The 132,294-nt window shown below is 42.1% G+C and overlaps 10 protein-coding genes across 12 annotated transcripts; 4 read left to right on the top strand and 6 right to left on the bottom strand.

The window, feature by feature from the left end:
- Nucleotides 1-15,119: 15,119 nt before the first annotated feature.
- On the top strand, nt 15,120-17,123 carry nkx2.5 (NK2 homeobox 5). Its single transcript, XM_026358087.1, has 2 exons — nt 15,120-15,599; nt 16,199-17,123. The coding sequence occupies exons 1-2, from the start codon at nt 15,236-15,238 to the stop codon at nt 16,801-16,803; spliced, it is 969 nt and encodes a 322-aa protein (XP_026213872.1). The 5' UTR covers nt 15,120-15,235; the 3' UTR covers nt 16,804-17,123.
- Nucleotides 17,124-19,470: 2,347 nt separating this feature from the next.
- On the bottom strand, nt 19,471-22,570 carry bnip1a (BCL2 interacting protein 1a). The gene is made up of 6 exons (XM_026358327.2): nt 22,261-22,570; nt 21,594-21,686; nt 21,387-21,478; nt 21,142-21,246; nt 20,817-20,935; nt 19,471-20,543 (listed from the first exon to the last, which is right to left on the bottom strand). The coding sequence occupies exons 1-6, from the start codon at nt 22,339-22,341 to the stop codon at nt 20,347-20,349; spliced, it is 687 nt and encodes a 228-aa protein (XP_026214112.1). The 5' UTR covers nt 22,342-22,570; the 3' UTR covers nt 19,471-20,346.
- Nucleotides 22,571-22,706: 136 nt separating this feature from the next.
- Nucleotides 22,707-24,854, bottom strand: atp6v0e1 (ATPase H+ transporting V0 subunit e1). The gene is made up of 4 exons (XM_026358328.1): nt 24,635-24,854; nt 24,168-24,215; nt 23,213-23,336; nt 22,707-23,078 (listed from the first exon to the last, which is right to left on the bottom strand). The coding sequence occupies exons 1-3, from the start codon at nt 24,736-24,738 to the stop codon at nt 23,243-23,245; spliced, it is 246 nt and encodes an 81-aa protein (XP_026214113.1). The 5' UTR covers nt 24,739-24,854; the 3' UTR covers nt 22,707-23,078; nt 23,213-23,242.
- A 1,803-nt stretch (nt 24,855-26,657) lies between these two features.
- rpl26 (ribosomal protein L26) lies at nt 26,658-29,959 on the bottom strand. Its single transcript, XM_026357791.1, has 4 exons — nt 29,864-29,959; nt 28,932-29,103; nt 28,699-28,839; nt 26,658-26,823 (listed from the first exon to the last, which is right to left on the bottom strand). Exons 2-4 carry the CDS (start codon nt 29,097-29,099, stop codon nt 26,695-26,697), a joined length of 438 nt encoding a protein of 145 aa, XP_026213576.1. The 5' UTR covers nt 29,100-29,103; nt 29,864-29,959; the 3' UTR covers nt 26,658-26,694.
- A 963-nt stretch (nt 29,960-30,922) lies between these two features.
- ppp2r2ba (protein phosphatase 2, regulatory subunit B, beta a) lies at nt 30,923-66,491 on the top strand. Of its 2 annotated transcripts, none has more exons than XM_026357790.1 (10): nt 30,923-31,260; nt 56,894-56,991; nt 57,270-57,435; nt 58,280-58,392; nt 60,670-60,847; nt 60,974-61,138; nt 63,317-63,486; nt 64,066-64,157; nt 64,267-64,390; nt 64,597-66,491. In XM_026357790.1, exons 1-10 carry the CDS (start codon nt 31,182-31,184, stop codon nt 64,750-64,752), a joined length of 1,341 nt encoding a protein of 446 aa, XP_026213575.1. In that variant the 5' UTR covers nt 30,923-31,181; the 3' UTR covers nt 64,753-66,491. The 2 variants fall into 2 exon arrangements, with proteins under 2 accessions (XP_026213575.1, XP_026213574.1); XM_026357789.1 differs by lacking the exon at nt 30,923-31,260 and adding an exon at nt 48,429-49,245.
- Nucleotides 66,492-67,259: 768 nt separating this feature from the next.
- On the top strand, nt 67,260-68,597 carry gpr151 (G protein-coupled receptor 151). The gene has a single exon (XM_026358269.1). It carries the CDS (start codon nt 67,260-67,262, stop codon nt 68,580-68,582), a length of 1,323 nt encoding a protein of 440 aa, XP_026214054.1. The 3' UTR covers nt 68,583-68,597.
- Nucleotides 68,598-73,066: 4,469 nt separating this feature from the next.
- adam19b (ADAM metallopeptidase domain 19b) lies at nt 73,067-86,572 on the bottom strand. Its single transcript, XM_026358140.1, has 23 exons — nt 86,250-86,572; nt 85,910-86,022; nt 85,644-85,714; nt 79,929-80,007; nt 79,739-79,815; nt 78,691-78,886; nt 78,509-78,574; nt 78,105-78,176; nt 77,819-77,985; nt 77,573-77,657; nt 77,263-77,402; nt 76,941-77,118; nt 76,770-76,859; nt 76,396-76,591; nt 75,839-75,947; nt 75,515-75,722; nt 75,260-75,337; nt 74,765-74,873; nt 74,546-74,669; nt 74,347-74,449; nt 73,897-74,259; nt 73,713-73,807; nt 73,067-73,638 (listed from the first exon to the last, which is right to left on the bottom strand). The coding sequence occupies exons 1-23, from the start codon at nt 86,383-86,385 to the stop codon at nt 73,632-73,634; spliced, it is 2,862 nt and encodes a 953-aa protein (XP_026213925.1). The 5' UTR covers nt 86,386-86,572; the 3' UTR covers nt 73,067-73,631.
- Nucleotides 86,573-89,336: 2,764 nt separating this feature from the next.
- thg1l (tRNA-histidine guanylyltransferase 1-like) lies at nt 89,337-92,949 on the bottom strand. Of its 2 annotated transcripts, XM_026358646.1 has the most exons (7): nt 92,856-92,949; nt 92,319-92,531; nt 92,013-92,189; nt 91,755-91,924; nt 91,566-91,654; nt 90,451-90,558; nt 89,337-89,751 (listed from the first exon to the last, which is right to left on the bottom strand). In XM_026358646.1, exons 2-7 carry the CDS (start codon nt 92,513-92,515, stop codon nt 89,590-89,592), a joined length of 903 nt encoding a protein of 300 aa, XP_026214431.1. In that variant the 5' UTR covers nt 92,516-92,531; nt 92,856-92,949; the 3' UTR covers nt 89,337-89,589. The 2 variants fall into 2 exon arrangements, with proteins under 2 accessions (XP_026214431.1, XP_026214432.1); XM_026358647.1 differs by lacking the exons at nt 92,319-92,531; nt 92,856-92,949 and having other exon boundaries at nt 91,755-91,829; nt 92,013-92,079.
- A 276-nt stretch (nt 92,950-93,225) lies between these two features.
- Nucleotides 93,226-97,149, top strand: lsm11 (LSM11, U7 small nuclear RNA associated). Its single transcript, XM_026358645.1, has 4 exons — nt 93,226-93,805; nt 95,003-95,142; nt 95,249-95,332; nt 96,595-97,149. The coding sequence occupies exons 1-4, from the start codon at nt 93,373-93,375 to the stop codon at nt 96,904-96,906; spliced, it is 969 nt and encodes a 322-aa protein (XP_026214430.1). The 5' UTR covers nt 93,226-93,372; the 3' UTR covers nt 96,907-97,149.
- Nucleotides 97,150-98,583: 1,434 nt separating this feature from the next.
- On the bottom strand, nt 98,584-110,452 carry clint1a (clathrin interactor 1a). Its single transcript, XM_026357797.1, has 12 exons — nt 110,274-110,452; nt 106,960-107,064; nt 106,026-106,122; nt 105,590-105,698; nt 104,875-105,039; nt 104,544-104,727; nt 103,928-104,147; nt 103,758-103,842; nt 103,154-103,219; nt 102,378-102,670; nt 100,995-101,205; nt 98,584-100,873 (listed from the first exon to the last, which is right to left on the bottom strand). The coding sequence occupies exons 1-12, from the start codon at nt 110,312-110,314 to the stop codon at nt 100,566-100,568; spliced, it is 1,884 nt and encodes a 627-aa protein (XP_026213582.1). The 5' UTR covers nt 110,315-110,452; the 3' UTR covers nt 98,584-100,565.
- Nucleotides 110,453-132,294: the final 21,842 nt, after the last annotated feature.

The following is a 132,294-nucleotide window of genomic DNA, read 5'->3' as shown; positions in this document are numbered from 1 at the left end:
CATGGTGGCAAAATGGTCATAGCGAGTGGCTGGCAGCGGCATCAACAAGAGAATGCCGAGCTGAGGCAGCAAGAATCAGGTCTGTGCAGAAGAAGGTCACACCCTTCACCTCTGCCCTACAATCCGCACTGCCGCAGCACAGGCTTCACTGACAAATAGGCATCTCAGCCTAGTAGCTATTAACACACTGTGCATTCTTCAAGGTACCTCTACAGTAATTATCTAATGACACTGGATTCATGCTCATACTCCAATTCTGTGTAATTTTTATAAACAAAACCATATGCAGCGAGGCAGCTGAAGGCAGATAAATGTAAATCAGGAGAAGCAGAGGTCCAAGACCACTGACTTTGGCCACTTACTGAGTTCTGGCACAAATATAGAATCATATTACAGACATTTAGCATTATTCAAATTAAAGCACTGAAATCCTTCTTGTATGTTATAGTGACATTCGTACATTTCTTCTGGTTGCTCCATAATTATTTAACAGTTTTCTGGGAAAAAGAAGTCCTGATAGATATTACTGGTCAAATCCAGTTTTTCCACCATTCATCACAGGAACAGGGGTAATTGAGGAGGGTACAGTATATGGAACATTCCACCGAGGGAGGAATGACGGGGGTGGATAGATTCAGCATCTCTCCTGTGCTGGACTGAGTCTTCAAACTGTCCTCCATTAAGGCATGTGTTCTGATGAGTGATTCAATGCATCTATATAGGGCAGGAACTCGAAACAGTGACATGAAAACGCAGTTGGCAGCAGCTTCATAAATCCCACATCAGGCCAAGAGAAACCATAATCACCACTTCCATTTTGCAGCCTTGTTTATTTCAGAGGCTGGGGTTACAATTAAGACCATTTGCCTTGCAATTACTGTGTTAAAAATAATAAAACAATTTCAGCCTACCTAAAATACCTGCATTTTGTGTAATGATTCAGGGCGTGCAAATTGAAATTGCAATGTTTGGACATTGTCAGGGAGCAGTGTGAAGCTGCCAGAGTGATAGAACTATGTTTGTCTGGATGTTTGTCTGCTTCTGGATTGCTAGCACTTTGTCAGAATGCAGCCAAACCCTGTTCACAATTTCTGCCTGACCTTCACAGGATAATTTTAGCTGTGTGGATGTATAATGTCATGATTTACTGCAGGGATTAGTTTTTCAACAGCCACAACGTAACTGAGGAACGTTGCCTGAGGGCCAGTAAGTAAATTCCCCTGTCAGTAACCCACTCACACTCTGAACAGTCCCCCTTCCACCCACATGCTCCCTACCACACCACTTACCCTAATTTTCCCAATAAAGTCACACCAGTCAGCCAATGTCTGCCCTCAGGGCAGCTTCTATCCAAGGACGTATACAAACATTCAGAGGGGCAGCTCCCTCCCCTTGTCTATAAAACATCTTCCTACACGGCTCTTTGTATGAGCAGAATTTTAGCCATTATATCCTAAATGATTTCTCAAAGAGCTTCTGCATATGAGGCTGAGGCTGCAGAGAGCGCTATCAGTAATAACACAGAGACCTCAAATTTTCTTCATTCATTTCACATTTTTCACTAAGCTAACACAAAACTTTCTCCAGACCTTTCTCAATGTAATACAGACACGGACTCAGGCTCTACAACAACGTGTGTTAGGGTCACAGTTTGTAAAGAAATCCACAGTCGAAGGTTAATATGTAGGTTAGGACATTTTCAGTATGGCTTGTTAAACCATTTCAAACCAATTAACATCACTTTCTTTTATAGCTTTTTTGAAAGGTGGGTAGGGGGCCTGCAAAACCCTGGTTCCCATGGTTATGCAGTTTTCTGCATGTTTGTCATCAAACCATTACTTTTTGTCCATTATGCCCAGCATTTTATCCAGCATTGATTATTGCAGCTTAGAGATGTGTCTTCATGAATCGAATAGTGAAAACCCAAACTAAAGTTTAAACTGGAGACATAAAAACTTTATTTGAATGCTTTCTGCAGCCTGCAGGTTTATCCTTTTATCTCCATACATACCGCTGAATATAAGAATCACATTTTTTCCTGCAACTTTCCCTCTACTCCTGTGATCTCATCACAGTCCTAAATCTATGCACTCTTGTAAGACTTGTCCGATGTTTGGCACTGACAGGCATGGCGGCGTGTGAACGAGGGCCGCATGGATATGGATGTTCTGTGTTTTTGATCCAGTTGTTGTGGAATCTTATTCAGACTGTGACACATGTGCTGTTAAGATGAAAACTAGCGAGCCCATAAAAGTTGTGCGTCACATCCCACGCAATGCAGGCCGTATAGGCATGAGGTCTGGCTGTGCCGTGCGGGGGAGAGTTTGCAGTGCACGGAAAGCTAATGCCTCACACTAAGCTCTGTGCTGCAGGCCCACATACACTAATTAGACCTGATATACAGCCTGATGTGTGCTGATTGAAAGCAGGTTCATCTAACTCAGGACAGAGTCCTGTTGCACTGCTGTGGAATGCCTCAGGGTGTCATTTTGTTTCCAGGGGCTGGTCTAAGGTCAGTTTCATGGTCTTTGGTAGTGATTTAGTGATTTAGACTGAGCAAAGCAGTGGAGATCTATGGACACTTGGTGCCAACCTATTGATGATGTAAAAGGATGTGTGCACTCTTGCAGTGCTATACAGCTCACAACCAGCTGTCCATGTGGCGACAGCTTCAGCTTCACACAGAAATGACTGGCATGCACCAAGCCGCACAGGCCACGGCACCACGCCAACCATGCCAGGCACTCCCTCTGTGCCTCTTGCAGCATGTGCCCTGTGGATGTGGTAAACTACAGTGCCTTATTTGAGGAATGATAACAGGGAAACAGTATGCCCTCAACTCATTTCCCATTTGTATCTCCATGTCTTTGAATTTGTCGGAGAGTTTCTGATTAACCTGAGTGACATATATTCATTCAGTCTGATTTATCTGTTGTATTTTTTTTCCAGACAACACTCTTCCCTATCCTCTCTGCCTCCCTCATAAAATGGAACACTGGGGAGTTATTGAGATGGCAGGACAATTACCCAAAGAGCTGTTTTCACTGGAACTGCAATCAGGCATCTGGAAGACTCAGCCATCCATAATCAGGGTTTTAGCCAAAGCTTTACTAATTTCTATTGAGACAGTTTATGTATTCATTGTTGTTGAGAAGATTCTCTGTTTAGGTGTGGATTCGATTAGGAGTGTTACATAAGGTTGAATGCAAGGCTCATTTTTTCACTATAGCAGGACTATTCAACAGATCTGTAAGGAGAATGCTCTCAGTGACCTCCAGCAGTTTTACTTCAATTATATAAAAAAAGGAAAAACAGTCAGAGAGGCAGCCCAGGCCAACAGCATGTAGACAACAGCCATCCTTGTGATTTTACAGCTGGTTTGCAATTGCAAAGCAATTATAGATTAAGAAAACATGACTTGTGTCAATTAAATAATGACAGCCCATTGACAAAAATGCCTTCAGCAGTCCAACACCTGGTGAAAGAGCAATTGTTAGGTTTAAACAGCATGCCAGCTTGCAAGGAACTGGGTACACCGGGTTTCTTTTTTCCAACATTTGTCTTTCTAATGGACCCGATTTTTTTCTTTGGGACGGAGACCTGCCATTTGTACAAAGCTTAAACAAATTGTGTTCCAATAACTTTTTCTGTGACCCAGAGGTAATTTGACTTACCTTCAACATGCACACTATTAGTCAAAATATCCCGTTTCTGTTTCTTCTGTAAGGACTGTGTGTACAACCACTTAGTGTCCAGCTGAGTTGTTGATATGATTGATGGTTGCCCCATCAGTGTCCATCACCTGTGGTTTTTCATTTCTAATCACACATGATGCTAACGCTCTTGCAAGCAATTCCCAAACACCAAGTTAGTGAATCTATGTGTTTCCTGTACAGATGGGATGGACAGTCACCAGCATAAGTCTTGATATACATCATATATCTAATGATATTGAATTAATCTTTGTCTTAAAATGTTGATTTTCCATTTTCCTGAGCTGTCGTTTGAGTTGTGTTTGCTCTTCGCTGAGTCCTCATTTTAGTTGTGCTTTACATTGTGAGAAATGAGCCAGCGTACAGACAAAGGTCTTGTGAAGCGATATGCTGATTCAGCTTTGTACAGTAGAATTTGAAAAATAGATTCAGTAGAGATACATGATGGGAGATAGTGGTTTGTACGGTGATTTAGCCTTGAGCTGGAGCTTCTCACAGTAGCGCTGATTCACTTGTACAAGTAGTTTCAGATGCATCTCTCTTCACATCTCGAACTGTCTATGCTGAGATACACCTCGCTCTGTGAGTTAAAAAATTAATATACTGCCCACGCTTTGACAAATGTATACATCCACAGTGCACATGGATTATCGATGTTTTACTTTTCCTCATTTTTCTCCATCCAACTCGTTTCTTCCCGTCTCTCTTTCCTCCTCCTCCTCCTCCTCCTCCTCCTCCATCCCTTTTCTGTCTCCCACTTAAAGCTGCTTCTCCTCTCTGTTGACAGCTTTGCTCGGCTGAAAAAAAGAAGCAGAATTACTGACTGAAAGGGAAAAAGAGAGCAAATAACAGCTCTTAGAATGTTTGGATTTTGAAACCAGAACATTAGTACAAACCATAATGGCTGGCCAAAAGAGCCCTGCGCCTCTCCAGAACTTCACTCTCACAGGCAATGATGTAACGCCAGCCATTTCATATGAAGCATTTGCTTGTTGCACTCCTCAAATTCTATTTATACCTTCTTCGTCTACTCAAAATAAAGCAGCCTATGTTAGGCTGGTGCCCTTTAAATAGCCTGTTTGTTTAAGCTGAGGGAATTAGAATACAACTTTATGGTAGCTTGCTTTAATTCTGGAAAACTTTGAATTCCTTAATGCCAGCAAAGTAAAAAGAAAAGTGATCTATTTATCACAAAGAGAATGAAAATACGAAGCATTTTTAACGTCTTAGGAACTTGCCTTTATGTGTTGATGTCCTGCACTCAGATATCTATAAATGACTGAATGAATGGACATAAAATGCGAAAATAGTACAACCTGCTGCGCTGTTCATGATAGATACTTTTACTACTACAAAGCAGTGTGTGTGTGTGTGTGTGTGTGTGTGTGTTTGTGGTGCCAACCAGGCTTATGCACATACTACACAGCAGAATAAACAAGTCTGTCTGTGTTCACAGTCTGTTATTAAAGCCGTATAAAACTGCACACGCATGCAGTAACAGCACACGTCATGGCCCTCAGCGGCTGTTTCCCTCAGCCCTCAGCGTGGGCTTGACAAAAGCTGACCTAAACCACCTATTGCTAATTTTTCTTCACAGATGTACATGAAACATCAAAAAAAAAAAGCATAGCACAAAGACTACGAAAGGCACGGGGGCTGCCCACCTCGCTTTGACGGCACTGATCGTGCAGTATACAGTAAATGCAGCGTAATAACATGCTGCTCACGACCGCCCTTTGCAGTCTGGCTTCATCAAAACTGGATTCACAGAGCAGCGCCCTGTATCGGCCACTGCAGGGAGCTTTGATTGCATTGGCTCACTTTAAAGGGTAATCGGACCTCCCAATGACTCCACCACCAACTCAGCCATAAAAATAACCTAGACATGAGAAAAGACCACATCGTGCTGATTCCTGCCAGAGTTTGGCTCAAACCAAGACATACTCAACTGCCTCATAATCTACCATGAGGTGAGCTCATAGAAGAGTCAGCATGAAGACCTCACAGCTAACAGATGACAGCTACTTGTGTGAAACGTTGATCCTGCTGGGCACTAAAGGGAACTCTGGGATCAATAAAAGACATTTTCCTCCTTCAACATGATAGTTTATTCGACTCTGACTGGGCTTTGAGGGCCTTGCTTTGGGTTTTGGCTGAGCCATGTTATCCTGTGCACCGTGCATCTGCTATACACCCAGGTCTGTGCTCAGCAGAATGTGCAATATAATGTGTAATGTAAACTGTTCACACTGCGAACTGTATATACCATGTACTGTATATACTGTGACCACAAGTGGAGGAATGTAAATGCTGACATAGTGAAGCCTGTGTGTGTGTGTCAAATAGTGGGGAGTGTGCATCTGTGCATGTAGGCACATGAGCTTCATATGCGTGTGTTTGTGCATGTCTTTGTGTACATGCACGTGAGCTTCAGACATCCCCCTTTATAGTTTCTGACTAGATTTTGCCCTCTGGTGGTGCAATTTAGGCAACACTGGTTTTGCATTGTTCCCCCCTACCCCCGACAAGTGTATAGCATCACCACCAGCTACAAACCAGCTGAATGCTGACTTTTTAAAAAAAATAAATATGTGTGTGCTTATGTGTGTGTGTGTGTGTGTGTGTGTGTGCACGTGCGTGTGTGTGCATGTCCATGCATCTATGTACGTCTGTGTCTGTGCGTCAGTCACCAAACAGATCCCCTACGAGCCAATGATGGTCCCACGCATTTCCCATGCTCACTCACACCAAGCAGCGAGTTCCACCACACTCTCTCTCTCTCTCTCTCTCTTTTCTCTCCCATTTTCACCCTGTTGTGTCCTCTCCTGCTCTCCTTTTTATTCCCTCGCTCCAGTCGTCACCATTGCCATTATCACCATTATCATCCCACTTTGTTTTCAGATGATTTTCAGCCTGACCTCATCTCTGGAGCATGGATAATTACCAAATGAGGACATTATGTTTTAACAGTGAATTTGAGGTCAACGACTCGCTCACGTTTGCTGGTGTTGTTTGTTGTGCTCCGATACACCAGTCCATACTGAGCTCGCTTTAGGAGGAGGAGGAGGAGGAGTTGGCAGGGCACCCTCCATGCGCTGCATCTTGGAACATTGTGTCCATGCAGTGTTAGATGTTAAAGACTGGTGATTGTTGAGAATGTGGCATGGTTTTGCAGAATGCCAGCCCATTAAGTTCACTCATGCCAGAGCTATATTTGTGTTCAAAAATATTCTGCTGAATTGCAAAGCGAAATATACTGCACATTCTCTTCACTTCATATATATAGCAACTTATATATAACAGATAACTTACAAGTGTGAGTTTGTATACTATATGTGTCAACTGAGAAACTGCTAAGTGGCCACACACAGGTTCAACTAGTGTGACCCGGTTAGGGGACGACGTTGGAGCAGGTGGTCAGTGGTACCCTGAGGGAGAAAGGACAGGGATAACAGGAGCTGCGCTGGTATTCCACTCACCTTGAGCATGTAAAACACTATCCCTGTGGAAGCAGCATGAAGCCTGGGGGAAGGGGTTCGAACTTTTCTTTCCTGCCTGGACGTAGATCACATAACTGGGCCAGCGTGGATCTGTGGATGGAGTGTGCATCAGCTGTGGAGGTAAACCACTAAAAAATAAATAAACAAAAAACATCTCTTACACTGTCACGTCACTGTAAGACTGGTGCAGCTTTTTAAAAAACCTAGAGAGAAGAAATTATTGCTTCTTTTATATGATGTGTTGGTGGTAGAACACAGAAAATCATCAGGACATAAAAAGGAAAAGTGACTAGATGAAGATGACTCTCATAGCCACGATTCCATTTTAGTGCCATTTTAATTAAATCAGACATGCCTGCATCCACACCCATCGCTGCCCTATTCATTCCCCAGTAACACCCATCACTGCCCCTACGTGTCAGTTTGAAGGAGCAGTATTCAGGGAATGTAACTCATGTTGTACGTGCCTCGAGGTTGCCACAGAAATTAAGCACATAGGTGTAAAGAAATGCCAGTCAGCCTCTCCATGGCTCCTTCAGTTCAGATCCTGGCAGTGTGCTGGCAAGGCCCAGGGCCCAGGAATGCTGTGCCCATCTGTCAACACGGAGCTGCCTTCCCTGGCAGATGCCACAGAGAGGATTTTTGTAACCTAGCCCTGGGTGGATTTCATAACCTGGCCTGGCAGTATAGCATAAGGCCTTGGGGCTGCAAAAAGATTATGTGCTAGGATAAGATGGAGCTGCATGCATGCATGCTTGTGGGTGTGTGTTTGTGTGTGTTTGTGTGTGTGTGTGCATGTGTGTCCATCTCATAAAGGTTTCTCTTCAACAAAGTGAGTTAGGTATTAGGCTGCTTCTGGAGAATTTCTGGACCCTTTTATTCCTAACCTCATCTTATAAATACACAACATCTACATCTCTTTCTCTGCTCATCTTTTGTTCTGCCCTCTCCTCCGTCACGTCCTCCTCCTCATCTCCCATCTTTTCCCACTACTCCCTCTCGGCTCCCGTAGCACTGATATTTATAATGAATGGTGTTCTCTATGTGGGGCCTGAATGTGTGTGGTGGAGCCAAGGGAGCACCACCTGAGTGATGATTCTGTCTGCCCAAGTCTCTCTTACTCTCTTTCATACACACACACACACACGCTTGACTTGCTGGGAACACAGGGTCTTGCTGTATCAGGCCTCAGTGGCAGAGGCAATTAGAAAAGTCCAGACAGCACAAGCTCTCTTCTCATACTGTCCCCATTAGAGAGGGAGAAACAAGCAATGAGGAAAGATAGGAGGAGAACACACACTAACACTCTCACAAACACACGCACAGTCGTTATAGAGGAACACTACGCAGCCGTGCGCCTGCTAAGGTGACTGAAAAGCACTCTGTTATAATTAGCCCATTTTTTATTCCTCTGCTGGGTTCATCATGCTTCCTAGTGAGTGACAAAGTCAAGTGTCAGGCTATAATGTCGGTGTCCCTGCAGCCTATTGTCAAATACTAGGTTGCAATTGGATGTAGCAGTGTCCAGTCTGTCCAACCAGGAGCTGTGAGCCTGCATGATGGCACAATGATCGATGCTCCAAATGCCGCAGAACTTGCCACCCAATTAGAAGTGACGAAAATGAATACATAGTTACGGTGTGTGCAGTTTTTGTTCAGAGTTTTTGTTCTGAAAGCAGTCGTGACGATGCCTAGGACTTGCTGGCCTACCTGGCGATACAGTGTGTGTGTGTGTGTGTGTGTGTGTGTGTGTTTCTTATGTGTGTCTGAACTTGACGGGTAGCAGCAGCTTTAACCAGAGATGTGCGCGGAGACCTGCGCTCTTTCCATGTCACCTTTGTCTCCACGTGAATTATCCATCAGGCCAAGCGTGGTAATGAAGCTGCTCCAGCAAGCCTTATTACAGTGTTGGTCATTTAGCTTATTACCAATGCCCTTACCTCATTTCTTGGTCAACTCCAGTTGCATGGAAAACAGAGCAGTCAGCATGTTAAATGGGCTCAGGGAAGGCAGGGTGAATCGAGGGCCATAAAGTAGCGGCAGCTGATACAGCACAAGCCAGCTTGCAGAGAGACGCTGTAAACTCCAGGACACGCAGCTGGTGCTGGGTCACTGGAGGACTCACAATCATGAAATGAATGTTTAAAGGGAGCACAAAGGAGGACACAGAGTTAGACTGTGGTCTGTCTTTACAAATAAGCTGAGCATTTTGGAAATTATACAGCTCGTAGTGCTCGAGCAAAGTGTAATTTAGAGTTGAAAAAGTTCAAGTGAAGAGATGAGGTAAACACACTTGAGACTGAATCACTGGAGCATGTGTTATTATGATGGAATAAACTACTGTGTGATGCTGCCCCTCTGTGGCCAGATTTCATGCTGACACAACAGAAGTCGTCCACAGTGGGTGTGAGTTACACTGCAGTTGTGTTATGATGAATGAAACGCACAACTGTACCAGGCATAGTTAACAGCTGGAGAGGATATACTGACTTCATAGGGGGCTTCGCATTTGCCTCATTGCGTGTCATCTTTGGTCATCTGGAAATCTGTCCGGTCTGCCAGGTTCCTAATTTCTGTTCCTGACTCAAGTGAAGGTGGACGAGACAATGCTTTGTGAACGTCTCCATCGGACTGACACAGTTTGTGCCAAAGATTTGTGACAGCTTGTTGAGCTGCTATAACACAATGGTACAGTTTTATATTGGTACACTTCCCTACATCTCACCTCTACTACTCCAACTTTAACTTTTTTTTTTTAAGCCCTCAGTTTTCTGAATGTGCAATACTAAATCGCTGGAGTAGCACTTTTAAATTCCTGTTGCACATCCTGTCTGCACATGTCCACATGATACAGTCTGTGCCTTAAAATCCATTCATCGGCTCATGAGCTACAACACAGCAGTATCCTACTACTGACCTCAAACATCAGCTGTAGAGGGACGTAGACAAAACTAAATCAGGCACAGAGTGCGAGCCATCCTCTTTTGTCCCGCGGGGGCCCTAACATCACCTTGAACTCAGAGGAAGGCTGTGTGAAGCCTTGCCAAGCCTATGAACATGAGCTTAGTAGGGTGTGTGAAGGGTGGGGAGGCAGGTGGGAGGAGGGAGAGGATGGAGGACAGATGAAGAGGACGCTGCTCCTTCCATCACAGACAAGACAGATGATGCACAGACAGATGGCACTCGACATCACTGCCACATTCAGATAGTTTTCAACGACCAGATCAGCAGATGTTTACGGTTTCAGTTATGTCACACGATAAATGATACAATGTGCTGACAAGTAAATGATTTATTTTTTCCACGACAGGATCTCTACTTTTCATTTTCATAATAAAATTCATCAGTGTCATCATAATGAAGAAAGTACGTAAAGAATAAACCAAAGTTTGTGTGGGTTCCTGCTGTGGCCACATGGTGGTGGTGACGCTCACAAGAGGAGTGATGGAGAGGAGCCAGATATTTAACTCATTGCCAGTAAACCACATCAATCACAGTCTAGTTACTAATATTATGTGAAACATCCAGGGTACAGCATGGATGGAGACAGCGCCGTTGCCAAAACCTGACCTTGGACTGGAAACAAATTGGACTGTATCGCCCACTAACTGATACATGGGGGGGGTCAAAGGAAGTACACTGAGAAATATAATATATAACAAACTCTTCAAAGGAAAGATGGAAAGACAGGTGGTGATATGAATTTCCAGGGGATCGGGATTCACATCTGATGGGTCACACAAGAGCTGTGATGTGACCATAACTGGAATCTGCTTAAGGTGAATTTGCTAATTGAAATTAAATTAGTGCAGTTATTATTTTAGTTGAGTTGTAACTTGTATTTTTGTTCACGTCAGGTTGGAGCTGCTTGACTGACAGCGACAGAGAAATACTGGGAGAAAAAGCAACTAAAAATAGGAATTAAATTTAGTTTAATACCTTTGTTTAATTTTTCAACATGGAAATCAAAGAATTTCCATAGAGGTAAAAAAAAAAAAAAAAAAAACTCACAGAAATCCTCAGAATAAAGTAGGTTTTTAAAATGTATTTTAACTGCATCGAGCTGAATTCACTGAAAAACATCAAATTCATTAAAACAATTAAATGTATTTATTTATTTTAACTCTATCGGGATACTCGTCCCATTTGGACCCTTGCACGTGTAACAGCTTGCATTAAGGTCTACATGTGATGTGATGATTTTTTTTAATACTTAACTTGCGTGCTGCAGTGTCGTGTTGCTTTTGCTAAAATTCTTTTTCATTTCCTAAACGTATAAAAAAATTGTAAATGTTAAGGTCATTAAACTACGGTAAACTGCTCTGATGTCATTTTTAGAATGAATTAGAATAAAACTATATTGACCACCAAAGTGGAAAGATTTCAGTTTAAATGTTTAAAAGTGATTTTTTTTAAATGTATAAAATATATAAGACTATAAAAACTTTTCTCTCTCTATTTCTATTACTGTACTTCTTTTTACTTGTTCTTGTCAGAAGGACTCTCAGTCCTGAGTCTCTTTATAAAGTCAAACAAAGCTTCCAGTGGTTTCAAATGAAGTTTTAAAACGATTACTATTACAGAACTCTGTAGGAACTAGGATAAGATCCTCCAACGGGCCCTTCTGTCCCAGGTTCTAGATTAAAGGCATTGTGAATGTTTTTTTGTTTTGTTTTGTTTTGTTTTGTTTTGTTTTTTGAGCCATGAGACTCTGGAAGAGCTGCCTGGTCAGCTCAGTTCATTCAGAGAAATGTAATTCTTTCAACTCTAAAATCTTTTATAGACTTTCTTATGTGTCTCGGTTGTAATAAGTTAAATAATGAGGTCTTACATTAGATGACACATCTCACTTTATATTATTTTCATATGCACATTGTATATATATATTTAATGTGAATATGTACTAAATGTTAAATTACTGTATGCACACTGATGATCTTCTATATTAGTGTATATGTACTGTACATAGATGCATGTGTTTACATAGCTAAACAGTGTCTGCTAACAAAACAAGTTGGGAAAAATGAAAAGTTAAAATCACTTAACACAGTGTGCTGCTGCATCCAGAAATACAACTTGAAACTCTCTTGCAAAAGGAGGAAGCTGTGCATCAGTTCTGTGCAGAGCTGTTCTCCAGGTCCGAGTTCACGTCATATGGACTGAAAGACACTGGAAATTGGTCTGATAAGTCCAGAGCTGTCTTCAATTAAAAATGGATGATACATTATGATGAGGGACATTAGAGTCTTGTAAGTCTTGTATCTAGCAAGAAAGATCAGATGTGTGTGTGTGTGTGTGTGTGTGTGTGTGTGTTGATGTTGTTGTTGTAAACTTCAAATACACTCATATGTACAAAATGTAATAGAATCTGAAAATCTTTTTTTTTTTTTTGTACTTTGTACTTTGTAAAAACAAAGTGAATATCCAGATCACACATTTTAGTTTTATTGCATTTTAGAAAAGGTTCCAACCTTTCTAAATAATTTAGATTACTTCAATGACAACTGTTCATCAGTGTAAAAAAATAAACCAAATTAAATTGACTACGATTCATTGTTGTAAAAAAGTAAAAGGTGAAAGCTTTAGGCACTGGTCTTGATCTGGGCCTTTTTTTTTCTTATGCTTTTAATAGTTTGGTTTATATTTTATTAAGGATGCATTAACAACCGTGTGGTGTCAGTTTTAGTTTTTCTTTTTATTTCTGCTTCTCAAAAATGCATCATGGGATGAAAATACTCTGTAAGATGTAAGATTTGGAGGCAGCACGGACACTTTTTAGTATAAAAGTAATTTAAGAACATTTTAAAGTTATAATTCATAACACATTTTACACTAACAGCAGCTCGATAACGACACTAAGCAGTTGTAGTGAGGGAAGTGTAAATTGTCATTCGTAACCAGATTACATCCTCGTAATTAGTCTAATTCCCAAACACTTAGTGGATCCACATTAACCAAACGCCTCCAGGCCTGAAAACACCAGCCCATGGAGAGCGGCGTCTCACGCCACCAAACATTTAGTGAAGACTCGAAGATGTTTCACTCGGATCTCTGACAGACAGATTCACAGCAGCACACACACACACACACACACACACACAGACACGCACACGTGCACATGTGTGCAGAGGCTCCTCGTGCCGACGCGCAGCCCTCAAAATACCCTCACGTTCGTGCAGCGGAAGTTTTTAAGCAAGCTTATCTGAAGCTTTATCTGAGTTGGAGATGTGCTGCAGAAAGACAGGTCAAAGGGGCTCGCAGGGGCTGCTGCAGGACGGAGCATTAGGGAAATGAAACACATGCCAGACCTGTCATGTTCAATTTACAGTTGACTGAATGGTTTACTATCCAGTAGAAGTGAAGACGCATTTAATTTGGTGGACAAGTAACAGCCCACGCGATAAATCGTTTGCATTTTGAATTTCTTTTTTTGCAAAGAAAACCAGGGGGATACCTGTTTTACCATCAGGCTGTGCGAGGCCAGTGGAAATCCATCTTGACAAAAACATTTTCCCATGTCTTGTGTTTCCCCCTGCGGTGGGTTTACTTTATTTCGTCAATTATTACAGCAAGAGCCGGGCCAGTGTTGACTCTCAGTGCGTCTGAGAAAGATTTTACGGCCATTCATCAGCTAGCGAGGCGCACAAATAGTCCTTAAAACTATAAACACCATCGCTGGGTCGGAGACAAGGGGGACCCATTTACCCCGTGGCTGCGCTAAACGCTGAAGATAAAACAAACGATAATACTGTCTGTCTCCTGTGACCGTCTCCACAGGCATTAATAGCAGGTTTAGTGCCAACCGTGCTGGGAGAAACACATGCAGGCTGTGCGTCATTACGCACAGTCAACTCAATTTTACTGCTGCCCGGCGAAATGATTGATCTATTGTTATTGTAAATCTATAAATGACTGGTTGTATATGCCTCCGTAATTTCTCCAATGTCACTTATCTCCATGCACAGTGCTGTGCTCAGGGGAGCTGGCTCCTTCCAGGTGATTCGGACAGTTTTATAGGTTACAACTGGGTGTCATACATAACACTACTTTAGGATAACCTGGCCCGCAGCGTGGGTGGGAAGGTGTGCGGGTTTGTTGTCGTCTGTTATCACCTTCTGATAAGGCAGACAGTGGCTCCAGAATCTCTTGGAGGCAGACAGCAGAGTGTGTCGCTTCTGGTTTCGGGTTCCGTGTTCAGGGACCCAACCTGTTGTCAGCTCGTCTCTGTCTTGACGCTTGTCTGCTTCGTTTCCCGTCGGATGAGGGACAGACCCCCCCCCCCCCCCCTCCCAAAAAACAAACACGCCCATGATCGAGCTTATCAGACTCACACTGACCCCTGCCAATTCCGCGCAGTAACCTAAATAATGCACGTTTTGGCTCATTGGTTGTTAGTGCATCATTTTGATGTACACTAAGTTTGATAGATGATTTCTCTCGGTACTTGGAAGTGTGTGTAAACACACGCCCACAGACTGAGTGTGTAGAAATAACCGAAAATGCAGTGTTTCCACTGCGCGTAATGATGAACCACGGAGATGAAAAACATCCAGAGAGCGTTGATTTATAAATTAATTTAGGATATATTATTATTATTAGCTGCTATGAGCTAAATTAAGAGAGGATGCAGAACTCAATAAAGAATAAGATCCAGTTGAGTAAACTGATTGTGATTGAACACATGTTCGGCCTGTGAGCACCATCAGGCCGAACATGTACCAGGCATCACGTCATGAAATGGGAGTACCACTGGCTCCATAAAGATGGTTCGAAAGACTCCCACCTCCTCCTCCTCCTCCTCCTCCTCCTCCCTGCGTCACCGGTGGGAGAGAGAGGCCAAGAAAAAAAAGTTTGGAGACAGAGTTGACATTCAAAATGCACACTTCGCTCAAGATCAGTCCGCCGTACCAAACTAATACTTAAAGCCAGTAAATATTGCCAGGAAGCAGAGGGAGTTTGTTGACATCTTTTTGTTGCCTCCATATGACAAGTTAATAGCTTCTCTTTTCTGAGTTCTTGGCAATGTTTCCCAGTCCCAGCACGTCCACTCCCTTCTCTGTAAAGGATATATTAAACCTGAAGCAGAGCCATGACGCCATGGTCTCCTCTCTGGACGGTTCCTCTCGTATGGACTACTGCAACGCGCCGACCTCATCCTCCTCATCCTGCATGCTGGCCCGCCTGAAGCAGGAGCCTCTCCGGGACATGTCGTCGGCTGCAGCCTCTGCCGCGGCCGCTTCATTGTTTGGAGAAGACCCCCATGAATCCAGAGCAGGCAGAGGGAATTCACTCAACTTTGCCACGACCTTTTACGGGAAATCCCTCATAGAGATGGACATAGTGAAGGATGGGAAACCAGAGTCCTTCGAGGGGAAACGCAGAAAAGGTGAGTTAATGAGGAGACACTTCATTTAGCAGGCCTGTGCACAATTCGAGGCCCACAGGCTCACGTTGTTTGATTTGTGCAAAATGCAGCATGCAGTCCAAAAGCAACTCGGCTAAAGCAAGACGCACTAATCCAGGACGCACATGCGGACTTTTACGCTTATTTCTGAATCAAGCATAAACATTGAGTTGATTATTTGCGTTTTTGTAGGCCACATAACTATGTGTTTATTACAATTAATAGTTGTAAATATTACAACAGTTGCATTTCTGTCATCACCGCTGCATCCATTTAATAATAACATCATTTGCGTTTAGGAATGAATTTCTTGTCTTTTTCTAAACATTTCATGTGAAGGAAATTGAACCACCGACCTTGGAAAGACTGGAACAGCCCTAAAACCACAATACAGAACAAAATTCAAAATAATAGCTGGGCTAAATAAAACAGTGCTGTTATTATTATTATTATCAGCATCAGTGTTGTTAGTGGTAACAAAAACTAACTCCAATTCAAATGAGAATAATCCCTCTGACCCCGTGTCTCACTGGCTTCACTTTTTCAAACGCTCTTTTTCTTTCTTGCACTGGTTTAATCAGAGGAATTCAGTCCTCCAGTCGAGCCTGTGGAGGACATAAAAACCGAGGAGTCGGACCGGCCCAAGTCCCGGAGGCGCAGGAAGCCGCGGGTCCTCTTCTCCCAAGCGCAGGTGTACGAGTTGGAGCGCCGCTTCAAGCAGCAGAGGTACCTGTCCGCCCCGGAGAGAGACCACCTGGCCGGGGTCCTCAAACTCACCCCGACCCAGGTGAAGATCTGGTTCCAGAACAGGAGGTACAAGTGCAAGCGGCAGAGGCAGGACCAGAGCCTGGAGATGGTGTCCCTGCCGCCGCCCAGGAGAGTGTCGGTGCCGGTGCTGGTGCGGGATGGGAAGCCGTGCCTGGCGGCGGACGCGGCCGCCTATAACCCCTCCTACAGCATGGGTCACATTAACCACTTCACGTACAACAACTACCCGGCTTTCAGTAACTACACCAGCCCCGACTGCAACACGAACTATCCGTGTAATTATTCTGCAGCCTCAATGCAAGGATCCTCCAGCAACGGGAATTACATGAACTTTGGGGTTGGAGACCTGAACCATGTCCAGAACACATTCTCCTCCAGTACTGGGGTGTCTTCATTACAGGGCATCAGGACATGGTAAACAAGGCGCACTGCACTAAATACCTGTGTTACCAGCCGAACTGCATGCATTTTTAAACCCGTCAAGACTTCGACTTTATGTAACTTGTCTTGTATTTAATAAGTTTTTCGTTTTGGTTTTCAGCCCACTGGACTGATCATTTCACATAATTAAGTATGAGAATAAAACTAGTTCCAAACACTGTTCACTAAATGTCATTTGAAGATTTCCCGACACAAATTATTATTATCATTATTATTATTATTATTATTATTATTATTATTATTATTATTATTATTATTATTATTTATTTTTTACCCCGAGTTATTGGTTCAGCTGCTTTTATTGCGGCTCCGCATAAGATAATCTAACATCTAAATAATCCTCACATGGTCTGTGTCTGGTTCAAATGTTTAAGTGGCTATTAGGGAGCTTCCTTCAATGCGCTTCCGCGGGGTTAAAAGGTTTTTTAAACTTTCCACTTTTTTACAACCTGCTGTCAGCCATGTACACTCTCCACATGTTTAAAGGTGCTTGGGACGTGAGCCGTGACCTTGACCCACACTAAAGGTTTTTGAAATAAATAAATTTTCTTTTTTCTTTTTTCTTTATTCTATGATGCTACAATCTTTGTTAAATTGTGTGTACACAGTTAATATGTCAGGAGACAGTGTGAAAGTCACTAAACATTTGTCTGTATTTGTAAATATGAGAACAAACTCAAGGGCTTTCCTGATCCAATATATTTATCTTCATTAGTAAATATTCTGTTTTGGAAACCTTTTCTTCTTTTTTTAAGTCATTACTGTGTCTCATTAAAGCATTTCAATAAATTCAGTTTAACTGGGCTCACACTAGGGAGCAATAGTTCAGTCCTAACTGAGCAAACCTGTGTCCAACATGTAAATTTACTACCTGAATGTGGGGTTGCTGAGACTCTTGACACTGTCTGGTTCCTGTGTTTACAACAACAGTTCGGTGCCGTGAACACTCTTCCCCAGACCTCAACCCACTTGTCCAGATACAAACCAAAACACTTGATTGACACCATCACAGTGCTAAATGCAATAACAGTCCAATTTGCTTGACAGAGAGCCAGAGGCCTTTTCTAAGTGTGCAGTTATATGAACAGGCTACAAACCGGCTCTGCCCAACTGCCACCACTTTGCATGAGTAAGAGATGCTCTCGCTCTCTCGCTCTCTCTCTGGACTCCTCACCCACGGTGCTGTCTACTATCTCATTTTAAACGACACACACCTATAAACGCACATTTATAACACGTCAAACATCAACCCAGAAGACTTTGCATATATTGATAATCGATATGGAGGACAGAAACACGTAACAAACAAAATGGCAATGCCAGGCAATTGCACTAAAGGGTAGCAAGGTCATGTAGTTCCTCTGGCCACCCACTCCTATGAGGTGCTGAAAAGGCAACGTCAGATAACAGCACCACACAAACCTAAAAATATTCCCCCTCACTCTCCACCCACAATGGAAAGGGAGAGGGAAACAGGTTGGAATAATCTGCTTTTCCTGGTCTTATCTGAAGAAAGGCAGAGATGCATGCTGCTCTATCTCTGCCAGTGTGATCGCTGCCACTGCTTTTCTGCCCTTTTCTGCTCTGCTGCAGACCAGGACCGAGCTAACGCACAGGCAGACATGCAGGAGGCAGCGCGTTTACTTTCCAAAAAAACTAAACGTACAAACAAACAAAACAAAAACAAATGACGCACACACACAATGTGCTCAAAAGTTAGGATCACTTGCAAATTTCTTTATTTTCCAAAGGGAAAAAACATTTTTAATGCAACTGAGAAACACTTTTATTCATTTCACAAACAATTAAAATTAATCAGATGCTTTTTAAAGAGTGATCTACATTTTTGCATAGAAGTCTATTATTAGCAATTGTCAGTCCTCTGCATCAATCTCCTGGTAAGGTTGCTAATTCAATTTTAAATTTTATAAGGCTAATTCATTATTAGAAAACATTTTGCAATTGTGTTGCTGAGCTGGGAACAGTTATACTAATGGAGCAAACAAAGGAGCATGGTAATCTTTAGGTTAGTTTATTATCTGAACATCAGCAGTTGTTTCTCTACAGTTTCAATAGGAACTAATAGCCAGAAAGAAAAAACTTTCTATAGAGACCTATTATAGGCTACTCAATGCTAGAAAATGTGAGAAAACTTTAATTTTCTTATCATGCTGTTAACTACTCCCTAAATACTCCCTTCAGAGAGCAGCACAAACTGGCTCTAACAGGGACAGAAAAAGGAGCGGGAGGCCCCGATGCACAACTGTGCAAGAAGTCAAATATCTGAGAGTGTGTAGTTTAAGACAAAGACTCCTCGCAGGTCCTCAACTGGCAGCTGCACTAAATAGTACACGTTAAACACCAGTGAAGAGGGGACTTCAGGATGCTGGACTTCATTGCAGAATTATAAAGCCATGTCTCAGACTGACTAGAATGGCTAGAATGCTTAAGGTTATTCCAGTATAGTTTCTATGCAGACTAATTTCGTGTGTGTTCTTTGGAAAACAGTAAAATATGTAAGTGATCCCAAACTTTTGAGCGGTAGTGTATATATATGTATATAGCAACAATTGGAAAAGCCCATCTACAATATGAAACACAAACAGCGAGTGAGTCATTAAGAAGCATTTCAGTAGTTCAAAAATAGTATTTGATTTCTTTTTATTTTTAATGCATTAATAAATTATACCTTACAGTAAGAGTACAGTATTTCATAAATAAAACTGACATAAAAAAAACTTTTCTGATATCAGATGACAAAATTGTCTGGTTAAAACACAAGTTATTTAGGAACATATGAAAAGAAGTCGCTACAAAAACATGTTCGTCCCCTATTGCTCCCAACCACACACATCCTAACTTGACTTTTTCAAGTCACACACATGTATTGTAGTTGGCAATAAACTACAATACACAAAGTGGACGAGTGGTTAAAATTAATTTACATCATTTTCATTTTCCAACACTTCCTTTTGAAATTAAACTGACTCTTTTGGGTATCGTGGTTTTACCATAGTTTTACAAAATCAACAAATTTTGAGCATTCTTAACAAAATAGAAAGCAAACATGTTCATAAAATGCACTTTCTGTATGTCAAGAACCTGCGTGTATAAATACTGTGCATCTGTGGCAAAAATTAGAAGCTGGATCTTTTACAGCAATGTGTGAAACATCCAGTCCATTGCAACGTTACTGCACTGCACTACTCACTGAGAGACAGACATCTGACAAGATTGTTACCTACAAGTACATTGACTTTAATGAGTTATTCCCTTTGGATGATGAAATTAATGCAGAGCAAAAACCTTTTCATAAGCATAACACAGCATGGAGCTGTAGGTACGGAGTTGCTCCCTGTGAACTATATGTCAGCGAGTGGTCCACATTCCACTGAGCAGCCACTAAAGTATAATGTGTATGTAATATGACACACAGCATTCGAAGTTGTTTAAATAATTTGAGCTGACTACGGAAAGTACTGTATGTCGTTGTGGGAGTCCCTCTTCAGAGGCACCTGGTCTACAGGAAGGGGAACAGTCTCTTCTTAAGGATGTAGAGGACTGTAGCGAGGAAGAGGGCGAGCGCCAGGAAGATGAGAAGTTTGTCAGTGAGCTCTCGGCGGTTGTACTTGGTGATGAGTTTCCTCCCGAGCTGAATGGTCCCCGTCATGGTCTTGAATTCCTCATTGGTCTCTTGGATTGTCCTTGAGGAGGTTGCTTTAAACAGGAGAAAAAATTGTTTTTAGCGATAGAAGGTTTTATAATATTTATTCTATACAGTGTGCATTGAAACAGTTAAAATCATTGGCCACGTTTTCAACCAACCTATATGAAGTATCCAGACGCAGCAAACAAGCACACATGTACAAAACTAAAATAAACAACCATTTTCTATTTAGCATATACCCACAGCATAAATAGATCAAGTTCCTGGAGATTTGCCAAAACCCGGTTACCACCCTCTTCACTGCAGAAGAGTCTTTCACCGACCTAGTGACGTCATTGTGTCCTCACTCTGCTGAACTTGCTGGGCCATCATCCGGCTGATGCTCATAAGATTTTCTGTTATGTCACTGCTTGTCTGAGCCAGGCCCTCTTTGGTCATCTTCCTGAGACATACATACATACATACACAACAATTAGCTCTAATCGCTCTAAGTGTCATAGTGCAACTTTGAGGTATCTCATAAAAAGACTGTAGAAAAGATGTCAAAATAATGTATTTCGTCAACTTACAATACTGATTGAATCTAAAATGTTAAGTAGACATGAAGAGCTCTCTGTCTCTGAAAGTCTTAGGAGGCTGTCGGCTCACCTCTGTCTCACAGCACTATCTACTCCACTAAGAAGTGCCTGCTTTTCCATATTGTCGATGGAGAGTTTGCTGGCCAGGTTAGCTTTCCTCCAAGCTGTCTGGTTACTGCAAAATACACAAAAATGAAGTAGCCGAAACTAGAAGGTCACATTTGTCACAAGTTTAGAGAGGACACATGCTGTATACCAATTCACCAGTTACAAAAATGAAGGTACGTTAAATGATGTCACTCATACAGACATTACCTCAGCATCTGTTTTTTGTGTCCCTCTACCTGACTGGACAAAGCTTGCTTGTCTGACTCTTTGTCCTGTTCCATGGCCATCTGCTCTAAATCCTGAAGAAGAAACCTTGTAATATGAGTTTCCTGTCACGAATATTATGATAAAAGTAAACGCAGTAGGTGAGGTTCTGTGATATTCAGAGAAAAACTCACAAGCAACATTTCTCACCTGAATCCGTAGTCGAAGGTTGTGAAAACTCTTTTTCACATCTGCGTTCAGTTCAGTCAGCTTGCTCTGAGGGCCTGAGCACTCACTAACATCCTGGTGAGACATGGCAACAAGTCTGAGAGTGATCTGTGCTTTCTCCAGAGTCATTTACTGGTGGATCTCTTTTGCTGCTGTCTCAGGATGAACTAGAGCAATTTAAGCACTTTGAAATTAGCCTGGTTTTCATCCACATCTCTAATTTGTTCACTGTTCTGTCTATCTATATTATACATTAATTATCAGGCAAATAATTCAGTTATATCACTACTGCTAGCCAGCCAAACACCAGATAAAGGTGCCCCAAATAAATAAACACTCGCAATTGAAAAACCTGAATTAAACTTTGGTGACAATCTTGTTGTTGTGATTCAATTTTCTTACAATCGACAATCGAATAGTTAATTCAACCTATTTAAGAACATCTTACTAGCTAAGTGAACTAAGCTAATAAACCTGTTAACACAGAGTCTTATTTAAACTAATTCAACAGTTTCACCGTCCGACTGCACCAGAAAACACCGGGTGTAGCTTTAATGTTAGCAGACAAAACAACGGCTCCCACAAATGACAAGTTTAAAACCCGACAGGGACGTGGCACTCTGTAATCTTACCAAAGAAATATTCGCACCTGGATGAGAGCTTTAATTTCCAAGTCATACTTGAGTATTTCTTGTTCACATATTCGGACGTGGACATCTGAGGACGCCATGTTGCCAACGTAGTCGGAGCGAACTACGGGAAGCAGGAAGGAAGGTTTGAACTTCGACTTTGCCCGAAACACTAAAGCGAACTAGTTTAATAAATATGAAGCAATATGTAGACAACATTAAATAACACAAACATTAGAGACATTTACACACCTCACTGTAACAAACGTTTAATATAAATAAATGCCTATTCGTGATTTGTTCATTATTAATAACAATAGCATCTATTCTACAAGTGAATATATATATAGCAAATATCCAACATTTTATTAACTACAAAAACCATGTCATTACGATCGACAAGGCAAAAGTACTAAACTTTACTTTTACTTAACTAAAGTTAAACAAATTCCAAAGATTGCAAACAAACAGACTCAGTTGTAACTTTATTAATTTACAACTACTTACACACATTATTAATAACAGGCAACACAACATCACACTGAACACACCACACATCCACTATTCAAAGGCAAAGTCATTCATTTTAAGGAGAGCATTAAACAGCACATACATTATATAGGAACCAAACAACACAAGGGGAGACTGCTTTAATTTAAAGTAAAGCACATTCAGTGAGATCTCTCAGAAGTCTTTTTGGGAATCATTTTTGTACAAGGCACCAGTGTGGGCATCACTCAATCACACAAGGATCTTAAGGCGATTCAGAAGGAATAATCTCAGTGCGAAGTGAGGAGCAACGGTCCATTGGCATGCAGCGGTGTCAGGTCCTCCCGTCCTGACAAATTACAATAAAAGCCATTTTAAGGAACACCGAGCAAACACGAAACCAAATTAAATACTGAATATACAAAAGTATAGTATCTATAAGATGCATTAATGCAGAATGTTTGTTGGATGCTTTTTGTTTACCTGCATGGGTAGGAGTCCTGGAACTGTAAATTAAGGCCAGTGATGGCTAAGGTACCAGATGGTGTCATTGGACAGGGCAGGGCCAAACAAAGGGTTCAGCTGGGCAAGGAATGCTATCAACCAGCTGATGATAGACAGAAAGGACATTAATGTTCACATGAGTCGATGCAAAACTACAAAGTTGCACATTGAAAGTTTATCCTTTAAAACTCAGTGAGGTGGGTTATTTCTAACAAACTAGGTAGTACTGAATTCAGATATTTGTCATGATACCTCAGTTCATGCATTTGTTTAAGTTTTTCTACATGACATTCAGCTGAATGTCTTTGGAAAGTAACCTCTCTTGGTTGCAACACTACTTTGTCTCTACTGCCCTCTTTTGCTCATATGACATGAAAGACGACACCATGTACTCACTAGCAGCTAACTTTGTGCAACTGTGTATACATAAATAATTTGTCACAAGAAAGAAACATGCATTGATAGTACTAACTCTAGTGACAAGGTTTGTTTAGTGTTAAGTTGATGGCGCACACAAGAACATGAACATGAAGTCAACTTACAAAAAAACAACTGAATCACTGTGCAAAAGAGTTCACCTTGCTTTATAATTTATCATGCGTAGACTGCAATTATGTTCTCACTCACTGTTTAAATAAAATACTAAAGAATTCCTCACATATTTAATAGAGCTCAAGGTGACATTGTTAGATATCCTGGTTTGTCTGGCCATCAAAACATCAGTTTAATATCATCACGTCGAACAAAGAAAAGATGTAAATCCTCACATTTGAAAGACTGGAGCAAGGTAATGTGAAAGAGGCTTAATAAACGAATAATTTTAGCAATTGAAGTTGTAGACTTGTTGTCCCTGCAATATTTGTGATCAAATAGGTGCACATATCTGCTAATAATACAACATAATGTTAGAGAAAACCTGGTGCACAATACTTACAACAAGTAGCAGCAGACTGCAGTTAGCACCAGCATTACGACTATAACTCTGTGGACATAGAAAACACATCAGGTCATTCAAGAGCTAACACAGGTTTACCTCGTGATTCAGCTGACAAACGGAGCAAATAGGGGAACTTGCATTTTCCATAGATGAGTACATTTACTGTGGGGTTTAAATGCCATTAATAGACAGTACAGAGTTATGTAGAGATGTTAACATTTGTTATATGATGAGTTATTAAACATGAAGCTTCCCGTGACCCCGAGGAGAAACGCTGTCTAATTAGCTTGTTAGCTACTTTAATAGTGCTTAATAGGAACAAACGTTACTTCACAACTTTTACATTTCTTACACTGTTCAGGTTACAACTTTTATCAAGTGGGAGTCACAGGACAACAATAAAACACAATAAAACTTAGCTAACCTTAGCCAGCCGAAAGCTAAAGTGAAGCTAACAAACTTACCCTCTGTTTGGTCCTTTGGGGATAAAAAAGGGCACCACTCCTCCGACAGCGGCCCAAAACAGGGTCACCACACATATGGGGATCACAAACCTCAGTTCAGCCATGTTGGCGAGGTTTAAAATCACAAATATGGCAGGTAAGTGGTGTTACAAACTTCTGCTCGGAGACAACTGCACTGTTGAACAACTACACGACGGCGACAGAGAAAAGTGAGCGGCAGTCACATGACCAGTGAGCAAAGAGGAAGTAAAACACAGAGTCTGGTCTGAGGGGGATCTCGGTGTTAAAACTATAACAATTTTCTTGGATATCTAAGAAGCGGTTCTAGCACATTTCCACTATTTTAAATTATATACTGATTGATATAAAGCTTTTAGTAAGTTACACTGCTTATAAACTATTTATTTGGACATTTGCAGGATCCCTAGAAATAAGTTTGTTTGTGGGGAAACAGTGACACCTACTGCTCGTTTAGTAAAACGTCACAAGTTACTAATGTCAGCTCATAACACAAGACAATTTTAAAAAATGTTCCAAAATGCACTGCTCCAAAAAATTAAAGGAGCACTTTTTTTTTTATTATTATTAGAGTAAAGCATCAAGTCAGCAAAACGTCTGGGATATTGATCTGGTCAGTAAAGTAGCAGCAGTTTCAGCGGCTCTGGTTTCATTGAGATTAACAACAGGTGAACTGCTGTCCAGCTCCACCAGGATGTCACATCAGTATGTGCCATTGTCAGAAGGTTTGCTGTGTCTCCCAGCACAGAGAAGAGTCGAGGAGACAGACAGTTACTCTAGGAGAGCTGGATTAGCACCAGACACACAGATCAATAGAATTGGCGGGTCTGCCCTTGGCTCCCCCGTGCTTTTTCAGATGAAAGTAGGGTCACCCTGAACACGTGACAGATATGAAAGGTCTGAAGAAGAAGAAATCCTTGGACCCACTGTCAGACCCTGCACTGGTGCAGTGGGTCTTTGGTTGCTCCTGGTGACCACAATGCCTGGCCTGATGTGGTGAGACCAGGCATTGGGAGGATGAAGGAATTGACATCATTAATTGACCCCCATGGTCACTTGACCTAAATCCAATAGAAGACCTCTGGGACATTATGTATTGCACCATCTAATGCTGCCAGGTTACACCTGAGACCAGAACTGGGAGGAGACACCCCTGGGCATCATCTGTCGTTTCATTAGGAGCATACAAGTACGTGGGTGCCATACATAGTACTGAGTACAATTTTAAGTTGCTGGAATGAGTATATAATATATAATTCAGTAAAATGGACTAACGTGCTGCATAATTTTTTCACTTTGATTTTCAGGGTGTCTTTGAATTCAGCCCTCTGTAGGTTGAGAAATTTAATTTCTATCAAACGATCTGGAACCTTTTCGTTCCTAACACATCCAGTGATTTTTTCCCCCCATTGAAATCTGATGTTTCCAAAGTGTCCCTTTCATTTTTTGAACAGTGTACATTAATCCAATTTTAATGCTACTTGTATAGCTCTTCCCTAAAAGCCTGTAGTTTACATTCAAATGGATAAGGACATATTTAACCCGCCTAATGCAGATGGAGCTTTTGGAGTGGCCGACTCAGACCTCAACTCAATAGAGATACTGTGGCATAACCTCAGGAAAGCTGTTCACACCAGACGACCAAAAAATATCACAGAGCTGAGGCAGGTTAACACTGTCATTGTGCAGGTCTAATTCACATCTGTAGGAAATGCATGCTTGAGGTTAGTGCTGCTAGAGGAGGTTCAACTAGTTATTAAACTGTCACATCACATCTCTCTGTATATTATATTGGAGTATTCAATAAAACATGAGGGACCATGACTTTTGTGAAAATCTGATCACGTCATGATCAACTTAAAGCAGAAAACCAGGAAATTGCATATAGTAGTTATTTTCTCTTGAGACTATATTTGAAAGAAATTTACTTACACCTGCCCAAACATCCATGATTTTGTCTTTTAACCAACTGCTGTCACTAAAACATGAGACAGACAAACTGAGGTCCATTTATACAATTTATTGATAGCAAAAGATCAATATCACTCCTGCATCTTCTCAATGGTCTCCTCCTTGTATTTGCCCTTCTCCTTTCCATCAGCGCGAGACTTGGCCTTGCGCTCCAGGATCTTTTTACGGTCCTTGTCCAGCTTTAGCCTGGTGATGACCACCTGCAAGTGAGAAAATCATTAGTCACATTCACAAAGATTCCTAATGACTAATACATATTTTGCAAAGGTTCTTAAAAAAAAAAAGTTTGTTAGACCTTAGCAGAGGTTTAGAAAAATTATGACAACTGCAACATGTACACAGTGTGGAATCACTGGAAACAGTCATAACATAACGACATGTGTTCCCACTAAACATACATATAAAGGCTAGTGGATGGAAACCCCCCTTAAAATCCAGACTAATCTGTGCTTTTTACATGCAGAGTAATTTGCATGACAGTCCTACTTATAGCAACAATGCTTTTAATTTAAATCAGAAATATCCATCTATAATCCAGTTGCACTTAATGTAGATCGAGGCTTTGGAATACAGGCCCTAAGATCTGTGCTGAAAGCAGACTGACAGGTAGACCCGCAGATCTGTTGCAACTTAAATTACTAGGTGTGGCCAATCCTAGTCCTCAAGGGCCATGTCCTGCTTGTTTTCCAACTAACTCTACCCTATCCGCTTCTGAGTATTAGGTGTGTTCAGCCAATCAGAAGTTAAAGCGCTAGAGGACCATCACAATGATCAGTGCACATGTATTGGACCAGCTGTGCCTGGAGGTGAGTTTAGGCTCACAAAGGCAGGAGCAACACTTGTACACAGACATTGTAGTGCTTGTTGATACTGCTTTTTAGCACAAGACTGTGCTGCTCTTTACAAAACACTGAAAAACTACACGCAAAACACTAGTTACACTCCTCACATAATAAAGACCTTGTTTTGCCGTCTCCTATTTTGCAAATAGATTTCACCGAAACAAAGTTTTGAATGATTTAACACATTTTCGAAGCCAATTGGTGAAGTGATTAAATACTGGTTCATACATTTGCACATCACTAGTTAACGGTGCTGTCAAAGCAGAGATGTAGTAAACATATATGATAAAGTAGGCTTTATAGTGGCTCTCTAGGCCAAGGAAAAACAAAGTGGTTCCTAAAAAGGGTTTCCAAGTTGAACATACTAGCACCAGCTTAGAACCAAGTTTATCTTGGTCTGCAGGCACAAAGCCAGTAGTAATAAATAGTACATGAATACAGGGAAGAGTTTTAAGGTTTTAGCTGTGACTGTTTTGCAGTTTTGAGGCTGCTTTTATTTGTTAAACATGCAACAATGGACTGAATTACGAAATATAATTCTAATTTTATTTACCCCCTTTACATATAGATGAGCAATAACTATGCAACACTGTAAAATGTAACTGTAATTACTTTGAAGTTTATTTATATACTGAGGCTCACAGGTTCTATATTGTATGATTCACAAAGGGAGTGTGTCCCTTACAAAACTGTGCTGTAGATTACATTACAATAACCAGGTATTTCTATTTTTCTGGCAACTACATATAGTCCATATTTAATAAACAATTTCTAATTCCAGTAAGAACACAAAGGCTGATTACTAATTAGTGTCACTCATTACTTTTACTGTTCCAGAGAATGTGAAAACCAGAGGAAACTGTTCCACATAATGTGCCTAAAAAGGCTGGCTAAAATATTTTTGTTTACAGGTTGAAATAATGCAGTCTGATAAAGCAACACTTCCATCTACAACCTCAAGAACTACAGAGTAGAATCAACACCTCTGTTAATGTACAGTGCTTCAGGAGACTGACCGCACTTCAAATCACAACAATTTTACTCGACACCAATGAGCTGCAGAGAATACATCTTGCTCATATTTGCAGGTGCACATACAACAGCTTAACGTACGTTTCCATCCACTGACATCACAAGTGTAACCCTATCTACAATTTTAGATTCACCTTTACACTACCACCTGTCTCATTCTGACTTGAGATATGCAAGTCAATTTGTGGATCTACACCTCACCTTGCTGGGGTGGATGCCAACATGGACCGTGGTTCCATTGGCCTTCTCTCTCTGAACACGCTCGATGTAGATGACATACTTCTTCCTGTAGACCTGCACCACTTTGCCAATCTGCTGGCCTTTGTAGTGTCCACGGACAACCTGTTTGTAAAGAACACAAATAAAGCAAGTCAAACAAATACTTACACCTTTAAATGTGAAATAGTGAAATTCAGCAATGCCAAATATAATACCTGAACTTCGTCATCTTTGCGGATGGGCATGGACCTCACATTGTATTTCTGGCGGAGCTCCTTGGACAGAGGGGAAGACATGATCTTCCTCCTGATGTGTGAGGGGGCATTGAAATGCCTCTTGCGGTTCTTACGGCGGGAGGATGTTACAAATGGATTCAGCTTCATGATGCTACAAAAGCAAACCAAAATAAAGGTTACAAACCCGGTGACACTGCATTGTCAGGCTACAGAACTTGCATTTACTTGGCAAACATTCTCATAACAGCTAAAAATCCTGCTAGCACAAAACGATTGTATAAAACAACTCAGGTAAGCTAGCATCGATGCTAGTTGGCAACTGCCAACTTAGACTCAAGTGCAAGTGCTCTGCATTTCAGTTTTCTTACAAGTATGTCCGAAAACACAGCACAGCCAACTTTGTGCGATCAGTACTATACTCAGTCACACTTGCTGTTGTACACACCAATTTTAACAATACTAAAACAGAGCGAGCTTGAATGTAGTACACAACCAGAACTGGATGCTAAACTAGCAACAGGATGCTAACAGGGTTAGCATAATACAGCTCACAGCAATAGTATTCTTGTAACGTACCTATAATGGCTCAATAACCTCAAAGAACAAGCTAAAAACTAAGACGAAAACTAATCAACTGCAAAGAAAGACGAATACTGATCGCTAGCACCAGGAATCAAGCGCCTTCCTTCATTATCCGCAGCCGACATGCGGATACTGATAGACCGAACAGGGTGACCGAATACTGGCAGGTTTTAATTTAACAATCTAACATCAACATTGGTTCAATAATGACAGCATTTTAATCGTGACAATGTTTACTACGTGTTTGCACAATGTCAGGGAGCCCCTTTGGTATTACACAGAGGATGGATGGCGATAACTTTAATGATTTAGCTTCCCGGATTTCTTACCCTGCCGTTTGCTCCTCTATGGCCGGCGGAAAAGAGACTCGTGTAGTACTTCCGCTGACATTAGTTCACCCTCAAGTCTCGCGATAAGTTCCCGGACTAGGTTAAAAAGCACAGAACACAGCTACATAAATAACAAAAAAACAAAATAAATAAGAGATACGGCTTTATTGTTGTATTTAATTTAACGAAAATCAAAAAATGACAAATCTAGAGTAAAGAAGCTTTAACAAACTAATTAACAAACGAATTAAAACAAAACAACACTAACATTTCCAATCCCTCATAACACTGTTAAAAGTATGTGGTTTATAACACATAAACATTACCAAAATATGTAGCTGGATGGTGCAAACAAACAGACGCATTTGTCAATGAATATGTAGCAGACATTATGGAGATTAACTGTGCAAATACTAAAAAAAAAAAAAAAATACACACACAACCACACAATGCACTTTTGAGTGCGACTTTTGATGATTTTAATAGTTAAAATAAACATAATAAAACTTAATAAACATGGAATCCTTCGTTTATACTAACTAAATGTTATTTATTTTATTTAATGTTTTTGTTTTTTGTTTTTTTGGCATCTCTAGTTGGCTGTTAATATAAAATGTTGACACCAGATGGAGCCATATCAAGTTAACCAACAAGCTGGAAACAAGTTTTGTCTATGATTCATCAACTTTGGCCTCTGCTCTTTACACCCTGTGTTGTTGTGACCTGCCCCGTTACCTTCATCTTAGGCTGCAGAGCAAAGTAGTGCGCACACATATATCAGGACAAAGTTAAGCTCTGATTCATAATTCAATCAGAGCTTCTATTTTTAATGAATAAGTCAAAATAATGTGCACACATTGAGAGCTGTTAGTCTGTGTTTGGGTAACATCTAGTACATGATCATCTAGTTTGCAGACAAACACATAAGGGGTGTTTGCAGCGGCGCACCACAGATCCACTGAGCTCCCATCCGAGGCAGGAGCGACCCCCTGTCCTGCTCTCAGTCCGCTCCACAGCCTGAACCACCGACACGGAAGAGGAGGCGCGCTGACACCGTGCGCCGTTTGCTCCAGCGGGCAGCGCGCAGTTTCACCGGAGCCTGCCGCCTGCCTGTCTGCGCTGTCTGCCTGCGAGAAGTGATGCTGTCATAAACCCCTGCGCCGCGGACAGAGAGCCTCTTCCCATCTCGCACACATCGCCCCCCCCCCCCCCACCCACCCCCACCTTGTTCCTCTCTGGCTGGCTGTCGCGGCGGCAGTGCGGATGTGGAGCCCGCATCGCAGCGCTCTTCACCCGCCGGAAAGCACTGGAGAAGAAGATGAAATGTTTTTCCCGTTATCTCCCGTACCTATTCCGCCCTCCGAGCACCATCCTGTCCTCCACTTGCCACACCGAAGGTAGGGTGGGACACCGAGGGGTTGTCAAGGGGCTGCGAGTTGCTTACTTTGAGCGTGTGACATGAATGTTTATGCTCCTTATCTGTCCCTGACATGCAGCATCCTGTGGTCTGCATGTGTGCAGAAGTTAGATTGGCCAGTTGTGCTGCTACATAGCCCTCTGCAGATTTGCCACAGTGTGTGAAGTTGTTGTAGCTATTCTGAAATCCACGTATGGGGCAGATGTAAAGATTACTGATGCAAATGACTTCAATGCTGAATGCAATGGATGGGATATTGTGCCTGTCAGATGTAAAGAGTAGCCATCCACCCCAGTCTGTCTTACTTTGCCTCTCTCAACAACACGCTGTCAACAAATAGGCCTAGCATGCCAAGAGGAGCACTCTTTATGGAGTTGCATGACAAGTTCTGGCATCCATTCACACATAGAGTAGGCTGTGTTTTGTTTTTTGTTTTGTTTTGTTTTGCTTTTGGACAACATGCATGCAACAGGCCTTTCAATTCCCTCAATGCAGAGTGTGGAATTTCCTCAAAATGCCAAATCATTTCCTTAGTAACACGCCCAGTCTTTTCACAGTTATTACCCCGTAGCTGCACAAAGTTAAAACGGTGAACTGACTCTGGCCACGATAGCAATAGACCATAAGAGCTCAATTCATCGTGCTGATTGTCCTGTCAGACGGGGGCAGCCCAGATGGGTCTGAGTGTTTGTATAACCAGCCATTTACTAGGTCATGGTGTAGAGACTGAGCCCCTGCATTATTTAGGTTTGTATGGTTGCCCTCCTTCCTGTGTGTGTGCTCTGCCCTCAGCCCTCTGGCACAGGATGGAAGATTTGGTGGAGTGAGCAGTTCAGTCTGTGGTGGTCACAGCCCCTTTACACCCTGTGGAGCTGACCTATATTCTCTATATAGTATATATATATAGATTTATATATATGGGGATTATTCCCCATCTTCATCCTTCTGCTAATCTTCTAAAAAAAAAAAACGTTACACGCTGCATAAATGTAAAATACAAGTTTCAAGAGTAAAAATCTAGTTATTGACAAAATATTACCCCCAAACCAACTTAAGCAAATAGATTACAAATAATAAAAAAAAAGACTCACAGAACAGCTTGGCACCAGTCCAGAGGTGTTTGCTTCTAAAAGTTTTGGAGTGAGGCTCTCCCTTCTACTCAGGCAGAGAACTCAGGATTATTAAGTTTTGGAGCATTGTCATGTATCGTAAGCAGAGTGTAGAGGATCGAGCAGAGTAGGGGGAAGGAGGGCACAGTGCATGCTGAAGCTGAAGTTGCACGTTGGAGTTTTAATGTTGGGGATGTAAAATTAAAGCATCGTTAAAGACAGTTGGTTAGAGCATTATATCTTTGCTTATGCGTTGTTCTGCCGTGACGTTTGATGCGACATAGATCAGACTGAGATGTGAGCTCCTAGATGTTGAGAAATGGGGTCAACAAACCATCTTTCTGTCCTCCTTCACGTCCACCTCCTCTCTCTTAACTCTCCCTTTCACTGGCCAGCCCTCTGCCCGAGACCAGGGAGTGGTACAATTATAGAGGAAGTGATAGATCAGTAAACATGGAGCTGCAATGCTCAGTAACATGATCCTGACCTGCCCTCTGAGTGGAGAGACATGAAACAACTGTACACGGAAAGCACAAGTGAGATATGTAGAATCTCGTGTGCTGGAGGCCAGCGGGGCATGATGACACACAGGAGATGACCTTGGAAACATGATGTGTAAAAATGACAGACCACCACTCCTATGCAGAGTCCACTATATGTGTGCACTATGTGTGTGTGTTTGTTCACAACTTAGGCAATGCGCTGTCCGTGCTTAAGAGAAACTAGCTGCTCAGTGTTTGTTTACGCTTGTGTTTGCACTTCCTGCCATGACCTTGTTACAGTGATTTGCCCTTCCGTTAGACCTGCTGGTCTCGAGGAGCAGGTTTGTGTATCCTTGCAGTCCTCCTCAGTCTTCTCAAGCCTCCTCCCAGCCCCCCATCAGCATCTCTTAGGATTCATGTCCGCTCCAGCTGAGCAATGTTCACCCCAGGGAAGATGAGTGTGCAGTGCCCATCTTAGTGGAAAATATATTATATAAGTCTGGTACTGGACCATAGTGTGTGTGTTCTCATTGTTTATCTGTGTCATTGTGGAGAGCAGTGTGCCGGCATCGCTCTGATTCACCTGGGTGCGGCCTCAGATGGATACAGAGTCAGCTTTTGACTGTTTGTTGTCTTTTAAATGTGTACATTGGGCCCCTGTATAAGTTTGCACAAACCTCTATGTGCCTCTTACATATGTTTATGCTTATATTTTCTCCATTTTGTCCCGTGGTTTTCTCTTTTCTCCAATTTCACATGAGTCTGTCAGTTGTGAGGTGATGGATTAAGTCTTAAAGGTGTCTGATGGGTGTGCATTTGTTTGTTTGTGTGTCTCGCTTTTTTGCTGTCTTGTGTTTGAGTCAGGGAAAAATGTTCGTCTCCAACTGACACCTCACCACATCTCAGGCTGCCATCAATCAAAAGCGCCAGCTCTGCCTCGGCTTGCCTCGTCTTTCTTCTTCTTCTGGACGCGTTGTCTGAGGGAAATTCCAGGATATATTAATTGTTTGAGTGTGAGAGACACAGAAGTGAAATGGAGTAGTGAATAGTTATTGTGCTTAATGTCTGCAGTTGACGTTCATCATTTGTTTTGTGGTAGTGTGTTTCTATATGGTATATCTACGGTTTATCTGTGCATTGTATTGATGAGAGGAGCAGTGAGCGTCACATGGCAGTGCCTGAGGGGGACCTCTGCCGGTTCTCTGGCAAACAGTGACACTGAGTTGGAGTTCTGTGGGTGAGGAACACAGCGTATGCTTGTGTGTATGTGTTATCTTACATCCTGCAGAGTTGTTGTTATCCTGACAGACACCCACTTCACAGCTCAGAACGCACTCCTCGTAGTCGTGCAGTTATTGCATGCCTCTGGGGACAAGCACTCGGTGTACACACAACACTCAAATGAGGCGTCCACACAACCGTACACACGACTATTCGGTTTCAGTTTGGTCAGCTTTTCTGTGCAAAAGGCAGAAAGTTGTGGGACCAAAACAAAAACCGGTGAAAAGATCATTTTGGATATCTTGGGTTTTTATAGGCTGTACTTCCCTAAAGCCCACAAAACCATGATGACATCACTACAACAACATAAGGTTTTGTCAGATCTTAGAAAATGTAAGCGTTTAACAGGCTGAAGAGTACTCGCTACGATGAGCAGCTGAGCTTGATCTCTAAAATCAGTGAAGAGTTCACCTTCAAAGAGGGATGCACATGCACAGGCTCCTCATCTACTCTGCTGATGTGCCCTAGAGCAAGACTCTTTCATGCACACTTGCTTCAGATGCCCTTCTACAGCATACCCTGTGTCTGTTGGTGTTGTAAAAACAGAGACTTTCCCAGCATAGTAAATAAATAGTAAACAGCTGTCTAAAAAGTTAAAGTATGACGTTAGTGTTGTGTTTAAGGCTTTTTGTGATTCCAGCAAGTAGTTAAAACTTTATTTAATGCAGGTAACAAGGGCCACTGGTGTTTTTCTGTGTTTTACTAACAGACAGATTCACAAAGCATAAGAAGTGTGAATGTTGACATTACTAAAGAATAAATCACTTATATGACCAGACCAATAGGGTTATTTTTTCCCAGACATTAGGTGGTCTACTACTCAAGTTGTCATTAAACTGTTTTTAATTTTTATTACAGCTGTCAAATAATACATTGGTCCAGTTGATTAAGCAGTCGTCCATGAACTGCAGGGTCAGTGGTTCAGTTTTTGGTTCCTATGAGTGACATGTTGAAGGGTCATTAGACAAGACACTGAACCCTGAGTGTCTTAAATATAGCAGGTGGTCCATGAGGATTAATAAAGTAAATTAAAAACAATAAAGTCTGCTGCTCAGAGTGTCTTGGTGTTTGTTACACATTTGTGGGCAACTACTTGTACAGTATATTGCATCAGACTTTTGCAATACGAGGTCTGTGATACATCGTGAAACCCCCCTGAGGCTACCAGGGTGACATGGAGTGCAGTGGGAGTTTCAAACTGGAACCAAAGGGAGAGAAAAGCAAACAAAATGCCTTTTTGTATTGCTGCAAATAGATATTACCACACACACGTTTGACAAACAAGGAAAGGTAACACAATGTTTATAATGACGGAGTATGTACCTGTGGACTATACAATCATTTTTACACTGTAGGACTGCTGGCATGCTTTGGGAAATGATCAAGTAGCTGAGCTAACATGTGTCCTTTGAATCCAAGTGAATCTCACGAGCCTATGGGAACTTAAATGAACATGATATCGTCTTCAGCAGTGAGACAAAAACACAGTAACGGATCGGTGTCTTTCTCACGCAGCACTCATCCACGGTATCACTTTACCACAAATACTTCCTGCTAGGTCCCTACAGTAAGTCTACAGGAAAACAAGGAACGAGGAGAGCAATTACAGTATCACCGAGCTTCTCGTCACACTTACAGCCTCACAGGAGGTGGCGTATCATTACAGCAAACACAGTGCCGCAATTCTCTCCTTTCTTTATCGCTCTTTCCCAATATGTGGAGCCAGTGTAAATGTTTTGCCCCTGGCCTGTAACTTAATGGTGAGGCTGAATGTTTTGAATCCTCTGTGTTACACAGCATCGACTATACCCCTGTTGGCAGCTTTAGAGCCAGACAAAGAGGCTCCTTATCGAGCTGGGCTGCTGCGCCTTTACTCCAACTGGCAGGCTGCAGCACTGAGACACAGCTACTAGTGGGATAGGGGTATATATATAGAACATCAGGATGGGCTTCCTCTTTCCCTCTCCGTCCATCTGTTTCTGCGGTTTTTATAAAAGGTCTTGATGGGTTGAGTCAAGACCTTAAAAATGTGATGCGATCTGAAGAGCTGCAATAACTTCATTTTAACTAATGTATTGCAAAGTTCCTGCATCTTGCTTGTCAAAGCTCAAGCTAAATCAGTATGAAGGTAAAATGTTGTAATGCAACAAACAGTAACACGATATTATTTTAGAGAGATCATTAGATGTGGTGAAGCAACTTGTTAGTTTAGAGGCAACATTTAGATGCACCATGTGAATACTCTCTGGTGTAATTAAAAATAATTTCTATAATGAACCCTATTCTTCTCGTGCTTTTAATTATAATCTAAAAATGATACGATTAAAATTAGACTAACTCAGTCTAAGCTATAACCAGCATTTAGTATGCCCCAGTGTCACACACGGATAAATGCCTTTTCGTATTTGCATCCCAGCCTTTTTAAGTTTTGAGACGTTAGACTAGAAGAATAGACTATCTTGGATGAAACTTTAATGAGGTTGTGCAGCACTGGAGAAGAGCAGATAATGACACAGGAGATAATAAAACCTGTTATAGGAGCTGTTCATCTTTAAAATGATGCTACTGAAAGAAAAACAAATTCCCTGACAGGTTTTTGGCTGTAAAACTCACACTCAAACTGAAAGTTCGTGCATTACACTGTGTGCTGGGAGAAGTACAGTATAAGAACATGTGGAAGACTCTAACCAAGGGTGCTTTAGTGGGTATTTCTTTAGTGACAGGTTATGTTGAAACATTGTTGAATGGGGGGAAAAAACTGAAATTATTATTTGGTTTTAAAAAACACATACTTACAAGTGTGAGGATGAGGAAATGTAAGCACAGCAACAGAACCTAGTGTTAGTTTGCTAACACGTTTATTACAGTGTGTCTTCACAGTGGTTATGTATGTGCTACCCCCAAGTGGCACAAAATTCGTTTCTGCATGTTACAATAACCTATATTAGAAACACCACACTACGATGTGCTGCATATCCACATTGTCATGGACAGAAACGTTGATGAGAAGACTGCATTGAATGTATCAACCTGTGGCATGTTTTGGTTTAAATATTAACAAATATGTGATGCAGGAGGTTCTGGGAGCATAAATGTTCACTTGACTTCGTCAGGAAAAATAAAAGTCGTAGAGAAAAAAGGATTATAGATAGAAACATGGGGACCCAGCTGGTGTTTCCCCTTCTGATTTCTTAAAGTGCCCCTGATGTGGCTGACATTAAGTTCCCTGGGGAGAAGAGGGTGACTGTCATAGCAGGTTTCCCAGGAGTGCAGTGACAGATGAGCAAGAACCAACACCATCCTGACTCGAGTGCTGTCACGACTATATAATATAGTCAAAGGGTAAGGCTTGGACACTCCCATACACATAGTTCAGAAATACAAACCCAACCCGAAACAGTCCAGTAAGTCAAAAAGGTAAGACTAGAAGTGAGCCAGAACTATCGCATTTGACCTCAAGGTCAGAGGCCCCTGGGGGCTTTTCTGAACTGCCTAAAGAAACCCAACCGAAAGGAGCAGTGTCTCTAATCCATTTAGATCTCGCTTTCGACGCCTGTTTGTAGTATCCAAGCATTGTTTTTCAATATCCCTCTGAAAATAGCTGGCTATCGTTGCAGAGTCATCACCGTCCTGTTTGTACAGAATAACCAGAGGGATAGGATCAATATGTAGCAGGGATCAAAACCAAAACATAGTCTGGAGCAGAGAGGGCTATAGATAGAGAGCTGTGTATGTGTCTGTCAGCACCACGGACAGTGTATAGTATTGTGTGTGTGTGTGTGTGTGTGTGTGTAACAGAGTGCGAGAGGGAGACTACACCACTCCTCATCATACTGTAGTGAAGGCTTTTACTGTTCTGTCTGAATAGTGTTGTACACATAAGACATGACACTGGATTAATAATGCAGCCTAATGCTACTCTACTGTATGAGGCAGCAGACAGCAGCAGTACATGAAGTACCAGTCTGTCTCTACTTTCTGTCTCTTTTTTCACTCACTCTGGCCCCCCCACCCCTACACACACATACACACAAGTACACAAAACACACAACCCTCTGCACTGACAGGATGTCACATGATGTCACACGATGAGTCATAAATCAGCAAACCAGTTATCATTCTGTTTCTATCTGCTCAAATTATGTATCTCTAGTTTTAGGCGTCTAATATTTACAATTTTTGATAAATGGGATCTATATACAGCACATCTTATTTTTAGCTGTTCTTGTTGTGCACAAAAAGAAGCTGGTGGAGTTCTCGTGCATGAACATTATTAGTCATCAACTAGGCCTATTTAGACTGGGGATAAGATACAGGAAGTAGTGCCTACAGAGATTAGTGCAGTTCCTGATCAATAGTCATACAGGTGTGTCATTATATAATGCACATAATACAGAACGTGTTTCCTTTATTAAAGCCTCTATGTCCTCATGTTACATTGGGACTAAAGTGTTATTGCTAATGTGTCTATATCTATGCAGAGTCACGCTCACCATATGATGAATTGCATTAACTTGATGATCTTCGACCTAGCCTGCAGACTAGCAAGCTTAGTTTTGCAAATGTGTACATTTTGGTTTTTCATTTCTTTTATTTATCTTTTAGGACAAAATACTTTTCTGTAATCAGCATTCTTGTCAGTGTGCCAATGTAAGCCAGCTGGCTAACAGTCCACTTCAATTCTTTGGCAAATGTTCTTGAACCAATGAAGTGATGGACAACAAGGCTCCATAAAAACAGCAAGAGAAACTAAAGACAGTGCTGATGTCACACAGATAAAAGGGAAACTGCAAAACAAAGCAACTAATCTGCTGAACAATGCTGACTGTTGATCACCGTTTTGACAAATGCAGACATGCAGAGATGCAAATAAAAAGTAGCATAAGAGGCAAAAATAAAACTCAGCAGTTATTAAGTTGATCAAATATGATCAAATGGTTTGTGTCCAGGTTTGCCTCCAGTACAGTAGCAAGTGTTGGGATGGTATTCCAAGAATTGCACTTGAGACTTAAGATTATATGTAATATTATTTTAGTAATCCAGCTTTGTCTGGAACTTAACCAGGTTTCAAACCCCACCACTGACACTGTTACTATTCTCTGGATTCACTTCTCTCTTTCCTTCAGTGGGATTATCCAGATGGGACTGAATAAGCCCCTGTGGGATCAGCACTTGTTATCTCATTAGCTCAACATATTCAAAAGCAGAGGACAAGAAATGGGCGAAAAATAAAAAAGATGGCAGATGATTGTGTTTATTAATCAGTATTAATAAATATTTTATTTACCATTCAACCTGTCAACATTAGTCTTTAGATAAATTACCTATCTAGACGTAATAGTCTGACTAAAACTTGAAAATGTGTTGGTAGGCAGAGAAAGTTCCCTCTCTGTTATATATATGAGCTTTGTTCTGTTTATACCCAGCCTCGGCCCTCAGTGATTAGCTCACATTGATCTGACCAAATGGCTCTGTGACCCACGTAGCATAAAATGAGCATAAAATGTGTTCTGAGGCCTGGTGTGTGCCAAAGTACAATACTGACTCTAAATTAGGTTTCCCACCAGCAGCCAATTTAGCGCTTGGTAATGACTTACAGTAAATATTTTTGAGGGCCGAGACACGACATGACCAGAGCGATCTATCTTGAGAGCCATTGCCTGTGCATTGCCTCATATCAGACTTGCCCAAAGTCACATAGTGCTAGGTTGGTTTTGTAGTGCCACTTTGGCAAAACTGTACCGAAATAAAGTAGCATTAGAGTAGCAGCAGAGCAGTGGCTGACTGTGATTTAGACGGCTGGGGACAGTGGGGTGTTTTTCATTGAGCCCATCTGGCCTGTTTGAAAGTGTTGCTGAGTCTAAAAGAGGCGGTCATGCGGTAGAATAGAGAGGGTGATGGATGGGGTGATGGATGCAAGGGGAGGGGAGAAGATGAGAGTGCAGATTTTGGGGGGGGAGGGGGGATCTTTTCCGGTAGAGTTGAATCTCAGGCTTGGCTACGGCACACTGCTCTGCCTGTTTACATACCAAGCTCTTCACTCTGGCTCCTAACCAGCTTCAACCAACCAATGTTCCTGAACCCCACAACCCACCCACTCGCAGTGTTTCTCTTTGCATCTCTGATATTTTGGCTCAGCCCTCTCTTCGCCCTCTTCATCTCTCTGACTCTCATTCATGGCCTCCTTCCTTTGGCTTTTCTTACCTTCACTAACTGTTTCTCCGCCGCTGTCAGCCCTTTTCTCTAGCCTTCCGGTAGTACAGAGGGGTGTAGGATGGGGCCAGGGCCTCCAGGTTTCCATAGCGATACTTTGTGTCCTGATGTCATTAGTATTGACGGTGTGCAGCTAGGCCAAGCTGTCCTGGCACCGAACCTGTTTACTGTTTACCCCAAACTTAAACCTTCACTATTAGGGTTGGTCGTCTGATCAATGATTCCTTACATTCATATTTGTATAAATGAAGGTAAAAGCAATAGAAAAACAGTTTTTAATTAAATTGTCCCATGAAAAAGCACTTAGTGTGAAGCAGCATCCTCTGGTTCTCAGAGCTGGATTTGCATCAGGGAGAGGCTTGGCCCGGTAGAAATAGCTGTTTCATGAAGAAACATCCCCTCTGTCTGCTTGCTCACTGTACGATTACTGAAGCATGTCTGTAGAGCACTTCTCCCAGGCCGACTCCACCATCTCGCTCTTCATTCCTTTGGCTGCTTCGCTGCCTCTGTCAGTCTGTCTTTCTGAGGAGATGGACGTCTCCTTAGCATCACCCCCCTTGGAAACGTATGTGCTTGCTTGTGTGCCCACGTGTGTAACCTCGTGCATCTGTGGCGAAGACTCAAGTCACAGGGCAGCTCCCCCTGGCTCCATCTCTTACAGATTGCTCAGCTCAGAGATGCAGAACATCAGCTGACAGGTTGTGACCTCTGTGTTTTGGCTGTAATTAGTTCTGCTTGGCGAGGGAGGCCAGGGGTGGACAAATTATGGATCCCATATTGATGATCTCATGTGACATGTAGGGAGAGCACATCTCCAGCACTTACAAGCACAAATATGGCATTGCTTCTACATAAACGAACTCTCTTGCATCCTTGTATCCTTCATATATAATATAATGGCTGAAGATTTCCTCGGTGCGCTGGACTAAACATTTAATGCACTGACGGAAGGTTTACGGAGCTCCACCCATCCAGTCCTCCTTTTTTAAATCTAATTTAATTTAATTAGCTATTTCCCTGTCTGTGATTTTCTTAATTGTTTTGGGACAATTTTTGTCTAGCTTTTCAACTTTTGCATACTGATGATTGGATTTGCCACAAAATCCACTTAATATGACTAATTTATTCCCCGGAGTATTCTCTAACAAATGCATGTGTGACCCTTAAAACTACTGCTAATCCAATCCATCCAATTATGTTGAAGGAGACTCTAGTTGTGTGTGTGTACGTTTACATGTATGTGAACAGTGAAACTCTGTCCCTAACGTGGTCCATGACAGACCATAAACTGTTTCACTCATTTCACACACACACAGCTGTGATCAGGGCTGTAAGTTTTACAGGCAGACACTTTGCTCATAAAACAGGCTGTATGTTGCTGTACGGCAAGTTAATGGTATTAACCGAGTGGATTTCCCAACCATGCAACGTTTTATTTTGCCAGATGGTGGTGCTCTAGGATTAGGAGTTTTTCACACACTAAAGCACTTTTGCTCTGATGCTGAAGCTCTATTTAATATATAATATAATATAAAAGTGTGTATAATGTCTAAGAGATAGATAGATAGATAGATAGATAGATAGATAGATAGATAGATAGATAGATAGATAGAATAGAAGTATAAAATAATCTATCTACGTATTAGTATGCTTCATAATACACTGTAGACAGAATGAGACTTTATATGCTTCATTGTTTCCTATTTCCATTACCTGCATATCATTTCACATCAACAGCAGAAAGTGTTTTTGACAGACAGCCAGCAGGATAAGCAGACAGATGGACGGAGCACTTTTGCCAACCTCTCCTCACACACTGCTACATCAGAAATGGTGAATCCCTGAGGCTACTTTGCGACAGAGCTCCCTCATGTGAGATCAATACATTGAGCAGTAAAAATTAAGCCCTGTTCAAATGAGAAACTGGCTGGGTGAGCCCATCGACATGTTTCTATTAAAACAAGTGGCATGAATTTATCATCACGGTGGAAGAGGCTGATCCCACCTTGAGCTTGTCTTCATGTCTGCGTGTGTGTAAGGGGGTTCGTGTGGTTTTAGTTGATTGAAAAGTGAGGATGGACAGCTTGCCACCCTATGGGCACCACAACTACAGTCTATCTGTGATCCATGCTGGCAGCTGCTCTGCCAAATGGGATTTTCCTGGAGATTACAGCCTCTAAATGCGACACGCTTGCATGTGTTTGTCTTTGTTGTTGACAGAGAATGTGTGTGGACTATTGTAATAAAGCTGCACGTGTTTCTTGTGTGTGTTTAACTGTGTGTGTGTGTGTGTGTGTGTGTGTGTGTGTGGAGGGGGGGTCTTGAACCGAGGTGCACTGAGAACATGTTCTGTTGTCACATGGGGCTGGTTGAAACATGACTGAATGGCTGCAGGGAACCCTCTCTGGCAAGCCGTGGTGACAAAAAAGGGAGGGAACGTGTTCAGATGTGGGGTCAGGCTTTTTCCACACTGCTGTTACTCTTATTAGCAACATTAGCTCATATTAAATATGCACAGGCTGGTGGATCTAATGGTTACTGCAGCTACAACAAGAAATGTGGATATATAACTGTTTCATTCTGGTTAGAAATACATAAAATGTTGTGTGTTCCTGTTGATCAACAGAACACAGCAACAATTATACTAATTGACTATTAATGCCAGAGATTTTTAGGCAATTTTGGTTTTTCCTTAATTGGTTAATAAAGTTTTTTTTGTGCTTTGAACCATTGCAGGGAAAAATAAGCAATTAAAGGACATCAGCTTTAAGAAGTTTAAACTCACATTTTCTGACAGTTAGCAGACCAAATGATAAATTGATTAAAGAACCTTATTTGCAGATTAAACACAATTTAGATAGCCATTCATTGCTTTTCTATGGCAGATTATTTTCTCACATTTAGGTGTTTTGCGCCAAACTTGTGTAGACTAGAAAAAAAAACGTAAAAAAATATATACTAAACATAAATGCGAATGTGAAAATAATCTGTCTAAATGAATACAGGTGATTACGGGTGAATATTCTGTTGATTGACTAGTTAATTAATGATCACATTTACTCATAACATAGACATAACCCAATCTACAGTCTTGCCATGTAACAACTAAAATATGAAATATTTAGGGATATTTTAGAAGTTGCATTTTTTTTATTGACTCTATGTTGTAGCTCCATGATTGTTTTGTGGATTTTATTATTCTCTGTGGAGAACTGTGCACTGGCTTGAGCATAAGCTGTGCATGGATCCCCGGTCATGTATGGGAAAGGTGGCTTTGTAGTCAGTCACTAACCTGCTTAACCTACTTTCTACTAACCGGTCTTTTATCTCTCCACAGAAGGAATGGGCTGTAGGATAAATATAGCATACTTAACAACACACATACTGTGCGTCCAAGCTTTCCAAGGAACGCAAATGGTACTGCGCTTTCTTATATTTCAGGGTGTTTACCCTTAATGCATCACTCATAATTTCGCTAATGAAATCCAGCTTCACTCCCAACATGAACTCCTCGTGTTCGGCCCATTAACCCAACTGGTAGAAAACGTGTTGGGATGCGCTTGAACCTTTATTGAGATGAATATGACCAAAATAATGACATTTTAAGATCTTAATTGTGCAATTATGTAGACAGCTGTTATGTTGCATTGCAATGCCAGTTCAATTGCAGTTCCCTAGCAACCAGAGAGGTACAATGAAATGATTTTCTGTTAAGTGGCATCATTTCCCCTCAGCGAGACGAGTGTGTATATTCACAACACAACCCAAACCCTACAATGTGTGCATGTTTTTACACCTTCAGGCTAATTTTTACATCGATTACTGCTTGTAATGTTATAATGCAACAGAAACAATTGCGTGTGCGTGTTTTGTGGTGGGGTGTCTTGTATGTAGGCATCCATATGGGTAATTTGTGCGTGTGTGCACCCTCGAGGTGTGGCATAGCCCGAGAAATAGCCGCGTTGTTGCAAACAAAATCATTTCAGTTGATTAATTTTCATCCAAAACGCAACATTCTGCGCTAATCATTGTACACGCATTCTTTTCAATTAATTCATTATCAAGGGAGGTAGAGAGGGGAGGGGAGATTGGGGGAGGGGAAAGGAGAGTCAGAGGGGAAACAGAAAATCCAATCCTGCTGGTCTGAGGTCTCGGAGCAATGGAGCATTAGTCCCATCCTGATGTAATTGGAATGGCACCAAGAGTAAAGCCTGCTGATTTAGGGACACAGCCTCTAGGCTTGATTTAATGCCCTTTACCAAAACTAGACATCCATCTTTTTATCTTTCTGTGCTTCCCTCTCCCAGGTCCTCCAGCCTCCTCTATGTCGCTCCCCCACCCTATTGCATGCGCTTACATACGGCTACTCACTATATCTCCATCTGTAGTCTAGTAACAGAGCAGCAGCCACATTTTATGTTTTTTTTTAAACCGGCAATGCTATAAACACCCAGCAGAGTGAGTCTTTTCCAGCATTTTATGTACTCCTTATGACATTTACACACTTGAATGGGTGTGTTTTACTCACAAACAGGTTGTGTTTTAACGTTGAATAAATATCTCCAGAGAAGACCGCAAAGAAAGGGCAGACTAAGCAGGTGTATTCAGGCCAGGGTGCTGCATCCCCAGGGTTTGCTGCTGCTCAGTCCCCTGACAGATGGACTGCCAGGACAATCCTATTACCCCCATGTGTTTAGCAGTTCTTAATGCCAGGGTGGGTTGCATAGCTAATGGAAAGCAATGAATGTTTGGAGGGAGAATCTCATGCTATTGAATGATGATTTGTTTGATAACAAGGAGACGATCTAAAACCAGTGAACAGGCAGTAAAAATTAAAACCATTAGGACTTTGTAGCTCAGCTGGTGCACTCCCATGCAGCTCGTCTCACTGAGGGACGTCATATCAAATCTGCTTAATTACAAAATAGGCTTCACTGTATATATTTCACACAGTCACACACAGTGATTATATTCTACTAAAGATGAGTGGATAATGATGAATTTAAAGGGGTGTTTATATGTTTCTATATACAGTTAGGGTTGTTTTTTTTTTTCTTTACATTACAGTTATAAGGTAAAGTTGCAATTTGGCGCTATATAAATAAACAGAATTAAATATTTCACACATTTGTTTTGCTGTTTTTGTTTTGGTATACAATGTACTGTGAGAAGATTTTTTGCCATGTAAAACAACAACAGTTACCACCGTCAGTTATAATATAATCAAATACAAAGTAGTCACATTTCTTTCAGCCTTGGTTGCACTTTTAGTGCTAATTAGCAAATGTTAACACTCAAACAAGCCAAACGAAGATAGTCAGCCTAATACTGGCCAAAGCACGCTAGTATGCTTCCGTTAGCATTTTGTCAAAGCAACTGTGTTCATAAATGATGCCTTAAAGGGCTACTAGTATGGCTGTAAACTAGTCTTGTTGCAAGATTTTTGCATCAGTGTAATTCTGTATCTTTATTTTTCAGGTCAATCATTCACCTGATCAATCATAGACATTCCTATATTTACACTTACGGACAATACAGAACAATTACTTTATCATGGTAAACATCTGCATTGCTGTAGAACTCACTATGACAGATACTGAATTAGAGGATTTTCTCCTTGTTGTCTATACCTACTCTTTCTTGTAGACACTTTAAAAGATCCATCAAACATGTATGTGGTCCATTATGGTCTGGACAAGTGGAAATCAAACATTTACACAGTTATGTTGAAAGGTTTTATGTCTCCATTAGGTTAAGACACATTCAGTGGAAATTAGCAGCACAATATGTTCCAAGGTCCTTGGTACAGTTCATATGTTGATTTTCCTGTTTGATTAAATTTATTTTGTGGTATTAAAGATGTCGTTTTGGTTTGAATAAAGACAACTCACAATTGAATCCCTTCAAATCAATATGAATTACCGCACAGTGATATTTATTCTCTTTTAGTTGTTCCATTATTTATCTCAATATCTCGTCTTAAATAGATTTTGGACTTTGATTTTGATCGACTGTGATCCTGAGAGAACGCGAAGAAATATATCCGTGCTGCGCTGGTGTGCCAAATATCTATACTCTGTCCGGAAGCATTTGCTCCTGTGTTCATGTGTGTTGCTTGGTATGCAGACAGCGCCTTTGCCGTCTGTAGCCCGACACCGGCATCCCCAGGTCAAGCAATTACCACACATCAAGGAAAGCAATTGGGCATGACTAAAATATCATTGCCATGTGATTGTGTCCCTATGTTTGGTGCTGCTAGAGCCTAATTTAACCCACTTTGTCCATGCGATGGAGGAGAATTGAGGACACGCTCTCCAATTCCGGTGGCCCCCTGAGCATTTCCTACAAGTCTGACACACAGCAGCTGGGCTGTAGACGCTCTGTCACTGGTCTCAACCCAGCGAAGTGGGAGATGCGGTGTAATGAATGAGAGAAGTGAAGTAGCAGAAGAGAATAAGTGGAAGAAACTCGAGGCCTTAGAGTACATGTTCTGAGAATGTGTGGATTGACGTGGGATCGCTAAGCTAAACTGTTTCTAATCAGAGATTTTTTCTACCAGCCCGAGAGCATGTGAGGTCAGATTTGATTTGATAGGAGAGATGGGGGTAATGGGAGGAAAGTGGAGGGGGGGGGGGAGGAATATGGTACACAGACAAGGGAGAGATGGTGGATGTTATTAGAGAAACAGCATTGATCCCAGGCTCTGGCTCGGAGCAGCATCCTCCTCTTACTCCTTCATTACACAGTCAAATATCTCTGTGTCTTTAAATCCCGCCCTTTATCTGTCTGCCTCACCTCCCAAACAATTTTGACAAACCTGAACCTTTCTTCCATGTGGCTTCATTCTTCTAATTCCATTGTTTCACTGATTCCATTTCAATTTCATACAGTCTTGCTGCTCAGCTGTAACTTAGCCGAAGTCTTTGTGCCGTGTGTTTCTTTTGTCCTCGTAGACACTGTTTAAATATTGATAGAGATGGGAAGTACCGCTGACCATTCAGTCAGATCTGAGAGGGTCAAGGATGGCGGAGTTTCTCTGCAGATTTCATTAGGGGAGCAGAGGACTGTAAACATGGAGGCATGTGAATCACAGGCCGTCGTCGACACTCCAACAGCCTTCATTATCCCCCTGCATGGGTAATGCCCTGTAATGTATTCCGATGGAGATGGAGGTTGGAGGGTGATGGGGTGTAAAATAGCATGTGTAGGAAGGCCTTGTTTTTTTGCTACGAGCAACCTGCCTCCCTCACAGCCAGATCCCCATTAGAAGAGGAGCAGAGGATTGAATGTGCAAATGGTCCCATGGATTAGAGAGCTAATGCATTTAGGAGAGGGGGCTCCACAATCTCTTTATTGCTGCTGCTGATGTGTGCTGAGGCTCGTGCAGGGGAGATACCCAGTCCCTTTGTGGAAGCCGAGAGATTTAGGGTAAAGTGAGTAGATAAGGGCAGGGATGCGCTGCAAGCACATGAAGCCACACTGGTGCAACTCACACACACAAAGACACACACACACACACTCATCAAAGATTATAGGGTGACCAGAAGAAGGCTTGTTGTGTGTGGTGTTATTAAACTCAGCATGGAAATGAGATCTTTCCAGAAAGAGGCGCAGACGGCAGCCTTACTAATCTAATTAATCAGCGTCTAGGCTTTTTAAAAATGTCTTCCCTCTCTGTTGCTCTCTCCTTTCCAGTTTTCTGCTTTGCTAAACCCACCCCTACTGTACTGCTGTCTCTGTATGTCTCCCTACTGGTTCATTTGAACCTGAACTTCATGAGTGTTTGTGTCTTTGACACAGTCTGCTGTGTGATGCACAGAGACCTCTGCTGCAGGATGGAGGGGTGGTGATGCAGGATCTATCAGGCTTAAGAGGCAACCTGCTTCCAAGCCACAGCAGCTGTTGGATTTGCACGCATAAACCTAGTTGGTGGTCATCCGGCAGCAAGTGAACAGATTTTGAACTATCTCCACTCAGCTTCACCTTTGCAGCTTGTGTGTGTGTGCATTTTTTTTTTTTTTTTTTTAAAGAGCCGGGCGCAGGAGAGCATGGGAGGGGCACTCCTCTGCTGAGCAGCAGTAGCAACAGCAGCAGCAGCAGCAGCACAGGGGGTGAGAACAGCACAGTGAGTCAGCTGAGGATGCCGGGATCTCAGGCGCCGGTTCGCTCCGATGAATGAATGAAACAGAGAGAGAGAGACAGAGAGAGAGGAGACCCTGAAGGACCCGGAGACAGAGAATGGCGAAGATGACATGTAGATGCTGAAGTGATCGGAGCAAGCTTGTTGACGCATAATCCCGCCCGCCCCGCTGGCACTGGGAGGGGGCAAATCTAGACTGCCTAAACTCAAATCCTCCAAAAGAGATTTACGGAGTGCGCTGCTACTGCTGCTGCTGCTGCTGCGGGTTCAGCCACCTTCTAGAAAGAAGACAGATCACTTGTGTGTCTTATTTTTTTCACCTGCTCTAGTGACGCCCTGAGGTACATTTTAATAAGTTATCTGAAGCTACGGACGTAATGCGCTTGAGCCATTAAGGGATACGATCCACTGTTGGCTGTCACTGCGTCGCGGACAGTGCGCTCTTTGATGCGTCCTGAGGTGTGGACCGGACCTGCCCGTACGTCGTCATCACCATCACCATCACCATCATCATCATCACCAGGTTTTTGATCGCGTTTGTGTTGATTACACCGAGAGATCTGGAGCCATGACAGGTCCCCCGCTGGTCCCACAGCCCGCCTGCTGACGGTACCCGGCAGGATGGGAGCAGGTCTGCCGCTTTTAGGATCCCGAACCAGCCGATTTATCAATGGAGGAGGAGAGTGACACCCGGAAAATCAACAACAGCTTCCTTCGCGACCACAACTATGCAACCGAAGGTATTTAAAACGATGATTCTCCAAAAAGGTAGAGTCAGGGGAACATCCTAGAAAAAAATAACTAATCACTAAAATGGATTACTAAATAATAAGCAAATGCCACTTCGTGGACTAATATATTGGCCTTATGTGGCCTGTACGCATATTAAAGGTTATTTGTCATAAGCATTCAGCTTGTAGGTTTAGAGTCAGGTGGCATCCCATCATACCTGTTATATTAAGGTGACCATCCTGAGGAATCAGGGCTTTATAGACTTGTCTATATGGACTCTGGGCAATAACCCCCCCACTATACAGCTGCTTCAGCAGCAAAAAAAAAAAAATGATGAAATTGTGTTTCCCTCATATTTTCTGTGTTCACTTGTTGAGAGAATGAGACAGCGACAGGAAAGGTGGCCTAATTTTAGAAGACAGCACATTGAAATATGGATTCTCTCCCTCTCTCGCTCCCCCTCCCTCACACACACACACACACACACACACACACACACACACACACACACACACACACACATACACACACACATTTTTTTACTGTACATCTACATAGCCTAGCACTGAACAAAAGCTTTTCATAGCAGATACCCTTCATGTGACGTGTGTTTCCTCCCCACTGACCACACATCAACCTCGGCTCAAACTATCTGTCACAAGCAGTTTAGAGCATTGATCTACATAAACCATTGATTTACAGGTATAGGCTATCATTAATCTCATTACTGGCTTGGTCCCCATTCAGTGATTACGCAGATCGGTTATGGACATTAACTGCTGTGGTGATATCAGTAAGATAATAAAAGCACTGGGGCCTGAGGCCTTTCCATTATACAGACTAAACACACCATAATGTCATTCTGTATTGCTGCAATCCATTGTATTAACTCTGAGCGCAGCAGTTTTAAACATCACTGGACATTTAGTCCACAGATTAATACAAGACTTCAGTCACTATTTACCTTCTAGTGCTAGAACTTATGATTACTGATTAATGTGCTGATTATTTTCTCAGTTAATTGGTTACATTACGTTAATGAAATGAAAAAATGTCCCTAGTCTTTTCAGACCAACAATCCAAAACCTACAAGTACTTAGATTACCATAAATGGCAAGAAAAATAATCAAAGCCTGACATTTGAGACTCCGTAACCAAAGACTATTAGACTGTGGATTGATCCATTACATCTCTCTCTCTCTTTGTTTAGGACAGAATAATAATTATCTCCTCAACAAATAAGTGATGATTAGATACTGTACTGACATTTGAAATGAGCACTGCCTTTGTCTGTACTGTTAGTTAAAAATCTGTGCACTTTGTTTTATTTGCAGACTATTCAGCTTCATATTAATAGTCGCTGCCGCTCTGGGGATGCCTTTAATTCTTTCACACCAGACACATTTCACCACCCACTTACCATAAGGTTTCAAAAGCAACAAATACAGACAAAATAGACCCAAAGTATACTGGAATATTACAGAACTAGGAATCAAATGATGTCTTCACAAATAGCAGTAGATTTTAGATGCCAGACCTCAATAAAATGAAATAGAGGTTATTGGAGGGTGTATATGGCTGCAGGGTGGGTCAAAGTAACCGCAGTTTCTCCCAATTGCCATAAGCTCAGGTTACAGATGCCACTGCAGGTTGGTGGCGAGAAAGGAACAGTACAGAAGGTGCAGATTCTTGTTTCATTTCCCCCCCCCATAATTTAAATATGGGAGAGCATCATCATTTGCTCAGCTTGGGCACTTACAGATGATTCCCTGTCACTGTTAAACACACAGTCACTGGTTCATAGCGAGAGGAAGTGAAGTGGGGGTGGAGTGGGTGTGATGGATATCTTTGTTTGATGTGTGCGCTGAGAAGAAAAACAGGAGGGGATCTTCTTCTTCCAGCTTCTCCCTGTGTTGCCTTCTCTGTGTCTCACTCTTTCACTGAGTCTTGATCAGTTTATCAGGAGAAAGTGGATCAGAGGTATACAAGTTGTAAAATACGTCTGTTTAAAGCATACAAACGGTGCAGTCAGTGACCCATCTGTGCTCCTCAAACAAAGAGTCTACTTTCGTTATTCTTTATAGCTAGAATTTATGACTGATCGTCACACCTCATATATCATGAATGAGGATGTGTGCCCATTGACTCTCTCGCGCCTTGTCTTCTAAGTGGAGTCTGCAACCAAAGATCAGATAGGCCGCTGTCTGGGGCCACCGCCTATCCTCATAAATTCACCAAAGTGCCCGTGTTCCATCAGGCCCAGTCTGTTCAGATCACCCACACACACTCACACATATATGCAGAGGTCCCTGATGAGTGGTGGTGAGCTAGAAGGGATTTCCCTCAGGCCGTGCTTGCCCCCCAGCAGCAGGACACTTTAATGATGTCACATTTTAATGATGTCACTTATGCTGACCTTTGCCTTGAACCAATCCCATGCCTCAGTGGGCGGTTACACTGACTCCGTGTGCACACACTAATGGGACTAAAACTGTGCTGGTCATCCGGATTCAGGTATAGCATTCTTCTCAACCTGAGAGCATCGAGGCATCATCGCTGTGTAGTTGAAATGAAATGTAATTAAATTACACTCTCATTTGCATTCACCAGCCGCTTCTAGATGACATAGTGCTAATGGTGATAGGATGGATGGTCCCGGGCTGTGTGTGTTTCGTCGCTGACGTGTACATGAGTGTGTCTTGAGTCAATGGACTGTTACAGTCCTACAACATTGGGTCTCAGTTCATTTTCATAATCTCCACCTTGCATGTTCCGGCAATGAATTAAGTTGTCATACAGCACAACACCACATTAGGTGTTGAAATGTAAATGGATCCATTGCTGAGATGCAGACCCAACCTAACGTCTGCTTTGATATTGATTTCTGGTCCTTTACAATTTAGCCACTGGAACAATGACCTAAAGATCTATTGGCACGACATGTAATCCCTTCCTCCTTCTCTCCCCTAGCTCCTCTGTTCCCTCTTTCTCTTTTGCCTTTGCTGCGTATATATCTGTCTGATGTGAGCACAAGCTTGCGTGTGATGTGACCCCTCTCGCCCCACTGAATTCTGATGCAGTCCCGTAACAGAGAGCTCGCAACCTTTATTGCTGCTGCAGATGAGAGCAGCAAACCTGGTTGCCTGTGCCAAGACAAACGGCCTGGGGCCCCACTTTAGGACCCCTGCATAAAAAGACTTAGCCCACCATACCCCCAGGTCCCATCCATTATTCACTATGAAACACTCAAAACACAGAGCCCCGCCTTGGCGGATAGGGCAAGAAAGATAATGTCTATGCGTGTGTGTGTGTGTGTATGGGGGTGGTGGGATCTTAATGGCAAGCTGTGAAGTTGGGGCAAGTCACACTCCTTATTCAGCAGCTGCTTTCATCCCCTGATTAGCTTCTTATTAAGTCTGCAGCTCCATGAAAATTTAATGAGAAGTTATTAAAGAATACCCGTGGTGTTGCTACTGTAGGATGATTACAAAAATATCCCATTTCTCAACTGCAGAACAGCTTCCTGGTCAGTGGACTTGAGGTGCTGATGTCATAGATGTACAGGGTGGGAGTCATTCAGTGCACTCCTAGCCTGAAGGGTAAGCAGAGTTTGACCTTTCTGGACTCTATGATAGGAAACATTTGTAAGTTTTGATAGCTAATTCCTGAGTCCTGTTGAGTAAGCAGCATCAGTCGAAATGCTTCATGTTCTGACGAAAAGGTCACTGTAGATACAGGATTTAGGTCTGTACAGCAGCAGTCTTATCTTTGATTCACTTCGGTCTTGGAAACGGGGAGATGAAAGGGATTGCATTAAAGCAACACAGACAGATAGAGAGGGAGAGACAGCTTTTGTTTTGGTGGTGGATTATAATTCTATGCGCCTTCGCATCCCCCACCATCCCCCTTCTACATTTCTAAGAGAATACCAAATAACAAGCATTTGAAAATCATCTCTCTTGGTATTGCTCACAGAAATTGATCACTTATTTCATTGCTATTCACTGCTTCACCTGTTATGGTGTTTCAGCCTGTCCCGAGTTGTGTCTGTAGGCAGACGTGAACCACGGCGACGTGTTAATGAAGTGTGAGAAGTGAAGCACTAACACGTCTCGCCCATTTCTCCCTCAAAACCCCGGCATGAGGGGATACACGAAAAAAACGCGCTCACACGTACATACTTGCACAAAAGAGGATGCACACCAACACAATCAGACACAACACACACGCGCACACGCACACACACATAGAGCCTCAATCTCGAGGGGCTGATCCTGAAGAAACCAGGTTAATTAGCTTGTTCACTCCACATCTTACAAAGACTCATGCTCTCCAGATGAAGAGAGCTGCATTGTACTCTGCTGCTTTGTGCGCAGCTAATAAAGCCTAATAAACTCTTAATCATATGGCTGGGTAGCAGACCAGTAGGTAGCAGGGTGTATTGAACATTTGGATTGATCTCTATTGTTGCTGTCAGCTGCTTATTCAGCACAGAAATGGTCTATTATGTACAGCACTTGTGATACATGCCTGTGTGTTTCCATGCTCCTGAAAGAAAAGAAGTGCTTATTGATACGTATTGTTGATTACGGTGGAAGAAACGGGAGGGGGAAGTGAAAGAGAGCCCAGAACAGACCAGAATTATCCCCGCGCCTGATCCTTTGACGCAGGGAGCTCAGCACAAGTGCTGTAATCCTCCCCGCTCCTCTCCATGTCTCACACTAACAAAGCATTTACAAGACACCATGTTGCTCATGTCCTTCCCTTTACCTGGAATTGCTGTACGCTACTTATGCAACTGGCTCATCATGCAGCCACACCATTATGGGTCTGTGTGTCTTACACAACCCTCCAGTGCCACCAGATCATGCCTCAGCGTGTTTTTTTGTCTCCCCTGACAGGATTATCTACTGTCTAGAGGTTAGCCAGGATGCTCCTATTTTGGTCTTTGCTTGTGTCTACCGATGAGACTCGCTGTCCAATCTTTTATTGACCTACTTAGAACAACAAGCCTCTCTGGACTTCCCCACTCACTATCACTGCTTTTACTGGTCCTTTCTGTTATGCGTGATAGATGTTGCATGCTTGGGCATCTATAAATACATTCAATAATCTCACTCCCCTCCCTGTGTTTCTGGCTTCTCGTGCACTGTTTTCATTCCAGAATCGATGCATATCTATGTTTCCATTCAACTGGTTTGACTCCCAATTCTATATTGCATGCTCCTGGGGGGGTTACTGTGGTTATATTGGTGGAATGAAACAGATCAGAGCTGTAATATGCCTGTTTTATTCCAGTGGTACATACGCACATCACAGCAGCAGTCCAACAGGCTTGTCTGTGTTATTACTAGTGATGGATGTGTGTTATCTCCACCATCTCTGTGATGCACGCAGAAGCACTGACCTGTCTGTGTCAGACCTGGCTGGCCACAGGATTTATGGGCTTCATCTGGCTATGGTCTGCTGATGAAGCTGTGTATGTGTGTGTGTGTGTGTGTGTGTGTGTGTGTGTGTGTGTGTGTGTGTGTGTGTGTGTGACGGAGAGAGAGAGTGAGTACTCATTTGATCAGCCAAATCACCAGCCTGCTGTAAATTCCACTCCACCCTGAACCTGCTGATGCTCACGTAATAAAGATCTGATGCAAGTGGAAGTGATGCAGAAAAAACTCACCCACCTGCAACTCTGCTGCTAATCAGTGTGTGTCCCTTATAATGGAATTTCAAAAAAAAAAAAAAAAAAAAAAAAGCGTTCAAACTCAATTCCATCAGTGGCTTGAATACATGGTTTGAATACATTTGCATGAGGAAAAAACTTAATTTAGGGAAGCGTTCCATCATGTTTCAGCTTCATTGGCTCTCCCCAGTTCTTCATTCAGTGAGATGATTGAAGGATGTATCCATGTGTAAACTCGTTAAATGGCAACCATCAATTACTGTTTCTCCTCGCTGACTTAACGCGTTGATGATGAAGGAAGGAAAGAGAAGAGTGTGAGTGGAGGATTGGCTGAGAGAGACATAAAGAGAAGATTTGATTTAGGAATTTTGACCACTAAGCTGATTCCATTCGATTCACACCAGTAGCTTTTGCCCTGTGGACACCATTGTGTGTGACAATGTCTGTGTGTGTGTGTGTGTGTGTGTGTGTGTGTGTGTGTGTTGGGGAGCTGCTCAACACATCTCAAGGCAAGCATGAGGTCGATGCACACAGATGCAGAGAGAGACAACTATAACGTCTGAAAGGGTGTGTGCAACAACAGTATGGTGTGTCAGTGGGGTTCTCCCAAGCTGTAATTAGGTCAGAGTGTGTCTTGTCTGTGAAATGTTATTAGTTTCTAGATTAGGATCGACCTCGCCCCCCCACCTTATGCCATTATCAACACGTGGCCATAAAAATCCTCCTGGTCCCATCTCTGAATGTGACTTTGTCAATTAAATGAAACAAGGGGAGAACACACACACATACACACAAACACATGATGCTTAGTCATTTTCACCATGCGCAGCATTTATATGGAGCACTGAGCTCGTGTGCAGGGACTCTATTGTCTGAAGTTGTGTGCTGCATTGAACTGCACACATTCACGCAGATGCAGTAGCAGGTTTTTCACTCTATTGCAGCACTCTCTCTGTCTGCTGAATTACAGCTAGCATCAGCAACTAAGTCTGAGAGCTATTGGCACACACACACACACACACACACACACACACACACAGGCACATACAACCCTCTGACTGCTGCTAGAGATGGAAACGGTCTCCATAGCAACATTCGCCTCTTCTGTTCGGCGCTCCACCAGTAGCAGGTCCACAGAGGGCGTGGGGGGTACAAAACAACACTCTCTCTCTCTCTCTCTGTCTCTATCTCTGTCTAATATTATTGTTGCCGTTAAACAGGGGGCTACCCTGTGCTGTGGTGTGTGTATGTGTGCACGAGACAGATATTATGCTGTCCCCTTTTTAGCCTGGGGCTGTATAATAATTACAGTCACCATTAGCCTCTCCCAAATTCAAGCAGATGTATGTCTTTGAGGTGGAGAGGGAAAGCTACCTTAAGGGTAGGTGTCTGTTATTTACTTTTTAGCAAATTCTAACTATGCAGAGAGAAATGTTGGCGGAGAATAAAGGAAGTGGTCATATGTTATAACTATTATATTTTTGCTATGCTGTTTATGCACTGCACAGATTGAAAGTGTGCTATACGTGCATGGACATACTGTATATTAGCTGTAGAAGTCCATGTTTTAAAGGTTTATTACAGTGTTTTTCAATGTAGCAAAGAGCAGTATGGGGTTTTACAGGCAATGATTGCGTTATTACTGTGGCTGCAGCACCCTTTCAAAAGAAGGGGTGCAATTAAATGACACAGATTGGCTCACTTCAATCAGACAAGTGGCTGAATTCATTGATATCACACAGTGACTCGCGCAGTGGTTTGCCCTAACCCATATTTCACCAAACTAGGGTATCTGTGGTGGAGAGTCCTCTGTGGGTTTGTCACGAGATTCCCCTCCCTTCCCCTGATGTGTTTTCTAGAAGTCACTCTACCACATCTCAGTGAAATGTTTTCTTTTTGTCTGACTGGTACCTTGACAGCTTTGGGCATGTCCACACTGACATTTTCTCCCCCTCTCTGCTCTGCTTCCTGTGTTGCAGCTGACATTATCTCGACGGTGGAGTTTAACTCATCGGGGGAGCTATTGGCCACTGGGGATAAAGGAGGCAGAGTGGTTGTCTTCCAGAGGGAGCAGGAGGTAGGAAATGCCAACAATGCAACGCTAATTACACTGGCCTTCTGCTGAAAGGACTTGACAGCCTTGAAACATTGAAGTTGGATTGTTTGCTTTGAGATAACTGAGCAAAGGGGAATATTAAAAATGATTGCTTAACGGAAATTGAAAGTAAATGTCTTAATTCTTTTTTATTTTTATTGGCATTATTATCATTTTACACATTGTTTCAAACCACCAAAATTGATTTTGAATTCTATTTAAGATCCAGTGGTACCAAATATATGTATTTTGTTCTGCAGAGTAAGAGCCAGCCTCACCGTCGAGGGGAGTACAATGTTTACAGCACATTCCAGAGCCACGAGCCGGAGTTTGACTACCTGAAGAGTTTGGAGATTGAGGAAAAGATCAACAAAATCAAATGGCTTCCTCAGCAGAATGCTGCCTACTTTCTGCTCTCCACCAACGGTCAGTAAGTTAGATGTCTCTGGTACTGTAGGAGTGACACAACTGGCAATGTGGGCAAAAAAAATCTATCATGAGAGTGTGTTTAAATATCAGTGTATGGTTGTCATTACTCAATAACAGTGTTAGCTAAAATCAGCTGATGTAAAAAGAAATGTTGTTCACTCAAAAACATCTTTTGACTGTTTGTGCGAACTGGTTTTTAATTTACCCGAGCAAGTGGAACCAGGAGAAACGTGCGAGATTGAGGACTTCATGCATGGCTGCTACAGCAGGAATCGACACATATATTTCAAAGCGTGTGCCACCACACACGCTATACATGCACACTAAGTCAGACACACACACACACACACACTCACATATCAGCAGAGAGACGTCTTGCAGATTGTAGGCTTCATGCATGGCTGCTACAGAAGTGCAAGCTGTGGCTGGAGCAGATGGTGGAGGGTCCTGTGGTGATGGCCTCGCTCCTCTGACACCAATATTGACAGCGGAAATTAAAAGAAAAGAAAAAATAGGCAAAAACCTGACTGCTGCCCCCATCCTCTTCACTAGACCAAGAAGATTGAATGTAACTGGTGTTTGCGTGATGCAGAATTGAAAAGCGCCCAGATGGCTTTTTCAGGCTGAGCGTATACTGCAAGCAGGGAAATGTAGTCAACTTGTAGATTGATATCAAAGACATCAGAATCTACACAGGAGCTGCCATTCATCATGCTCACTGGCTCCTGCCCAGCTACATGCCAGATTGGCTGCCCAACCCCCCGCATCCATCTTGTATCTGAGATTCACTGTAGTGAGCCATGATCTAAATGCATTTGTGTGATGTGTCCATCCATCTCAGACAAGACGGTGAAGTTGTGGAAGATCAGCGAGCGAGACAAGCGTCCAGAGGGCTACAACCTGAAGGATGAGGACGGACGGATACGTGACCCATCGACTATCACCTCGCTACGGGTAAGAAGAGGTCACGCTAAACCATCAGTCTTATCACCTAAAACATCACATACACTATGATTAAATGCTTGCCTGTCTATTTCAAGCTTGAGATACGTTCAAAATGAACAGACTCTGCTCCACCATGCTCTGCTACACTCACTCACCCAGCACTTCACTCGTTGATATCATGAAAATACAATAAATGAGTAATCTCTATTTACCAGTCCAGCAAAAATAATTGAAGGGTATGATTCTCTGACATAGATTTAGAAGTAAATATCTGCACTGCTGGTCACACAAGCCTTTGACAGCACCTGTCTGCATTAAGATTAGTTCTGGGGCATATTTCTAGTAAAACTTATTACATATATATATATATATATATATATATATATATATATATATATATATATATATATATATATAAAGTTATGTTTCATATCTTTAAGACAGTAAGAATTATGAGAATTTACTGTTTCACTTCATATGTAATCCCAATTTCCATAAATGCCCAATAAAAGTGCATAATTTTAAGTCTTCAAATGCATGCATGAATACTAATGTAGAAGTTATTAATAATTCCTGAAAATATTAATACAACATTAAGGACTCCATTTCATTAAAGTGCCCCAATAAGCCATGGCAATATGAACCAGCTCTGTCTTTCCTGCTGTGACATGTCAGAATGTGACGTGTCTGTGAAAAGGCCTACCCTCAGTCTAAATAAGTACAGCTCAGATAAATGACTTAATGAATATGTAACGTTCACTTATTATGCTATGATGGCCTGGAATCAGTGTCTGGAGCGTCTTAGCAATACAAACTGTTATACATCATATGTCTCCATGCAGTTGGTCTTTTTAGATACTCGCTCACACGCTCTGTTTCAGTATTGATGGATGACAGTGTGACACTAGCCAGCACACATCCACACAGCAGTTTTTGGGGCAAATTTGAACTGAGACTGACAGAAGAAAGTGAGAATGAGTGATCAATATGCTCACTGAGGTGAAGACCATGAAGGGATCACCGCCCCCCTCACCCCCACACCTTCTCTCTGTCATTCTTATCACTCCAGTACCTCTTTAATTTTCACACAAAGCAGGCAGGCACATAGGACAGTGTGACTGTGTAGATGTGTGTGTCTGCCATATTAGATTAGTGCTGTGTTCAGCGTGTCTGTCCCTCTTTGTCTGGCTGGCCAGGGGATCATAGCAACCTGGAGGAAAGGCCGGGGACTGTGGCAATCCTGTTTAGAGGCTGTGAAATCTGTTCTGGGGGAGAAAGTACAGCAGGAGAAGGAGGAACTCTGTAATATTGGTTTAAAATGGAGGAAAAGAAATATTTATGATTTATTATATTTCTTTAAACATAGACATGTATAAAATATGTACTTTTTATTAAAGGGTAAACTTGTTTTTTTTAACTGGGATATATCTGGTCATTGTGAAGGAACAGGGGCAGATTGAACATGGTAACTGTCAGTGTTTGGGGGTTATGGGTTAATACGATCTGTGTCTCTCTGGACAGCCAGTGAAAGACATGGAAATGAAGTGACACCCATGGAGATACAGCAGCCTGCTGGGCTGCCGTGTCTCTCTGCCAGTGCCAGCAATGTACGAGAGAAAAGGGGAAGAAGCAGTCGATTTGTTCTCGCCTCTCCCTCCCCTCCTTTCTCTCTTTGTCTGGGTTTTATCTGGCCAACGGGGGGTTGCATGCAGACTGGTGCTGAGCATCTTTGAAGCCCGAGCAGCGCTGTGCAACTGTGTCTGTGTATATATGCATGTATGTGTGTTTGTGTCTGTATGTATGTGTGTGTGTGTGTGTGTGTGTGTGTGTGAGTGAGAGAGGGCTCATCTTAATTCTGCAGAGTTCAGTTATCATTCCTCAGCAGGTCCTAGCGATGCCCTCAGGCCATTTCTCTTTCCACCTCCTTCACTTTTTCCATTTTTTTGACACACACACACACACACACACACACACACACAAATAACAGAACAGGAGTGAATACTTCAGCAGTTCCGTGCAAGAGTGAGAGAGTGTGGGGGAGTCGCTGTGTAGTAAACAGACATTCACCGTCTGATTGAACCATCTCATCAAACAGCCCCGGAGCCCCTCAGTCTCTGTTTCATTAAGATTTGTGGAGTAAATGTCATATGAATCCCTGGAGCCATCTGATTGGGGCTGTCTCACACACACAATGAATGAGTGTTGCAAAAAACATCAAAGCCTTTTTTTGATGTGGTTCTTTACATTTAGTTTTCCTTTTTCTAATGGACTCATCTTCACCCTCAGGTGCCAGTGCTGCAGCCCATGGACTTAATGGTTGAGGCTACAGCCAGACGTGTATTCAGTAATGCGCACACCTACCACATCAACTCCATCTCTGTCAACTCCGACATTCAGACGTTCATTTCCACCGATGACCTCAGGATAAACCTGTGGAACCTGGAGATCACCGATCGCAGCTTCAGTATCCTCTTTACTTGGTCTTTTTCAGTGTTACATGAGAATCAGATTGTGTTTTCTGTCCACTAAAGGAATCAAATTCATTCAACAGTCTAAAATTCAAAGTTTGTCCTAAGCACCTGTCTCTCAGACATTGTGGACATTAAGCCATCCAATATGGAGGAGCTGACGGAAGTGATCACCTCAGCAGAGTTTCATCCGCAACAGTGTCACACCTTTGCCTACAGCAGCAGCAAGGGCTCAATACGCCTCTGTGACATGAGACAGGCGGCGCTCTGCGACAAACACTGCAAATGTAAGTATCAAAAACATATGTATCTTATGTATGTTCTTTCAGTTGCAGTATTTGATTGTGTTACGTTAACTGATTCTTATTGCATGACGCCAAGATTTCAGGAATACTGAGGTCATGAATCTAGTTTTCTAAACTCTACTCGACTTTTCAAAAATATAATTTCACCTAATTTTAGCACATTTGAATGTTCAATTTTTCTAACAGACTTTAGAGGAGAGTCCATTTTATCGTGCCATTTTGAATTGAAATACTGAATCCACTGATTTTAATATTTTTTCCCTTTCTATAGACTAATTTAGATTTTTAGTCAACAACACATCAGAGTCAGGGTTAAGAAATCCATTGTGTGTAATTGCACAATGGAAACTAATTTTCCAGGTCACAAAACCCTCCAAATTCTCAGAAGCATCATCAAGGACATGACCTTGGCATCCTCCATGGTTTTTTGTGATTGGTATTAAACTAAGCAGCGAGGGTGTGGAACCAGGAAATAACACTGCAGATTCATGTCAAACTGAAACCTATGTCAAGACAAAGCATGATAGAAAACAGAGAGACATAGGTCCGCTGTTGCTAATTTCATACTCAGTATTTCTGTATTTCTCAGCTTTGTGTGACTTTGACATGCAACCACTATTGCTAACCAGTCAATAAATCTTTCTATGTGTCTCAAGCAATGAATGGCCTTCTCTAAAGCTCAACATTAGTTGCATACACTTGGGCTGAATGAATAATGAATACATTGACATTTTCTCTGGAAAGTCAATGGCTTAAGAGCAATCGCATTAGTCCCTCATGGATACACCTTGTTGTTCAATAATGTCAGTCATTTCCTCAGACATATTGACGAGTTTGCTGTCGACAACTGTGCCCTAACACGGCCTGTTGAATTTCACATGAGCAATTGGGGGTTGACAAAGACAATTTGTGGATTTGGTGGATTTAGGACTAAAATTTGGAGTTGTGGTATTCACAGCTGCCCTCTGATTGGTTGATATTGACATGTACCTGTCATTCCTTGACAGGGGGCTTGCAGTGCACACACATGCACACACACAGAGTAGGCAGGTGCTTTTGTTAGCCTCAGGACAGGCTTGTTAATACTACCTACTATCTCACTGCATTAATGTGTATGGGTTAGAGTGAGTATAATGCCCTCCCTCCCACAACCACTCACACACACACACACACACACACACACACACACACACACACACACACACACACACACACCTAAATCTCCTGTTCAAATAAACCAGAAACACCTACTGATTCATACTGTATCCCCTCCTGTTCCACTGGTATCAATCAGCTATAGAGAGAGTGTGGATGGATTGATGAGGGGTGGGTGGAGGAGAGAGGAGGAAAGGATTGCCAAAGCCCTGAGCCCCAAGATAGAGAGAGAGGGACCAAACAGCCCCCCTGCCAATTCCACAGGGACCCCATTATACACCCCTGGAGTTTGATGGGAGGGAGGGCAGGGACGCACACACATGCATATATACATCTACACAAAGCACACGCCCACTTGTACACAAACACTCATTCACTGACATACAAATCCAGCGGGGCTCAAATGGGCCCAGCACTTTGACATTGATTTGTTTTTCTTATCCATCTTTGCACCCCCCACCCCCTTTTTTTTTCATCTCTGACGCCGTATCTCTTGTTAGACTCCCTACTGACACATCATAGAGCTATTCTCCAGGTCTCAGCTGAGGATGGGGGAGGAGAGCAGAATGGTGGTGGTGGTGGGGGCATTTTTGGAGGGAAAGAGAGGAGCTGAGATGGGGGGAGCAGGAGGGGGAACAGTAACTTGACAGCTAACGATGGAATGCCTGGCTCTTATCCCCAGCGTGCTGGCCTGCACACAGATCAGCAGCTGCCAAAATCAATATGAATCATAACCAATATTTACCCAGCATGCTGACCCATGACTGTCTCCCTAAATACACAGAGATGTAATCCTGTGAAGAGATGCAGCTGCTGCAGCAAACCCCGCATCCAGGCATTGTTGTGGCTCTTATTGTTCACTAATCACGGCCCCCACCACCTAAACAAAATTTGCTCAGTGTTTTCTCAGTGTGAATGATTAAATGAAGGAAAATCTCTGAGCAGCGACCGCCTACGGTGAAATATCTGTTGGATAACTTGCTTTTTGTGCCTTCTCTCACGTAGACTTTGAGGAGCCGGAGGATCCATCCACTCGCTCCTTTTTTTCTGAAATCATCTCATCCATCTCCGACGTGAAGTTCAGTCACAATGGTCGCTACCTGATGACGAGGGACTACCTCACTGTCAAGGTGTGGGACCTTCAAATGGAGAACAAACCATTGGAGACATACCAGGTATGCTTTCTTCTTCATGCTTTTATGCACCTGTTGGACAGCTGGTAGGCCTCCAAGGGTAAATCTCAACTGCTGAAATTAGTAAATAATGGTTAGGCCCAGATCAAATCAAAACGTATTGATTTAAGCCTAATCACTCAACATAATCCTGTTTCACTGTCACTGTGTCATCTATACTGATTACCCCAGGAGGTCTTATTGACTGTCCGTAAGAAAAGACAGATAGCGTCTGTGCTGACGCAACATGAAGGGCAAAACCTCCCACTGTGTGGTCACCGGGGTCAGATCTACACTATCTGATCAGGAGGAAGCCGTCTTAAGGCAGTTCATGATTGATAAGGCCATCAGCTAGGCTCAAGGGATTCTCTGTCCAATTCTAGCTCTTCCTCCAGCTGCCACCTAGCATCTTAGAGTAGGTCACCGGGTCTGAAGGGATTACTGAAAGTAGAGCTTGTAGTTGTGTAGCTTATGGTCCACTGTTGCACAGTTGCACTGAAAGGCAATGTGAGGTTGTTTAGTTGGAAAAGTGCGACCACTTTTCACTAACTTAGACAATCGTTTTTCACGTTGTTCTTTCAGGTTCATGATTATCTACGGGGCAAACTTTGTTCTCTGTATGAGAATGACTGCATCTTCGATAAGTTTGAGTGTGTCTGGAATGGATCTGACAGGTGAGGTGACTTTCAATCCGTCCTTCAGTGTCCCTTTCCATCCGTGCATCCATCCATCCGTCCACACATCTATCTTAATAACCCTCTGTTCTCCTCTGTTGCTCCTCAGTGTCATAATGACCGGCTCCTATAACAATTTCTTCCGAATGTTTGATCGGAACACCAAACGTGATGTCACACTGGAAGCGTCCAGAGAAAACAGCAAACCCAGAGCCATTCTCAAGCCTCGCAAGGTATACATATAACTTATCATTAATAAATATTTCTATATGAACAGCAGGTCCGATTATTATATTATGATTATTAGCAAGTCTTCCAACCACAGCTGGTACATACGCTGATAAAACCACATGTAATATAGCTCTTAAAACTTCTTGTTCATTCTGCTTTAACACCTCGGACAACCTAACACCTCTTTATCTCTATTGTTGTCTTTCAGGTGTGTGTAGGTGGGAAACGGCGCAAGGATGAAATCAGTGTAGACAGCCTAGACTTCAGCAAGAAGATCCTTCACACCACGTGGCACCCACATGAGAACATAATCGCCGTAGCGGCGACCAACAATCTCTACATCTTCCAGGATAAGGTCAACTAAATGGCCATCTGCCTCTCCTGACCCCCTGACCCCGCCACACATGTGAGGGGCTTCAGGGAGAGGTAGGATTGGAAAAGGAGAGAGTTGGAACCTTTATCTACATCCTTCTCATCTGCCCGTGTGCTGTTCCTGCTGGTCTTGAATTTTGCTGCTCTGCTGAGGAAGTGCAGAGTTGAGTTTTCAGTGACTACAGTGGGAAGGTGTACAATATGGATTCTGGGAAGCAGGAAACTGATACAATTCTGGATTCACATCATGGAAATCAAGAATGAACTTCAGTTTGACTTCTACTTTAATTTATTTAGCCATATAGACACCTGAAGAAGTGAATCCTTTGCATTTATGCAACAAAGGGATTGCTGCACGGATAACGTGATGTAGCAGCCCTCTGGACCCTGAACAAAAGGGCGGATGTGGGTACACTGAACATAAAATAGAGCACAGAGACAGAAACCTAGCTTACATGATGGTGGCTCACTATCATGTAGCAACAGTGCCCCCACTCTTTCAAAATGCTCATGCTATAGCGCGCGTGAGCAAAGTGTCACACAGTGCAACGAGCTGCAGAATACCCAATGAAGAAGAGTTTTCTCCGCTTGCAACACACCGTGGTCAGTCTTTCGAGTACCAATTGTGCGTCTCCCCGCTGAGACCGCTGTAGTCTGTAATGTGAATGAAGCCCCTCAGGGCTGTGTCAATGGTTTTATTTAATGCTGTTGTTTTATTGAGTCCATCTCTCTGTCAATGAGTCTGTTTAGAAGCTGTGGTGCCTTCTTTTGGTATGTTGGGGGTTTGATGTAGTGGGGTGCGGGAAGGGGAGGGGGGTGATTGAGTACAAGGCGGGAGTGTGAATGTTTCAAATTAAATGTTAACTTTGTTTTATTTTTTTTTTCTCCCCTTTTTTCTTATTTTATGTACAAAAACAGCAAACAAGCTCCACCGAGTTTCCAAATGGAAAAAAAAAGTGCTTGATGTTGTATAGTCATGATTACATTACAGCACTGGCTTCATGCTCGTTAGTTCAGGGGAGGACGCTGTGATATGTACTAAATATTTGTTGCTCTTATCACATAGCTGTCAGTCTGATGTCATCAGTTTGCAAGAGACACGATAAAGCCACAACAGTTATTTTCTTTAATTATTATTATTCCTTTTGAGAAAAAGAAAACTCAATCACTCTCCGTGTTTGTTTGGATAGTACTGAAAATGATCTGTAGATGGTAGAACTGCAAAACATCAATGTCAAATATTAATGAAAGTCCGCCTGAGATTTCTTGCCATACCATAATGCTAGCCTAGCTCTTGATATTGTTTTGCATGTGTTGAATTTGACTCTGATTAAATTGCCTACTGTATAGATATTTGAACATCTACAGATCATCCGAGGCACTATGCAAAATATCACTTGCTTTTGTCAGAAGGAGTCAGTTTCAAAATCTTTGATTAAAGATTGCTGTTGTGTCTGTTCATGTTCCTCCTCTCCCTGAAGATGGGTAACATGGAACGGGTGGTATTTCAGCTCGGCTCCGATCCGTTTGGTGATCCTCACTTGTGTCAGATTTGTTTTATGAGCCAACTCCCATGAAGGAAAGCAGTCAAAGGTCTAAATGAACTCCGTGAAATCAGGGAATTATTAAGTGTGATTCCTTTAAACAGTAATGTCTTCTAAACAACCTCCTTTGTGACACTAATTGAAAAAAAAAAAAAAAAACCTTTTATAGCTCAGAATGTATTGAAATGCAATTAATTACCATGCAGTCTTTATGCTTACTGGACTTTCTTTGAATAAAAAAAAGAATAAAGATGTGCAAGTTCAAATCCTGCATTGTTGGACCTCCTCTGTTAACAGAATGAAAATCAAATGGAACAAGGGCGCCCTCATATGTACATCCAGTGTAACTGTTGCAAATAATGGGGTCCGATTTGCCACTGTCACAGATTCCCTTTTTTTCCCTGATTATTCATATATTTTTTTTTATATCACATTAATTTATAGCATAGTAAGTTCAGAAAACAGTTTCCAAATGAAGGGTTCCAAAATCCATCTGCACTGCAGTTGGATGCATCAGGTGTTTTATTTCATGCCATATTGATAACACATTAAAAAATGCTTTTATTCAGTTTGAACTATAAAGCAGCAGCATCTCTTGACTCTTCTACGAAACCTTCACTAATGACCAGTAGTTCACAAACCTATGTCATACTGTGCACATTATGCACAGTTTTTCTAATTGGCTGTGGACTACGCACATTTTGTCAGCTGGGGATATCAGCTGTCAATCAAACCGCATCCTTATAACCATCCGCAGAAGCTGCATCATTTTGTCTCCAGATAAACCTGGAGACAGACAGGAGCTGCACTGTGATTATTGATTGTTCATCGACACGTTCTGTGATGCGTTTACTGTGACTGGTGACAGAGTGGACTTTTTCGAACCTTTTCCCCCCCTCACCCTGTCTCCTGGCTGCGTTTTATATCTTTTCGTCTCACTACCTTTTTGAAGAAGATGGATAAGTTGAGTGGGATCAATTCGACAGTGGTGAACCGCTCTATAGATAAGTGGTCATTCGATGAGCATGGCTCATTCCAACACCTGAACCCTGGGGAGCTGCGGATCCTGGTGCCAGCCATCCTGGGAGTTATCTGTGTCTTAGGTGTGGCTTGTAACATCACTGCCATGGTCATCTTGTTCTCCAACGCTCATAAGGGCAAACTGTCTCTTATCAACTCCCTCATCTTCAACCTGATGTTTGCTGATGGTCTGGTGCTGGCGTTTACGGTGCCATTTCGAGCTGCTTACTACTCTAAGGCCGGCTGGAATCTGGGTTGGGTGGTTTGCAAGACAACTGACTGGTTCCTCCAGTCCTGCATGGCAGTGAAAAGCTTCACAGTGGCAGTCATGGCCAAAGCGTGCTACCGTTATGTGTCCAACCCCACCAAGCAGGTGAGCATCCACTTGGTTTCCATCCTGGTGGTGCTGTCCTTCATCTGGCTGTCTGCCTGCTCTGTCACCATCCCTCACTGGCTGTTTGCTATGCTGCAGAGGGGGATCCATGGGCTAGTGTGTGTGCTTATTGTCCCTCCTGAAGCCCGGGATTTCATGTCTGTGTATGTCAAAGCATACCCCCTGGGGGTCTACTGTGCACCTCTCAGCTTTGCCCTCATGTATTTCTGGAAAGCTTATGGCCAGTGCCAGCGGCGCTCCAGTAAGACTCAAAATCTGCGTACGCAGATCAGATCCAGAAAACTTACCTTGACGTTATTCAGCTTGACTGTGGCCATGGCTATTCTCTGGCTTCCTCAGTGGGTGGTGTGGGTTTGGGAGCGTCATGTAGCTGAGAAGGAAACTGAAGGAGCTCAGCCCCTCATCTCCTCTCCTCCCCTTTTTCTAACCCTCTCTGCTCAGCTGCTTACCTTCTCCCTGTCGCTGGTGAACCCTCTCATCGTCCTCTCCCTCTCTGAAGAGTTCAGAGAGGGCTACAGGGGGCTGTGGAGACGCCTCACCCTGCGCAAACAACCTCCACCAAAGCCAAAGACAGGACCTCACAACCCTACCATTCTCCAGTCTCCCTGCCCCAGACCCGAAACCTCAGGCCAGCCGAGGGGGGAGAACAGGTTTCAATCAAGCTCCAGCCAGGGTCCCAGCGAAGAGGTCCTACCCCAGCCGGAGCACAGTGGAGGAGACAGAGAAGCGGACAGGATGAGCCTCAAAGATGGGATTGTTTTGCCTGATGTGGAACAGTTCTGGCAGGAAAGGGAGACGGCATCAAACACAGAGGAAAATGATCCTGTGCCCTGGGAGCATCAGAGCCAAGAGGGAAAAAAATAACCAGCTTCCGGCTGATCACAGCATTTCATTCACTACAATCCTCAGACAGCAGCAGCTTCATCAACAGATCCCTGTTAAATGGACTGCTGAGTGTTGCAGCATAAATCTTTGGTATTCTGTCGCTGTAGTTATGATATTATTCTAAGGTAAGATGTGCAATCAGTGTGAGACGAGACTTTGGGCTACAAATTGAGCACTGCCATCTGTACATATTATCCATTTTGCAATGTCATTTTATTGAGGTAACTAACTAAAGTGGCGGCTGTAAATTAAAGCTTCTGGTATGAATAACAACGTAAAGTCGACATACATGTCTGTATTTTCAGTATGGAAAATAGCTAATGAACATGTAAGTTGCAGATTTCTTTAAGTGTTTGTACATACAAAGAGGACGTGGCTCTTCATTGAACCATTACTAGTTGTACAGTAAATGTTAGAGTTGATAAAATGTGTTTCAAATTCATTTTACAGATCCTTTTAGTATTAAAAAGTGATGTGGAAATAAGCTTTTATGTGAAGTTTGGGTCTTCATTGTCCCCTTTCTGAGTTTTAGATTTGTGTTGTTTACAATAAAGGCAATTGTGGGGGAAAAGGTAAAATAAAAGTGTTTTCTGGTGTCTAAAACTGAAAATAAGGAAGCACAACAGCATTATACAGAAGGTGTTTGTGTGTATCTGTGTTCAGTGTTCCCATTTCTTGAGGCAATATTATATATTGCTTGTATTGATTAAATCAGTTACACCCACAGGCACATATATAGAGTGCAGTAAGGCAATAATGAGATGGATCAGACCATCCGCTGATGGTCTTCTGCTGGCGTTGGGTCATTAATGTTTTTGTTTTTTTTTTTTTTTGTCATAAGAGCATCCATTAGAAATACCAGCAGTTCTAATTAGAGGATAAGAGCTTTGATCTGAACTCAGATGGAATTGTTTCAGTGGACTCACCTCTGTGGGAGTCTCATAACAAATTCTGTTTCTATTACATACACAATGATAGACCAAATTCTTACAGTTAAAGAGGAAACTGTGCCCCGCAGCTGATGGATGATCAGTCTGTCTGTCTGTTGTAACTACTGCGACTTTTCACTCTTTTCATTGTTTTTCATGGTTTAAACACAGAGTGAGGTCTACATGAGAATAAGTGAAATGGAAGAAAAGCAGGAAAAATAACATTCACAAGTCAACCAACACTTACCTAACACATGATTTTGCACCCTCCCCTCCCTCGTGACATTTTCCTCTCATTAATCATTTATGTTGACCTTTTAATGCCAGAGGCAAGTAGCTCAATCAGAGCAACATTTAACTATACAACCCACCATCGGTCCCCAGGGGTAGTGACCTGGCCATAAACACGCATGGCAAAAAAGCAAGTCCCTAATTACTGGACTGAGTTTTTAACCTTCTCTGTGTAAATAGAGAAATTAGCAAAGGTAACAGCACAACAATAACATAATGGGAACAATGATGACTTTAACTACACTTCGAACACCTTTGGCGTTCGCTGTTGTTTGACACCTCTGGCACTGGCATTTACTCTGGTAAATGAGCCAGCACATCTGCATTTGTGGGATGTTGTCCCATTTTACAGAATCACTGGCAGGCAGCTAGTAGATCATGGGCCATCACACATTTGAGGCAATTCAATTAAAGCTCCTACGTGGCTATGGCACAAGAACTTAGGTGTAATTTGTTTTGGCAATTGAGACCAGGAATCAGCGGGTGCTTGACTGGCTTCTCTTTTTGCTCATTAATTGTATGTAGGTGCCAAGATCAGTGACAATGGTCAGCAAAACAAACAGTGTGTCACAAATCCATGTACCTGTACATACTAATGGTATGTTTTGTATTTGTTGAGATTGTTCTATAGCTACCTCATGACCACATTAAATGTATACACTTCACAGTGTATACATTTCCCAATTTGAACTCAAACACTCAGTATGCGGTTCTGTGATACACTGGAGACCTGTCCATAGTGTACAGCTGGGATAGGGATCGGGGATAATGGATGGATGGATGTTAGAGTTAAGAAAAAAAAAAGATTATATCTGAAATCTGCCTAGAACAAATGGGCTGATTACAAAAAAAAAAAAAAGAAATGAAATAATCAACATTACAAGTGGGAAAACAGCTCGGGCTTAATTAGGTCATTATACAAGGCAGGGGAGCTTTCAGCAGGTGAGATCCTCTCTTAACTGCCCTCCTGACTGTGCCCTCCCCCCCGCTGTGAGGGGAGGTGGGGGTGTCACCCTGCGTTTTATCCCTCAGCCAATCGTTATCTCTCATAAATGAAACTCCACAGCAAGTGCCATGCTAGCTTACACTAATTATGCTCAGCAGGTGGGGCTGGCTGCAATTAAGCCACATGCTAAAACCTTTACCTGCCAATGCCTCGTCTCCCTCTGAGTCACAGCTACCTTCACCTCCCTTTGGTCCCGTGGAAGATCACCTGGCTCTTAAGTCCTCAGAGAGTCGGCCAGGGAGTGTGTGTGTGTGTGTGTGTGTGTGTTAGAGGAGGATGGTTCAGGGGGTCTGGCCTTGGTATTTAGCTCTCTTTTGATTAGAATAAATCAGAGAGCTTTCATCTCAGTTAAGGGTGTGGACAGATAAAGGGCAGGCACACTTCAGCCTTTCCAGCAGTACTGAGGGGGTGGGTCAGTTAACCTATCCGTACACTATACACCCATAACTGATTATTTCACAAGTAGAGAGATGTAGAAATTAGCATTATGGGATGCCTTATTAATAAGGAAGTAAATCAAGGAAGTCATGTGAATACAGTTTACTAGCTTTTTAAATGATTTTTGTTTTTTTTACCTCAATGTTTTGGTTTTTTAAGCTCACCGCTGTTTTGTTGTGGTTCAGTCTTATTGCTCTCATCAGGTTTTGAGACAGTTGCCAGCTGTTTTCTGTTTTCAGAGCTGTGTTTAACCCAGTTTACGCTGCCTGCCTGGCATCAAACATGACGTTATTTGTAATCTATATTGTGACAATGCTGACTTTTCCAGGTTATTTAATTAAAGCCAACCGTGTGCACAGTTCATTTACTTCCTCGTGTCTCTGTCGCCTGCCACTCTATACATTCTCCAAATGTCCTTGAACAATCCATCTCTCAATCACTTCTCTCCCAAAACCACAAATAACTGGATCTTTGCTTTTCTTTTGCTCCACCTATGGCTGCAGGTTGCCAGAAATCATTATCATTATTTAATCTGTAACTATTATCCTAATAGAAAAAGTATCAACACACTTCAAACAGACAAAAATGGCGCCATCTGCTGGTATACACACTGCACTTACACACACGTGGCACTTTATGAGGTGCACCTGTACAATCTAATGCAACCACATACGTGTAGTATGGCTTGGCATGTCATTAAGATGAAAATAATCCTGTATAAATGTGTTGTTGCACTTGTGTGCATGAATTTCTGCTTGTAGCTCACGGTCAGCTTTAACTTCTTCAGAAACCTCTTACGAGTCTTGAACGTAAAAAAGTGTTTAAATATTGATACAAACAAAAAGGTCATTACAAAACACGGCCAGTTAAAATGTACATTATAGTTTTATTTTTGACGTTTGAATTCCAGTTGCAGACACATTATTGCACGGTGCCTGAGTTTGCATAGGATAAAAAGATAAAACATGGCAGCTGACATGGCAGTTCCACATGATAGATTTCCCAAGCAGTACCTTACAATAACAACAAATCATCACTGTTACATCCTGCAGTCACATAACGCGGTCTTCTCGAGGCAACAAATCACTAGGCATTTTACCATGAGGGGAACTCCCACTGATTCTCTTGACAAACACACTAAATTATTAAATTGATGGTGCAAATACTGAAATGTAAACAAAATTATGGCTAAAATGTTGCCTTGGACAATGGCAACTTCATCACTGACTGTCAGTGACACAACGGAGAAACAAAAGTTAGGGTTGATTTGCATGATCGATCACCTTGAAGTGATCACCCTAAACGTTTTTGGTATCAAATACTGACGTCTTTAAGGTTGGAAAGGTCTTTTCAAAGATCTTTTTTCTTTAAATAGTCACCTTTGTCCCTTTTTTGGGAGTGAGTACCTGACACTAAACAACTCTTGAAAGTGCAACATGAATATAAAACCACAATAAATAAAAATAGTAAAAAAAACAAAACAAAACAGAAGGCACAAAATCTCTCACGCCTTCCATCATAAGCGTAAACTTACAGCATGCATGTAGGGGTTTTACTTGTTCTCATTAGTCCAGTTAAAATCCTATTATTGTTCACATATAAAAAACATGGTTTGTTTTTAAGAGACACCATGTTTAGTACATAGGCTACACTGTAAACATTCATTTCTCTTTGCTTTGTGAATAAATACCCCTTGGAAAGTGCTGCTGACACACACACACACACACACACACACACACACACAACAAGTTCACATTTCCATTAACATCTGGGAAAGGAATCAAAAAAAAAAAAAAAAAAAAAAAAAAAATTAATTCAAGTGGGTGAAGCAGACGTGTGGGGCTAATTAAAACATTAAAAAGTTATGCCTCAATCTTAACTAGCCTTTAAACATAGTCATTGTGATATGTTTCATTACTCACTGTAATAACTCTTTTTACAGCAGTATAAGTATCCTGTAATCCACAGATCAAGTGTGTCAAGTACAACCCCAATTGCAAAAATGAGATGCTGTGTAAAATCGTCATGAAAACCGAATGCAAAAACGTGCAGAGACATTGCACACAAGATGAGTGATTCATAGTAAGTGATTCATGATAAACATGTGCTGTCTTAACTTTTTGAAGACATGTTGCTCCCATCAATTTCATTTAATTCAATTTCCCTAGTTTAAATGTATGTTGCGTTTCTATGTTCTCTTGTGGATACAGAGACTTTACAGAGTTTCTCAGTTTTTTTGGAATTGGGTTGTATTTATGTTATACCCAGGTGCCAAATCTTCTTGGCCAGCTGCTAAAAAAAAGTTTGAGGCAATCCATTACTGGACATAAGCGGTGGTCCCCCATATCTCCCTGAGGTTTTAGTTTAGAATCTAAAAGAAGACAAAAAAGAAGTTAACAATGGGTCTGCATAGATTGAAATGATTAAAAATACTAAATGAATTACCTGTTTGCCTTTTTCTGCCCAGTAGGTTGAGCAAAAACAATTTGTCCTCTCTGATGGGCATCAGTGGTGACCTGCAGGTCTCTCACTTGATGTTGCTGCATTAAAATGACAAAAAAAAATTCACGTTGAGATCATGGAAATATGCCCACGGCTTTACTTTAAAACATCTAAAAAACATATTCACCACTGATGGTTTGTTGATAGGGCAGGGTGGTGGAGGCCTCTGTGGGGGGTCTGGTCGGGCTTTAGGTAAAAATGAAGGCTGTGGGTGGCTTTTGTTTTCCAGAGGAAGTAAAGGCGGGGGTCCTGAAGGTGGCGGAGGAGCCTGGTTTCGTCTTTGCTTGGGCAGCTTTAGGGTAGGTGGAGTGTAAGCCTGAGGAGGGTGTTGTTTCTGATGAACAGCTACAGGCTGGATTTGATGCTGAGGTGTCTCTTTCCTCTGCTCTACCAGATATGCAGGCACAGGAGGAGGCTTCACAGCTGGACGCACGATAGCATTCCTCGACCGGGCGGAGCAAGACGGGCTCATGTTAGGAGAGGGCGCCCCCTGTGGAAGAACACAAAAAATGAAGTTCAGTGCTTTTTATTACTAAAAAAACAACAACATAGAACGAGGTGTTGTGGGCTTCTTTACCAGGGGGCCTGACTCCTGTTTCATTAGCAGGAATGTCGGGTTGGTTTGTCCGCTGATGTGAATGTTGCCATTCATAGGTTTGTCCCCAGTGGGTACTGGACAACTGTGGATGAAAACACAGGGGGAAACAGATGTACAGGCTTGTTATTCAAACTGCATTATTACTATGCAACACTACAGACTGAAAAAGACTACACACTTTGGCACTGGAGGTGGAGCTGAAGATTTAAGTCGTCGGAACTTGTGTTTGTAGTAGCACAACAGGCCGACAGCAGCAAGAACCACAAAGAGAACCAGCGGGAACAGGACTGGAAAGAGGGTGCCTGTTGGAAAATTAAGTTAAGAGAGTCAGAAAACATCACGACTTCAAAGACGTGGTTTAAACTGTGAATACGTGTGCTTTCAAACTGGTTCTCACTGTGGCTGATGACAGGTCCACTGTCCACACTCCCACCTGACCCCCCCTGGTTACAAAAAGGAGGAGCCCAGCCCGAATCACAGTGGCAGTTATGGTTGTTGTTACACAGCTGAAGAGAAAGCATGTTCCCCATTAAAGTTAATATAATCATCAAACATTGGTGCAATTTGAAGTACCTGCACCTAACGTACACACTGGATTTCCAGTTTTTGCTTTTTATACTTCCACTCTAATACATTGACGAGGACAATAATGTACTTTGCACCTTTGTCGTAGAAAGAGTGCTTTTACTTTGGTAACTTTGAGTAAATTTTGTAAATTATACTTTATTTCCACTATTTTCAAAAAGTTACCTACTTTTAATTTTGTAAAGAATCTAGATACTTCTTGTACTGCAGCCAAAGTTGCGATTTTCTATAATAGTGGGCGAGTGGCCAAACCTTCCTCAACGCTCCTAGAAAAGTCATCATCCTTCCACCACTCATGAAAACTTACTCCATGTCCGTGGCACTTGGCGCTGCACTCGTCAGCTCTGAGAAAAGATGCATTGCGGCATTCTCCATTAAAGCAAATCTGTTAAAAGGGGAGTTGCGAGGAAGAAAGTCAGAGTAGTACAGTTTTGATTTATGAAAATTCACAAACAATAATTTAAGCTGGCTCTCTGACAATACAGTAAATAATAATAACGTATGGTCTCTGTCGCAACGGTAAATTACTTTTACTACAACTTCATGTATGCATGCCTCTCACCGAGTCATCACCACACTTTGTACCCGTCATGACCAGGCCCGGGTCCAAAGTATCACCCTCTTTTTCTTGCCCATTCTTGTACACATGTGTTCCCATACACTGGATCTTCTTGTGGCCCACAGTCAGTGAGGTTTCTATGCGAACTGCGTTGTTTTCAATGGGCTTGGAGGCTGAAGTTAAACACTGGATCTTACCACATTTAGCATCCCTGGAACAATTGATAAAACTGACATCATGATTTTGAAAGAGCCACAACATGTTAAAGTCTTTTTTTTTTTTTTACCCCACTTCAACCAAAATGATGCTGAATTATTTCATCTTCACCTTTCCTTACAGCTCCTGTATTGCCCAAGAGAATCTTTGCCACAGTTTCCGTACATGTCCCCGGCTTTGTTTACTTCCGTAAAACACAGGTCAGGGGCCAGGCGGCCATCTGCGTTTGGAACAAAAACAATGCACAGACACATATAAATACTGCACACATGCACACACACAAATACATGAGCGGTGTGTTATACGACCACCTGATGGAGGCCAGATGGCATCTCTTACTGTTCTGTGTGGCTTTTGTGGTACTACAAAGGTTCTCCAGGGAGGCTCTGTCACAAAGTGAATATGGACACTGTCCAAAAACAGTCTCACCTCCTGTGACCCACTGAGGGCTCATCTCTAACTCTATCCAACAGTCTCTATTGCTTCAACCCACACAGAACGTTAAAGTGTTGTAAAATGTAAAATGATTTGATGTTCAAAATGTTTCCTAAGAATCTTTTTCAGATCGTTTCTTAAATATATAAAATGTCATTCACACATATTTCATGATCTATATTTCTGGAAAATCTTATTAAGACTGTAATATTTTAAGAATCCAATTCACCCACCGTGTCCCCACAGAGACCGACACTGCTGCTCCAGGGTCAAACACATGCCAGTGTAACAGTAGGCATGTCCGGCTGAACACGGCGTACCATCCACCAAATAGTAGTTAGAGGGACAAGATTCAGTCTTCCCATCACAGTACTCCGGCAAGTCACATGATCCTGAGGGAGCACGGCACAGCACACCAGGGCTCTTCAACTACACAGATCAAGAGGAGACAAGGAGACAAGAACAATAATAAAAAAAATTAGAGCTATAAACCAAGAGCTACAGAGTTTATCTAACAGCAGGAATTATCCCAGGGGATGCATTCTTCATGGAGTACAGCTTTCTTTGTTCCCCTTTACTAACAGGGCTCAGACTCCGGTGTTAGTACCTTGCAGTTTTCACAGCAGACACCTTGGCCACACTCAGCTCCGGCTTTTAAAGTGCAGTTTTTGGCATTACAGCAGGGACTGGTGCACTCCTACAAAAAAATAAATAGCTGTGAATCCTGGAAAAAAACATTCAAAATAAAAAAAGTCCAGAGACATGTAACAACACTGACCTCTTCTCCTCCACAGTCACATTCTTCTCCCTCTTCCAGGTAACCATTGCCGCAGTGACCCCCTCCATACATCACTTTGGTGTTTGGCAAGTTGAAGAGACACTTCCCTCCTCCAGAGCTTAGGTAACTCTTCAGCTCCTTCTGGTTACAACTATTAAACACACGTGGAAACGGGTCCCTGCGCCATGGAAAAAGCAGAAATACAGTAAATAGTCCTACAGTACTTTGAGGTTCAAACTAAATTTGGAATCCCATGTTTTTATTTTTATTTCATCAGCTTAATAACAAAATAAGTGTTGTGTTAGTAAATTGTGTACCGTACCCAGTAGCAGCAGCCATGATGCAGCCTCCATCGTCTGCTTTCGCCTGGCAGCAGCCTGCAATGTCATGGTTCATGCCGAAGTTGTGGCCCATCTCGTGTGCCATGGTGGCAGCCACACCAACAGCGGACTCTGAGTGGTCCTATTGAAGAGAAGAAGCACCTTTAACATCAGTGTTGTTATTTTCACTGTCTGACATCATGATGACAACATGTTCCTGATGGGCAGAACATCTTGATTTACATTGGACAAAGGTCTGACATGTACTGTACATGAAGTGGACTGATGTTTGTTTAAACTTCTGTCTCTCACCGTGTTCACGCCTCCAGACTGGTAGTCGGAGCACATGGCTTTGAGAGGTGCCAGCCCGATGGTGGTGCCCAGGAACGACCTCCCCCTGGAGACAAAGAAATGCCACTGCTAACTAGCTCTAACTGGACAATGGCCCACTGGGTTACACCTGGTGTTAATAATTATGTCAACGAGGATCTGTTGCATGGGACAGAAGCCTTAAAGGAGACCATAAATGAGAAGAGAGAGAGAGTGAGAGACACTAACGTGACGAGCTGAGCGTTGTCGTTGGGAAGTGCACTAAGCTGTTTGCTTCTCCAGGACAGGAATGCCGCCAGTGTGCTGTGCGGGTTATCTGACACGCTGATCATGTCCTGATTGGTCCACACCTCCAGACCGATTAATGCCACACGAATGCTCAAAGGCTTGTAGTACTGCAAGTGTGAACAGACACAGGAACCATTCACAGCCACAGAATTGTGACAGTCATTACTGAACATAGCTGTGACAAATATGAGAATCTGTGAGTTTCTTGTTTCACATCGGAAATTACCTTGTCAACCAAGTTAGCAGCTTCCAGTAGCTTCAATTTGGTCTTAGTAAGATTGCTCCCATGTTTCTCAAACTGCAGAAGACATTGTTGAAACAGACATGCCCACACAAATTATTTATTAATATCAAACCTACTAGCCTCAAAGGGACTTTTGACCTTTAATTTTAGTCTTCTCTTTATAGGGTTTGTGGTGAGTCTATACCATACTGAGTCTGAAACATATTTATTCCTATAACCATACAAATGCTACTAAAATAGAGCAGTGTTACCAATTTCTCATGATATTCCATTGTGCTTATTATAGCTGACTCTACAAAACAAACAGCTACAACCTCTACTCCCACATGAAAAGATATAACTAAGTTGTTGCTGAGATACGAGTAAATCCACAACTGTGTCCTCACCTCAGCCTTGTCTGCCACTATCAGCAGCTCTACATACTTCATGTTCTGGCTCAGGTCTCTTTTCCCCTGGAAATGGAAGCAGCACAGTTCAGTACAGAATAAGTGGCGACCGTAATGCCATGCTCGTGTAAAAAGTACACAATATCAGGCGGCTGATTGCTGTTGGTCCTGTGTGAACTCACCCTCTGTGGGGAAACGATGCCGTGGATGAAGTCGTTAAGGCCCTCCTTGTAGTCCTTGTTGCCATGATGATGAAGGCAGCTACCTTTGGGTAGTTTGAGACTCTCGGCTCTGAACACGACATGCTGCTGCACATCCGTGGAGACAGGGAGGGGCTCTATCAGGTAGTTGACACTTGTGTTCAGGGAAATTAGGCCCCTGGGGAAACAAGGCACTGTTGTTGGTCCCTCCGCTGAACCTCAGTCAATGTCGATGTTGCTGTCTTTCTATTCACATATTGTGGCACACTCCAAAAAACATGTATTCTATGGCATTTCTAACACTGCAAATAATAAACTATGTCCTGATAAAATTAAAATATCTGATTATACGCATTTTCCAACAGTAATTATTAGTTATATTCTCAATCTGAAAATAGGGGAAAACTATTAAAACTGCCTTCGGTGATTTATTAGTGTATATAAATGAAGATCACACAGGGTAATACACAATCCTCTGGCTTCGTCGCAAAACCACTCATGAGTGCAGACGACTCCACACAAACAATCAAGAGTTCACAGAGCAGGAGGTAAAGCAGCTGTAAGAGACATCTGGAAATGTCAAGACGCCCACACGTCAGTGTCTCTCTTTGCTGAGTTTGCCTTTCTCCAAAGAATCCACATTAGTAAAAAGACATTAATCCACTCATCCTCCAGATGTAGAACAATGAACCTGCCAAGAGACACATGTGGCTCCAATTTCTGTCTATGCTCGCTGTTCCTTCTTTGTTGCTGCTCTCTCCTCTCTGAGTGTCTCCAGCAGGAAGTCTCCGCTGCTATGAAGCCATATGAGGAGAAATCGCACGCAGTCTCCACACTGAGCTGCACTCAGTGAACAAACTCTTGAGCCAGTGACCTACTAACCTACTACACTACACAGGACGCTGCACACAACTGTTTCCTGGCTCTTTATCTATGCAATCGTAGTTTGACAACAAACTGCAGGCTCTGCTTAAAACTCACTGATTATTTCATAAATGACCAGAAAAGCCTGCAGTAGACTTTTACTTACCTGAGTCCTGAGCAAGTGCTGAGAGCCACACTGGAACCTTCAATGCCCAGAACCTCCCCGTGGTAGAAACAGTTTTCCTAGAAGATAAGAGCAACTCTAACTCAGCGCTTAAGCATCAATTGCCAATATACCATTCGATATGATCAGCTGTATTGATGTTTTCTAGTTTCAAACTGCCTCACAGACTCACAGTGTTGGCAGGTGTGGAGGACTTGCGGGCTCCATCAGGGGTGTACCAAATTTCCTTATATCCAGGAGCCAACAGCTGTCTGGAGACAGTCACAACACAAACTCTGAGGCACTTTGCAAGAATAAATAAATGTAGTATGAGACATTCAACCCCACTGAGAATCTTTGGGATGTGCTGGAGAAGATCTTGTGCAGTGGTCTGACTCTCCCATCATTAATAAAAGATCTAGGCAAAAAATGAATGCAACTCTGGACGGGAATACATGTTTTCTGAAAATTGCTGAAGCTTATTGAAACGATGCCACGGTGAACGTGTGCTGAATCAAAGGTAAGGGCGGTCCAACAAAATATTAGGGTGTGTGACTTTTTTTTTTTGGACAGGCAGTGTATCTATTGAGCAAAAGCTGCAGGAAACAGAAGAGATGGAAGAAGACCAATTCTCTCCAGCAGCTCACAGCTTATAAATCATTCATGGTGACAGAGACACAAAACCAGACGGGTTTAAAGATTCAGACAAAGATTCTCTCAAATCCAAAGAAGAATGTGAAAAAGTGGTGCGGATCTAATAAAATCCTTTCCCCAATGAGCTTTCTCCATTGACATAAAATACCGACTGCACAAGAGAGGCTAATAAATCAGGGAACTGTGCACGTATTCAGAGAAACATTCCTCATACTTGCCATCTGTGTGTATGTAAGTAAGCGGGTGTTTTTGGACTCTGGCTCTTTCTGTCAAACTTGTGTCAGCCCAATATTTACACCTCAGGCAGATGCTTGTTTTACTGTCTCAATCCTTTCTTCCTGTTTTCATTCATAAACTCTGTCCGCTTCACAGCTGGTTTCCTCTCCTCTCCTCCATTCTCCCACAGTCTACCTCAGAGTCATCAAACCCACTGTAGCTGCAGTGGAATGAAGCTGCAGAATAAACAATGCTGATATAAACAGTGGATGCATGACTACCTTTCAGATTGCCCACTGACTACACAACTCAGTATTATTGGTACTGTTAGGTAGATCTTGTTACTGTGACGGGACCGGGTTAGAGCTTTACCCTTGTTTCCAATTTGTATGCTAAGCTAACTGCCTGCTGGCTGTAGCTCCATATTTAGTGGACAGTCAAGGGTGGGGTATTGATTTTCTCATCCGTCAGCAAAAGAGCACAATTGTGCATTTACTATTTCCCACTTCCCAACTGGTCCTTTTGAAGCATGATGAAGACAAATGAAAGGAAGATGGGGATTTTTCTTTTGTCCTCCCATCAGATGCCCCAGAGGAGAGAAGTCACTTCAAACAATGACAGCCTATTGATGCAATCAGCCCTAAAGCAAGTCAGAGACAGAAACCGTCTGCTACATCCTTTAACAGTTTTCCACTCTGTGGTTGGGGGACTGTGTGTGAGCACACACACACACACACAAGCCGACGAAGAGAAGGCTTAAAAACGATTGCTCAGTAGTATTGTATCCGGCTGATGTCATCCTCAATGGGACAACCCTGCTGTGTTGTGTGTTGACCCTCTAACCTCACTTATATCTGTCCTTCCTTTAGTTTCCCTGCTTCTGTGGCTCCACAGATACTCTCATCATGCACTCTCTGTCAGCAGAGATCATACAGGAAGGACCATCCCTTCTTCCATGAGGACACCGACAATAACTCTTTCTCTCCTTCACATTCATGAAGTTCATCAGCTGCGTACAGAGTAAACATTTAGCAAGTTACATGCTGTATTTTAATGTTTTCCATCAATAGAGTCCTCCTTGAAACCCAATGTCACTGAAACAATGACCAATGGTTCAGTTAGGCACTAACGTACCTTAAATTTCAGCTTGTCTCTCTTTGTCCATGTCTCATTAAAATTTTGTTTTTCTAGCCTCTGTTAAAATTAACCTACCATTTAAATTATACACTGATCATTTCTTTGTCAGTGGCTAAATGTACAAAATCAGCAGGGGATTAAATACTTTGGCCTCACTGTATGTTTATTGCGGTGCACATGATGACACCAAACAGTGACTGCTGTTGTTGTTTAAACAAGATTTTGTGTGGTGGTAATTAGAGAGGACATTCAATTTGAAATACCACTATAATCAAATTATTTATAATCTTTTATAATGGTGCTTTTGTCAGTTTCAATCTATCACAATAGCTCTTTTTTCATGGAACACTACCAGATAATTTCTCCACCTCTGTATATGCACAACATAATTAACAAGTCATAGATGACAACTAAAGGATATTTGAAGGTATCTAATGTTCATCATTACTAAAACTATATGTTACTAAATATTGGTCATGGCTACTAAATTCATAATGACACAGGCATTAGTTGAATCAAAGGTCCGTACATTTACACTATAAAGGTGAAACGATGCTCCTATAACCTGGATTACAGAGAACCACATCAGCCACACTAAACAACTTGTAGGTGTGATCAAACGGTCCTTTCTCAGTTTGACTCATCTCTGTCCTCTGAACTAAAACACTCTTCCATCTTCTGTATTCATTCCGAAACTGGGTGTAGTCGAAAACAGCATTACACTACGCTGTTTGTGTAGTATGAACGTTAAGTAGGTTTTTGAAAACGAGAAAAATCTATGCTTCTGCAGAGTGCACAATCTCTGAGGGGCCAACGTCGTATCTTCAGATTTCTTGTTTTGTGATTGCAGTGCCTCTAAACCAACGGCCAACAAGTCTACACCAAAACATATTCATCTCCCTGCCACATTTGGCAAAGACAATTTTAGAAGGTGGAACCAACAAATGTTTGGCATTTTTACTTTCTTTAATTAGGAGAATTATGTCCATTAAACCACTGTTACCTGGGATGACGATGGGTAGCAGAAGCCTAGTAACAAAAAACCCAGGGACTGTATGTTAATTACATTTTCAAACCTCAAGTCAAACAGTTAATAAAACCCTGCACCAACACTCTTGGAATATCCCAAACAATTATGCCCAATTACATTCTTGTAAATGCTGTGACAGCTTTCAAATCGAGATGGCGAAAACCTCTTTGGCACTGATGGAGCACTGGCAGAATTTGGATCTCACCCAGAATTCAGACAGATGCTGTGATTGAGCAGAGAAATACTGGCTGAATCAGGATCGTCCGCAAGTGAGGCTGAGACAAAGGCTTGGTTCAGGCTCAAGAAGGAAGGAGGGGTGAGGGATTAATGCTAATGTACTTGGGAGACAGTGAAGGGAGGGGGGAATAGCAAGGAGTAGAGGACGTGGGGTAACGCATAAGGGTCAGTGGGTCGCATTCTCTCATAGTATCAGATGACATCACAGCAAAGGGAGGGAGCAGACTGACGCAAAGTCGAAGTACCACTCAGCAATAGATGATTGAGAGGCTTTTATGGCACAGGGAGGCCACTGTTCTGTGGTGTGAGTATTGCCCCAACATACAAGCTGACAGTGAGTTGATACAGTGAGTCCTAGCTTTAGACATCTCAGCACACACTACTGTGAGACTAAACATAGACAAAAGTGAAACAAGGACAAGCAAATGCATCCCTTGCCCTCTGCTTTCTAGACCATCGGGTCTGTGCTTTAAGTCTTCTTTGTGTTCTTTTGGGGTTCTGTGTGTGTGTACAACTGTATGTGTGTTAGTTGCCTGTGTGCGTGTGGCCACAGTCGCTGCGTGGGAGATGTATATTTGCACTAGAGCCCTGGGGAACATCAGATGAGGTGAAGAACGGGGGTGCTTGTTTTTAGGCAGGACAGGAGAAGACATATGAGGTGAGGATGAGAAGGGAGAAGAGGGGAGGATGAGCTTTACTGTGCACTACATTTCACAACGGATCGCTTAATTCAGGTTCGTGCACTTAACGGAGTGCAGGAAGGCTGTTAAACAGACGAGCGCAGAGCACAGTCGTATGTGAAACAGACACACACCCTTGCTGTCTCTATGCTCCTCTTTCCATGTCTTTTCTCAGTTCAACCCCTGTCCCCTGCTCCATCACCTACTTTCTTACACACTCCTTTTCCTCCTCTCTGTTTTTAAAAGCCTTTTCCTGAAATCTGAGTCAGCACAGTATAGCCCCCGCCTGGCTGTTAACCAAATCAAACGTCTACGGGCACACCACAGCCTTTCATTAAGGTAAAAGCTCTGGCAGGAAGACAAAGACACCCACACTGATAAACACACATATGAACAAAAAGGAGATTAATGCACCAAACATGACCAGGGAGGCTATAAATGGACAGATCCAGGACTCCGGCCAGTTGGAGTCCTAATTCACAGCCCTGTTCTGTCCATGCTTTGACTGTGTGACACATTAAGTGAAGGGAAGACGAGGTGGACTTGAATTAAAACAACATAGTGGATCTAGAAGAGATGGAGATTCTTGCTATGGTCTAAACATAAAGACAACATAAGGACATCATCATAACAGAGCTAGTTTGATTTCTCCGATAGATGCTGACTGTCAGTTGCAGGGGCAATGAGGTCATAAGGGAGTTGCCAGGACACAGAGACGGACACTGGCAGCACTTTCTCTGGCTTATCTCCAAAGTTAGACATTGATCTTCACAGACACTTTTGTATGCTGTCTTCCTCAGAGGGCCAGTGTTCAACGACAGACTAAATAAAGGCCTGCCGGTCTGTGGTTTAGCTTTTCGGCAGATATGCCCCTTGACTAAGAAAAAAGCTGCAACCTCTAATATCTTTAAATATTATGATGAGTAAATATCTCATCTCACTCTTGCAGCAGAAGTAACGATGTGAAATATTCACAGCTTTCCTGTTCTAGGAAACAGTTGCCCAAAAACGGTTTCAAAATGCTATTTTTTTGAGTGAATAAAATTCTCACTGCACTTCCTCTATTAGAAAACTCTTTTATCACTTTGCATCACTTCTCTCTGACTTTCTAACATCGCAAATCTGTCTCAAACTGTCTGCTATCCCCTATCTGAACCACACACATGGTGAGTGTCTGTGTGTGTGTGTGTGTTTTCCTTCCTTGCCCAGAAGGAGAAACGAACTGACCACCTGCTGTGTAGGGAGAGCAGAGAGGTAAATCCCCCAGGGGATGGTCAGCCAGACACAGCGGAGTCATGGCTTGTTAATGTGTATGCCTGAGATTGAATGAATGACAGTGAGAGTTCACATTAGATGGTAAAATCTGACATAATGTCTAATGCTCATAAAAGCTTTCCATTCCACTTGTGTGAGGGCTCAAAGACAAAAGCCATAAACCACAGCTCGCCTGTCACCACTGACACCATTTCTCTACCAGCCAGCGATTCCACTGTCCATTAAATGGGCGAGATACTCTGCTTCCTTCCTATCACCATCCCATTGTTGCTGGACAGGAACCGGCTCCATCAGATTACAAACCGTTAGGTGCAGAAGGACAATCTTATTTCCTGTTTGCCCCCAGGCACACAGATCGAGTGTCGACCCTGTGTCGTCCAGAACCATCATCCCCCATCTCTACACCCACACGGGCGTTGACCTTAAATGTGTCCATTTAAGGTCACATATTTGACATCTGATCTAATAAACAGTGCTAACCGAGATGTCTGTGAATGTTTAAAGATCGTGTGGGCCAACATTGTGATTACGTATCCCAACAAGCATCACTACTATAAACTGCACCAAAGGTTGCCAGATGTTTTATTAAAGTATGTCACTATCATTACTTTACAGTAACGCCTCTGCTCCTACTGCGTAAAAACAAAGCAGTGCACTTTATTCTTAGGAACCCACTCACTCGTTTTTCTCCAGGTGCAGGTTGAGCTCCTGACCCTCGGCTGAGATCAGAACCTGGGCCTCTGCTGGATGCTGCAAAGGAAAAACACACACATGGGGAGCAGGGGGTTCACTAAACAATTCAAGAATAAAAAAAAAAACTATGTTCAGGAAAAAATGTTTGGCCTTGATACAGCTGCTCTCTGTTGAAAAATACCAAGATGTAATAGTGTCAGGGTGTTTTTTAATCATTGTTTTGGTCACGCAGAGAGAGACAGATTGACTCACCTCTTTGTTGGCAGACCTTCTGTGTCGGTGAGGATACAGCCATATGGGATAAGTAACCTCATAACTCTGCACATGCTCAAGGATGCTCTTCAATGAGCCCTGCTCATTTAATCCTGATGAAAAACAGAGCGGGGGGGGGAAACCCTGACAAACTGTTTGACTACAGACATTTTTAAACAAAAGGCACAACACTTAATTCACATCATGCGTGTTCAACAAACGCTGGCGGCCGGGGTGGATTTTGAACTCCATCCCTGCGCGACGCAGACGCGATGCAACTGTTGGAATACACTGAAACATCCAATTCCTGCCACAGCTCAGGAGAAACAATCCCACTCACCGTGGTAAACACCGCTTGCAGACAGAGCAGCCTGAGCGCTGGGGAGGAGAACGAGGAGGCAGAGGCACAGCGAGGACCGCACGGCGTCGAGAGGAGGAGGAGGAGGAGGAGGAGGAGGACGCGCTCCTGGGCGCATTCTAACCGAAAAAATGGCTCCAAATGAATTAGCTGAACGGAGACATAAATGTGCAGCAAACTGTTGTGCAGATTCCCATCAGATCACATCGGAAGGCGTCGGCAAGACATCGCGATAGGCAGCTGCTGCTCGTCTGAATGAGATGCTTTCGGACGCGCGTCTCTTCTCCTCTTCTGAACCACTCCCCCCCCCCCCCCCGATAGATGCACGAATTAGTGAGCCAATATCCTCAGCTCGGATTAACAGTTGGATCATGCATGCGAAATATTCTATAATAAGCATGTTTTATGCTGCATTTAAACTTTTTATTGTCCTATTGTGAGAGTCAGACACGTTCTCGCGTTTGAAAAATATGAATTGAAGCATTTTGGGTGGATCTACTGTTGTCTCCTGGATCCTGCTTCCTGTTCTTTGATTGCATTAAATGATTTAAGCCATGCATGTCCATTATTTGAGAATTTCCACATAACATGCAGACACACGTTGGACTCCTTGTTTTCGCAACAGTAAAAACTTGGTAATGACTGAAATGACCCAACATGGACATGTCAGCAACACTTCTGTGTGTGTGCTATTTTTTAACAAACTGTTGCTATCAGAAATCTGCACATCTCTGACACTTAAGGAAATTGTTTTCTGATCGGGTTGCTTGAAACTACAGAGTGAAAATTTAAAAAAAACTATTTCCTCAGTATGTTTTCACACCAAATGCCCAGTGGCCTTGAGTTTAGACCCTGCATATAAACACATGCCATCTTTAAATAACTGCACGCTTGCCTCCACACGCTCTGGTTTCTAGGATTTCTTCTCGTCTTCAGAAGACGACCATATGTCAAGTCATTGTATGTGTTGAGTTTGGCAGTGACCCAAGTGACCAGCTCTGAGCATACAATAATGTATTTGTATGTATATAATGTATTTGTCAGACACCTCGTCTGTGAATTAAGCTGATTTCAAGAGAGAATTCACGTGTTGAATGGTGGTTACATAAAGTACTGTATCTACATGCTTCCAACAAGGTCACTAAATCCAAAATACTGCAGTAATACCCGACACCAACCAAACCTGCTACATTAAAAATACAGTAGCCCTCTTCGAGCAGCCATTCATACTGTGCAGGTCATTTATAAGTGTGATGATAAATATGCCACAGAGCACATGTCAGAAGGATAGAGTGTGCACAGGGTGTGTGAGGTATTCTTAGCGCTGATGACAGTGCAGGCCGGTGAATCTATTCACATCTCTAAATGGTGTCCTGGCTGCAAGTCGAGGCCGCACGTTACTGCCAAAGTACTGGCTTCTGCTTTAGTCTGCTTTTTCTACCTCAGATGTGCTTTTTCTTGCTATTAACTGGAAGAGACATTGAACACTTTGCAGATAGACTTCTTGAATTATTAATAGCTTGCATGGTCGTAGTATTCATGTGTCTAATTGCTAAAAGACTTATTCTCCACTTAGCTTTACAAGGTGGATAAGATATACTAGTAAGTCTAGTAGGATTCCAACGTTTCCAACATTAGTATGAACATCCTTCTTACTGAGCTATAAAAACATGCTACAGATACACACAGATACATTTCATCTCTGAACTATAACCATGGCAAACAAGCTGGAAAACCGTGAAGTTGGCCTTTAAACATGTGGAAAGATCAAGTGATGCCAGCTTCCTAAATCCCATTCATGATATCAAATATGGGTATATTTTTGGAAAAGCAACTTGATGCACTACACTAGGCTAAAGAGGAGTGGGTGCTCATGTCCTCACAGCCTGCTACTACACAAGATTATACACTGCCCGTCCAAAAAAAGATAAGCTTCTGCAATGTCACAGCACTTATTCATGTCCAGACTTGCATACATTTTTCACTAAGATCTTGTATGAATGATGGGAGAAAAAGTCTTCTCTTCTTAAAGATTCTCAAAGGGGTTCAGGTCTGGACTCTGTGGTGGCCAGTCCATGTGTGAAAATGATAAGTCATGCTCCCTGAACCACTATTTCAGTATTTGAGCCCAATGAATTCTGGCATTGTTGTCAGGGAAGAAAAAAATCCATTGATGGAATAATCTGGTCATTCACAACATTCAGGTCGTCAGCTGACCTCATTCTTTGGGCAAATAATGGTACTAAACCTAGACCTGACCAACTGCAGCAACCCCAGATCATAGCACTGCCCCCTACAGGCTTGTACAGTAGGCACTAGGCATGATGGGTACATCACATCATCAGCTGATGCACCCATCACTCTGGAACAAGGTAAATCTGGACTCATCAGACCACATGGCCTTCTTTCATTGCTCCAGAGTCCAATCTCTCCAAATTGAAGTCTTTTCTTTCCAATTAGCCTCACTGACAAGTGGTTTTCTTAAGGCTACACAGCTGTTTAGTTCCAATCCCTTGAGTTCCCTTTACATTGCGCTTGTGGAAATGTTTTACTTTCACTAATAAACATAGCAGTGAGATCTGTTGTTTTTTTATGTTTTGATTTCAAAAGTTAAAGTTTAAGTGATTGCCGATCGCGATCATTCCAGATTCTTTTCCGACCCATTACTTCTTCGAAGGCTATGGTTCCCCACTATCCTTCTATTTTTTAATAATGCATTGGACTCGATCTTAACCCAGTTTTAGTGTTTTCATCAATCTCCTTTGATGCTTTCTTTGCTTGATTTATGCAAATAATGTGACCATTCTCAAACAGATCAACATCTTTTCAACAACCACAGGATGTGTCTTCTGACATGGTTGTTTAAGAAATGAGAAGCTACTCACTGCATCAGTTAAATAACTTGTTGGCAGCTGAAACATAATCATCCATTCAGGAATTATCCAGTGGGAGGCTCTTATCTATTTGCTTAGTTAAATCCAGGTGGTGACTTTTCTTTTGGAAAGGCAGTGTATAATTATGTGCTTCTCTTTCAGTATCCGGAAGAAATCAGGATTCTCCTATTGTAAGTGAACTTCTCATAAAAGAGGTTTAATATATCAAAGAAAGGACATGTCCCAGCTGTGAGAGAGTAATCGTACAAATTCAATAATGAAAAGGCTTCAGTTTTAGAAAATGTTCTTAGTATGCTTTTGACATGTAGTCATTCATCTGCACTAGTCAATAAGCCAGCTGTGGCTGTCCCTCTAGAGTTACTGCTTGTATGAGTCCATCCTAACAGTTCTGGCCAGAGTCAGTTCAGCACAAAGCAGCAGAGGAACTGTTAGCAGTTGTCGTCCTCCAGGATGTCTGGGTGCTCCTCCCAAAACTGGTCTCCAATAATGTCACAGTGGTAGGCCTCCACCTTCCTCCTGCTACGGGTAACAACCACGTCTTTCTCCTCCTCATTTGGGCGCTTCATGCGTTTAGTGACAGTTTCGTCCCGCTAAATAAAACAAATGAGAATCCTGATTAGCATTTTTGGGATTTACCCTCTATGTGTCTGCTTCATAGTTGTCTGTGAAGCACCGGAGAATATGAAGTCATTGAAATTGACCATGATATCCTCCAGCACATAATCCTCTGTAAAACTACAACTAGTTGGTTTTACACATAGTTGTTTTTCATAGTTGCTTGAGATATGTAATTCTACATAGTGAACACTTTGTCATCTTTCATTTTTGTGAGGCTACTGTACATAGCTGGCATTTGTCAACACAGCACGAGCCAGGATGAGTTGATGCATTCAGGAACACTTTCAAAGTGGTGATGATGAAACTTTGACTGAAATATTAAGACAACTTTATTGTTATATTTAGGAATAGCAGTATCATTAAAGCACATTCAAAAAGCTTCCTAAACGCCAACCGAAAATGTTGACTTGGTTTCTTAACTAACACCTGAAACCTGCAAAGGGCAACAAAGAGCACAAAACTATTCCTCCATGTTTTCTGCTGACATTTACCAAATAAACAGAAGTAATGCCTGTCTGAAAGCACTTCAACAGAAACAGACAGAAATTCTCTATAAATAGCAGTAGCAATTTCTTGTACATGGTAACAGTAGTAACTAGTACGGAAGAGGAGTATTCAAGTGAATTTCACTGAAATAACTGTTCAGACTCAAATGCGTCAAACCAGCTCACCTTTTCCCAGATGAGAGTGGTGCCCTTCCTGTGAAGGGCAGACTCATTATTATAGTTGATGTCGAATTCTGAGAACAGGATCTCATTTTTATCTGCAGCTAATGTTCCCTGAAAGGGCAAAAACAAAACAGATATATATGAATAAATATTACAGTAAATCAAGGGACATGCAGAGTACTCGTTCTTTAAGTAATCTCATAATCCACTCTAAACACACAACTACACCACTATTTGTCTTGTTGTTTGAAATAGGAAATCCACTTATGCTATGGGCTTGCAGTAGGTCTGTCTTTGTCATCTTCTGGTTTGGTCAGCAGTTTTTGTTTTTATTTTTTTCAAAGAAATGTTTGTTTCAAGGATATGATCTAAGAAGAACACAGTTTTGACAGGCTGTGAAGGACTCGCGTTGGCAAAACATGCACCCACAATGACCATTTCTACAACTCGTCAGGTGTCATCACATCATTGGATTTTCCCTCACTGACCACTGGAGGATGACTGAACAGTTGCGTGAGTTGGCAGCAGCTGCCAGAAATAGTTAAAGAGCTGATGTTCTGTAGAAAGATGTTTTACACTCTGCTGGTTTAATGTTTTTTCTTATACATTTCTATATAAATACTGTGAACTTATTTCCAGGTATAAACCACAACTGCATGAGCTCATCTTCAACCACAATTAAATGTGATGACAGTGACAAATAATGAAACAATGACGGCACAACTCAAGTACACAGTGCACGTTTTTAAATTGCTTTAAATAGTTTTCCACTTTTTCCATTCATTCATAAAGTCTTTTTATATGTTTAAAACTGACAAAGTGTTGTGTGTATTTTTCAATAGATGTCATAAACTGTTTTCTTAAATAAATTAAATAATTTCCTTGACATTTCCTGAGAGATGAGTACAGTAATATCATCACCAGGACAGATCAAGTTGTCTCTGAGGTTTTTCCTGCCTAATTTTCCCAGTAGAGGGTGGTAACTCCCCTCTAACCAACAGCTGACAGAAGAAATGTGACTAATAATAATGACGGCGTCTTAACTGATCATACTGTACTTTTGTACATGGTAACTAGTACAGAGAAGCCGTTGTTATCATTATGTGTTTCACTCTTACCTTTAAGCGATCCTCTGCCTGGACTGTGGTGAGTCCTCCCTTTTGCACTAGTGTCCAAAATACTGTGTTGTACAAATTATTAATGTGACCTGAAAACCATAAACACATGAATGCAGTTTGTTTTATATTTCATTTTTGGTCACGTTAATTAAAAACATTATCCAAAATTAATGTTTTGTATTTACTTACAATCTGCTTGCCTCCAGCTGAGGTAGTCTATAAGGTTGCGGTTGCTAGGATACAGGACCACACGTCCATCAAAGCCTGGTGGGTACAGAAGGGGCTGTTCACCAAAATACTCCTTCCAGTAAAATACAAATGAGGAGGAGAACTGGGAGGCCACGTGAGTCATGAGCTTACTGGCAGAGGGGAAAGATGGAGAAATGAAGTGAGACATTATGTAACAGTGTGAACAGCAATGTTCTTAAGCTGCCAAACTCTCCATACCTGGCTCTCCTCTTAAACCAGGTAGAAGTCCGCTTGAAAACAAAACTGAACTCATCACTTTGACCATAAGCGATAACAATATCCTCTAGCTCCTCAATGACAGAGCGAGCACTCCGGGTCATCAGGCCCAAGGCTCTGTTGTCATTGGGCTTTGTAAACTTGTGCTGTTCTGCAAACCTAACCACAAAATACAAAGACAAACAAATAGCAGCAATAAGAATGATTTCAAAACCCGTATCAATCTATTATTTTGCAGCATCACTGTGTGAGATAATGACAAGTGTGAAGTCTGAAAAGGAAGCTGACTTGTGGAAGTTTCGGCCATCCAGTCTCACAACGATGTAGCAGTTTCGTAGACAAGTGTCATCCGTTTCGAAATTGCGGACATACTCAAACTTGCTTTTTGCCATGCTGCCGGTGCTGGTAAAAAGACACCTCTCCAAAGGTTTGACAAGGAAACACCTGACACGTCGACCAAATGTGCAGGACTTTCCGACCAGCATGAGGATGCTGCTGAGGCTGAAAAGCAATTAGCAAACATACTGTATATACAGAAGTAAGCACATTCCCAGGAAGAATTACAATGAGAACCAGCTCATCGCGGGTATTTTTAAAGTATAATTAATGTTAAATGATCTATTTTGAACATTAGAGTTAGCACTTAGCATCCTCTGCAAGAACAATCAGCAGTATTTTTCCTACCTCTGTAAAAAAAATAATTTACAAATATTTAATATCTAACTTTATTACACAAACTTCAACACTAATTAAGCAGTATAAAATGTAATCATCAAAAAAGTACATAACGTTATTCTAAAGCAGTTATACGCTCAAAACACTCACGTTGGCTTGTGTACAGTCCGTCAACGATTACGGTCGTAGAGGTTCCGGTAACACAACGGACAAAGGTTCCGGAGCAAAACCCGACCAAACATTAACCAACAAACAAAAATAAGCTGATATTTGTTAGCCAATTATTTGCTGTATCGCTTTACAAATTATCGTGATATATGAATGTAATTTCTGTGCTGCGGAGCAGCGTGGGATCCTTTAATAAGCAGAGTTTCACAGAAAAACATAATCTAGCTTTATGTTTTAGCGCCATCGTGGGGTAACATTAGGCGATTACAATCAAACACATCGTGCAAACATTATAGTTCATTTGCAATTATTTCCTGGAAGAAAAGTCACGTTTTAGGACCCACACAAAATAACAGTTTCCCATCTGTAATGTTTCAGTAGTTTGTGTTATGTTCGGTGTTTCTTGAGATAGCGGACAGAGTGAGACCTCCACAGATGGGTATAATTTTCCCGGCATCCCTCGCTTCACCGTGGGCTCCTGTCTGCGGCTGTTTCAAACATGGAGGAGAGCGAGAGGAAAAGTGCTAAACCAGCCGGGACGGAGGCGAAAGAAGCACCGGAGCACGAACCGGAGGCCTGCGGTGAAGGTGGGGACGACGACGCAGACAAACTAGACGTCTGCTCGGATAAGTTTGACCCTCTTAAGGCCCTGTACTCTCCGACTGTGACGCTTCCTTTTCCAAACATCAAATGTTTTAACAACGTCTCCGAGTACGAGAGCTTCCTGAAGGGCGGCCGGGGCCGAGCCAAGCCGGAGAATGTGGAGAAGAGACGGCTGAAGGCGACCAGAGGGGTGGCGGACCCGGAGCGTATCGAGAGGCTGAAGAGGCTCATGGTGAAAAACCCGGTGCCAGAAGCAGAGGAGGGGGAGAGCAGCGGGAGGAGGAGGAGGAGACAGAGACCGGTGAAAAATGTCCTGACGAGGATGTCCTGTAGGTTCAATACTACTGCTACTACTACTGCTACTACTACTACTACTACTGCTACTACTACTGCTACTACTACTACTACTACTACTACTACTGCTGCTGCTCATACTACTACTACTACTACTACTACTACTACTACTACTACTGCTGCTACTACTACTACTACTACTACTACTAATACTACTACTACTACTACTACTACTACTACTACTACTACTACTACTACTAATACTACTGCTGCTCATACTACTGCTGCTCATACTACTACTACTACTACTACTACTACTACGACTAATACTACTGCTGCTCACTACTACTACTACTACGACTAATACTACTGCTGCTCATACTACTACTACTACTACTACTACTACTGCTGCTCATACTACTACTACTACTACTACTACTACTACTACTACTGCTGCTGCTGCTCATACTACTACTACTACTACTACTAATACTACTACTACTACTACTGCTGCTGCTGCTCATACTACTACTACTACTACTACTAATACTACTGCTGCTCATACTACTACTACTACTACTACTACTACTACTAATAATAATAATAATACTACTGCTGCTCATACTACTACTACTACTACTACTACTGCTGCTCATACTACTACTACTACTACTACTACTACTACTGCTGCTCATACTACTACTACTACTACTACTACTACTACTACTACTACTGCTGCTGCTGCTCATACTACTACTACTACTACTACTACTACTACTACTACTACTACTGCTGCTGCTGCTCATACTACTACTACTACTACTACTAATACTACTGCTGCTCATACTACTACTACTACTACTACTACTACTAATAATAATAATAATAATACTACTGCTGCTCATACTACTACTACTACTGCTACTGCTACTACTATTACTATTACTGCTACTGCTGCTACTATTAATACTACTGCTACTGCTGATATTACTACTACTTCTTCTTCTACTACCACGTTACATCAGTGCAGCTGCCAGCATCATGACCTTTGTCTCTTTGACCTCTAAACTCTTAGCTGGAGCTGGAGCTCTAAAACCTCTCTTTACACCTAACATTCAGTTGGACCTGTTGACTGTTGACTGTTTGTCATGTGTCTGTGTTTCAAGTGAATTCCTTCTGTAACGTCGCTCTTGTCTAAGCGGTCGTGTAACCCGTCTGTCGTGTGCCCTCAGTGTGTAAAGGCAGTCCTATGGGTGAGCTGTTCCGATGTGTTGAGGAGAGGATAAGGGTCAAAGTTCACATCAGGACTTTTAAGGGACTCAGGGGAGTGTGCTCTGGCTTCGTTGTGGCTTTCGACAAATTCTGGAACATGGTGAGTGATTTCCTAATGCTGCTTTTCCATTGTACAGCTCCTGGTTTGACACAAACAGCCACCAGAAAATTTAATCTAATGACTTTGTTTTATTTTTCTTTGTCAGGCAATGGTGGACGTAGATGAGACGTACAGAGAACCTCTGCTGGGTCAGGCGCTGTACCATGAGAAAGCCCTCACCATCACACGGGTATGTACTAGTTTAGATGATTGTTTCCTGCCCAGTAATACACTGCTCAAAAAAATAAAGGGAACACTACAAGACTACACAACCTATATCTCGATGAATGCAATCTTCCATTAAAAATCTTTATTCATTAAATAGTGAAATGTGTTGAGAACAAAATAACATAAGAATGATCAATGGAAATCAATATCACTATCCAGTGGAGGTCTGGATTCAAAATCCTACTCAAAATAAAAGCGTAAAAGTCAGATCACAGGCCGATTTCTGCGGAAATACCTCAAGACAATTCAGAATGAGGCTGAGGAAATGCCTCCCTGAGACCCTCACTGACCCACCGCCCAACAGGTCCTGCTGGAGGATGTTGCAGGCAGCAGAACGTTCTCTACTGCGTCTCCAGACTCAGTGTTAACCTGCTCTCATCTGTGAAGAGCACAGGGCGAGCATGGCGAATCTGCCAATCCTGTTGTTCTCTGGCAAATGCCAATAGGCCTGCACGGTGTTGGGGCCCCACTTGTGAATGTCGGGCCCTCATACCACTCATGGTGTCTGTTTCTGACAGTTTGAGCAGGAAGATGCGCGTTAGTGGCCTGCTTGGAGGTCATTTTGTAGGGCTCTAGCAGTGCTATTCCTGTTCCTCCTTGCACAAAGAGCAGATAGTGGTCCTGCTGCTGGGTTGTTGTCCTCCTACGTCTCCTGGCATCTTTGACTTACATTGGAATGATTTTGTGTTCCCTTTATTTTTTTGAGCAGTGTAATTAAGATCTTTAAGATTTCACTCCTAGTTGATTCTGCAGCTTTTCATTCATACCATGCCTGCCCCTTCTTCTTCTTCTTCTTCTTCTTCTTCTTCTTCCATTAGTTCCTTCAGTTCTTTAAATTGATCTGCAGATTAAAGACACAGGTATTGTTTTGTAGGCACATTTTAGATGAACAGCTGTGGTAATTTTTCTTATACTGTTAGAGTGAACAGTAGACAGTGAAGCTGATACAATGATGCAATTTAAAATAGTATTATGGGTGGCATACTTACATCATGTGCTATGTATGCATGCATAAATGCGTAATTTGAATCCAGCACAGGAATAGCGAACCTATCCAGTAACTATAATAACTACTATGTAGAGAGATAACTACACAATGTAAATGCAGTGAAGGACTATTGCTTAAAAAATGCAGACTACAAATGGTGTCAAACAGGCCTTGAAAAAAAACTTCAAGCTCAAGTTTGAGCGACAAATATTAATGTGACTGAAATGTTTGTGCAGCTTTTTGACAAGTTAAAGCTCCAGGATAGCTCAGAAGGTGACAAATCGGCAAAGAAGCACAAAACTCCCAGATCTACACAGACAAGTGGCTCTTCTCACCCTGCTAGCGGCAGTGGATCCAGCAAGCCAGAGTCCACGCCATCAGATGCTGATGAAACCAAACAGGATCAACGCGCCTCACAGGAGGCCCAGGCTCCAGAGGCAGCACAGAAGAAAGGCTCCCAGAGGTACGGCATGGTCCGTACGCGCCACGTCAACCAGCTTTTCATCCGGGGTGAGAACGTGATCCTGGTCAACCCACAGCCGCTCTGATTCTGGTTTTCTGTTTAATATTGACTCTGAACAAAAAATCTTATTTTGAGCAAATGTGTTACGAATAGTAAATTTGAGTCTTATTTTCTGATGAGCGTTTGTAACTATAGGTAGGAAATACTACAGACAAACTGTCAGAGAAATCTCAACTTCATTATTTCACTAGATTCAGAAGAATCAAACAATTGCTGTTATATCATATTGATATGGATGTCGAAATCAGTATTTTGAAGAATAAAAGCTTCCCTGTATTCATTATAATCGTTTCCAACATTTGTTTTGTCTTGGAGCAATTAAGAACCATTAGTTGTGACTTTCAAATCCTAATCATATGTGGTGTGGTTATTCTGCAGCAGGTGGCAGCATAAACACATCGAGCCATCGGCCATTGTCATCTCAAAGAGCTTGTCCCTTTATGTTGCTTTCCCCCATTAGTTTGAACAGGAATGACAGCGCAGTCTCAGCGGACTTCATAAATGCATGATGAATAATTGAGTTTGTGAAGCCCGAGATTGCAGATGGCACTCAAAAGCTGTCATTTGTCTTGACGTCTCCGATTGCTTTTACTCTTTAATGGGCACATTACCCATAAAAGCACAATTTACTGCATCTCATGGAAGTTGTAAAGATGCTTTTTTTTTTTTTTTTTTTTTTTTTCGTTCTTCAAATGGCAGAGGTTACTTTTGGATGATGAGTGGCACAGAATGATTGTATGTTGCACTAATGTTTCTAGGTCTGTGTCAAGAGTTTTAGAAAAATACAGTTTTATTTTAGTGTCTTTTAATTTGACTTCTGAGAGATAATTGACCTTCTTTCTATATATTTTTATGCCATAAATAGGACAAATTGTATCTGTAGCTGAGGTATTCATCTATATAGTGTTACTTTTCATATAATATATCAGAATATTATTAGTATAGCCCATTTAACAGTCCTCTCCAGAGAGGGAAAATGGGGTCAATTGTTTAAAGTGTGTTTTAGTTGTGTTTGTCACACAAGTGTGTTCTAACAAGCCTTTATATTATATGAGAAGGGCACAACACTACTGGTGAAGTCATGATCCACAACTGGATTCACAATCTTGCTGTGGAAATTCTTATATTAGTAACCAGGCCATCCTGGTCACGAGGAGAAACGGTTTCATTTCATAAGTTTAAACAATACTGAAGTAAACATGAAGAGCTTTAAAGAAATCATCAATAGGAGGGTACATGAGGTCACAGGAAAGTTTAAACAACATTGTTTAACATTTGTAAAAATCTTTGCTTCACCTACTGCAGCTGTCACAACAAGGGTCACATTTCTTACTCCAGTTCTACTTCAGTTCACTTGTTTTCTGACCATTATTTCTTCTGAGGATCAAGTTTCTGATCTTGTATGTTGCTGCACTCTGATACGCTCGGCAGTGGAAATCTATGGATTTGGTGTCCAGTATACTTTGCATGAATTGTCAGTTTGCATTTCCTCCAATTACTCTCTTGGCTTTCTGCCTTATTGATGTAATTTGTAAATTTTAGTTTTTACTGAAGCCATTTTATTACATCAAACCATGAAGTTAAAGTTGCATCAACTAATGGATTTTCAAAGTCAGGCGCGGTGGCTTCGCTTTTGCTGCTTGAAGCTCTTTTGAATGAGGCTAATGACACAGCACACCAAATAACACACACCATTAACAAATTTCAATCATCTGTTTAATGTTGTTGATAAAGAATCGCAATGTGTAAATCAAATCAAAATGGGTGTAATGTAAAATTAAATTTTCTGATGATTTCCTTTTATATATATATATATATATTTGCATATACTAGTGTTTCAGTAACAATCCCATTTTAAAGAAGATCAAATGATATGAAGTAGAAAACAACGCATAAAAACAGATATTTTAGAAAAAAATCAGCAAACAGATTTTGGTCTTTGTAATGCTTCAGCCTCTGATACAAGACTACCATGTGTTAATGTGCTCTGCCTCTTGAACCCTTGGGAGACCAGGAAAGCACAACTTCAATCCTTGTGGGGCTGCAGAATCCACTGGCTGCTCCTCTGGTCAGTGAATTATTTATTTCATCATTGACATACCAGAAATGTCAGGCAGCCAAGATTTACTTATCAATCACTCATTATAAGGGTCAGGAGGTAACCACAAACAGGCACTTGAACCACTGAAGTGCAATGTTTTGTAAGTCTACCAGATCACTTCACTGGTGCACAGCTGTATGGGATTGTTCATTATGCATTAGACCACAACACATCTTCATCCAACCACCGTAATGTACTGGGTTTGACAGAAACTGCACCCAAACTGGTGAAAGTGTTTCCTCACACACAGTTTTCTGTACCTGACACGTTAGAAAGAGTTTAACTGGAGTCTACTGTTTTTACTGTACACCGTTAAAGAGATGGAAGGTGAGACCGCAGCATTTACCTAGATACACTGATGGACATTTAACACAAAAGAGAGACATCTCACTGCACGTCTGTATCAGCATTTTTGGTGCTGACTTAATAGGCACGTTCATATATTCGCGTTTTTGGAGAAATTAAGTTACTACTGGCCTGAACAGAGTGAAACGATTGAAAATGTGCACGAGAAGAACAAAACAGAATCAGCAAAATAATTTTTAACAAATGCATCCCATATGCGTGCAGACAGTTTGCTTGAGGTGTTAAGTGCAAACATGTTTGCGCACAGTACAGAAGCGATGCTCTGCTAGCTGTCCTCACCACTGCACAGTCACTGTCTCCTTTAAAGAAGTCAGCTAAAGAGAAAAGGCAAACGTCGTTCAGGCACTCTGTGCTGTAATAATGAACTCACAATCTCTGTATGAGGCTTTTTGCTACCTACTGATTATCGCATTTGGATGCAAACTGATTAGAATATTCTTCATATGTAAAATGTACAGATTATATATGTACACATCAATAAGCAAGGCCACAACTGAGGGTCAGTTGAGGGAGAAACTCCTCAAATAAATCAAAAAAAACTTTCACTCCATACACTCATTACTTTACCTGACATTTGTGTGAACACTTGTTTACATAGAGAAGGTGTCAGTGTGCTTTGTCATATGTCTCAAGTCATGTCAGATTTGGTCTGTATGATGCAACTGTTCACATTGTCACTGCCTCTTCTATATGCACTCCATAACTTATTTGTAAGGGCACCAGATTTCTATTTACAGATCAAAGGAAGAACAAAGACAAATAAGAGGTAACTTGACATTCTTAGACGTACGTAGAAAGTTAAAATGGCAAATCAAGTTATCTAAACTTATTCAGTAAAGTTACTGAGAACACATCTCAAACAATTATGTAGCTACTCATATGAATATTTATATATATTTATATTTGTTTTTTGCTGTCCTGGTGATTTCACTTGATTGAGGTTGTAAAGCAAATTCCCCTGACATTCTCTAGGTGGCACAACTTCCTTCTTCTCACCCATAACTAACCAAAAGGCACAAGATCATCAGTGTGTATGTCTGACCACCACTGGTTCAAACTATACACACATGTAAAATAAGGAGATTGCAAGGTGTTGACATTATGATAGTTGACATTATTCAAGTACTCTTTGTTTGCAGCTCGTAACAATCCTTCACCAATGGACGGAGAGAGAGACCAATGCCACTGCTCCTGATCATCTTTGCCCTCCAGCTCCATCACTTTCCGAAGTTGCCAAAGTCAGCAAAGGCATCGTGTTTGGGCTGTTGGACCATAGCAGGGTTCATCCCCATTCCCATTCCCATTCCCATTCCCATCCCACCAGGCATCCCCATGGTCATACCTCCCTGTGGCATCCCCATGCCCATCCCCATCATGCCCTGGTGGGGAGCCATACCCACCCCCATGCCCATTCCCATTCCAGCTCCAGGTTGCATCATAGGATTTATGGCTGGTCTGACTGTTGTAGGTCCAATGCTCATATTTGAAAATCCCTGGGAGAGCATGTTGGCAGGTGCCTGGTTACCTGGAAAAACAAACGAACCAAATTAATTGAAGTGCCAAAATTTTAAGCTGCATGTGATAAGAGTACGGTTTGACAAATAGGCCAAAGATTGGCCACACTGTCACGGTTAGTTAGATCTCACCTTGTTGGAGGGTGTTGAGACTGGGCTGGCTAGGTTTGGGTGGATGCATGCCTGGACCCAGGAAGTCCAGGCTGATGTTAACAGAGTGATCTGACCAGGTTGAGGGGAGGGGTGCTTTGGCTCCGGCACCTTGAGAGGACACTCCCTGCTGCAGAGGCTGCAAGGGGTGCATCGATTGTGGTTGTAAAGGACCCCCAAAGTTCTGGAGGGGCTGGTAAAGAAAGACATGCACAAAGCAAAAATACAATGTTGAATGAAATAAAAGCTTCAACACTGAAAAACATGATGAAAACATACGGTTTCTTGTCATTATTCAAGGCCCTAAACCTTTAGCCTGAACCACTTAAATCCAGCTACTGCCTCTTTACACCATGTAAAGTCAATCAAATAAAAGGAGTAGTGGGTGTCTTCTCAGTGAAACAAGAAGTTTTAAGTAGGTCAAAAACATTTTAAACATGAAATTACAGTCAACATATGCCAGCTTTTCTAGGGTTTTTAATGTTTCTGTAAGTCAAACCTGATTCTTCTCATTCCTTGTGTCAGTAACAGGAGGAGTGGGTGGTTAGTGGGTGGTCTCTGGGGGAGTTGAGCATCTGGTGATTCTGCATATTAACCCTCTACAGTCAAGCCTGTCCTCTATTTTTCAATCACGAGGTATGTCTCTATCACACATGCTCACTGACAGATATGGTCAACAAGTGTCTGCGAGTAACTGCGTGGAAAATTGAGAAATGTGCTGGAGTGATAGATTTATTTAATTTAATGATTTCTCACATGTTTGACATTTATCTATTTTCCTTTTCATACCTTACTAACACTGACATGCACTCATTTTTAGGAGACCTACCCTACCTTTTAACATAACCACTACTTGCCTAACCCTAACCTTGAACCAAGTCTTCACTCTACAATTTAATGATTGAAGAAGGCGCCGTCTTCACAATGTGAGTGTGTGAACAGGTCTCAGTCCACAAAGTGTGAGTAATAAAGAAGCAAATGTAAACACACACACACTGTGAAATCAGTTTAGTTGTGTATGAAGAGCAACCATGTGAGCAAGTTATGAAATTTGGCCTAATATTTAAGTCAAAGAAATTGTAGCAAATAGTGAACTGTATAAATATGATGACCAATTTTTATAGAAATGAATTGATATTAAAAAAGTATCAACATTTCCTTCTATATACATGCTAACATACTGCATATTACAAACATTGTTTATTGGTCTGGTTCCAATTATATCGATTAGGCCTGAAATCATACAGAGAATGGGTATTTTCCTGGAGATATTCTGCTTACACCTGTGTCATTCATGACCACCTGAAGTGAGTAAATCATTGAAAAAGTTTGTGTGTGTGTATATATACCTGCAATCATACATACCTGCGACACAGACTGGGGCAGAACTGTGCTGCTCATGCTCTGTGTGCTGCTCATGCTGAAGTTGAGGCTCTGGGAGGAGGTGAGGGACTGAGTTGGCCCCATCAAGTCAAACAGGTCTGCTGAGGCAGGAGCTGAGACTGGGGCAGGTGCCGGGGCAGCAGCAGGACCTGCTGTCAAGGCTCCAAAAAGGTCATTTCCACTGGTGTCGACAGTCTGAGCAGATGCTGGCATCTGACCTCCAGGGAAGGCATTCCACTCTCCGAAGTCTCCATTGCTGCTAGAAGCTGGTGCTGCTGCAGTAAGAAACAGAAACAAGACAGTTGTGTTAATTTCTGTATTTGCCAACCAGACAGTAATGTTTGTTTTGTGAGCTGGGTAAATAATTGCAAGATTTGGCAAACAAAAATCACGCAAGCAGATCTGAACATGCCATAGCAAATCAAGAGTAAACAGCTGAAACCAAGCTAGTTTCCCTTTATCCAGAACATTTTTGTGACCACTTCTGCAATGTTTAAAAATTTCATTGAACTGGCCAATCTTGTTGACTCTCCCTTTCTCAGCTACCCCCACCCCCACCAACTTCCTCTGTCCCTGTCTCCTTGTCATCCATAACAGGAGTTGATGTGTGTCTGTTCTTGTTATGCAGAGCAGGTAGCAGGCTCCATATGGCCAGGGCTCCCTCCCAGCAGCCCTCTGAATATTCTAGCAGTATGGCTGCAACAGAACAGCACACACATGCACACACTACAAGAAAAAGAAAAAGTCCTGAAACCAACCAGATCCTGTGGAGAGGACGACAGAAGCAGCAGGTGAGGAGAAGTCAGCAAATCCACCGATGAAGTCTGCATTGAGAAATAGACAAACATGTCAATTTTAAACAAGCGAGCTCCAGGTGTCATTCTACATAGTTAGCATTACTTCAGTGTCAATAGTGTAGGAGGGACGGTAGGGGTGGTGGCAGTGAATAGGTGGAGGATACCAAACATCTGTTCAGCTCCCACCCTATCCATTCACTAGGGACTGCTCCAAAAACATCTGGTGCACTTAGTTCCTATACATCAACTCCCTCCCCCTGCTGTCCACAAAATCTGAAGCTAGCATCAGCAGCTGGGTACTGTCACTGCAAACGAAGTCTACTCCTCTAGTCACTGTAGAGTTTCTGGTTTTGCACAATATTGTAATGCTTAATGTTGTTTAATGGATTTACTGATGTCTAGAAAGTCTGCTAAAAATATACATGTAAATAAAACAATATTTGTGCCAGGTTATGTTGAATGTATTATTGCTGAAACCACAGAAGGCCCATGTCTTTTTATCATAACCACAACAAAGTGCATTTCACAGAATAACAGGGTATCACTTAGGTGAATGACATTATACCTGTGGCAGCGGGCTGGCTTGGAGTTGTGTCCACCATTAGTAGGTCAGCTAGGCCAGTATTGGAGGGCTGAGAGGCTGCTGCTGGCTGAGACCATCATGAAAAACATTTACGATCAGGACATACAGCATATGCAAATGCACATAAAATAGCTCAAATGTGCCCTTGCTACCTGTTTGGTGGTGGTCTGTGGGCTCTTATCTCCTGTGTAGTGAGCTGCAGCTCCCAAGTCTACCTTTTTGGACGGGACCCCTCCTCTCTTCCGTGTTGCTGTTGTCTCTGTTGCTTGGACAATTTGTACACTTTTGGTGGTTACAGTCTCCTCTTCATCTTTGAACTCTTTTCTGGATTGGCCATTGTGAGATGAGTGGCCCCGGTCCTCCTCGTTGTCACTATGGAGAAAACCATAAGTCAGGTAAATCTGATTACAACTAGTTATGTAATCAGATTTTCTTTGCGTGCGCCACATCTATCAAGGATGAAGGCTTGTCTTATCTACTGTATTAACCTAGTTGATTTGTACTATTTTCTCTTCAGATTATTGATGGCTAGTAGTGTTTGGAAAGTTTTACCTACAATTATTTTTGTGATATTATTGAAAAGTTTTATGTGAGGATTTAAGGCAGATTCATATTTAAATTGTTCTTATGTTATGTGAGCCACCTTTACTACTATGTTTACAAGCAGTACTGATGTCAGAGCATTTAACACCATAAGAAAATTAACTGGTGCCTAGTTCTTGACAGTTGGTGGAACATGGTTTTTGCCTTGATGAATCTGAATCCTACCTGTATCGGTCTGGTGAGTCGTCTCTATCCTTCTTCCTAAACTTGTTTATGGTATCATCAATGGTACTGCCGATTTTGTCACTGATCTCTCCCAGTTTCTCACTAAAGGGGAACTGCCCTTCATTTTTCTTCCAGTCATCATCCCACTTTCCCCGGTTTTCACTGGAGTCGTACCTGTCCCCAGCTGGAAAGAAGAATTAGAGAATAAAAGGAGATAGAAGGAGGAAGAAAAAAAAACAAACAAACATGTATTTAATTAAAACCCAAAGGTTTTTGTTCACCGTCATTATAATTATGATATTAGATATCAGTTGCTCAACTGAGGACTTACAATAACCTCGGTATCCCATACTATCAGAGGATACTCCAATGTATTTGTCTCTGTTCTTCTTTGCCTTTTTCCGTTCTTCCCTGAGTCTGTCATCATCCTGGATAAACTCCACCAGCTCCTTCACCTTCTGACGCACATTCACACCTTGGTCCTTCCCATTCTCATCTAAGGATAGAAATATGGAGATATATATGAAACTTTCTGGATTAAAGATGAAACGGCTTCAAGAAATTAAAGCAAATCCAACTGCCACTGAACAGCAATTTTGTATGTATTAAATCAAATTTCAACATTTTGTGTTAAGTTTAAAATGTACTACTGTGAATAATAATAACGATAATTCAGGTTTTTCTGTTCAGCAAAACCTGAATGTTCTTGCTGGTAAACAGCCCTTTCTACACTTGGATGGCAAGTATGAAAGCAGATTCAGGGCAGTCTGCACGTGCTTGTGCTTGTGTACAAGTTGGTGGTTTAAGGGTTTGTGGAATAAGCAGGGCTTATGAACTTCATCCATTCATTACAGCTCACACTGAAGCTATTGTTATTAACCTTCTGCAATGCTCAAATGTACACAACCTCACCTAATCTGTTTTAAAAAATATGGTGGATCATGGGTGTGTTGTGGATCTATGTACTGTACCTTCAACATGTGGAGTACAAGATGGTATAAATGGTAAAGAATGTAGAGATGGAAATGAACAGAACAATACCTTACCTACAAAGTGGTAGCTTTCTAATGATCTCAGATCATAAAGATGTTCTCTGGCACTCGTAACAACCCTTTCTGATCCATTTCTGATTAGATGGGCCAGCAGTAGAAGGCCCTGAGAAAAAGATATTACAACATTAGTCAATATTAGTTACAGCAAAAAGGGCTTTGAGCATCACTTGGTTCTTCTTGAACTCAATCCAACTTGTTCAATTTCTCTCCCGTGAGTCTGAACTAGATCGCAATTAGTTAGGCAGTTTTGTTTGTTTAATTTCCCCTCTAACAGTTCACTTGTACCTACTTCTATTCATGGTCAATTATTAAAAATATTATTAAATTTCATCTGTTCCAAACTTTTAGGAATAATCAAACTTTGTGTCATGATTAAAAGTGTGAAAAGTGTGTCTGTGGTGCGTTGTAACAGTATGGTATAATGGCCCACCTTATAAACTCTTCTCCAGTTCTTCTTGTTATCCCTCAGCATGCGGGCCCACAGCATGTTCATCACTTCAGGAAACTGCTCATACATGAAGGTGGCTCTGATTACATAAACATTCCCAGAAGAGAGTGAAAGATTAACAGATTGTCCTTTTACTGTCTGACAGAAGTTTTTATTTGCAATGTATAGTATGGTAATTAAAACTCGAAAATAACTGATTACTCTATTTACAGTGCAGACTTTCTAGAACTACAGAGGTACAGGACCTAAAATGATGTATTTTGTTCCCACTTTAGCCAGGTCTCTCATGTAAAACAGGTAATGTATCTCAAGAGGCTCCCTGCTCAAATAAAGAAGTAGTTCGGGAACTACAGGTTCTTTAAGCCAATTTCTGTTTGTGCATCTACAACGTCCCCAGCACAGCAAGTATTGAGTCACATCTACAATGTAAATGTGGAGGAGGTTCAAGTCCTGGAATTTTGTCCTGTTCTCTGTAATGTACTGCTGTGCTGTAATGTCTAAACTAAAATAGAAAAAGAGATGTGCAGAAGTGCAAAAGGAGTCTGAAAAAACACCTGAAAGTCAGGATGATTTACAATCTAGCAGGTATCGCCTTCCCTTTCTGCTTTTAGGCTCAACTACAATTAAACTATAATGTTAAGTTTCAATACATTTATATTTTGGTACTGCCCCAACAACACAGACGTCCCTGTCCTAATAGTGATAATATTGTTCATGCAGTAGTCTGAATGAATGTGCAATGTGAATGTTGAAGCAGCTGACGGGCTTGGCCCAAAGAACGAAAACTTAAAAAAGTTCACTTGTTCTAAAAATAGGTTTCCTGAGCTCCAGAGAATGTTCCTGGAAAGTTTCATTAACAAATAACCTTGGTAGTTTTCTGCAGGACGTGTTGTATACTACTAAATGTTGTTTCTACCTTGAAATTTCATTCATCAGCTGTCCCGATGGTCCCCAGGGTTCATCACTGGTGGCTTCTCTGACTTTAGACTCCACCTCTGAGTAGTTCATCACCACATTGGTTCTATATAATGCAATAAAAAACAAAGGCAAACATCAATTCACAATTCATGCCAATATGAGGTTTTCTACGTGTCATTTACCACTGCAGTTTTAAAAATGTGGCCTTCACTGAGACCAATAACATAGGCAATAATAGATCAAAGGCACTTTAATTTCAGCCACACCTATATACTGCCTATTGTTCATTTAGAGGATAAAGGACTAAAAGGAGTGCTTGTGTGTGCTCTGAATCTAACCAGTCGTGAAAACTACAAACAAGCCACTAAACAAGTTAAATGCAACTGTGTGTCCAATATAAACACCTAAATGAGGCCTAAAATGACAAAGAGTGGAGCAGACTTTGCTTGCTATGGGTGACTTTTTACCTGTTAACATTCTGAGAAGTCAACTACAAGAGAAAATGGAAACTCAGATGAGAGGAAACCAACAGCACAAGTGGTAGATCTGTACTCATTCATTCTGTACTATAACTTAATGAGGGTTTATGTATGTAAGCCACGGAATTAACAGCCCTGTATATACCATGTAGTCAACAAGGCTAACAGAATTATGATAATTACAGAACTAATTAAGCAATACCAAGTAACGTTCTTTATCTATTCAATCAGATTACAAAACATACATGCTATTGCAAGCAACAATTAGCAGCAGCAGTTAAAGAAAGTTAAAGCTTCTTTTAAGGTGGGGCTTTGTTTTCTTTTCTTATTTTTTTCATTTCAAAAGAAAAGTAAAGGCTGTGGGGTAACTCTATGTATCATTGTCTGTATGCATAAAGTATTTGATGTTCCGTAACAACAACTTCTTTGTAGAAGAGATGATAAATCCCCACTGCTCCTGGTTTGTGAAAATAAACATATGAAATAACAAATTTATTATGTTTTTTAAGTTCAGGAATGACTGGATTCTCTAACTTATTCCTACAAGGCATTGTCTTAAGACTATGAGTAAAATCTATAACATGTAGCGAGACATTGTTCCATGGCCAGTTGCACAGGTGCAAATGTATGTTTTGCCTATAAGCTTGAATAAGGTTTTTAACGGGACTAGAGAAGTATTAATGTATATAATGTACAAAAAAGTTAATTAAGTCCTGCCCTGTCACAGCTTTAACCAATAGATCTAAACCCAGAATCACCACATATCCCCTCACTACTGCCACATCAGCAACAAAATGTACAGGGCCACAGCGCTGATTTGATGGCAGGGTTAAACGTGCTACACCATCACTGTAGTTCTGGAGAAAGCCTCTACTACCATGGATCACATTAACTTTATGTGCTGGTAGAACTCAGATGGACATGATGACTTGTGCTCTATCTTACTATCATACCTATATAATTCTGATGAGAATTTTCTTTGTAGTATGCTCAGTTTAGCCATCATGTTTTAACTCAGGTTTCATAAGAATCCATGTAGTTTTGAGAGTCTGATTACTTTGCATGCTACGTTACTAACTGCAAGTACAGTATGCTATGCTACGGATATTGCACAATATTTGCATGAGTGACACCCAAAGAAAAGAGAATTATGAGGCTGTGGTGCTACCTCTTATCTCTCCACAGTGGTGGCTGCTGTGCTAGATATCAGCCAGCTAAAACGGAAGTTGAGATACTCTCACACAGTGACATGATATCACACAGACTTCTGTTAGTATACTATACTATACTAAATTGTTATAGTACTTTAGTTGTCAATACAGTTCTCTTCAGTTCAGCTCATAAAGCCAATTGTATTGTATTTATCATATAATATATGTTGCTTTCGCTGAGTGCAAGACTTTTTTAAAACAGGATGAAAAATTGCTTGCATGTCCTACCTCAGCAAAAACCTCAATTTAATCATTCAACAGGAAATGTTGCATTACACCACATCAGTGTGAATGAGTGTTCCTCAGTTTGGTGGCACCTCACAGAAACTACAGATAATACAAAATTTGTGCTCAAGACAATTTTTTTGTTTCAATTAACACAGAACCTTCAATCCCTCTAATTCTCATGTGGTCCATTGTTTTTTTTCCTCTGTCTGGTCCACTCTCATAGTAAAATATATAGAGCAAAGTAACTCTATATTACATAAGGTCACGCTCTAGGTAGAAATGCATTGAGCAGGGATACAGTGTTGGATGGATTTAAGAACACACTGTTGTCATTGTTATTGGGCCTGTGAAACCAGCCAGTGACTCTTTGAAAGGAGGAGGGATTGTGCAATACCCCAGCTCTCTACAGCACAGCACGCTCAGGTATCATCACTAGCTAAAAGAAAAACCAAAGTCCAAACACACACACACACACACACACACACACACACACACACACACACACACACACAGGTGCTAGTTTGGTAGATCGGTGATACTAAATTATTAAATTACTGCTACTGACCATCAAGGAGTGGACTAAAGTACTAGTAATAGCAATAGCAATATCGTGACTATCACAACTTATTCAAAAGCTGGTGGAGAGAGTGTATCTATAAATATATCACAGTCATTTATACCGAGGACAACTTTGGGCTAACCCTCTCTTCAGTATAGATCCTAATTACACCAACTGACTTAACAGATCTGACACTTTCCACTAATCAGTGTAGGGTGTGGGACAAAATGACATTCTGGCTATGAGAACCGCAAACAGTGACCCAGCCTTAGCATACAGTTTAACTGATATAACTTACAATATAGCTAGTGTGGGTTGAGTGAAACTTATAGCTACAAGTGTTCTAACAATCACGGTGGAGAATAACAAACTTCTACACTCAATTAAGCTCTTAAAATATTCACAAACAGTGGCAAAGTTGCCCAAACATTACACATTCCCCACTGTTTTTTCAGCCCAGGAGCTGTCAAACTAGCTTAGCTGGCTAGCCTAGTCGGCAAGAGCTACCTAGCCAGCGGGCTAGATAACTAGCTTGTTAGCTAAGGGAGTTAGCTTACACTGTCGGAGAAAGCCTCACGCTCAGTCAGATCATAACACTGTAACTGTTATGTCATACTAACTACGCGAACAGACTAATTAACTGTGACAAAAAAAAGTCGTATTAACGCAAATAATATTCGCCAAAGTCAGCTAACTAACTCGTAAGTAGCATTCAGGGGAGCTAACTTTTCCGATTGACGTGACGTCAAAGTTTTGGGTACGTGTCTCTTTCAAACAGGTAAACGACAGAAACACAATACACGACACAGACATACAATAGTTGGGAGATACTCACGCTTTGTCAACCAGCTCCCTAACCTTCCACATGTTCAGCATCTTGGCTCCGTGAAAAGGGACTTTCTGCCTCGGCAAAACCCTTCACTCCAGACGAACACCAGACCTTGAAGTGTGTAAAGTTAACTCTTCTTCACCTCTGTTTCTAGACAGGAGGCGCAAACGCACCACCGGGCAGACAGGAAAGGTTTCTATGGGAAATGCCCCTGCGACGTCATCAAAACGCGAAAGCAGCATTGGAGTTGTAGTTTCTAATTAGTGCTCAGCCACCACGAGTTATACTTCAAAGTAGTCTGTAAACAATGACAGGTTTCCACACACAAAAGTGAGGTTAACTTGGGCTTTTGGTTTAACTTTTCCCACGGGAATTAACTGCATTAGACAAAATGTACATTTTAATGATGATAAATGCGAAATATCCTAGGAAGAAGTTACACCAAACAAACACATCACTGCAAATCTTTAGATCAAGATGCAGTAAATGTATTTTATGTTCAGCTCTTGACCTTGACACACGCCTCGCAGTTCATATGCACCTCCATGATGCAATCTTACATTTGCTGCAACTGCAACAGGCTGATAAATTGGACCGGCTGGTATATGGTCCAACTGGGTGTTGTCTATTTGGAGTAGGCCAAGTATGAAGTATCATACAGAAATGTCAACATATATCAGTCTGCAGGAGCAGGCATAGGCCTATGCCACAAAGGATACATACTAGATGTGCTGATAATTCAGGTAGGCTAACCCGAGTAAAACTTAAACCAAGAGCTTTTAAACTGTCACCATCATTTACTCTTGAATGTGTTAAATATTAGCGAATCTCCTGTTTGTTTATTTATTTTTTTATTTATTTTTATTTTGTTTTTGTTGTGACACATAAAGACACAGTTTTGGAAATGGTAATAAAATTATAACCTATGCTTGTTTGTCAATTAGACAGTGCTGCAAGAAGGTGTTGCAAAGGAGCTGTGTTTATTTGAAAAAGTGAGTGTCAGCTGATAAGTAGTAATTAGATATTTTTTAAATATTCTGTCTCTGTCTTAGAAATTGGGCATTTTGGGACACATTATCAGCGCCATGTTGCTATTTTTACTGTAACATTTTACAGAATTTAGTATTTACATACATTTTTGAAGCAGAACCATTCAGTGGCTTGCATGTTACACTACAAAATCTATCGTATTTATCCAAATGTTTTCCAATTTTCCACCAAACTATGTCCTACATAATAGTCAGCAGGTCACCACCCTGTGTGTTCTCCATCCCTCCTCATCTGGCATTCAGGCATGCTACAATGACCCAGTGATGCTGTGTGACAGGCCAGGCAGGGCACTTGCTGTTTGTGTCAATCCAGATCAATCACTCCCTCTTCTGGACGGACAACGTCATCAACATGCACAAAGGTCACAGGGTGTGCTTCAGCCAGGCCTGATGTGGGGAGCAGGGAGGTCAGCATAGGAAGTGAACAACCTTGACCGACTTAGTGTAATCAAATACTGTTGTTACAGTCATCTCATGAATAAGATAAACAAGTGTTATGGTTAATGTCATTTATTTTTTGTGGCAGAAGTAATTTTATCTGTCTTTAAATATGTTTTGATTTTCCTGTAACAGAGTATTAAGGCTCTTTGTTTTATTGATTTATATATCAGTGAGCAAGAGTGAGCCCTCAGTGAGCCCTCAGATGCCCTACATCCAGCAGCGTCTCTATTCTCTAATGATACGTGTAAATATGGCCCACTGCTTACACTTCTATAGGAGAACAGGAAGAAACAACACAATAGCCAAATACAACCCATTTAAGAAAAAAAAACAAAAAAAAAAACCCCAACAAGAAACAGCACTTCACGGCCCAGAATGCACTGCACCCAAGGGAGCAACCTCAATTACTGTTACACGTCCAAAGAGAAGAACTCTAGGAGAAGTGATTGCTGAGATGGAAATGGCTGTGTGTGTGTACGTGTATGTGTGTGTGTGTGTGCATGTGGGAGTGTGTTTTTGAATGTCTGCCTGTGTGTGTGGGTTGAAAGAGGATGGATAGAAAGGCACTCACTAAAAAGATCTTTCAGAAACACTTTGCCCCAGTGACGTTGATGCGAGCTGTTGATTGACATGCACTTCTCGACAGAAACCAGAGCTATCAACCTATCTGCCATGCATTAAGAATGGCACGGTCCTCTGGGAGGGGCCTAAGTGGTAAATGATGTTGCTCAAGACAGTCTCTGTCAACAATGTGTGTGTATTTGTGAATGTGCAAGTGCTGAGGATGGCAAAGTATTCAATCAAATTTTTGTCTGGAAAAAAAAACCCTGTGTGTCCTTAAAGATCAGTATTCTGTACAATGATGAATAGGAAATCTGTGTGTTTATATGTGTGGGTGAGTTTGTGTGTTTCATTTCAAATACAGCACAGTGCTATATGCAATCAGGGTAAATGCAGCTGGCAGAGGGTTTAATTGCAGAAATCCCATCTCTGATCTCAAACTATTGTCAAAGCAAGCTTTGGAGTTTTTTTTGTGTGTGTGAGTTTTAGATGCAAAAACATTGTCTGGATCTTGTAGACCCAGATTCTCTCCTTGGATATGGGAAATAAATGTCAGGCTTTTCCTTGATATTTCATATTTTATAACAATGTTCTATTCATCATCTTGCTCTTTTGTTGATCATCAATTTGGTCTACTGAGACCTAGTTGTCACTAACAACTTTTGAGTCTCGGGAGATGAAAAAAAACTCAGCAGATAAACACAATGTAATTGTGACACAAGCAGCACTAGGGGGCACTCTGACTGTTCTGGTTCTGGAAACTGCTGATTGTGGCACAAGGGTTGAGTGTGTCAAGCATCTGCACACACCACATATATGTATATACATGTGTGTGTGTGTGTCTGTGTGTGTCTGTCAGTCATTGCGACCACTGGGGGTCGAGGCAGTGTGTTTATGTGGCTGTTCCCAGTTCCCAGGCCAAACACACACACACACACACACACACACACACACACACACACACACACACAAAAGCCTCTATGCCTCTGCTATTATTCTTCCTCTACAAACATGTGGTTCCAATCTTTCGAAACACTTTTTCTTTGCAGTTTTACAATGTCATTACAAAACAATGTTCTTTGTTTTGTGCATTAGCTATGAATTAACAATCCTGTCCATCTTTGTGCCCACAGAAGAGGTTCTGATCTGTTTAGTCACTCACTGGGGCCCAGTTTTCCTGCTGTCAGAGTGAGGGTTCTTTCACTGCTGTTATATTTCAGGCTGTTATTGTTGGCCCTGTTGCAGCCCCGGTAAGATCTTTAGTCCTTTTTCCCAAGCGATATAACCCCCACACACATCACACAGTATCTGACCCCTGTCTCCATGACACATGACAGATCCACTGTGGTGTGTGTGTGCATGTGTGTGTGTGTGTGTGTACGCTTTCGTGTAAATGTTGTGTAAATATGTGTGTATTGCGTAGATATGTGTGCAAGTGAACAGAGCATATCTGGCGCGGTGTGTAGTTACTGAATGTGCTTAAACAATGAGGCCACTTGTCATGTGTTCAAAGTTGCACAGACAACCCGCTGTGATCTAAAACCACACACACAGATGTTCCTAATGGGACTGAAGTAGCATTCACATTTCTGCGGGTAACCAGTCTGTTTATTTTTCTCTCTAAACTGGACTGCATTGCCACTTTCCCTCGGTGAGAAAAAGGATGGAAGATGATAAAAAAAAAACAAAAAAAAAAACTGAGGAGGCTGATGAGAGAGGCTACCGCCACAGCTGAGACCTCCAACGTCAACTGACAGTACAGCTAAACCAGCAAACCAGCAAAGTTGCCAGTGTGCAGTTCTTTGCTAGTTAAAACCGCTGTTGTCTTATTCTCCTACATGAGGAAATGAGCTTGGTGTAATTGTGAAGGCTTATGTTTATGAGTCAGGCCATTATTGTAAATCCTGTTGCTTTGTACATGGGCGAGAAAACATACATATGCACACAGTGAAACCCACACAGGTATGCTCAAGTCCTGAGAGCATCTGCTCCTTTACAACCAGATTGAATTAGCAATTACAGAGAGTAAAAAACAGAACAAAACATCTGGAGCTGTGAGCAGTAGAGGTTATAAATCTGAGAGGTGTATGGGTGGGGTGGAGGGGTAGTATGAAAATGAGCCAAAGTGAGATTCTCAAGGACAGTGTCTCTGATTGGCCCATTAACATGCCAGGGGTGTCAAAAAGGACCTGAGGCAATGGGAGAAATGGGACAGAGCAGAGGGCTTTAGAGGGCATATGAAACAGCAGTGAAAGGAGAGGTAGAGCATAGAGGAGCGGGGCTGCGGAGATACACTCCTGTAGAGGAACGAAACGCAGTATTAGAAAAGATAATCTGGCTGGAGAGATACACAGATGTTGTTTGTGTCTTGAACCTCCTCAGGAAATCACCCCTGATAAGCAGAGAGAAAAAGCTGTGGAAAAGCTGAGGGGAAGTTGTAAAAAAAGAAAAAGAAAACAAGAAAAAGAAAGACCTAGGGGGTTTGGAAAAAGACCTGGAGCTGTGTTAAGAAACAGAGGCTGAAGATCAGCACTCTGCCAAACCATAATTATGCATGTTTGGACACAGAAAATGCCTTAAGTAAACACGAGGCTGGGTGTTCATAAATGTATTTTAATGATTCTATCCAGTTTGGTTAAAATCCATATAAATGTGAGGTTGGAAAGCCGCAGTAACATTACAACATCTGTTTTGCTATTATTGGCACAGTAAATTACGTAGGCAATTTGTTTGCGCTGTTGTTAGAGTAATAGAATCAAATTATCCCATGTTAGGGAAATGATTATGTACGAAGCGGAACCCATCAGGGATTCACAAAGCAATCAGTGAAGTAAGACAGAGCTGAAACGCTGTCGTTCTGCATGTCAACTTTTTCCAGATGCACCACACCATTTAAAAGAACTTTTTCAATCGTGTGCAGGAGAAAATAGTACCTGGTGCACACAGGAGCCGTTTCACACAGTCATCTGGCAGTGCTAAGAGTGCTGTGTCAATTCAGAACCACAGCGCCTGTAGCAGTAGCTCTCCAGTGCAACATCAATCCAGTGGAGCTGTGTGAATAAGCATGGAGCGAGATAGGAGGACAGCCGTAATTGAAAGAGCCTGACACAAGCGAAATGAGAAGTGTTTGCAATGAAGGACAATATCAAATGAGTCTTATCAATTAAAAGCCAAGGGAACAGTGTTTACATTCCCACTCCAAGGCCAGACACCGGGTGCGTGTTTTAAATAGGTCAAGGTTGAAGTGAAAACAAAAGTTAGCCGATTAGCAGTCGAGGTGCAACATTTCAAATTTGTATGCTAATATGGCAGATCATCATATCGAGTAGGCTCTGCACTGCGATTCTACATCTGCACGCACTCATTTAATTATCCAAACACAATTCACAAAAGTCACTGGAAACAAACCAAACCAAAATAAAATAATTTGCATATATTTAAAAGAGCAGATAAAGTCCCTTGGGGTTGGTTAATATTTCAGAGGCATAATAATAATATGCTAAATCATTCACATTTCATCCAGCACCAAAACAAAGTGGCTTTGTCGATGTAATTAGGGTGTTTTAGAGTTGAATCACCCTGGCAAATGACCATGTTTTTCTCTCTGGGAGACCAGTGTGTGAATGTATCTAAGCTTCTCTCTCTCCTCCTGTGTGTGTGTGTGTGTGTGTGTGTGTGTGTGTGTGTTGTATTGTCACCGTTTCTCCATGTGCGCACAGTCTTAGAAAAGGATTGATTAAAGAGAGAGTGTCTGTCTCAGAGCAGTTAATGAGGTTTAGTCCCATGAGCTGTGAAGGTTTGGGCGCGTGTGAGTGCACGCGTGTGTATGTTTGCGTGTGTGCATGCAGACCTAGTGGAAGACATTGTTAATTGGCTAAGACTTACTTTTAGCAGGGGGATAGTCAAGGGCACAGTGCCTTCACATTTTAGGACTGCCATTTGTAGAACACGGTGATACGTTCACTTTCTATATGTAGTATAATTTAGATAGAGTGATGAGTCATTAGCATGATGACAGAAGGGATTATTATTATTATTAAACTACTAATTTTGTCAGTTTTGTATTAAATTCAAATATGGAGATAAAAAACCTGGTTATTTATCTTTATGTTTGAATGATAAAGATAGAAGTTGACAAAACACATACTGAAAACTGAATGGAGAAATGTTATTTTGCTGTTTTGTGCTCCCTCGGTGTATCTGAAGATGTGAATGAAACCCATTCATTTTTTTCCCCCCTGGGGACAAGAGGAAGAAGAAGAAGTAGAAGAAGAAAAGGAACAAGGAAAAAGAAGAAAGAGGAAAAAAAAGAAGCAAAAGAGAAATATAAAAAAAGACACAAAAGAAAGAAATAGACACACAGCGGATGAGAGAAAGAGGAAATGAGGCAGAGAGACAAAGAAAGAGAGGTATTCCACAAAGGCCAAGGTACTGTAGATGGATACAATCTCACCTGCTCTGGTCTCCACATAGACCTGTCCGTCTACATGTATATACAGACCTGTATGTTCTTTTGCAGCACAACACACAGCTCGTCTCAAACAGCAGGAAGCATCAACGCTTTCATGTGGAGCACAGCCCAAAGTAGAGCAAGATCACAATGTGTGTGTGTGTGTGTGTGTGTGCGTTCGTGTACGTGTAGGTGTGTGTGTGAGTGTGTGTGTGTGTGAAACCCAGGCTTTTCCCCCCATGGGACCCGCACAAACACGCTTCCCATCTTTCCTTTGAGTTTCACATTCAAAGGTTCCACTCGTTCAGCTGTCAATCATTCTCTCAGCCAATCAAGGCCCTTCCTTCTCAGTCTGTTTATAGATCAAGGCTGGTTTAAGCGTATGTATATGATGTGACTGGAATTTTTACCATGACTAATACTTATACTGTAAATATTCATATTTTTTACACATCACCCATAGTGTCAATCAAAATCAACACTACTGTGCCATTCTGTGAGCGCGCTGAGAGTCTGCAGCGGTGTTTATGACTGCAGGTGCTGGAAACCCATTGTTGACATTAGAGGGATGCCAGAAAACGCATAATTGCATTTTGACCATAAAAAGTTTGCTGAATGGAATGGGATAAGGTAATGCAGGTACAGAAAGAAAAAGAAATTCTTTAAAAGAGACACGGGTGGAGGTTATAAAAGGAAGTCGTTTTTAAACGTGTGCGTCAGGGCTGGTGGCTGGTATGTGTGCAATTGTGCTATCAAAAGATCTTCAGCGCCGTATAGCCGCATTAACTATTGTGTTATGGCAACACGCATATTGCAACCCAGATATGTCATGCTTAATTTAGTGGCTAAGAGCACAAGAGAAAAGGGGGAGAAAAACTACAAATTACTGTGAAGTGTACAATATATCTGTGAGTCTGACAATCACACTTTTGTGCTTGAGCACATTCATAAACTGAGAAAGAAACAGAGCCATGGTGATAGAGATAGAGACTGACGGAGCACCAGGTGACATCAGGCGCTCTCAGGCCTCACCTCTGATTGCCATCTATTATGATGCAACAATAGTTTCCTGTGAGCCATGCTAACGACCTGCGTGTGTGAGCAACAGGGGAAATTAACCCAAGCGCTACTTTGTCTGCCAGGAGGGAAATTGACAAAAGGAGAGGAGCACAGTGGGAGAAGGGAGAATCGCTTACACACCTGTTATTTCGTGACAGACAGGTGCCATATGTCCTTACCTGCACTGCGTGGGAACGGTGGCTGAGGTTCAGCCACCAACAGAGGGCAGCAGAGGGCTTCCGACATGATCCACCCTTCAAAAGCTCAGAGCTGGAGCTCTGGGTCCAACTCACAGAGAATTCAGACAGTCTGGATATGCATGTCCTCTCACAAATGTCCACCCAACCCTCCCATGAAATAAAAATTATTTAGGAAGTTGAAATGTTTAGAGATAAAGCAATCACGGCTTCAGACCTCAGAGCCGCCACGGTGAGATACTTGCTTGTTTGTGTCAACTTTATCTATTTTTCCCAGCTGAAATAAGGTGGGAGTGAGGTTTGAACTGCGGGGCACTGGTAATGGCGGAGTGTGTGTTCTACAGCACGTCTCTGCGAGAAACTAGCTCGATCTATTCACACTACATGCAGAGCCGTGGCCTCCAGGCTTGAGTTCCTGCTTCAGTAATGACTCTGTTCCCCTGTGGAATGTAGAACATTGTCTTTCCTCAAATGAGGGAAGCACACAATCGTACACACACACACACACACACACACACACACACACACATATGCACTTCAATATGCATGAGACACAAAAGGTTGTAAACATATACAGACAAAATAGTGCACACTTACATGTGAGTACAGTACACATAAATGCACCCACACCTCCCAACACACACACATGCACACGCAAACACAGATACACACTAACTCCTCGGTCTGAGAAACATTGATTGGGCCTCCCTCTCAGGTTTGCTTCTACCATGATCAATCAGTGAGTTTATAGACCACAATGTGTGGCAGCTTGTATTGCTCTTTCTCTCTCTTCGTTACCGATCAGAGAAAATCCCACTCTAAGCAAGCGCAATGCACATTCATACAATTTTAATGACTCTTAAATTAACCATCATATTTTTGCTCCACTCCTTCACTGACTAAAACGCTTAATATGCATCAACACTGGCCTCACTCGTGGGTTATCCGTGACATTTTTATAATTCCTTTGCACGGGCATTGTGTTTATTTATGAGTGTGTAGGCTTTTTTGGCTGATAAATGGCACAATTAAACAGTGCTCAGACACTCGAGCAGGCGTTTCAGGCTGCTGACAGATTTTTAGTGTCCTCTTCCTTGGCTAACGATGAAAGTAAATAATGTCTTAACGAGGTTGCTGGAGCAGTTGTTTGAGGATTCATTTTATCTCTTACATTTGCTTTGAGCAGCAGCGGTTGAACACAACACAAAAGTAAGGTTCACAGCCTAGATTTTAAGCTTTGAACATAATTTAATAGCTTGTTAACAAATTCATTTACAATTATTACCAAGGTTACAAATGAAAATTGAAATAAATTCTCCATTTTTTAGGATTGTGCTGGCTGTGAGCAGACTAATTGCATTATTTGTAATACTTCCAAAGTCTTTTTCTTCAAATTCAACCAGAAGTCATTTTAATCTTTAATAGTCAATTCATATCCTTTTTATATTTGAACAATGACGTGAAAACAGGGTCAAATAACACAGACAACAGCGGTGTTAAGCCACAGTTCACAGGGTGCCACGGAACTCAAATCTTCCTACTTCCTGTATGCATTATTCAAAGGCCCTTATTGGCTGCTGTGGGTTTAGTGATGAAAGCAGCCTGACGCAATACTCAGCAACAGTGTTTTACAGTATTGTTTTACAAACTATTGTAAGGCAGGGTTAGAACAAGGGAGAGTATTAGCCAGGCCCTGGGAGGAAGGTAGCTTTATGAGCCCTCTGAGGCTGGGGAGCGCCTGGGCTCCTGTGCAGTTAAGCAGTGGGCAACACTGCTACAAGCTGCCCCTACATTTACAGAATGCCCTTGGACGGAGGATATGTGTGAGAGAGAAAGTGTGGGGCATGCATGCTCATGGGCTAATGAGTGCATGTGTTAATGCCTGTGTGTGTTTGTGCACACATGTGAGTGTGCACGGACGAGATGTTGTTGGGTTGAGTCAGTCTCCAGAGGGAAGGAGAAGGACAAATGCTCCTTAAAAATAGCCCCTGGGCAGCTGGTGTACACAGTCTATCAGCAGTCCGTCCCTGGGGCCAAGGAGGGAGGAGGGGATGGAGAGAAGGAGAGAGAGAGGATGGATGTAAGAGCGAGTGAGGGAAATGTGGAAAAAATAGGATAGAATATGGGTGGAATAAAAAGAGAGAAGGAGTATATATATATATATATATTACAAAAAGATAACTGTCCTCTCAAGAAAGAAAGGAGATAGCAGAAAAAGGAAAAGTTAAAAAGAAAAAGAGAACTGAGATAGCAAAAGACAGAAGGCAGGAGATGGAGAGTTTCTAGCGGTACCAGTTGTGAATGCTCTAGAGGTCACAGTGGAGGGATAGGGTTTTGGAGAGAGCAGCTTTGTCCCCAGACGTCTTCAGTTACTAATATGCCAGTGTGTGCTTCTCTAAATCGCTCCCAGTCGGCTGGAGCAGAGATCCATGAGACCCACTGAGACCCTTTATAGAAATAACTCTACCCCATTTGCTCTCAATAACCTGCTGTAACATTTTGCGTGTATGTGTGTGTGCGTGCCCCTGTGTGTGTGTGTGTGTGTGTGTGTGAAAGAGAGAGACAGTGTTTGTGTTGTGTATATTTGAATCTGTATTGAGGGTGCTCATTTGTGCATACAGTTTTAATGGACATGCACATTATGGATAGATCGTTTTAATAACTGTTCCATCTACTGGGAGCAACAAAATCATCAAGCTATTAGATCTATGTGGTGTACCATCTACATGGTGCTTCTTGTGATCCTGAAGTGAACTAAGGTATGGCATTACGACATGCTAGAAAAAAAAAAAAAAAGATTAAAGTCAGACTTAAGAAAAGAATCTCAAAAGGAATATCAGGTAGAATATAGTTTGCAGCATGCGACTGTGAGGGTTTGTGGGTGTATTTCAACTTTAAATGAGAAATAAAGAGCTGGAAGTCATTCTATGATTGCCTGAAGGATCCCACACTCTCACAGTATCATCAACACACCAATTAGAGCCACAGACTGGGAAAGGATCAATGCGATTCTGAGAGTGTGTATGTGTGTGTGGGTGGTGTGTGTGTCTGTGTGTGTGTGTGTGTGTGTGTGTGCATGTATAGATGTATTTTGTTAGTTCCTCCGCTGAGCTAATTGAGCTGTTTTTCCTCAGCAGTTGGGAGCTTTTAGGCTGCGGACAGATGCCCTTGGGCACAAGGTGTGTATCAGTTTGTGTGCATCTGTGTGTTTGCCACTGCGAGCATGTGTTCTACCGTGCCACAGTGATTGCGAGAGTTTGTCAGTGCATGCCAAAATGAAAACTTGTGTGCGATGTGTGTGTGTGTGTGCATGGCATGCAGGCCGTTGGTCTGTCAGTGGCGTATTTAGCGGTCTCCAGGCGTCATTAGTACCCTGACTGTCACACCGGGCAGTCTTAGTTGAGCGCTTTATAAAGCTTTGTTTAGAATACTCAGGCCACATGTGCTCCACTGCGACTGATGAGCCTTGAGCGGGTGCTGATGGAGTGTGTGCGTGTGTGTGCGCGTGGAGGCGGGGTGGTGATGGAGCAAAGCCGTCTTGACAGAGATGTTACCCAGCAGAAGGATCCCGAGCCCCACCCCCACCGCCCTGTTAAACACACTCACACATGGAAACACACACATCACCATCACCTACCCAAACAGCCTGGCTCCCAATGTCATCGCTCGGGTCATGTTTAACTTGAAAGAAGAGGATATGCTTGTTTATTCCAGGGAAAGGACAGTTTATCATTCCTCACATACAGGAAATGCAGCATACATACTGTACAAGATAACAATGGTCACATTACAATACAGCAGTGCAGGAAAGTAACTCCGCACATGCTCCTGTATTTGATATATGTTTTAAAAGGAAATACACTTTTTACTCTACTGCAGTACTTTTCAGGTGTAGTTCATTTGCAGGATGATTATAATTATTTTCACTATTGTCTATTTTTGATCAAATAACCCCGGAACAAAACAGTGTCGTAGAGCACAAAGTGACATCATCAAAATCAAATCAAATCAAAATCTAACTTAAGAAAAGTATGAATGACAACTTTAAAAACTTGGAGTCAGTGTTTGTTATTTGTGCTCAAAAATATACCTGAATTGTTAACCGATTATCAAGACAGGTGTCCCCTAATACCCGTATTTATGAAGGAGTATCATACATTATTCAAACCAGTTCTTTTCAATAACACTGAAAGCTTAAGGCTGCTGTCTTTCTCTATTTTATATATTTAATCTATACTGAAACATTGTGTGATTTTACTGACTTACTGTAAAAGAGAAAAGTGAGAGCTGTTTGTGGTAAGAGTATAAAGTATGAAGTGTCCATGCTCAGAGTGTGATAAAGGAACATGTGCACCAGAGTGGCTTGCTGAGGTTGTGAGTGTTTTTCCTATATAATAATAAATTATTATTATTATTATTATTTTAACCCTAACCCTCGGTACAGAGAAAAAAATAAGTGTGTGTATGGACTTTGGTTGTTTCATGGGATTTGCTGACAAGAAGATAATTTAAGAATGAAGAATATTTTTGTAAAATAGCATGACACCCTGAAAAGAATTATTCTGCCTCTCATGAAATTACAGTAAATTTTATTTTTGATTGATTTTTTCTTTTTTAATACTACGAATTAAAAGATCTCAATGCAGACTGCCATGCCATATGAATTCCTGTCTGGAATTAAAGCGATCACAAAACTTTTAGATGTCTGCAATAATAAGTAATAAATGCATGCATGGAATCAACAAGTCATCGGTGTTATTTTCAAGAAAACTTCCCTGCAGTATCTAGCTGGTGCTAGTCATCTCTCTTCGCCACGGCAGCTGCCTGTGATGGTTATCTCTTATTCATTTTCAAACACACACACGCCCAGGCCCACGCACGATTGCACACCCGTTCCTGCAGCTCATGCACTTCCACATTTGCACACGTTCACACACTCGAACACTCGCTTGTTCTTTTTCTCCCCCTCTCTTTTTGACAACACAACTTCCAGCTTAACTTCCAGCAGAAGTGCGCCACTCTCAGTCCTTCAGCAGGAATCGTTACTTTGAGCTACTCGGGAATACAGTCTAACTTTCTAGTACGTGACTAGTCGTTGACTATCTCTCCAGGGACCCACGCTATATAACTTATACTTACTTTACAGGACTTCCGTATCAGTGCAAGGCATCTCTTTGTGAAAGCACTGAGGTAGGAGTTGGGATAAAGCTATTTGATGTTTTGTAGCAAACGTATCTGAGGTAATGGATACTGTGTGAAAGGCTACGGCTGTGTGAGTGAAGTGACAAAGTTAGTTTGGGCCTTACAGATCTTTAAATCCCCCCGGATCACTCAAACTGCCCTCCTTCTACACTCACCGCTCCACTGATTGTGTGTGTTTGTGTGTGTATGTCAGATGATTGGTACCTGGGCTAACAGAGAGGAATCCCTCAGGTCCTTCTATGGAGGTTCTCAGGTCTGGTCAGTTAACCTCCATCTCTCTCTCTTTGATCGCTGTGGCTCAGACAACCCTCAGGGAAAACACAACACACTCTTTCAGCAGATGCATGCACACATAGTCACGCTTCTCCACAGCAGCCAAACGGATTGACGAGAGAAAAAAACTTGCACATGCACATATGCCGTGCATACACTCCGCATCCACACTTCTACACATGCTCTGCCACACAGTCAGACCGAGGGGTAATGCTATACAGCCAGTGTCAGCGAGAGCAGGATACTTAAGGTGCTATTACACTCCCATTACCTCTACTCTCATGTGCAATCAGGGAGAGGTGATGGCCTGCGCTCTGGCAACACACACCCTGTTTCCTTTTCTGACAGCGCTGTGGACAGAAGCCCGAGGCAGCGGGCTTCAGGATCCTAAAGTAGGTAAGGTGAGAAGATTTAATCTGAAGGGCGTGTGTCACATCTGGAAGGTAGAAGAGAACAAATGCATTGTGTTGCAGAAGAGGCTAACACGGATAAAGCTCATTCTCCTATATGTGCAAATGATGATGATGGATATCCAGAGTTTCATGCGTTTGGGAATCTGTTTTAACAACTTGCATGAAAAGAAAACATCTTTCCCCCCTCCTGCCCCCATTTTCTACCTTTGCTTTTTGTGCCCTCTCTCTCTCTCTCACTCACACACACACACACACACACACACACACACATGCACACACTCTCTCTCTCAGCTGGCCCTAGATAGTTTTGCTCTTCCCCCAGCTCCTCTGGGACCCCTTCTCTGTGTCGTTAATCAGAGCTCCTCAGCTCAGCTTCTCTCTCTCCTTCTCTCTCCCTTTTTCTTTCTTTCCAACTGACACACACACTTGGTTGCTCATGCACGTGTGCGCTCGCGCACACACACACACGGGCACACATAGTCTTGTAGTCTCCTTTCCCTCCTCCCCCATGCATCCTCAGCCCCATCCATCATAAAACAGCAGTGGGAAGGTGGGGTTGTGCGTAAGTATAAGCACAAGTGTGTGAAAGTGTGCACATCAGTTTGTGTGTGTGTGTGTGTGTGTGTGTGTGTGTGTGTGTGTGTGGGGGGTGTGGGTGTGGGTGTGGGTGTCGTCTCATGTATGTATGTGCTATAGGCACATATCTCTGTGTCTCCTCAGCAAAAATGAATTGAGACTTTACAAGAAGAAAGCAATTAGGCCAGGGCTTTGCCCTATCATTCACTGGCTAATGTATCAGAGGCAGAGTGAATGTTATTAACAGACGGGGTGGGTACTGCTCTGTGGGTTTTACAGCCAGAAGGTAGGACAAGAGAAGACTAATGATTGTGATGAAGTAACCCCGAGTTGAAGGGTTTTAATCACTTGTAGGCTTTGTGGCTTCACAGTTGACATGCTCTTTATGATAACTTCATGGCTTCCAGCTCTCAGTCTCTGTCATCCACTGAACACTAGGAGGAAGGAATCAAATGAGCCATTATCGAACACAGACAAGGATGGCAGAGTACAAAGCAACAAGATTACTCATTAATCAAGATGTGTGACTGAGGGCCAAGTGGCCGAGGGAGCAGACAGAAAAGTGATTGGGAAAAATGGGAAGTATGATGAGCAGAGGACAACAAGATATTTACTTAGGGGAAGAGGAGGATGAGAGAAAAGTGAAAAGCAGAGAGGGGTGACTGAGGTGGAGCACTGATGGACAGAGTCAAGAAGGAGCAGACAGAGGAGAAGAAGAGGTGAAGGAGCAGCACTGGGTCAGTGATGCGTAGAGACAAACCATTTGCACCTCAGCAGCAACTGAGCAGAGTGCTCTTGACTTCTGTGTGCGTGATAGAGCGTGTGTCTGTATGAGTGTGTGTGTCTGTGTGTGTCTGTGTGTGTGTGTGTGTGTGTGTGTGACATGAGTCGGGGGAAACTGGGTTCAGATCTAGAATAGGTCACCCTGTAATGGTGGGTTTTTTAACAGCATTTTTGTTTCACATCTCCATGGCGCTCTTAAATGTCATGCATTTAAAAAAAAAAAAAAGTCGGGTCTCCGCGGGTCACGCTGACATTGATGTGTGTGCTTTCTTCAAACAGGAACCTTCCTCTTTGTGATTTAAAGCAACATTTCGTGATCTCTGGTTACATTTGTTGACATCACTCAGCTCTTAACAGCAAATGTGATATGATAACTCAATCAGGCAAGACGCTAAATATTGAGATAAGCCCATAGTGACCCTGGAGGAAAATATGAGGCCAATCTGTTCCAGCCCGTTTCTGTGTTACAGTCACAATTACTGGAGATTACAGCCAAATTACTTCCACATGGGCTCAATGAAAACTTTACAATCTCTCCCACATTACACGATGAGGTGACTTTGTTTGGACTTAATAAGAAAAAAGGAAAAGAGGTGAAAATAAGTACAGGAGAGTTGAGAGAACCTTAGTGCAGCAGGGAAGAGGGGAAAGATTTGAGGGATAGGTGGAGGATTTTTGTAAGGAGCTTATTTTTGAACCATCATGCAACTATCATTTCTCTCCCAAGTATTTCGGTTCCAAAATCTGTCAAATTGGAAACAAATGTTGTGGGTGAGACCGCATGAGAATAAAAAACATTCTTGTTGTTTCACAATCCACCACCAGAAAAGAGCTGGCTCAGTGGAGGAATAAAAGAATGAGCAAGCAAAGACAAAAATCAAAATCAGCTTTAACATCACAGAAAGCAGAAGAATGCTTCAAGACAGACCCCCTTTTTTTTTCCGATGTGGAAGAGAGACAGGGCATTACAAGGGAGCGTAGGAAAATTATTTTGGGATCACAACGGTGGAGAAGTATGTCCTTTTTTTTTTTTTTTATGCCTAAGGTCTAGCAGTCATGTATTCTTACATTTTTTTTAACTGATTTCATTTGTTGTTTGTGTGATGTACAGTATTGAACTGCACATAATGTTGTCATAATTGCCATTATATTTATACAAGCAGAGCATTTTTACACAAAAACTGGGCACAAAATTAAAACTGAGTCAGCGATTAGAGAAATATGATGTTATTTCACACGTTTTTCTTCCTTATCACAGTTTGCTATTATTATTTTTTCTTGTCAGTTGTACTTCCCTGACAGGAATTTGTGTTTCTTTATCTCCTTTCTCACCCCGAATTTATAGTTTTATTAACTAGAACCTACAAAATAACTTGACTTTATGGGTCTGTAATGCTAGCAGCAGCTAATGTAGCCTCAAGCTGCTCGCTGTGCACCATGCGCAGTGCAAGACAGATTCAACAGGAGCCAAGCGGAACTACAGGGGAAAGATGAGCAAGGCTCACGTTTACGCAAACACCCAGCTGACATGATTCAGCTACAAGATCCAATCAGTTCAGAGGGTTTTGATTCCAGCAGAAACTTAAGCAGAGAGTAATATTACAGCCCAACTGATTATTTATGACAGCTCAGCACAACACTGCACCAGAACAAGGATCCAGAGCCTGTAGCTCAAGATGAGGAGCAAGCTGATAAACTCTCTACTATCTACTTCTACATGTGTTTCATTTCATCCTTGTAGTCTTATGTGGCCTCAAATGATACTGACTTAAGTGACATCACCTGAGGAATTTATTCAGGCCACATGCAGCACACCATGGAGCTTTTCATATAGAATAGAAACAAGCAGTAAACATATTTTGATGTGGAGGTTTAATGTGAAGTTCTCCCTTAAAACATAGGTTTAAATACTGAGCTAATTAAATTTAGTGAGATAAAGTGTTATAACCTGACCCCCACCCCCATTGCTAATAATTTTTGTCCAATCCTTAAGCCAATAAAAGCAGAGGGCAATTGTTCAGCTTAGTAAAGTCATTTCTAGTTTTTCCCCCTTTTCCTCCATAAAGTGAACTTGTTGAAATGTCCTCTTTGTTTACAGCAGCTCCTTGGTAAAACAATCCAGGGTAAAGTCAGAGCATGGGGTTGTTAACTGAGGCTTGCATACCTGTCTTGCTTTTATAGGTGGCAAAAACTACTAATCCTTCAGTCCAATATTTACTTAGTCCAAGTTATGCTTTCCTGGACCCAAGCTATGCATCTCTCCTGCCCCCCTGCTTATATATTCTTGGCCCTTGATATATTCCTGGCTCAGGAAACAACTTTTAGTGCCCCACAAGGGCTGAGTGAAAATTGACAGTGTGTGCCAGAGTGAGAGCGAGAGGTAGGGGGCCTGTTTTAGTTCCACTGTGTTTGTAAGGTCACTCAGAGTACATCTGTATGGAGTGGGAACTCACTCGCTTTCACTGTCACAACCACTCACAACAGCCATCTGTAATGCTGTTATGTGGAGCACTGTGTCCCTTTGTCCCTTACACACACACACACACACGCACAGAGGCAGCCGCACAGCCACGCAACACACCCTCACGCGGTACGAGAGCACACGCACGTGCACGCACAAAGCCGCACGCACTCGCACGGTGTCACCGTTCACACGACAACAAATGAACCAGTGCAAACACACATTAACATAATGCTGGGTTCTAATTGCAAGAGCATGTGTTTTTAATGAAAAAGTTGTTTTAGGGTTTTATTCCGCATGGCTGTCAAACAATTCGCCTGTGTTTTGAAATATAATTGTGGGGACCGTAAGAGTTTCGAAACCAAACCAAAACATTGCCGTGATCCCGGTTTCTAATGTTTCTAATTTGTTAAAATATGCTGAGTGAATGACAAAAGTAGAAGTCGGACCTGCCAAGAAAAACATATCAGAGGCAGGGCCATGTGGAAATACAGAGTCTCTTTTAGAAACATGATCAATGTAACCTTTGTTACAGGAAGGAGAGGGAGAGAAAGAAGAAGGGGTGGGGGCACGGATAAGGAGACAGCATACAGAGACACTGGGCTCATGTTTGTGTACATGTTTATTTCCCACCGTATCCACAGTGCACGCTGTAAAAACAAGCTTGCGAATTCAAGTGGACGTTCCTTTCTGCGCCACATACTGATGCACGCATGCATTGTTGTGGTGGCCCCGAGATTTTTCTATGGGGAGCGGAATATGTTTCGAGAGGGATTTTCACGAACTGTCAAATGCTGAGAGGAGAGGAGAAAGATTTAATCGTTCGCAGATGGAAAGTGGATCTTTTACTTCTCATTTATGCTTCTTCCCTCTCAGGCTGGACTGATGAGGATGTGTAGTCCCCCCCCCCCACCCCCTCCTCCTCTATCCACATACTTCTAACCCAAAACTAACATACAGCTTGGAAATGGGCTGCGGATTGTGTGTGTGTGTGTGTGTGTGTGTGTGTGTGTGTGTTGGTGAGAGGTGGAGAACCAAATTCATATGGCTGTAGAGCATCTCTTTTTTCCCCCCGCTGCTCTGTGCTTCTCTTTCTCTCCATCTCCCGTTCCCTCCCCGTGTGTCTGTTTCTTCGAAGAATAACATACAAACCCTCTGTGAAAGGATTCATGGTTTATTAAACCAGAGGTCCTTTTCCTGTTTCAACACTGAGAAGAAAAAATAAATACCACAGTTTGTTTTCTCTCCCTCTAGCCCGGTCCTCTATCTATCTCTCTATCTATTTTCATTCAGTTTTCACTCACTTCTTTCTTATCATACCGGTCATGTCCGTCAATCTTTCGACTTCGCTTTTAGACTCTGAACTTTTTATGCTCTAACATTGTGTCTGCTGCTTGTTTCAAGTTTTTTTTTCCACCTCTAGGACACCAATCAACCACATAGCCTATTAATGCAGAGTGTGTGACCACTGAATGGGTCCCACTAGTTTACACCCCGTGTCTGCTCGGTCAGTGTGAGCGTGTGTTAGAGGAGGGCAGGCTAGGATAACTCAGGGTAATGTATTGTCCTGGGTGTGCACCCTGACAGTTCCCCCTGCTGGTGCCTGGTCATTCATTACTGCTAATTTGACATGTTTACGGACCCCCCTCCTAACATTACATACTTAAGGCAATCGACTGACCTTAAATGGAAACACCTACAGCCGTGCAGCATGTCAATACCAGATGAGGATGTTTGTGTCTCTGTGTTGCATGCGTGTGCTCTCACATGCGTACGTACCTGTGAAGCAGTGCATCAATACTGAGTTAGTGGTTAATCTGGAGGAGCAGGTGAGTTATGTCTGCGGAGACAGTTACCTGCATTATCTGAGTAAGTGTGTAATGCGGCTAAGAGGTGAACAATTCAGAATAATACGGGGACCGTGTGTGGAAAGGGGTGGAGGGGTGGAGGTGGGTGTGAGGCCAAGAGGGAAAAGTGAGAGATTAAACCTCTAAGAGCTAATATCTGTTTTGATTTCAACCGTGGCTTCTCTAATTCCCCCCCCCTTTTGTTTGTATTTTTACATATTCAGCACTTAAATACAGTATTGTGCCATTAAATGGCCAATCTTGCGTTTGTCTCTCACTGATACACAACATTAATCACCAATTAGCTTGTCCTGCAACCGGCCACCTCTCTCATTAGAATATGATAGAATATAATGGTACTTAATGATGCTTAGGAAACATAATTAAATGACTGAGCTGTAGAACATGTGGAAGAACCGCTGTGCATCAATCAAAGACGACCCTGTCAATCCAGCACTCATCAAGAGTGTGCAGAGAGGGCGTGCGTGTGTGCGTATAAAAACAGAGGGTGTGTGTGTGTGTGTGTGTGTGTGTGTGTGCGTATAAAAACAGAGGGTGTGTGTGTGTGTGTCAGTACCACTGGAAACCACTGGCCTCTATCATGACCTCATTAGGGAGAAATGAAGGGTGGACGTGTCCACATCACAAGATACCACTGGTGCTTCAAAGTGTGAATGACATTAATATGTGACTGTCTCTGCCTGCGTCTGAATGTCAGCTAGTCTATCTGGCTGCGCTGGAACAGATGAAAAAAAAAAAAAGTCCATCTCTCTGAGGTATCTGCTTCTAGCTCTAATTAGCATGTGAATAAATGGAATAAATAATCTATATTATTTATGGATTTGCTTTTATCATTAATCAACATAACAAAAAGCTTGTCTAATGTGCTCACTGCAGTCGCCACTGCACCATCAGCTGAGGAGAGGATGGAGGGGATGGAGGGGGAGAAAGAGAGAGAGAGAGAAAGTAGGAGGGGGGGGCAAATAGCTTATCTTTTGTTTTGTTTTTTTTTTTGTTTTTTTTTTTTTTATTTTAGTAGAACAATAAAGATAAGTGTTCTACATGCTTGCTTAACACACACAGTTCGCCGGCCTCCTCCCCTTCTCCCTCTCTCAGCCGGCAGTGGTGAAATCCATCTCTCTATCTCTGTCTCTCTAACATCCATTACATACCCCAGCCCCTCACCTCCCTACTCATTAGGCCAACGCACAGTAAATTAGCAGCAGCAATTACAGGGAATATAAAGCACGGGCTCTGCTGGGCTCCCTCTGACAGGTACCACACAGATCATAGACAGACACCCACAGTCACCAGTATAATTACTGTGGGAAACGACCACACACCCTCGTACAAGCGAGAGCGCAAACCGGGAGTGTGAGTGCACACTCATCCCACTGTAGGTATGCCTGTACTCAAATATGCTCTGTCTTCCTGGCAGGCGTGTTCGTGCATTCACAGATGCGGCTCGTGTGCACCTGCAAGCGCACACACACATTAAGTAAGGCCAGGAATGGAACCTGCTTCCCATTTCTCTCTACGGCTCTCTATGATGTCCATTGCGACTATTTTCCAACGTATTTATTAATATTCATTCCTCCTCTCCTTGTCTTTTGCTCACTGTCTAGGTCTGCCTCCATTCCGAACACCCCCACCACTCCCATCCGCTCTCCTTTCCATTTCTTTCCTTTCTCTTTCTTTATCCGGGATCCCCATGGGGACTCCTGTTTTTCTTTCAAATACGCCTCTCTGCTCTTCTTCCCTTCATGTGTCCATGCAGGGAGGAGAATGAGAAAGAGGAGGAGGAGAGCGAGGAATATGTGCATTAATATATTTCATTAGGATACTAGTATCAGAGAAGCTCCTGAACAGCACCTCTCTTGATGTGTGAAGGCTCGGCTGTGTGTATCCAGAGGAGCAGTTCTCCAGGAATAGCGTCTTTAATGTTACGTCTCCAGAGGGCTGAGGTGTGCTTGCTCCACACTGCCCTCGGCCTCCCACTCCTATTGTCCTCCTCCCACATTGACCAGTTCAGTCTATCTGGGCCTGAAAAGCTGCTGGAAATAAAGAGCAAAATAGGTTCACCTTTTGTCTATGTGCATTTATGATTTATGAGCATATGTGTGTGTGTGTGTGTATTTGGATGAGTGTGTGTGTGTGTGTGTGTGGTGCGCTGCAAGCTGCATTTGGGAAAGCTGAATCCCTGGAGCTGCGCGGTGCAACACGGCAGCGGTGCTCGGCTCGCTAATCAAAAACATTAGGCTCCAGGACTCATTTTCCCCAGCACTGAGTGTGTAACCTCCATAATTCAATATCCAACCTCTTACTACTAAATCGTGCACACTACAAGCCACTTTACTGTTTGTCAGCAAACTCTTACTCTGTTATTAGATATATGGGAGAAAAGGCCCTGTGCAGTTATGAACCTCTGGGCAATTAAGGAGGCAAACACACACAAGCACACGCAGTGTTTATGAGACCTTATTTCATCAGTACTTCCAGGTTGCTTTGCTCGTCCCCCCCTTGGCGTTGCGGAAGCCTCCAGTTACCGTGGAGACCCTGGAACACTCTGAGGTCAGCAGAATCCTGGGATCCGCTATTTTCACGAGCTAATCCAATCGCAGGCCCTTAAATTAGATATGCAAAAAATAAAAAAGAAATTAATTTTCTGCTGATGACCGGGTATGCAAATGATGACTCAATTATGGTGGGCTGGTG

Source organism: Anabas testudineus, chromosome 10 (assembly GCF_900324465.2).
Source record: "Anabas testudineus chromosome 10, fAnaTes1.2, whole genome shotgun sequence".
Taxonomy (NCBI): domain Eukaryota; kingdom Metazoa; phylum Chordata; class Actinopteri; order Anabantiformes; family Anabantidae; genus Anabas; species Anabas testudineus.
The sequence above is the reverse complement of the archived record's forward strand: the minus strand, read 5'-3'. Positions and strand labels throughout refer to the sequence as shown.

Excerpts from the sequence above, each read along its gene's own strand:
- nkx2.5 (XM_026358087.1), top strand. The coding sequence starts at position 15,236 with ATGTTTCCCAGTCCCAGCACGTCCACTCCCTTCTCTGTAAAGGATATA. Across the intron at positions 15,600-16,198 it reads CGAGGGGAAACGCAGAAAAG|AGGAATTCAGTCCTCCAGTC; the intron begins GTGAGTTAATGA and ends TGGTTTAATCAG.
- bnip1a (XM_026358327.2), bottom strand. The coding sequence starts at position 22,341 with ATGGCGTCCTCAGATGTCCACGTCCGAATATGTGAACAAGAAATACTC. Across the intron at positions 21,479-21,593 it reads ACCTTCGACTACGGATTCAG|GATTTAGAGCAGATGGCCAT; the intron begins GTGAGAAATGTT and ends TTTCTTCTTCAG. Across the intron at positions 21,247-21,386 it reads CACAAAAAACAGATGCTGAG|TAACCAGACAGCTTGGAGGA; the intron begins GTAATGTCTGTA and ends TGTATTTTGCAG.
- atp6v0e1 (XM_026358328.1), bottom strand. The coding sequence starts at position 24,738 with ATGGCTGAACTGAGGTTTGTGATCCCCATATGTGTGGTGACCCTGTTT. Across the intron at positions 24,216-24,634 it reads CCCAAAGGACCAAACAGAGG|AGTTATAGTCGTAATGCTGG; the intron begins GTAAGTTTGTTA and ends CTATGTCCACAG. Across the intron at positions 23,337-24,167 it reads GCAGTCTGCTGCTACTTGTT|CTGGTTGATAGCATTCCTTG; the intron begins GTAAGTATTGTG and ends GTCTATCATCAG.
- rpl26 (XM_026357791.1), bottom strand. The coding sequence starts at position 29,099 with ATGAAGCTGAATCCATTTGTAACATCCTCCCGCCGTAAGAACCGCAAG. Across the intron at positions 28,840-28,931 it reads GCAAAGATGACGAAGTTCAG|GTTGTCCGTGGACACTACAA; the intron begins GTATTATATTTG and ends CTTTACAAACAG. Across the intron at positions 26,824-28,698 it reads TTGGCATCCACCCCAGCAAG|GTGGTCATCACCAGGCTAAA; the intron begins GTGAGGTGTAGA and ends TCTCACTTGCAG.
- ppp2r2ba (XM_026357790.1), top strand. The coding sequence starts at position 31,182 with ATGAAATGTTTTTCCCGTTATCTCCCGTACCTATTCCGCCCTCCGAGC. Across the intron at positions 58,393-60,669 it reads CGACTATCACCTCGCTACGG|GTGCCAGTGCTGCAGCCCAT; the intron begins GTAAGAAGAGGT and ends CTTCACCCTCAG. Across the intron at positions 64,391-64,596 it reads CCATTCTCAAGCCTCGCAAG|GTGTGTGTAGGTGGGAAACG; the intron begins GTATACATATAA and ends GTTGTCTTTCAG.
- gpr151 (XM_026358269.1), top strand. The coding sequence starts at position 67,260 with ATGGATAAGTTGAGTGGGATCAATTCGACAGTGGTGAACCGCTCTATA.
- adam19b (XM_026358140.1), bottom strand. The coding sequence starts at position 86,385 with ATGCGCCCAGGAGCGCGTCCTCCTCCTCCTCCTCCTCCTCCTCCTCTC. Across the intron at positions 75,948-76,395 it reads TCGGTCTCTGTGGGGACACG|ATGGCCGCCTGGCCCCTGAC; the intron begins GTGGGTGAATTG and ends TTCCAAACGCAG. Across the intron at positions 75,723-75,838 it reads TACAGGAGCTGTAAGGAAAG|GGATGCTAAATGTGGTAAGA; the intron begins GTGAAGATGAAA and ends CAATTGTTCCAG.
- thg1l (XM_026358646.1), bottom strand. The coding sequence starts at position 92,515 with ATGCTGGTCGGAAAGTCCTGCACATTTGGTCGACGTGTCAGGTGTTTC. Across the intron at positions 91,655-91,754 it reads CAGCTGGAGGCAAGCAGATT|GTCACATTAATAATTTGTAC; the intron begins GTAAGTAAATAC and ends TATGGTTTTCAG. Across the intron at positions 89,752-90,450 it reads CCACTCTCATCTGGGAAAAG|CGGGACGAAACTGTCACTAA; the intron begins GTGAGCTGGTTT and ends TGTTTTATTTAG.
- lsm11 (XM_026358645.1), top strand. The coding sequence starts at position 93,373 with ATGGAGGAGAGCGAGAGGAAAAGTGCTAAACCAGCCGGGACGGAGGCG. Across the intron at positions 95,143-95,248 it reads TCGACAAATTCTGGAACATG|GCAATGGTGGACGTAGATGA; the intron begins GTGAGTGATTTC and ends TTTCTTTGTCAG. Across the intron at positions 95,333-96,594 it reads AAGCCCTCACCATCACACGG|CTTTTTGACAAGTTAAAGCT; the intron begins GTATGTACTAGT and ends ATGTTTGTGCAG.
- clint1a (XM_026357797.1), bottom strand. The coding sequence starts at position 110,314 with ATGCTGAACATGTGGAAGGTTAGGGAGCTGGTTGACAAAGC. Across the intron at positions 105,699-106,025 it reads ACTGGAGAAGAGTTTATAAG|GGCCTTCTACTGCTGGCCCA; the intron begins GTGGGCCATTAT and ends TCTTTTTCTCAG. Across the intron at positions 104,148-104,543 it reads GACTCACCAGACCGATACAG|TGACAACGAGGAGGACCGGG; the intron begins GTAGGATTCAGA and ends TTTTCTCCATAG.